Source organism: Oncorhynchus clarkii, chromosome 23 (genome assembly GCF_045791955.1).
Source record: "Oncorhynchus clarkii lewisi isolate Uvic-CL-2024 chromosome 23, UVic_Ocla_1.0, whole genome shotgun sequence".
Taxonomy (NCBI): Eukaryota; Metazoa; Chordata; class Actinopteri; order Salmoniformes; family Salmonidae; genus Oncorhynchus; species Oncorhynchus clarkii.
This window is the reverse complement of record NC_092169.1, coordinates 59,851,236-59,995,414: the sequence shown is the minus strand read 5'-3', so window position 1 is coordinate 59,995,414 and position 144,179 is coordinate 59,851,236. Positions and strand designations below refer to the sequence as shown.

The 144,179-nt window shown below is 44.9% G+C and overlaps 2 protein-coding genes across 2 annotated transcripts; both read left to right on the top strand.

Annotated features, from left to right (window-relative positions):
- The first annotated feature begins 36,357 nt into the window (after nucleotides 1-36,357).
- Nucleotides 36,358-47,187, top strand: LOC139381328 (proline-rich protein 36-like). The gene is made up of 15 exons (XM_071124778.1): nucleotides 36,358-36,469; nucleotides 38,883-39,150; nucleotides 39,561-39,850; nucleotides 40,261-41,428; nucleotides 41,966-42,135; nucleotides 42,535-43,124; nucleotides 43,520-43,717; nucleotides 43,846-43,990; nucleotides 44,082-44,427; nucleotides 44,598-44,786; nucleotides 44,833-45,049; nucleotides 45,254-45,440; nucleotides 45,913-46,312; nucleotides 46,431-46,654; nucleotides 47,150-47,187. The coding sequence occupies exons 1-15, from the start codon at nucleotides 36,358-36,360 to the stop codon at nucleotides 47,185-47,187; spliced, it is 4,542 nt and encodes a 1,513-aa protein (XP_070980879.1).
- A 2,703-nt stretch (nucleotides 47,188-49,890) lies between these two features.
- LOC139381805 (G-protein coupled receptor 26-like) lies at nucleotides 49,891-136,064 on the top strand. The gene is made up of 3 exons (XM_071125579.1): nucleotides 49,891-50,558; nucleotides 54,427-54,540; nucleotides 135,815-136,064. Exons 1-3 carry the CDS (start codon nucleotides 49,891-49,893, stop codon nucleotides 136,062-136,064), a joined length of 1,032 nt encoding a protein of 343 aa, XP_070981680.1.
- Nucleotides 136,065-144,179: the final 8,115 nt, after the last annotated feature.

Here is a 144,179-nt window from a genome sequence, read left to right as displayed (position 1 = left end):
AGGGATTCTAAGCTGTAGTTCTGTAAAGGGATTCTATGCTGTAGTTCTGTAAAGGGATTCTAAGCTGTAGTTCTGTAAAGGGATTCTATGCTGTAGTTATGTAAAGGGATTCTAAGCTGTAGTTCTGTAAAGGGATTGTAGTTCTGTAAAGGGATTCTACGCTGTAGTTCTGTAAAGGGATTGCAGTTCTGTAAAGGGATTGTAGTTCTGTAAAGAGATTCTAAGCTGTAGTTCTGTAAAGGGATTCTAAGCTGTAGTTCTGTAAAGGGATTCTAAGCTGTAGTTCTGTAAAGGGATTCTAAACTGTAGTTCTGTAAAGGGATTCTAAGCTGTAGTTCTGTAAAGGGATTCTAAGCTGTAGTTCTGTAAAGGGATTGTAGTTCTGTAAAGGGATTGTAGTTCTGTAAAGGGATTCTAAGCTGTAGTTATGTAAAGGGATTGCAGTTCTGTAAAGGGATTCTATGCTGTAGTTCTGTAAAGGGATTGTAGTTTTGTAAAGGGATTCTAAGCTGTAATTCTGTAAAGGGATTCTAAGCTGTAGTTCTGTAAAGGGATTCTAAGCTGTAGTTCTGTAAAGGGATTCTAAGCTGTAGTTCTGTAAAGGGATTCTATGCTGTAGTTCTGTAAAGGGATTCTAAGCTGTAGTTCTGTAAAGGGATTCTATGCTGTAGTTCTGTAAAGGGATTCTAAGCTGTAGTTCTGTAAAGGGATTCTATGCTGTAGTTCTGTAAAGGGATTCTAAGCTGTAGTTCTGTAAAGGGATTCTATGCTGTAGTTATGTAAAGGGATTCTAAGCTGTAGTTCTGTAAAGGGATTGTAGTTCTGTAAAGGGATTCTACGCTGTAGTTCTGTAAAGGGATTGCAGTTCTGTAAAGGGATTGTAGTTCTGTAAAGAGATTCTAAGCTGTAGTTCTGTAAAGGGATTCTAAGCTGTAGTTCTGTAAAGGGATTCTAAGCTGTCGTTCTGTAAAGGGATTCTAAACTGTAGTTCTGTAAAGGGATTCTAAACTGTAGTTCTGTAAAGGGATTCTAAGCTGTAGTTCTGTAAAGGGATTGTAGTTCTGTAAAGGGATTGTAGTTCTGTAAAGGGATTCTAAGCTGTAGTTATGTAAAGGGATTGCAGTTCTGTAAAGGGATTCTATGCTGTAGTTCTGTAAAGGGATTGTAGTTTTGTAAAGGGATTCTAAGCTGTAATTCTGTAAAGGGATTCTAAGCTGTAGTTCTGTAAAGGGATTCTAAACTGTAGTTCTGTAAAGGGATTCTAAGCTGTAGTTCTGTAAAGGGATTCTAAGCTGTAGTTCTGTAAAGGGATTCTATGCTGTAGTTCTGTAAAGGGATTCTAAGCTGTAGTTCTGTAAAGGGATTCTATGCTGTAGTTCTGTAAAGGGATTCTAAGCTGTAGTTCTGTAAAGGGATTCTATGCTGTAGTTATGTAAAGGGATTCTAAGCTGTAGTTCTGTAAAGGGATTGTAGTTCTGTAAAGGGATTCTACGCTGTAGTTCTGTAAAGGGATTCTAAGCTGTAGTTCTGTAAAGGGATTCTATGCTGTAGTTCTGTAAAGGGATTGTAGTTCTGTAAAGGGATTGTAGTTCTGTAAAGAGATTCTAACCTGTAGTTCTGTAAAGGGATTCTAAGCTGTAGTTCTGTAAAGGGATTCTAAGCTGTAGTTCTGTAAAGGGATTCTAAACTGTAGTTCTGTAAAGGGATTCTAAGCTGTAGTTCTGTAAAGGGATTCTAAGCTGTAGTTCTGTAAAGGGATTGTAGTTCTGTAAAGGGATTGTAGTTCTGTAAAGGGATTCTAAGCTGTAGTTATGTAAAGGGATTGCAGTTCTGTAAAGGGATTCTATGCTGTAGTTCTGTAAAGGGATTGTAGTTTTGTAAAGGGATTCTAAGCTGTAATTCTGTAAAGGGATTCTAAGCTGTAGTTCTGTAAAGGGATTCTAAATGTAGTTCTGTAAAGGGATTCTAAGCTGTAGTTCTGTAAAGGGATTCTAAGCTGTAGTTCTGTAAAGGGATTCTAAGCTGTAGTTCTGTAAAGGGATTCTAAGCTGTAGTTCTGTAAAGGGATTCTAAACTGTAGTTCTGTAAAGGGATTGTATTTCTGTAAAGGGATTCTAAGCTGTAGTTCTGTAAATGGATTCTAAACTGTATTTCTGTAAAGGGATTCTAAGCTGTAGTTCTGTAAAGGGATTCTAAGCTGTAGTTCTGTAAAGGGATTCTAAGCTGTAGTTCTGTAAAGGGATTCTATGCTGTAGTTCTGTAAAGGGATTCTAAGCTGTAGTTCTGTAAAGGGATTGTAGTTCTGTAAAGGGATTCTAAGCTGTAGTTCTGTAAAGGGATTCTAAACTGTATTTCTGTAAAGGGATTCTAAGCTGTAGTTCTGTAAAGGGATTCTAAGCTGTAGTTCTGTAAAGGGATTCTATGCTGTAGTTCTGTAAAGGGATTGTAGTTCTGTAAAGGGATTGTAGTTCTGTAAAGAGATTCTAAGCTGTAGTTCTGTAAAGGGATTCTAAGCTGTAGTTCTGTAAAGGGATTCTATGCTGTAGTTCTGTAAAGGGATTGTAGTTCTGTAAAGGGATTCTAAGCTGTAGTTCTGTAAAGGGATTCTAAGCTGTAGTTCTGTAAAGGGATTCTAAGCTGTAGTTCTGTAAAGGGATTCTATGCTGTAGTTCTGTAAAGGGATTGTAGTTCTGTAAAGGGATTGTAGTTCTGTAAAGAGATTCTAAGCTGTAGTTCTGTAAAGGGATTCTAAGCTGTAGTTCTGTAAAGGGATTCTATGCTGTAGTTCTGTAAAGGAATTCTAAGCTGTAGTTCTGTAAAGGGATTCTAAACTGTAGTTCTGTAAAGGGATTCTAAGCTGTAGTTCTGTAAAGGGATTCTAAGCTGTAGTTCTGTAAAGGGATTCTAAGCTGTAGTTCTGTAAAGGGATTCTATGCTGTAATTCTGTAAAGGGATTCTAAACTGTAATTCTGTAAAGGGATTCTAAGCTGTAATTCTGTAAAGGGATTCTAAGCTGTAGTTCTGTAAAGGGATTCTAAGATGTAATTCTGTAAAGGGATTCTAAGCTGTAGTTCTGTAAAGGGATTCTAAGCTGTAGTTCTGTAAAGGGATTCTAAGCTGTAGTTCTGTAAAGGGATTCTATGCTGTAGTTCTGTAAAGGGATTCTAAGCTGTAGTTCTGTAAAGGGATTGTAGTTCTGTAAAGGGATTCTAAGCTGTAGTTCTGTAAAGGGATTCTAAACTGTATTTCTGTAAAGGGATTCTAAGCTGTAGTTCTGTAAAGGGATTGTAGTTCTGTAAAGGGATTGTAGTTCTGTAAAGGGATTCTAAGCTGTAGTTATGTAAAGGGATTGCAGTTCTGTAAAGGGATTGTAGTTCTGTAAAGAGATTCTAAGCTGTAGTTCTGTAAAGGGATTCTAAGCTGTAGTTCTGTAAAGGGATTCTAAGCTGTAGTTCTGTAAAGGGATTCTAAACTGTAGTTCTGTAAAGGGATTCTAAGCTGTAGTTCTGTAAAGGGATTCTAAGCTGTAGTTCTGTAAAGGGATTGTAGTTCTGTAAAGGGATTGTAGTTCTGTAAAGGCATTCTAAGCTGTAGTTATGTAAAGTGATTGCAGTTCTGTAAAGGGATTCTATGCTGTAGTTCTGTAAAGGGATTGTAGTTTTGTAAAGGGATTCTAAGCTGTAATTCTGTAAAGGGATTCTAAGCTGTAGTTCTGTAAAGGGATTCTAAGCTGTAGTTCTGTAAAGGGATTCTAAGCTGTAGTTCTGTAAAGGGATTCTATGCTGTAGTTCTGTAAAGGGATTCTAAGCTGTAGTTCTGTAAAGGGATTCTATGCTGTAGTTCTGTAAAGGGATTCTAAGCTGTAGTTCTGTAAAGGGATTCTATGCTGTAGTTCTGTAAAGGGATTCTAAGCTGTAGTTCTGTAAAGGGATTCTATGCTGTAGTTATGTAAAGGGATTCTAAGCTGTAGTTCTGTAAAGGGATTGTAGTTCTGTAAAGGGATTCTACGCTGTAGTTCTGTAAAGGGATTGCAGTTCTGTAAAGGGATTGTAGTTCTGTAAAGAGATTCTAAGCTGTAGTTCTGTAAAGGGATTCTAAGCTGTAGTTCTGTAAAGGGATTCTAAGCTGTCGTTCTGTAAAGGGATTCTAAACTGTAGTTCTGTAAAGGGATTCTAAACTGTAGTTCTGTAAAGGGATTCTAAGCTGTAGTTCTGTAAAGGGATTGTAGTTCTGTAAAGGGATTGTAGTTCTGTAAAGGGATTCTAAGCTGTAGTTATGTAAAGGGATTGCAGTTCTGTAAAGGGATTCTATGCTGTAGTTCTGTAAAGGGATTGTAGTTTTGTAAAGGGATTCTAAGCTGTAATTCTGTAAAGGGATTCTAAGCTGTAGTTCTGTAAAGGGATTCTAAACTGTAGTTCTGTAAAGGGATTCTAAGCTGTAGTTCTGTAAAGGGATTCTAAGCTGTAGTTCTGTAAAGGGATTCTATGCTGTAGTTCTGTAAAGGGATTCTAAGCTGTAGTTCTGTAAAGGGATTCTATGCTGTAGTTCTGTAAAGGGATTCTAAGCTGTAGTTCTGTAAAGGGATTCTATGCTGTAGTTATGTAAAGGGATTCTAAGCTGTAGTTCTGTAAAGGGATTGTAGTTCTGTAAAGGGATTCTACGCTGTAGTTCTGTAAAGGGATTCTAAGCTGTAGTTCTGTAAAGGGATTCTATGCTGTAGTTCTGTAAAGGGATTGTAGTTCTGTAAAGGGATTGTAGTTCTGTAAAGAGATTCTAACCTGTAGTTCTGTAAAGGGATTCTAAGCTGTAGTTCTGTAAAGGGATTCTAAGCTGTAGTTCTGTAAAGGGATTCTAAACTGTAGTTCTGTAAAGGGATTCTAAGCTGTAGTTCTGTAAAGGGATTCTAAGCTGTAGTTCTGTAAAGGGATTGTAGTTCTGTAAAGGGATTGTAGTTCTGTAAAGGGATTCTAAGCTGTAGTTATGTAAAGGGATTGCAGTTCTGTAAAGGGATTCTATGCTGTAGTTCTGTAAAGGGATTGTAGTTTTGTAAAGGGATTCTAAGCTGTAATTCTGTAAAGGGATTCTAAGCTGTAGTTCTGTAAAGGGATTCTAAACTGTAGTTCTGTAAAGGGATTCTAAGCTGTAGTTCTGTAAAGGGATTCTAAGCTGTAGTTCTGTAAAGGGATTCTAAGCTGTAGTTCTGTAAAGGGATTCTAAGCTGTAGTTCTGTAAAGGGATTCTAAACTGTAGTTCTGTAAAGGGATTGTATTTCTGTAAAGGGATTCTAAGCTGTAGTTCTGTAAAGGGATTCTAAACTGTATTTCTGTAAAGGGATTCTAAGCTGTAGTTCTGTAAAGGGATTCTAAGCTGTAGTTCTGTAAAGGGATTCTAAGCTGTAGTTCTGTAAAGGGATTCTATGCTGTAGTTCTGTAAAGGGATTCTAAGCTGTAGTTCTGTAAAGGGATTGTAGTTCTGTAAAGGGATTCTAAGCTGTAGTTCTGTAAAGGGATTCTAAACTGTATTTCTGTAAAGGGATTCTAAGCTGTAGTTCTGTAAAGGGATTCTAAGCTGTAGTTCTGTAAAGGGATTCTATGCTGTAGTTCTGTAAAGGGATTGTAGTTCTGTAAAGGGATTGTAGTTCTGTAAAGAGATTCTAAGCTGTAGTTCTGTAAAGGGATTCTAAGCTGTAGTTCTGTAAAGGGATTCTATGCTGTAGTTCTGTAAAGGGATTGTAGTTCTGTAAAGGGATTCTAAGCTGTAGTTCTGTAAAGGGATTCTAAGCTGTAGTTCTGTAAAGGGATTCTAAGCTGTAGTTCTGTAAAGGGATTCTATGCTGTAGTTCTGTAAAGGGATTGTAGTTCTGTAAAGGGATTGTAGTTCTGTAAAGAGATTCTAAGCTGTAGTTCTGTAAAGGGATTCTAAGCTGTAGTTCTGTAAAGGGATTCTATGCTGTAGTTCTGTAAAGGAATTCTAAGCTGTAGTTCTGTAAAGGGATTCTAAACTGTAGTTCTGTAAAGGGATTCTAAGCTGTAGTTCTGTAAAGGGATTCTAAGCTGTAGTTCTGTAAAGGGATTCTAAGCTGTAGTTCTGTAAAGGGATTCTATGCTGTAATTCTGTAAAGGGATTCTAAACTGTAATTCTGTAAAGGGATTCTAAGCTGTAATTCTGTAAAGGGATTCTAAGCTGTAGTTCTGTAAAGGGATTCTAAGATGTAATTCTGTAAAGGGATTCTAAGCTGTAGTTCTGTAAAGGGATTCTAAGCTGTAGTTCTGTAAAGGGATTCTAAGCTGTAGTTCTGTAAAGGGATTCTATGCTGTAGTTCTGTAAAGGGATTCTAAGCTGTAGTTCTGTAAAGGGATTGTAGTTCTGTAAAGGGATTCTAAGCTGTAGTTCTGTAAAGGGATTCTAAACTGTATTTCTGTAAAGGGATTCTAAGCTGTAGTTCTGTAAAGGGATTCTAAGCTGTAGTTCTGTAAAGGGATTCTATGCTGTAGTTCTGTAAAGGGATTGTAGTTCTGTAAAGGGATTGTAGTTCTGTAAAGAGATTCTAAGCTGTAGTTCTGTAAAGGGATTCTAAGCTGTAGTTCTGTAAAGGGATTCTATGCTGTAGTTCTGTAAAGGGATTGTAGTTCTGTAAAGGGATTCTAAGCTGTAGTTCTGTAAAGGGATTCTAAGCTGTAGTTCTGTAAAGGGATTCTAAGCTGTAGTTCTGTAAAGGGATTCTATGCTGTAGTTCTGTAAAGGGATTGTAGTTCTGTAAAGGGATTGTAGTTCTGTAAAGAGATTCTAAGCTGTAGTTCTGTAAAGGGATTCTAAGCTGTAGTTCTGTAAAGGGATTCTATGCTGTAGTTCTGTAAAGGGATTCTAAGCTGTAGTTCTGTAAAGGGATTCTAAACTGTAGTTCTGTAAAGGGATTCTAAGCTGTAGTTCTGTAAAGGGATTCTAAGCTGTAGTTCTGTAAAGGGATTCTAAGCTGTAGTTCTGTAAAGGGATTCTATGCTGTAATTCTGTAAAGGGATTCTAAACTGTAATTCTGTAAAGGGATTCTAAGCTGTAATTCTGTAAAGGGATTCTAAGCTGTAGTTCTGTAAAGGGATTCTAAGCTGTAATTCTGTAAAGGGATTCTAAGCTGTAGTTCTGTAAAGGGATTCTAAACTGTAGTTCTGTAAAGGGATTCTAAGCTGTAGTTCTGTAAAGGGATTCTAAACTGTAGTTCTGTAAAGGGATTCTAAGCTGTAATTCTGTAAAGGGATTCTAAGCTGTAATTCTGTAAAGGGATTCTAAGCTGTATTTCTGTAAAGGGATTCTAAGCTGTAATTCTGTAAAGGGATTCTAAGCTGTAATTCTGTAAAGGGATTGTAGTTACGAACTTCGAACCGGCTCAAAGTTCGTAACAAAAGGAATGACAAAATATATTTATTAAACAAAGTAAACTAAATACAATTAACAATGGTGTGTGTAATCAAATCAAATCAAATCAAATGTATTTGTCACATACACATGGTTAGCAGATGTTAATGGTCACATACACATGGTTAGCAGATGTTAATGGTCACATACACATGGTTAGCAGATGTTATTGGTCACATACACATGGTTAGCAGATGTTATTGGTCACATACACATGGTTAGCAGATGTTAATGGTCACATACACATGGTTAGCAGATGTTATTGGTCACATACACATGGTTAGCAGATGTTAATGATCACATGCACATGGTTAGCAGATGTTATTGGTCACATACACATGGTTAGCAGATGTTAATGGACACATACACATGGTTAGCATATGTTAATGGTCACATACACATGGTTAGCAGATGTTAATGATCACATACACATGGTTAGCAGATGTTATTGGTCACATACACATGGTTAGCAGATGTTAATGCGAGTGTAGCGAAATGCTTGTGTGCTAGTTCCGACAATGCAGTAATAACCAACGAGTAATCTAACTAACAATTCCACAACTACCTTACAAGTGTAAAGGGATAAAGAATATGTGTATATAAAGATATATGAATGAGTGATGGTACAGAACGGCATAGGCAAGATACAGTAGATGGTATTGAGAACAGTATATACATATGAGATGAGTATGTAAACAAAGTGGCATAGTTTAAAGTGGCTAGTGATACATGTATTACACAAAGATGCAGTAGATGATATAAAGTACAGTATATACATATGAGATGAGTAATGTAGGGTATGTAAACAAAGTGGCATAGTTTAAAGTGGCTAGTGATACATTTATTACATAAAGATGCAGTAGATGATATAGAGTACAGTATATACATATACATATGAAATGTATTCATATGATAATAATATATAATAATAATATAATAATATAATATATAATATAATATTAATATAATAATATAATAATATAATATATAATATAATATTAATATAATAATATATAATATAATAATAATAATAATAATAATAATATAATATATAATAATAATAATATAATAATATAATATATAATAATAATAATAATAATATAATAATATAATATATAATAATAATAATAATAATAATATAATATATAATATAATATAATAATATAATAATAATAATATAATATATAATATAATAATAATAATATAATAATATAATAATATAATATATAATATAATAATAATAATAATAATATAATAATATAATATATAATATATAATAAAATATATAATATAATATATAATAATAATCATAATAATATAATAAAATATATAATATAATATATAATAATAATAATAATAATATAATAATATAATATATAATATAATAATAATAATGTAATATATAATATAATAATAATATAATATATAATAATAATAATAATAATAATATAATAATATAATATATAATAATAATAATAATAATAATATAATAATATAATATATAATAATAATAATAATATAATAATATAATAATATAATAATGTAATATATAATATAATAATAATATAATATATAATATAATAATATAATAATATAATATATAATATAATATAATAATATAATAATAATAATATAATATATAATATAATAATAATAATATAATAATATAATAATATAATATATAATATAATAATAATAATAATAATATAATAATATAATATATAATATAATAATAATAATATAATAATATAATAATATAATATATAACATAATAATAATAATAATAATAATAATATAATAATATAATATATAAAATAATAATAATAATATAAAATATAATATAATAATAATAATATAATATATAATATATAATATAATAATAATAATAATATAATAATATAATATAATAATAATACTATAATAATATAATAATATAATATATAATATAATAATAATAATAATATAATAATATAATATATAATATAATAATAATAATATAATATATAATAATAATAATAATATAATAATATAATATATAATATATAATATAATATATAATATAATAATAATAATAATAATATAATAAAATATATAATATAATATATAATAATAATAATAATAATATAACAAAATATATAATATAATATGTAATCATAATAATAATAATAATATAATATATAATATAATAATAATAATATAATATATAATAATAATAATATAATATATAATATAATAATAATAATATAATATATAATATAATAATAATACTATAATAATATAATAATATAATATATAATATAATATGTAATCATAATAATAATAATAATATAATATATAATATAATAATAATAATATAATATATAATATAATAATAATACTATAATAATATAATAATATAATATATAATATAATAATAATAATATAATAATATAATATAATAATAATACTATAATAATATAATAATATAATAATAATAATAATATAATATATAATATAATAATATAATAATAATAATAATATAATATATAATATAATAATATAATAATATAATAATAATAATATAATAATATAATATAATAATAATACTATAATAATATAATAATATAATAATAATAATAATATAATATATAATATAATAATAATAATAATATAATAATATAATATATAATATAATATAATAATATAATATATAATATAATAATATAATATATAATATAATAATAATAATATAATAATATAATATAATAATAATACTATAATAATATAATAATATAATATATAATAATAATAATATAATATATAATATAATAATAATAATATAATATATAATATAATAATAATACTATAATAATATAATAATATAATATATAATATAATATGTAATCATAATAATAATAATAATATAATATATAATATAATAATAATAATATAATATATAATATAATAATAATACTATAATAATATAATAATATAATATATAATATAATAATAATAATATAATAATATAATATAATAATAATACTATAATAATATATAATATAATAATAATACTATAATAATATAATAATATAATAATAATAATAATATAATATATAATATAATAATATAATAATAATAATAATATAATATATAATATAATAATATAATAATATAATAATAATAATATAATAATATAATATAATAATAATACTATAATAATATAATAATATAATAATAATAATAATATAATATATAATATAATAATAATAATAATATAATAATATAATATATAATATAATATAATAATATAATAATAATAATATAATATATAATATAATAATAATAATGTAATAATATAATATATAATATAATATATAATAATAATAATAATAATATAATAATATAATATATAATATAATAATAATAATGTAATATATAATATAATAATAATATAATATATAATAATAATAATAATAATAATAATATAATAATATAATATATAATAATAATAATAATAATAATATAATAATATAATATATAATAATAATAATAATATAATAATATAATAATATAATAATGTAATATATAATATAATAATAATATAATATATAATATAATAATATAATAATATAATATATAATATACTATAATAATATAATAATAATAATATAATATATAATATAATAATAATAATATAATAATATAATAATATAATATATAATATAATAATAATAATAATAATATAATAATATAATATATAATATAATAATAATAATATAATAATATAATAATATAATATATAATATAATAATAATAATAATAATAATAATAATATAATAATATAATATATAATATATAATAAAATATATAATAAAATATATAATAATAATAATAATAATATAATAAAATATATAATATAATATATAATAATAATAATAATAATATAATAATATAATATATAAAATAATAATAATAATATAAAATATAATATAATAATAATAATATAATATATAATATATAATATAATAATAATAATATAATAATATAATATAATAATAATACTATAATAATATAATAATATAATATATAATATAATAATAATAATAATATAATAATATAATATATAATATAATAATAATAATATAATATATAATAATAATAATAATATAATAATATAATATATAATATATAATATAATATATAATATAATAATAATAATAATAATAATAATATAATAAAATATATAATATAATATATAATAATAATAATAATAATATAACAAAATATATAATATAATATGTAATCATAATAATAATAATAATATAATATATAATATAATAATAATAATATAATATATAATATAATAATAATACTATAATAATATAATAATATAATATATAATATAATAATAATAATATAATAATATAATATAATAATAATACTATAATAATATAATAATATAATAATATAATATATAATATAATAATAATACTATAATAATATAATAATATAATAATAATAATAATATAATATATAATATAATAATATAATAATAATAATAATATAATATATAATATAATAATATAATAATATAATAATAATAATATAATAATATAATATAATAATAATACTATAATAATATAATATATAATATAATAATAATAATATAATAATATAATATAATAATAATACTATAATAATATAATAATATAATAATAATAATAATATAATATATAATAATAATTATAATATAATAATATAATATATAATATAATAATAATAATATAATAATATAATATAATAATAATATAATATATAATATAATAATAATAATATAATAATATAATATAATAATAATACTATAATAATAATAATAATATAATAATAATAATATAATATATAATATAATAATATAATATATAATATAATAATAATATAATATATAATAATAATAATATAATATATAATAATAATTATAATATAATAATATAATATATAATATAATAATAATATATAATATTATAATAATATATAATATTATAATAATCATATAATATAATCATACAGTAATAATGTAATCAGTAGTGTAAGTGAGTGTTTGCATAAATGTGATAATGTGGTGTGTTGAAAGGTGCCAAAGCAAACGAACAAAATGCCACAACCAAAATCTATCAGTGTCTGCATGGAGAGAGTCTCGTCAATGACTGGGGGAAGAGGTGCATTTATCCTGGGACACACCCGAGCCCAGGTGTGTCTGCATGGAGAGAGTCTCGTCAATGACTGGGGGAAGACGGCCTACCAGGGAACAGTGGGTTAACTGTCTGATGGCCAACCAGGGAACAGTGGGTTAACTGCCTGACGGCCAACCAGGAAAAGTGGGTTAACTGTCTGACGGCCTACCAGGGAACAGTGGGTTAACTGTCTGACGGCCAACCAGGGAACAGTGGGTTAACTGTCTGACGGCCAACCAGGGAACAGTGGGTTAATTGTCTGAAGGCCAACCAGGTAACAGTGGGTTAACTGTCTGACGGCCTACCAGGGAACAGTGGGTTAACTGTCTGACGGCCAACCAGGGAACAGTGGGTTAACTGCCTGACGACCAACCAGGGAACAGTGGGTTAACTGTCTGACGGCCTACCAGGGAACAGTGGGTTAACTGTCTTACGGCCTACCAGGGAACAGTGTGTTAACTGTCTGACGGCCAACCAGGGAACAGGGAACAGTGGGTTAACTGTCTGACGGCCTACCAGGGAACAGTGGGTTAACTGTCTGACAGCCAACCAGGGAACAGTGGGTTAACTGTCTGACGGCCAACCAGGGAACAGTGGGTTAACTGTCTGACGGCCAACCAGGGAACAGGGAACAGTGGGTTAAATGTCTGACGGCCTAACAGGGAACAGTGGGTTAACTGTCTGACGGCCAACCAGGGAACAGTCTGTTAACTGTCTGACAGCCAACCAGGGAACAGTGGGTTAACTGTCTGACGGCCAACCAGGGAACAGTGGGTTAACTGTCTGACGGCCAACCAGGGAACAAGGAACAGTGGGTTAACTGTGTGAAGGCCAACCAGGGAACAGGGAACAGTGGGTTAACTGCCTGATGGCCAACCAGGGAACAAGGAACAGTGGGTTAACTGTCTGACGGCCAACCAGGGAACAAGGAACAAGGAACAGTGGGTTAACTGTCTGACGGCCAACCAAGGTGCAGTGAGTTAACTGTCTGACTGCCAACCAGGGAACAGGGAACAAGGAACAGTGGGTTAACTGTCTGACGGCCAACCAGGGAACATGGAACAGGGAACAGTGGGTTAACTGTCTGACGGCCTACCAGGGAACAGGGAACATTGGGTTAACTGCCTGATGGCCAACCAGGGAACAAGGAACAGTGGGTTAACTGTCTGACGGCCAACCAGGGAAGAGGGAACAGGGAACAGTGGGTTAACTTTCTGAAGGCCTAACAGGGAACAGTGGGTTAACTGTCTGATGGCCTACCAGGGAACAGTGGGTTAACTGTATGATGGTCTACCAGGGAACAGTGGGTTAACTGTCTGACCGCCAACCAGGGAACAGGGAACAGTGGGTTAACTGTCTGACGGCCTACCAGGGAACAGTGGGTTAACTGTCTGACGGCCTACCAGGGAACAGTGGGTTAACTGTCTGACGGCCAACCAGGCATCAGTGGGTTAACTGTCTGACGGCCAACCAGGGAACAGTGGGTTAACTGTCTGACGGCCAACCAGGCATCAGTGGGTTAACTGTCTGACGGCCAACCAGGGAACAGGGAACAGTGGGTTAACTGTGTGAAGGCCAACCAGGGAACAGGAAACAATGGGTTAACTGTCTGACGGCCAACCAGGGAACAGGGAACAGTGGGTTAACTGTCTGACGGCCTACCAGGGAACAGTGGGTTAACTGTCTGATGGCCTACCAGGGAACAGTGGGTTAACTGTGTGAAGGCCAACCAGGGAACAGTGGGTTAACCCTCTGACTGCCAACCAGGGAACAGGGAACAGTGGGTTAACTGTCTGACGAACTACCAGGGAACAGTGGGTTAACTGTGTGAAGGCCAACCAGGTAACAGTGGGTTAACTGCCTGACGGCCTACCAGGGAACAGTGGGTTAACTGTCTGATGGCCTACCAGGGAACAGTGGGTTAACTGTGTGAAGGCCAACCAGGGAACAGTGGGTTAACTGCCTGACGGCCAACCAGGGAACAGTGGGTTAACTGTCTGACGGCCAACCAGGGAACAGTGGGTTAACTGTCTGACGGCCAACCAGGGAACAGTGGGTTAACTGTCTGACGGCCAACCAGGGAACAGTGGGTTAACTGTCTGACAGTCAACCAGGCATCACTGGGTTAACTGTCTGACGGCCAACCAGGGAACAGTGGGTTAATTGTCTGACGGTCAACCAGGGAACAGTGGGTTAACTGCCTGACGACCAACCAGGGAACAGTGGGTTAACTGCCTGACGACCAACCAGGGAACAGTGGGTTAACTGTCTGACGGCCTACCAGGGAACAGTGGGTTAACTGTCTTACGGCCTACCAGGGAACAGTGTGTTAACTGTCTGACGGCCAACCAGGGAACAGGGAACAGTGGGTTAACTGTCTGACGGCCTACCAGGGAACAGTGGGTTAACTGTCTGACAGCCAACCAGGGAACAGTGGGTTAACTGTCTGACGGCCAACCAGGGAACAGTGGGTTAACTGTCTGACGGCCAACCAGGGAACAGGGAACAGTGGGTTAAATGTCTGACGGCCTAACAGGGAACAGTGGGTTAACTGTCTGACGGCCAACCAGGGAACAGTCTGTTAACTGTCTGACAGCCAACCAGGGAACAGTGGGTTAACTGTCTGACGGCCAACCAGGGAACAGTGGGTTAACTGTCTGACGGCCAACCAGGGAACAAGGAACAGTGGGTTAACTGTGTGAAGGCCAACCAGGGAACAGGGAACAGTGGGTTAACTGCCTGATGGCCAACCAGGGAACAAGGAACAGTGGGTTAACTGTCTGACGGCCAACCAGGGAACAAGGAACAAGGAACAGTGGGTTAACTGTCTGACGGCCAACCAAGGTGCAGTGAGTTAACTGTCTGACTGCCAACCAGGGAACAGGGAACAAGGAACAGTGGGTTAACTGTCTGACGGCCAACCAGGGAACATGGAACAGGGAACAGTGGGTTAACTGTCTGACGGCCTACCAGGGAACAGGGAACATTGGGTTAACTGCCTGATGGCCAACCAGGGAACAAGGAACAGTGGGTTAACTGTCTGACGGCCAACCAGGGAAGAGGGAACAGGGAACAGTGGGTTAACTTTCTGAAGGCCTAACAGGGAACAGTGGGTTAACTGTCTGATGGCCTACCAGGGAACAGTGGGTTAACTGTATGATGGTCTACCAGGGAACAGTGGGTTAACTGTCTGACCGCCAACCAGGGAACAGGGAACAGTGGGTTAACTGTCTGACGGCCTACCAGGGAACAGTGGGTTAACTGTCTGACGGCCTACCAGGGAACAGTGGGTTAACTGTCTGACGGCCAACCAGGCATCAGTGGGTTAACTGTCTGACGGCCAACCAGGGAACAGTGGGTTAACTGTCTGACGGCCAACCAGGCATCAGTGGGTTAACTGTCTGACGGCCAACCAGGGAACAGGGAACAGTGGGTTAACTGTGTGAAGGCCAACCAGGGAACAGGAAACAATGGGTTAACTGTCTGACGGCCAACCAGGGAACAGGGAACAGTGGGTTAACTGTCTGACGGCCTACCAGGGAACAGTGGGTTAACTGTCTGATGGCCTACCAGGGAACAGTGGGTTAACTGTGTGAAGGCCAACCAGGGAACAGTGGGTTAACCCTCTGACTGCCAACCAGGGAACAGGGAACAGTGGGTTAACTGTCTGACGAACTACCAGGGAACAGTGGGTTAACTGTGTGAAGGCCAACCAGGTAACAGTGGGTTAACTGCCTGACGGCCTACCAGGGAACAGTGGGTTAACTGTCTGATGGCCTACCAGGGAACAGTGGGTTAACTGTGTGAAGGCCAACCAGGGAACAGTGGGTTAACTGCCTGACGGCCAACCAGGGAACAGTGGGTTAACTGTCTGACGGCCAACCAGGGAACAGTGGGTTAACTGTCTGACGGCCAACCAGGGAACAGTGGGTTAACTGTCTGACGGCCAACCAGGGAACAGTGGGTTAACTGTCTGACAGTCAACCAGGCATCACTGGGTTAACTGTCTGACGGCCAACCAGGGAACAGTGGGTTAATTGTCTGACGGTCAACCAGGGAACAGTGGGTTAACTGCCTGACGACCAACCAGGGAACAGTGGGTTAACTGTCTGACGGCCTACCAGGGAACAGTGGGTTAACTGTCTTACGGCCTACCAGGGAACAGTGTGTTAACTGTCTGACGGCCAACCAGGGAACAGTGGGTTAACTGTCTGACGGCCAACCAGGGAACAGTGGATTAACTGTCTGACGGCCAACCAGGCATCAGTGGGTTAACTGTCTGACGGCCAACCAGGGAACAGTGGGTTAACTGTCTGACGGCCAACCAGGCATCAGTGGGTTAACTGTCTGACGGCCAAACAGGGAACAAGGAACAGTGGGTTAACTGTGTGAAGGCCAACCAGGGAACAGTGGGTTAACTGTCTGACTGCCAACCAGGGAACAGGGAACAGTGGGTTAACTGTGTGAAGGCCAACCATTGAACAGTGGGTTAACTGTCTGACGGCCTACCAGGGAACAGTGGGTTAACTGTCTGACGGCCAACCAGGGAACAGTGGGTTAACTGCCTGACGACCAACCAGGGAACAGTGGGTTAACTGTCTGACGGCCTACCAGGGAACAGTGGGTTAACTGTCTTACGGCCTACCAGGGAACAGTGTGTTAACTGTCTGACGGCCAACCAGGGAACAGGGAACAGTGGGTTAACTGTCTGACGGCCTACCAGGGAACAGTGGGTTAACTGTCTGACAGCCAACCAGGGAACAGTGGGTTAACTGTCTGACGGCCAACCAGGGAACAGTGGGTTAACTGTCTGACGGCCAACCAGGGAACAGGGAACAGTGGGTTAAATGTCTGACGGCCTAACAGGGAACAGTGGGTTAACTGTCTGACGGCCAACCAGGGAACAGTCTGTTAACTGTCTGACAGCCAACCAGGGAACAGTGGGTTAACTGTCTGACGGCCAACCAGGGAACAGTGGGTTAACTGTCTGACGGCCAACCAGGGAACAAGGAACAGTGGGTTAACTGTGTGAAGGCCAACCAGGGAACAGGGAACAGTGGGTTAACTGCCTGATGGCCAACCAGGGAACAAGGAACAGTGGGTTAACTGTCTGACGGCCAACCAGGGAACAAGGAACAAGGAACAGTGGGTTAACTGTCTGACGGGCCAACCAAGGAACAGTGAGTTAACTGTCTGACGGCCAACCAGGGAACAGGGAACAAGGAACAGTGGGTTAACTGTCTGACGGCCAACCAAGGAGCAGTGAGTTAACTGTCTGACGGCCAACCAGGGAACAGGGAACAAGGAACAGTGGGTTAACTGTCTGACGGCCAACCAGGGAACATGGAACAGGGAACAGTGGGTTAACTGTCTGACGGCCTACCAGGGAACAGGGAACATTGGGTTAACTGCCTGATGGCCAACCAGGGAACAAGGAACAGTGGGTTAACTGTCTGACGGCCAACCAGGGAAGAGGGAACAGGGAACAGTGGGTTAACTTTCTGAAGGCCTAACAGGGAACAGTGGGTTAACTGTCTGATGGCCTACCAGGGAACAGTGGGTTAACTGTATGATGGTCTACCAGGGAACAGTGGGTTAACTGTCTGACTGCCAACCAGGGAACAGGGAACAGTGGGTTAACTGTCTGACGGCCTACCAGGGAACAGTGGGTTAACTGTCTGACGGCCTACCAGGGAACAGTGGGTTAACTGTCTGACGGCCAACCAGGCATCAGTGGGTTAACTGTCTGACGGCCAACCAGGGAACAGTGGGTTAACTGTCTGACGGCCAACCAGGCATCAGTGGGTTAACTGTCTGACGGCCAACCAGGGAACAGGGAACAGTGGGTTAACTGTGTGAAGGCCAACCAGGGAACAGGAAACAATGGGTTAACTGTCTGACGGCCAACCAGGGAACAGGGAACAGTGGGTTAACTGTCTGACGGCCTACCAGGGAACAGTGGGTTAACTGTCTGATGGCCTACCAGGGAACAGTGGGTTAACTGTGTGAAGGCCAACCAGGGAACAGTGGGTTAACCCTCTGACTGCCAACCAGGGAACAGGGAACAGTGGGTTAACTGTCTGACGAACTACCAGGGAACAGTGGGTTAACTGTGTGAAGGCCAACCAGGTAACAGTGGGTTAACTGCCTGACGGCCTACCAGGGAACAGTGGGTTAACTGTCTGATGGCCTACCAGGGAACAGTGGGTTAACTGTGTGAAGGCCAACCAGGGAACAGTGGGTTAACTGCCTGACGGCCAACCAGGGAACAGTGGGTTAACTGTCTGACGGCCAACCAGGGAACAGTGGGTTAACTGTCTGACGGCCAACCAGGGAACAGTGGGTTAACTGTCTGACGGCCAACCAGGGAACAGTGGGTTAACTGTCTGACAGTCAACCAGGCATCACTGGGTTAACTGTCTGACGGCCAACCAGGGAACAGTGGGTTAACTGTCTGACGGTCAACCAGGGAACAGTGGGTTAACTGCCTGACGACCAACCAGGGAACAGTGGGTTAACTGTCTGACGGCCTACCAGGGAACAGTGGGTTAACTGTCTTACGGCCTACCAGGGAACAGTGTGTTAACTGTCTGACGGCCAACCAGGGAACAGTGGGTTAACTGTCTGACGGCCAACCAGGGAACAGTGGATTAACTGTCTGACGGCCAACCAGGCATCAGTGGGTTAACTGTCTGACGGCCAACCAGGGAACAGTGGGTTAACTGTCTGACGGCCAACCAGGCATCAGTGGGTTAACTGTCTGACCGCCAAACAGGGAACAAGGAACAGTGGGTTAACTGTGTGAAGGCCAACCAGGGAACAGTGGGTTAACTGTCTGACTGCCAACCAGGGAACAGGGAACAGTGGGTTAACTGTGTGAAGGCCAACCATTGAACAGTGGGTTAACTGTCTGACGGCCAACCAGGGAACAGGGAACAGTGGGTTAACTGTCTGACGAACTACCAGGGAACAGTGGGTTAACTGCCTAACGGCCAACCAGGGAACAGTGGGTTAACTGTCTGACGGCCAACCAGGGAACAGTGGGTTAACTGTCTGACGGCCAACCAGGGAACAGTGGGTTAACTGCGTGACGGCCAACCAGGGAACAGTGGGTTAACTGCCTGACGGCCAACCAGGGAACAGTGGGTTAACTGTCTTACGGCCTACCAGGGAACAGTGGGTTAACTGCCTGACGGCCAACCAGGGAACAGTGGGTTAACTGTCTGACGGCCTACCAGGGAACAGTGGGTTAACTGTCTGACGGCCAACCAGGCATCAGTGGGTTAACTGTCTGACGGCCAACCAGGGAACAGTGGGTTAACTGTGTGAAGGCCAACCAGGGAACAGGAAACAGTGGGTTAACTGTCTGACGGCCAACCAGGGAACAGGGAACAGTGGGTTAACTGTCTGACGGCCTACCAGGGAACAGGAAACAGTGGGTTAACTGTGCGAAGGCCTACCAGGGAACAGTGGGTTAACTGTCTGATGGCCTACCAGGGAACAGTGGGTTAACTGTCTGATGGCCTACCAGGGAACAGTGGGTTAAATGTGTGAAGGCCAACCATTGAACAGTGGGTTAACCCTCTGACTGCCAACCAGGGAACAGGGAACAGTGGGTTAACTGTCTGAAGAACTACCAGGGAACAGTGGGTTAACTGTGTGAAGGCAAACCAGGGAACAGTGGGTTAACTGCCTGACGGCCTACCAGGGAACAGTGGGTTAACTGTCTGATGGCCTACCAGGGAACAGTGGGTTAACTGTGTGAAGGCCAACCAGGGAACAGTGGGTTAACTGCCTGACGGCCAACCAGGGAACAGTGGGTTAACTGTCTGACGGTCAACCAGGCATCACTGGGTTAACTGTCTGATGGCCAACCAGGGAACAGTGGGTTAACTGTCTGACGGTCAACCAGGGAACAGTGGGTTAACTGCCTGACGGCCAACAAGGGAACAGTGGGTTAACTGTCTGACGGCCTACCAGGGAACAGTGGGTTAACTGTCTGACGGCCTACCAGGGAACAGTGTGTTAACTGTCTGACGGCCAACCAGGGAACAGTGGGTTAACTGTCTGACGGCCAACCAGGCATCAGTGGGTTAACTGTCTGACGGCCAACCAGGGAACAGTGGGTTAACTGTCTGACGGCCAACCAGGCATCAGTGGGTTAACTGTCTGACGGCCAAACAGGGAACAAGGAACAGTGGGTTAACTGTGTGAAGGCCAACCAGGGAACAGTGGGTTAACTGTCTGACTGCCAACCAGGGAACAGGGAACAGTGGGTTAACTGTGTGAAGGCCAACCATTGAACAGTGGGTTAACTGTCTGACGGCCAACCAGGGAACAGGGAACAGTGGGTTAACTGTCTGACGAACTACCAGGGAACAGTGGGTTAACTGCCTGACGGCCAACCAGGGAACAGTGGGTTAACTGTCTGACGGCCAACCAGGGAACAGTGGGTTAACTGTCTGACGGCTTACCAGGGAACAGTGAGTTAACTGTCTGACGGCCAACCAGGGAACAGTGGGTTAACTGTCTGACTGCCAACCAGGGAACAGGGAACAGTGGGTTAACTGTCTGACGGCCAACCAGGGAACAGTGGGTTAACTGTCTGATGGCCAACCAAGGAACAGTGAGTTAACTGTCTGACGGCCAACCAAGGAACAGTGAGTTAACTGTCTGACAGCCAACCAGGGAACAGGGAACAGTGGGTTAACTGTCTGACGAACTACCAGGGAACAAGGAACAGTGGGTTACTGTCTGACGGCCTACCAGGGAACAGTGGGTTAACTGCCTGACGGCCAACCAGGGAACAGTGGGTTAACTGTCTGACGGCCAACCAGGGAACAGTGGGTTAACTGTCTGACGGCCAACCAGGGAACAGTGGGTTAACTGTCTGACGGCCAACCAGGGAACAGTGGGTTAACTGGTGGGTTAACTGTCTGACGGCCTACCAGGGAACAGTGGGTTAAATGTGTGAAGGCCAACCAGGGAACAGTGGGTTAATCCTCTGACTGCCAACCAGGGAACAGGGAACAGTGGGTTAACTGTCTGACGAACTACCAGGGAACAGTGGGTTAACTGTGTGAAGGCCTACCAGGGAACAGTGGGTTAACTGTCTGATGGCCTACCAGGGAACAGTGGGTTAACTGTCTGATGGCCTACCAGGGAACAGTGGGTTAAATGTGTGAAGGCCAACCAGGTAACCGTGGGTTAACCCTCTGACTGCCAACCAGGGGACAGGGAACAGTGGGTTAACTGTCTGACGAACTACCAGGGAACAGTGGGTTAACTGTGTGAAGGCAAACCAGGGAACAGTGGGTTAACTGCCTGACGGCCTACCAGGGAACTGTGGGTTAACTGTCTGATGGCCTACCAGGGAACAGTGGGTTAACTGTGTGAAGGCCAACCAGGGAACAGTGGGTTAACTGCCTGACGGCCAACCAGGGAACAGTGGGTTAACTGTCTGACGGCCTACCAGGGAACAGTGGGTTAACTGTCTGACGGCCAACCAGGCATCAGTGGGTTAACTGTCTGACGGCCAACCAGGGAACAGTGGGTTAACTGTGTGAAGGCCAACCAGGGAACAGGAAACAGTGGGTTAACTGTCTGACGGCCAACCAGGGAACAGGGAACAGTGGGTTAACTGTCTGACGGCCTACCAGGGAACAGGAAACAGTGGGTTAACTGTGCGAAGGCCTACCAGGGAACAGTGGGTTAACTGTCTGATGGCCTACCAGGGAACAGTGGGTTAACTGTCTGATGGCCTACCAGGGAACAGTGGGTTAACTGTCTGATGGCCAACCAGGGAACAGTGGTTTAACTGTCTGATGGCCAACCAGGGAACAGTGGGTTAACTGTCTGATGGCCAACCAGGGAACAAGGAACAGTGGGTTAACTGTCTGACAGCCAACCAGGGAACAGTGGGTTAACTGTCTGATGGCCAACCAGGGAACAGGGAACAGTGGGTTAACTGTCTGATGGCCAACCAGGGAACAGTGGGTTAACTGTCTGACGGCCTACCAGGGAACAAGGAACAGTGGGTTAACTGTCTGATGGCCAACCAGGGAACAGGGAACAGTGGGTTAACTGTCTGACGGCCAACCAGGGAACAGTGGGTTAACTGTCTGATGGCCAACCAAGGAACAGTGAGTTAACTGTCTGACGGCCAACCAAGGAACAGTGAGTTAACTGTCTGACGGCCAACCAGGGAACAGGGAACAGTGGGTTAACTGTCTGACGAACTACCAGGGAACAAGGAACAGTGGGTTAACTGTCTGACGGCCAACCAGGGAACAGTGGGTTAACTGTCTGACGGCCTACCAGGGAACAGTGAGTTAACTGTCTGATGGCCAACCAGGGAACAGGGAACAGTGGGTTAACTGTCTGACGGCCAACCAGGGAACAGTGGGTTAACTGTCTGACGGCCAACCAAGGAACAGTGAGTTAACTGTCTTACGGCTAACCAAGGAACAGTGAGTTAACTGTCTTACGGCTAACCAAGGAACAGTGAGTTAACTGTCTGACGGCCAACCAGGGAACAGGGAACAGTGGGTTAACTGTCTGACGGCCAACCAGGGAACAGTGGGTTAACTGCCTGACGGCCAACCATGGAACAGTGGGTTAACTGTCTTACGGCCTACCAGGGAACAGTGGGTTAACTGCCTGACGGCCAACCAGGGAACAGTGGGTTAACTGTCTGACGGCCTACCAGGGAACAGTGGGTTAACTGTCTGACGGCCAACCAGGCATCAGTGGGTTAACTGTCTGACGGCCAACCAGGGAACAGTGGGTTAACTGTGTGAAGGCCAACCAGGGAACAGGAAACAGTGGGTTAACTGTCTGACGGCCAACCAGGGAACAGGGAACAGTGGGTTAACTGTCTGACGGCCTACCAGGGAACAGGAAACAGTGGGTTAACTGTGCGAAGGCCTACCAGGGAACAGTGGGTTAACTGTCTGATGGCCTACCAGGGAACAGTGGGTTAACTGTCTGATGGCCTACCAGGGAACAGTGGGTTAAATGTGTGAAGGCCAACCAGGGAACAGTGGGTTAACCCTCTGACTGCCAACCAGGGAACAGGGAACAGTGGGTTAACTGTCTGAAGAACTACCAGGGAACAGTGGGTTAACTGTGTGAAGGCAAACCAGGGAACAGTGGGTTAACTGCCTGACGGCCTACCAGGGAACAGTGGGTTAACTGTCTGATGGCCTACCAGGGAACAGTGGGTTAACTGCCTGGCGGCCAACCAGGGAACAGTGGGTTAACTGTCTGACGGTCAACCAGGCATCACTGGGTTAACTGTCTGATGGCCAACCAGGGAACAGTGGGTTAACTGTGTGAAGGCCAACCAGGGATCAGTGGGTTAACCCTCTGACTGCCAACCAGGGAACAGGAAACAGTGGGTTAACTGTCTGACGAACTACCAGGGAACAGTGGGTTAACTGTGTGAAGGCCAACCAGGGAACAGTGGGTTAACTGCCTGACGGCCTACCAGGGAACAGTGGGTTAACTGTCTGATGGCCTACCAGGGAACAGTGGGTTAACTGTGTGAAGGCCAACCAGGGAACAGTGGGTTAACTGTCTGACGGCCAACCAGGGAACAGTGAGTTAACTGTCTGACGGCCAACCAGGGAACAGTGGGTTAACTGTCTGACGGCCAACCAGGGAACAGTGGGTTAACTGCGTGACGGCCAACCAGGGAACAGTGGGTTAACTGCCTGACAGCCAACCAGGGAACAGTGGGTTAACTGTCTTACGGCCTACCAGGGAACAGTGGGTTAACTGCCTGACGGCCAACCAGGGAACAGTGGGTTAACTGTCTGACGGCCTACCAGGGAACAGTGGGTTAACTGTCTGACGGCCAACCAGGCATCAGTGGGTTAACTGTCTGACGGCCAACCAGGGAACAGTGGGTTAACTGTGTGAAGGCCAACCAGGGAACAGGAAACAGTGGGTTAACTGTCTGACGGCCAACCAGGGAACAGGGAACAGTGGGTTAACTGTCTGACGGCCTACCAGGGAACAGGAAACAGTGGGTTAACTGTGCGAAGGCCTACCAGGGAACAGTGGGTTAACTGTCTGATGGCCTACCAGGGAACAGTGGGTTAACTGTCTGATGGCCTACCAGGGAACAGTGGGTTAAATGTGTGAAGGCCAACCAGGGAACAGTGGGTTAACCCTCTGACTGCCAACCAGGGAACAGGGAACAGTGGGTTAACTGTCTGAAGAACTACCAGGGAACAGTGGGTTAACTGTGTGAAGGCAAACCAGGGAACAGTGGGTTAACTGCCTGACGGCCTACCAGGGAACAGTGGGTTAACTGTCTGATGGCCTACCAGGGAACAGTGGGTTAACTGTGTGAAGGCCAACCAGGGAACAGTGGGTTAACTGCCTGACGGCCAACCAGGGAACAGTGGGTTAACTGTCTGACGGTCAACCAGGCATCACTGGGTTAACTGTCTGATGGCCAACCAGGGAACAGTGGGTTAACTGTGTGAAGGCCAACCAGGGATCAGTGGGTTAACCCTCTGACTGCCAACCAGGGAACAGGAAACAGTGGGTTAACTGTCTGACGAACTACCAGGGAACAGTGGGTTAACTGTGTGAAGGCCAACCAGGGAACAGTGGGTTAACTGCCTGACGGCCTACCAGGGAACAGTGGGTTAACTGTCTGATGGCCTACCAGGGAACAGTGGGTTAACTGTGTGAAGGCCAACCAGGGAACAGTGGGTTAACTGTCTGACGGCCAACCAGGGAACAGTGAGTTAACTGTCTGACGGCCAACCAGGGAACAGTGAGTTAACTGTCTGACGGCCAACCAGGGAACAGGGAACAGTGGGTTAACTTTCTGACGGCCTACCAGGGAACAGAGAACAGTGGGTTAACTGCCTGATGGCCAACCAGGGAACAAGGAAGAATGGGTTAACTGTCTGACGGCCAACCAGGGAAGAGGGAACAGGGAACAGTGGGTTAACTGTCTGACGGCCTACCAGGGAACAGGGAACAGTGGGTTAACTGCCTGATGGCCTACCAGGGAACAGGGAACAATGGGTTAACTGTCTGACATCCAACCAGGGAACAGTGTGTTAACTGTCTGACGGCCAACCAGGGAACAGTGGGTTAACTGTCTGACGGCCAACCAGGGAACATTGGGTTAACTGTCTGACGGCCAACCAGGGAACAAGGAACAGTGGGTTAACTGTGTGAAGGCCAACCAGGGAACAGGGAACAGTGGGTTAACTGCCTGATGGCCAACCAGGGAACAAGGAACAGTGGGTTAACTGTCTGACAGCCAACCAGGGAACAGTGGGTTAACTGCCTGATGGCCAACCAGGGAACAAGGAACAGTGGGTTAACTGTCTGACAGCCAACCAGGAAACAGTGGGTTAACTGTCTGATGGCCAACCAGGGAACAGGGAACAGTGGGTTAACTGTCTGATGGCCAACCAGGGAACAGTGGGTTAACTGTCTGACGACCAACCAGGGAACAGTGGGTTAACTGTCTGACGGCCTACCAGGGAACAAGGAACAGTGGGTTAACTGTCTGACGGCCTACCAGGGAACAGGGAACAGTGGGTTAACTGTCTGACGGCCTACCAGGGAACAGTGAGTTAACTGTCTGATGGCCAACCAAGGAACAGTGAGTTAACTGTCTGATGGCCAACCAGGGAACAGTGGGTTAACTGTCTGACGGCCTACCAGGGAACAGTGGGTTAACTGTCTGATGGCCAACCAAGGAACAGGGAACAGTGGGTTAACTGTCTGACGACCAACCAGGCATCAGTGGGTAAACTGTCTGACGGCCATCCAGGGAACAGTGGGTTAACTGTCTGAAGGCCAACCAGGGAACAGGGAACAGTGGGTTAAATGTCTGACGACCAACCAGGCATCAGTGGGTTAACTGTCTGACGGCCAACCAGGGAACAGTGGGTTAACTGTCTGACGGCCTACCAGGGAACAAGGAACAGTGGGTTAACTGTCTGACGGCCTATCAGGGAACAGTGAGTTAACTGTCTGATGGCCAACCAGGGAACAGTGGGTTAACTGTCTGACGGCCTACCAGGGAACAGTGGGTTAACTGTCTGACGGCCTACCAGGGAACAAGGAACAGTGGGTTAACTGTCTGACGGCCTACCAGGGAACAGTGAGTTAACTGTCTGATGGCCAACCAGGGAACAGTGGGTTAACTGTCTGACGGCCTACCAGGGAACAGTGGGTTAACTGTCTGATGGCCTACCAGGGAACAGTGGGTTAACTGTCTGAAGAACTACCAGGGAACAGTGGGTTAACTGTGTGAAGGCAAACCAGGGAACAGTGGGTTAACTGCCTGACGGCCTACCAGGGAACAGTGGGTTAACTGTCTGATGGCCTACCAGGGAACAGTGGGTTAACTGTGTGAAGGCCAACCAGGGAACAGTGGGTTAACTGCCTGACGGCCAACCAGGGAACAGTGGGTTAACTGTCTGACGGTCAACCAGGCATCACTGGGTTAACTGTCTGATGGCCAACCAGGGAACAGTGGGTTAACTGTGTGAAGGCCAACCAGGGATCAGTGGGTTAACCCTCTGACTGCCAACCAGGGAACAGGAAACAGTGGGTTAACTGTCTGACGAACTACCAGGGAACAGTGGGTTAACTGTGTGAAGGCCAACCAGGGAACAGTGGGTTAACTGCCTGACGGCCTACCAGGGAACAGTGGGTTAACTGTCTGATGGCCTACCAGGGAACAGTGGGTTAACTGTGTGAAGGCCAACCAGGGAACAGTGGGTTAACTGTCTGACGGCCAACCAGGGAACAGTGAGTTAACTGTCTGACGGCCAACCAGGGAACAGTGAGTTAACTGTCTGACGGCCAACCAGGGAACAGGGAACAGTGGGTTAACTTTCTGACGGCCTACCAGGGAACAGAGAACAGTGGGTTAACTGCCTGATGGCCAACCAGGGAACAAGGAAGAATGGGTTAACTGTCTGACGGCCAACCAGGGAAGAGGGAACAGGGAACAGTGGGTTAACTGTCTGACGGCCTACCAGGGAACAGGGAACAGTGGGTTAACTGCCTGATGGCCTACCAGGGAACAGGGAACAATGGGTTAACTGTCTGACATCCAACCAGGGAACAGTGTGTTAACTGTCTGACGGCCAACCAGGGAACAGTGGGTTAACTGTCTGACGGCCAACCAGGGAACATTGGGTTAACTGTCTGACGGCCAACCAGGGAACAAGGAACAGTGGGTTAACTGTGTGAAGGCCAACCAGGGAACAGGGAACAGTGGGTTAACTGCCTGATGGCCAACCAGGGAACAAGGAACAGTGGGTTAACTGTCTGACAGCCAACCAGGGAACAGTGGGTTAACTGCCTGATGGCCAACCAGGGAACAAGGAACAGTGGGTTAACTGTCTGACAGCCAACCAGGAAACAGTGGGTTAACTGTCTGATGGCCAACCAGGGAACAGGGAACAGTGGGTTAACTGTCTGATGGCCAACCAGGGAACAGTGGGTTAACTGTCTGACGACCAACCAGGGAACAGTGGGTTAACTGTCTGACGGCCTACCAGGGAACAAGGAACAGTGGGTTAACTGTCTGACGGCCTACCAGGGAACAGGGAACAGTGGGTTAACTGTCTGACAGCCTACCAGGGAACAGTGAGTTAACTGTCTGATGGCCAACCAAGGAACAGTGAGTTAACTGTCTGATGGCCAACCAGGGAACAGTGGGTTAACTGTCTGACGGCCTACCAGGGAACAGTGGGTTAACTGTCTGATGGCCAACCAAGGAACAGGGAACAGTGGGTTAACTGTCTGACGACCAACCAGGCATCAGTGGGTAAACTGTCTGACGGCCATCCAGGGAACAGTGGGTTAACTGTCTGAAGGCCAACCAGGGAACAGGGAACAGTGGGTTAAATGTCTGACGACCAACCAGGCATCAGTGGGTTAACTGTCTGACGGCCAACCAGGGAACAGTGGGTTAACTGTCTGACGGCCTACCAGGGAACAAGGAACAGTGGGTTAACTGTCTGACGGCCTATCAGGGAACAGTGAGTTAACTGTCTGATGGCCAACCAGGGAACAGTGGGTTAACTGTCTGACGGCCTACCAGGGAACAGTGGGTTAACTGTCTGACGGCCTACCAGGGAACAAGGAACAGTGGGTTAACTGTCTGACGGCCTACCAGGGAACAGTGAGTTAACTGTCTGATGGCCAACCAGGGAACAGTGGGTTAACTGTCTGACGGCCTACCAGGGAACAGTGGGTTAACTGTCTGATGGCCTACCAGGGAACAGTGGGTTAACTGTCTGATGGCCAACCAGGGAACAGTGGGTTAACTGTCTGATGGCCAACCAGGGAACAGTGGGTTAACTGTCTGATAGTCCATAAGGGAACAGGGAACAGTGGGTTAACTGTCTGACGGCCAACCAAGGAACAGTGAGTTAACTGTCTGAAGGCCATCCAAGGAACAGTGAGTTAACTGTCTGACGGCCTACCAGGGAACAGTGGGTTAACTGTCTGATGGCCAACCAGGGAACAGTGGTTTAACTGTCTGATGGCCAACCAGGGAACAGTGGGTTAACTGTCTGATGGCCAACCAGGGAACAGGGAACAGTGGGTTAACTGTCTGATGGCCAACCAGGGAACAGTGGGTTAACTGTCTGACGGCCTACCAGGGAACAAGGAACAGTGGGTTAACTGTCTGACGGCCTACCAGGGAACAGGGAACAGTGGGTTAACTGTCTGACGGCCTACCAGGGAACAGTGAGTTAACTGTCTGATGGCCAACCAAGGAACAGTGAGTTAACTGTCTGATGGCCAACCAGGGAACAGTGGGTTAACTGTCTGACGGCCTACCAGGGAACAGTGGGTTAACTGTCTGATGGCCAACCAGGGAACAGGGAACAGTGGGTTAACTGTCTGACGACCAACCAGGCATCAGTGGGTTAACTGTCTGACGGCCAACCAGGGAACAGTGGGTTAACTGTCTGACGGCCAACCAGGGAACAGGGAACAGTGGGTTAACTGTCTGACGACCAACCAGGCATCAGTGGGTTAACTGTCTGACGGCCAACCAAGGAACAGTGAGTTAACTGTCTGATGGCCAACCAGGGAACAGTGGGTTAACTGTCTGACGGCCTACCAGGGAACAGTGGGTTAACTGTCTGATGGCCAACCAGGGAACAGTGGGTTAACTGTCTGACTGACAACCAGGGAACAGTGGGTTAACTGTCTGAAAGTCCATAAGGGAACAGGGAACAGTGGGTTAACTGGCTGACTGCCAACCAAGGAACAGTGAGTTAACTGTCTGACGGCCAACCAAGGAACAGTGAGTTAACTGTCTGACGGCCTACCAGGGAACAGTGGGTTAACTGTCTGATGGCCAACCAGGGAACAGTGGGTTAACTGTCTGATGGCCAACCAGGGAACAGTGGGTTAACTGTCTGACGGCCAACCAGGGAACAGTGGGTTAACTGTCTGACGGCCTACCAGGGAACAGTGGGTTAACTGTCTGATGGCCAACCAGGGAACAGTGGGTTAACTGTCTGATGGCCAACCAGGGAACAGTGGGTTAATTGTCTGACGGCCAACCAAGGAACAGTGAGTTAACTGTCTGACGGCCAACCAAGGAACAAGGATCAGTGGGTTAACTGTCTGACGGCCAACCAGGGAACAGTGGGTTAACTGTCTGACGGCCTACCAGGTAACAGTGGGTTAACTGTCTGATGGCCAAACAGGGAACAGTGGGTTAACTGTCTGATGTCCAACCAGGGAACAGTGGGTTAACGTCTGACTGCCAACCAGGGAACAGTGGGTTAACTGTCTGACGGCCAACCAGGGAACAGGGAACAGTGGGTTAACTGTCTGAAGGCCAACCAAGGAACATGGATCAGTAGGTTAACTGTCTGAAGGCCAACCAAGGAACAGTGAGTTAACTGTCTGACGGCCAACCAGGGAACAGGGAACAGTGGGTTAACTTCCTGACGGCCTACCAGGGAACAGTGGGTTAACTGTCTGAAGGCCAACCAGGGAACAGTGGGTTAACTGTCTGATGGCCAACCAGGGAACAGTGGGTTAACTGTCTGACGGCCAACCAGGGAACAGTGGGTTAACTGTCTGACGGCCAACCAGGGAACAGTGGGTTAACTGTCTGATGGCCTACCAGGGAACAGTGGGTTAACTGTCTGATGGCCAACCAGGGAACAGTGGGTTAACTGTCTGACGGCCAACCAGGGAACAGTGGGTTAACTGTCTGACGGCCTACCAGGGAACAGTGGGTTAACTGTCTGACGACCAACCAGGGAACAGGGAACAGTGGGTTAACTGTCTGACGGCCAACCAGGGAACAGAGAACAGTGGGTTAACTGTCTGACGGCCAACCAGGGAACAGTGGGTTAACTGTCTGACGGCCAACCAGGGAACAGGGAACAGCCATTAGACAACACTAACCTCCCTCCTCTACAAGGAGGTACAATTAGACAACACTAACCTCCCTCCTCCACAAGGAGGTGCCAGTAGACAACACTAACCTCCCTCCTCCACAAGGAGGTGCCATTAGACAACACTAACCTCCCTCCTCCACAAGGAGGTGCCATTAGACAACACTAACCTCCCTCCTCCAGAAGGAGGTACCATTAGACAACACTAACCTCCCTCCTCTACAAGGAGGTGCCATTAGACAACACTAACCTCCCTCCTCTAGAAGGAGGTACCATTATCCAACACTAACCTCCTTCCTCCACAAGGAGGTGCCATTAGACAACACTAACCTCCCTCCTCCACAAGGAGGTACCATTAGGTAATACCTCCCTCCTCCACAAGGAGGTGCCATTAGACAACACTAGCCTCCCTCCTCTACAAGGAGGTGCCATTAGACAACACTAACCTCCTTCCTCCACAAGGAGGTGCCATTAGACAACACTAACCTCCCTCCTCTACAAGGAGGTACCATTAGAGAACACCTCCCTCCTCTACAAGGAGGTACCAATAGAGAACACCTCCCTCCTCTACAAGGAGGTGCCATTAGACAACACTAACCTCCGTCCTCTACAAGGAGGTACAAATGGAGAACACCTCCCTCCTCTACAAGGAAGTGCCATTAGACAACACTAACCTCGCTCCCATTAGAGAACACCTCAGACTGATTTGCAAGGTATTACTGGGGGTTGAAGACAGACTGATGAACAGGGTATTACAGGGAGTTGAAGACAGACTGATGAACAGGGTATTACAGGGGGTTGAAGACAGACTGATGAACAAGGTATTACAGGGAGTTGAAGACAGACTGATGAACAGGGTATTACTGGGGGTTGAAGACAGACTGATGAACAGGGTATTACAGGGAGTTGAAGACAGACTGATGAACAGGGTATTACTGGGGGTTGAAGACAGACTGATGAACAGGGTATTACAGGGAGTTGAAGACAGACTGATGAACAGGGTATTACAGGGAGTTGAAGACAGATTGATGAACAGGGTATTACAGGGGTTTGAAGACAGACTGATGAACAAGGTATTACAGGGGGTTGAAGACAGACTGATGAACAGGGTATTACAGGGGTTGAAGACAGACTGATGAACAGGGTATTACAGGGGGTTGAAGACAGACTGATGAACAAGGTATTACAGGGAGTTGAAGACAGACTGATGAACAGGGTATTACAGGGGGTTGAAGACAGACTGATGAACAGGGTATTACAGGGGGTTGAAGACAGACTGATGAACAGGGTATTACAGGGGGTTGAAGACAGACTGATGAACAGGGTATTACAGGGAGTTGAAGACAGACTGATGAACAAGGTATTACAGGGAGTTGAAGACAGACTGATGAGACAGACTGATGAACAGGGTATTACAGGGGGTTGAAGACAGACTGATGAACAGGGTATTACAGGGGGTTGAAGACAGACTGATGAACAAGGTATTACAGGGAGTTGAAGACAGACTGATGAACAGGGTATTACTGGGGGTTGAAGACAGACTGATGAACAGGGTATTACAGGGAGTTGAAGACAGACTGATGAACAGGGTATTACTGGGGGTTGAAGACAGACTGATGAACAGGGTATTACAGGGAGTTGAAGACAGACTGATGAACAGGGTATTACAGGGAGTTGAAGACAGATTGATGAACAGGGTATTACAGGGGTTTGAAGACAGACTGATGAACAAGGTATTACAGGGGGTTGAAGACAGACTGATGAACAGGGTATTACAGGGGTTGAAGACAGACTGATGAACAGGGTATTACAGGGGGTTGAAGACAGACTGATGAACAAGGTATTACAGGGAGTTGAAGACAGACTGATGAACAGGGTATTACAGGGGGTTGAAGACAGACTGATGAACAGGGTATTACAGGGGGTTGAAGACAGACTGATGAACAGGGTATTACAGGGGGTTGAAGACAGACTGATGAACAGGGTATTACAGGGAGTTGAAGACAGACTGATGAACAAGGTATTACAGGGAGTTGAAGACAGACTGATGAGACAGACTGATGAACAGGGTATTACAGGGGGTTGAAGACAGACTGATGAACAGGGTATTACAGGGAGTTGAAGACAGATTGATGAACAGGGTATTACAGGGGTTTGAAGACAGACTGATGAACAAGGTATTACAGGGGGTTGAAGACAGACTGATGAACAGGGTATTACAGGGAGTTGAAGACAGATTGATGAACAAGGTATTACTGGGGGTTGAAGACAGACTGATGAACAAGGTATTACAGGGGGTTGAAGACAGACTGATGAACAGGGTATTACAGGGAGTTGAAGACAGATTGATGAACAGGGTATTACAGGGGTTTGAAGACAGACTGATGAACAAGGTATTACAGGGGGTTGAAGACAGACTGATGAACAGGGTATTACAGGGGGTTGAAGACAGACTGATGAACAGGGTATTACAGGGAGTTGAAGACAGACTGATGAACAGGGTATTACAGGGGGTTGAAGACAGACTGATGAACAGGGTATTACAGGGAGTTGAAGACAGATTGATGAACAGGGTATTACAGGGGTTTGAAGACAGACTGATGAACAAGGTATTACAGGGGGTTGAAGACAGACTGATGAACAGGGTATTACAGGGAGTTGAAGACAGACTGATGAACAGCCGGTTAGGGTAGCAACCCTAGAGTTGTGTCGGGACTATATCTTGTGGAAGGATGAAATATTATGAATAAATAAATACAAATAACATTTTTATTTAACGCCTGTTAACAGCTGTTACACTTAAAGGGCAATATCACCCTTTTCACCATTTCACAGTATTATTCGATTATTTTTAAGTATGTAAATCCAAGTTTTTAAAAACCCTACAAAGAAACTATACTCTATTTTCAATAATGGTCCTGTAGTTTATGTCCCTTCATTAATAAATATAATATTTTTATCATTAACAATAGGCCACTTTGGTCATTATGGCTGTAGTATTTGTGCAAGTTAGTATACATGTATTTTCCAGTTCATTGGTCATTGTTCTTACTAGTACTTGAGGCCTATCAGTTGGCTCTGAAGTTGCCCACTACAGTGTTTTACTAATGAACAACACCCATTAGCACAGAGCACTGAGTCCTCTCCCCTCCTCTCCTCTCCTCTCCTCTCCTCTCCTCTCCTCTCCTCTCCTCTCCTCTCCTCTCCTCTCCTCTCCTCTCCTCTCCTCTCCTCTCCTCTCCACTCCTCTCCTCTCCTCTCCACTCCACTCCACTCCACTCCACTCCACTCCACTCCACTCCACTCCAATCCACTCCTCTCCTCTCCTCTCCTCTCCTCTCCTCCCATCCCCTCCCCTCCTCTCCTCTCCCCTCCCCTCCCCTCCTCCACAGACACAAGATAACGATTCCCAAGGCTTTTTTAAAAGCTGCATTTTTTTAATGACCAGCCAGGCCAACAGCAAATTCATCACATCCATTTTCCCATGTAGATTTCATTAATTAGGGAGAATCCATGTCCTGGAACCTTATCAAACGGAATTGGAATTAATGAGTCGAGATCTCAGAGAAAAAAATGCTTTGTGGGAAAAAGACCCAATCCACTATTAAACAGCCAGATTTTGATGGGGATTATGCAAATTCGATTTCTGCAGGGCCGCTGAAATTGTAGCAGAAGAGTTTACCAATTCACTCTTTAAAGGATGTCCTAATGCTGCTATATGTCTATAAAATACGATTATCATTAAACACTTGTAATAAAAAATGGATTAGATTGTAATTACCACCGTAACAAAGAGGGGACAAAATGGCTAGGAGTGATTTTTTTGGCTTTAAAAAAAAATGAGTGTCCCCTGTAACTCACCGGAGCTACAGTAATGTTAAAATGAGATTGGGCATCAGTGCTTTGGAGAAGTGTTGTTCGGTCAGCCGGGCAGTGAGTTAGATAACTGGAAGAGAGGGGAAGGGGGGAAGGAGAAAGAGAGAAAGAGAGAGAGAGGTGGGAGAGAGAGTAAGAACTAGAGAGAGGAAGGAGAGAGAGAGTGAGATAGGAGAGAGAGAGGAGAGAGAGAGAGAAAGCGAGGAGAGAGAGAGAGATAGTGAAAGATAGAGAAAGAGAGAGAGAGATAGGAGAGAGAGGTGGGATCTGTAGCTGGTTTAATTGACATACTGTATCTTCCTCTTATCTCTCTATCTTATACCGTTAGTTCTGTATCTATGACATCTATGTATTTGAATCCATACCACTGATTCAGCTCCAGGAAATTACCACGAGCCCCTCCTCCCCAATTATGGTGCCACAAACCTCCTGTGAATCATACCCACTAACCCACACTGTCAGAGGGAAGAGGAGCAGTGCTGCAGTCTCCCTCCCTCCCTCCCTCCCTCCCTCCCTCCCTCCCTCCCTCCCTCCCTCCCTCCCTCCCTCCCTCCCTCCCTCCCTCCCTCCCTCCCTCCTTCCCTCCCTGTCTCTCTCTCCCCTCCCTCCCTCCCTCCCTCCCTCCCTCCTGGTCTCAGAGATAGTCACCACAGAGTCCCCTGGAGAATGAAGATCTGGTCTCAGAGATAGTCACCACAGAGTCCCCTGGAGAATGGAGATCTGGTCTCAGAGATAGTCACCACATATTCCCCTGGAGAATGAAGATCTGGTCTCAGAGATAGTCACCACAGAGTCCCCTGGAGACTTAAGAGCTGGTCTCAGAGATAGTCACCACAGAGTCCCCTGGATAATGAAGATCTGGTCTCAGAAATAGTCACCACAGAGTCCTCTGGAGAATGAAGATCTGGTCTCAGAGATAGTCACCACAGTCCCCTGGAGAATGAAGATCTGGTCTCAGAGATGGTCACCACAGAGTCCCCTGGAGAATGAAGATCTGGTCTCAGAGATAGTCACCACAGAGTCCCCTGGAGAATGAAGATCTGGTCTCAGAGATAGTCACCACAGAGTTCCCTGGAGAATGAAGATCTGGTCTCAGAGATAGTCACCACAGAGTCCCCTGGAGACTTAAAATCTGTAACATTCACAGCTGAGCTCACTCAGTTTAGCTCAACGGTGATTGGCTATTATGTTAATTGATTTTTTATCAAGGGAGGCTAAGTGCTCGCTGGCTTCCCGTTGCTTTCAATACTATGGGCGGCAACAATGTCATACTCTTTTTGACCAACCAGACTGCATCAGATAGATGGTCTACACATACAGAGGACAAGAGGGGTGCTGTTTTTCTCGGTAGCTTTCTCCTGTGAGATGCATTCTGTCTCTTGCGAACTGAAGGAAAATGACGAAAACAAAGAGAAGCGAAAGATCAATTATTTTATATGTTTTCCCCCACCAGCCCCCCAGACTCCAGCCCCCCAGACTCCAGCCCCCCAGACTCCAGCCCCCCAGACTCCAGCCCCCCAGACTCCAGCCCCCCACCAAAAAATATTGGTCAGGAACACAAATGTTTTGGGGGAAGCCTGGCTTCCCTTGGCATGCAGGAACACATGTTACTGGGTCTCAGAGATTAGAGGAGTCCTGACCCTGACCCTGACCATGACCCTAAACCTAACCCTAACCACTGGGTCTCAGAGATAGTCCCCACATTAGAGGAGTCCTAACCCTAACCCTAACCACTGGGTCTCAGAGATAGTCCCCACATTAGAGGAGTCCTAACCCTAACCCTAACCACTGGGTCTCAGAGATAGTCCCCACATTAGAGGAGTCCTAACCCTAACCACTGGGTCTCAGAGATAGTCCCCACATTAGAGGAGTCCTAACCCTAACCCTAACCACTGGGTCTGAGAGATAGTCCCCACATTAGAGGAGTCCTATCCCTAACCGTAACCCTGTCCCCACATTAGAGGAGTCCTGATCCTAACCCTAACCCTGACCCTGACCCTTACACATGCCACTGGGTCTCAGAGATAGTCCCCACATTAGAGGAGTCCTGACCCTAACCCTGACCCTATCCCTGACCCTGACCCTAACATATGCCACTGGGTCTCAGAGATAGTCCCCACATTAGAGGAGTCCTGACCCTAACCCTGACCCTATCCCTGACCCTGACCCTAACACATGCCACTGGGTCTCAGAGATAGTCCTAACCCTAACCCTAACCCTAACCCTGTCCCCACATTAGAGGAGTCCTGACCCTAACCCTAACCCTGACACTGACCCTAACACATGCCACTGGGTCTCAGAGATAGTCCCCACATTAGAGGAGTCCTAACCCTAACCCTAACCACTGGGTCTCAGAGATAGTCCCCACATTAGAGGAGTCCTAACCCTAACCACTGGGTCTCAGAGATAGTCCCCACATTAGAGGAGTCCTGACCCTAACCCTGACCCTATCCCTGACCCTGACCCTAACACATGCCACTGGGTCTCAGAGATAGTCCCCACATTAGAGGAGTCCTAACCCTAACCCTAACCACTGGGTCTCAGAGATAGTCCCCACATTAGAGGAGTCCTAACCCTAACCACTGGGTCTCAGAGATAGTCCCCACATTAGAGGAGTCCTAACCCTAACCGTAACCCTGTCCCCACATTAGAGGAGTCCTGATCCTAACCCTAACCCTGACCCTGACCCTAACACATGCCACTGGGTCTCAGAGATAGTCCCCACATTAGAGGAGTCCTAACCCTAACCCTAACCGTAACCCTGTCCCCACATTAGAGGAGTCCTGCTCCTAACCCTAACCCTGACCCTCACCCTAACACATGCCACTGGGTCTCAGAGATAGACCCCACATTAGAGGAGTCCTGACCCTAACCCTGACCCTATCCCTGACCCTGACCCTAACACATGCCACTGCGTCTCAGAGATAGTCCCCACATTAGAGGAGTCCTAACCCTAACCCTAACCACTGGGTCTCAGAGATAGTCCCCACATTAGAGGAGTCCTAACCCTAACCCTAACCACTGGGTCTCAGAGATAGTCTCCACATTAGAGGAGTCCTAACCCTAACCACTGGGTCTCAGAGATAGTCCCCACATTAGAGGAGTCCTAACCCTAACCCTAACCCTGACCCTAACCCTAACCCACACGCCACTGGGTGTCAGAGATAGTCCCCACATTAGAGGAGTCCTAACCCTAACCCACACGCCACTGGGTCTCAGAGATAGTCCCCACATTAGAGGAGTCCTAACCCTAACCAATGGGTCTCAGAGATAGTCCCCACATTAGAGGAGTCCTAACCCTAACCCTAACCACTGGGTCTCAGAGATAGTCCCCACATTAGAGGAGTCCTAACCCTAACCCTAACCCTGTCCCCACATTAGAGGAGTCCTAACCCTAACCACTGGGTCTCAGAGATAATCCCCACATTAGAGGAGTCCTAACCCTAACCCTAACCACTGGGTCTCAGAGATAGTCCCCACATTAGAGGAGTCCTAACCCTAACCATTGGGTCTCAGAGATAGTCCCCACATTAGAGGAGTCCTAACCCTAACCCTAACCCTAACCCTGTCCCCACATTAGAGGAGTCTTAACCCTAACCCTAACCCTAACCACTGGGTCTCAGAGATAGTCCCCACATTAGAGGAGTCCTCACAGTGTTCTGATCTTAGATGAGGGGGTTGTGTGTGTGGGTGCGGGTTGTGGGGTGTGGGGGTGTGTGTGTGTGGGGTGGGGGGTTGTGTGTGTGTGTGTGTGTGTGTGGGGGGGGGTGGGGGGCACCCCAGTTCCAAATGGCCCCCTGTCCGCTACGTAGTGCAGTACGTCTGACCAGGGCACAGTGGGAATAGGGTGCCATTTGGGATTCAGGGCAGCAGTACTTTGTCCCATTGGAGAGCAGTAAAAAGGCCCGTAATGACATTGTAGCTAGTTAAGGAGAATTAACTGATGTGATTCTGCCCTCAGCCCCCCAGACTCCAGCCCTCAGCCCCCCAGTCTCCAGCCCCCAGCCCCCCAGCCCCCAGCCCCCCAGCCCCCCAGACTCCAGTCCTCAGCCCCCCAGACTCCAGCCCCCCAGACTCCAGCCCCCCAGACTCCAGCCCTCAGCCCCCCCATACTCCAGCCACCCAGACTCCAGCCATCAGCCTCCCCAGACTCCAGGCCCCCACACTCTGCCCCCCAGACTCCAGCCCCCCAGACTCCAGCCCCCCAGCCCCCCAGACTCCAGCCACCAGCCCCCCAGACTCCAGCCCCCCAGACTCCAGCCCCCCAGACTCCAGCCCTCAGCCCCCCCATACTCCAGCCACCCAGACTCCAGCCCTCAGCACCCCCAGACTCCAGCCCCCCACACTCTGCCCCCCAGACTCCAGCCCTCAGCCCCCCCAGCCCCCAGCCCTCCAGACTCCAGCCCCCCAGACTCCAGTCCCCCAGACTCCAGCCACCAACCCCCCAGCCCCCAGCCCTCCAGACTCCAGCCCCCCAGACTCCAGTCCCCCAGACTCCAGCCACCAGCCCCCCAGACTCCAGCCCCCCAGACTCCAGCCCCCCAGACTCCAGCCCCAGCCCCCCAGACTCCAGCCCCCCAGACTCCAGCCTCCAGCCCCCCAGACTCCAGCCACCAGCCCCCCAGACTCCATGCCCCAGCCCCCCAGACTCCATGCCCCAGCCCCCCAGACTCCAGCCCCCCAGACTCCAGGCCCCAGCCCCCCATACTCCAGCCACCCAGACTCCAGCCCTCAGCCCCCCAGCCCCCAGCCCCCCAGACTCCAGCCCCCCAGACTCCAGCCCCCCAGACTCCAGCCCTCAGCCCCCCCATACTCCAGCCACCCAGACTCCAGCCATCAGCCTCCCCAGACTCCAGGCCCCCACACTCTGCCCCCCAGACTCCAGCCCCCCAGACTCCAGCCCCCCAGCCCCCCAGACTCCAGCCACCAGCCCCCCAGACTCCAGCCCCCCAGACTCCAGCCCCCCAGACTCCAGCCCTCAGCCCCCCCATACTCCAGCCACCCAGACTCCAGCCCTCAGCCCCCCCAGACTCCAGCCCCCCACACTCTGCCCCCCAGACTCCAGCCCTCAGCCCCCCCAGCCCCCAGCCCTCCAGACTCCAGCCCCCCAGACTCCAGTCCCCCAGACTCCAGCCACCAACCCCCCAGCCCCCAGCCCTCCAGACTCCAGCCCCCCAGACTCCAGCCCCCCAGACTCCAGCCACCAGCCCCCCAGACTCCAGCCCCCCAGACTCCAGCCCCCCAGACTCCAGCCCCAGCCCCCCAGACTCCAGCCCCCCAGACTCCAGCCTCCAGCCCCCCAGACTCCAGCCACCAGCCCCCCAGACTCCATGCCCCAGCCCCCCAGACTCCATGCCCCAGCCCCCCAGACTCCAGCCCCCCAGACTCCAGGCCCCAGCCCCCCATACTCCAGCCACCCAGACTCCAGCCCTCAGCCCCCCAGCCCCCAGCCCCACAGAATCCAGCCCCCCAGACTCCAGCCCCTCAGACTCCAGCCCCCCAGACTCCAGCCCCCAGCCCCCAGCCCCCCAGACTCCAGCCCCCCAGCCCCCCAGACTCCAGCCCCCCAGACTCCATCCCCCCAGACTCCAGCCCCTCAGCCCCCAGACTCCAGCCCTCAGCCCCCCAGACTCCAGCCCCCCAGACTCCAGCCCCCCAGACTCCAGCCCCCCAGACTCCAGCCCCAGCCCCCCAGACTCCAGCCCCCAGCCCCCCAGACTCCAGCCACCACCCCCCAGACTCCATTCCCCAGCCCCCCAGACTCCAGCCCCCCAGACTCCAGCCCCCAGCCCCCCAGCCCCCCAGAATCCAGCCCCCCAGACTCCAGCCCCCCAGACTCCAGCCACCAGCCCCCCAGACTCCAGCACCCCAGACTCCAGCCCCCCAGACTCCAGCCCCCCAGACTCCAGCTCCCAGCCCCCAGACTCCAGCCCTCAGCCCCCCAGACTCCAGCCCCCCAGACTCCAGCCCCCCGGACTCAAGCCCCAGCCCCCCAGACTCCAGCCCCCAGCCCCCAGACTCCAACCACCAGCCCCCCAGACTCCATTCCCCAGCCCCCAAGACTCCAGCCCCCCAGACTCCAGCCCCCAGCCCCCCAGACTCCAGCCACCAGCCCCCCAGACTCCAGCCCCCCAGACTCCAGCCCCCCAGACTCCAGCCCCCCAGACTCCAGCCCTCAGCCACCCCATACTCCAGCCACCCAGACTCCAGCCCTCAGCCCCCCCAGACTCCAGCCCCCAAAACTCTGCCCCCCAGACTCCAGCCCTCAGCCCCCCAGCCCCCCAGACTCCAGCCCCCCAGACTCCATCCCCCCAGACTCCAGCCCCCAGCCCCCAGACTCCAGCCCTCAGCCCCCCAGACTCCAGCCCCCCAGACTCCAGCCCTCAGCCCCCCCATACTCCAGCCACCCAGACTCCAGCCTCCCCAGACTCCAGGCCCCCACACTCTGCCCCCCAGACTCCAGCCCCCCAGCCCCCCAGACTCCAGCCACCAGCCCCCCAGACTCCAGCCCCCCAGACTCCAGCCCCCCAGACTCCAGCCCTCAGCCCCCCCATACTCCAGCCACCCAGACTCCAGCCCTCAGCCCCCCCAGACTCCAGCCCCCCACACTCTGCCCCCCAGACTCCAGCCACCAGCCCCCCAGACTCCAGCCCCCCAGACTCCAGCCCCCCAGACTCCAGCCCTCAGCCCCCCCATACTCCAGCCACCCAGACTCCAGCCCTCAGCCCCCCCAGACTCCAGCCCCCCACACTCTGCCCCCCAGACTCCAGCCCTCAGCCCCCCCAGCCCCCAGCCCTCCAGACTCCAGCCCCCCAGACTCCAGTCCCCCAGACTCCAGCCACCAACCCCCCAGCCCCCAGCCCTCCAGACTCCAGCCCCCCAGACTCCAGCCCCCCAGACTCCAGCCACCAGCCCCCCAGACTCCAGCCCCCCAGACTCCAGCCCCCCAGACTCCAGCCCCAGCCCCCCAGACTCCAGCCCCCCAGACTCCAGCCCCCAGCCCCCCAGACTCCAGCCACCAGCCCCCCAGACTCCATGCCCCAGCCCCCCAGACTCCATGCCCCAGCCCCCCAGACTCCAGCCCCCCAGACTCCAGGCCCCAGCCCCCCATACTCCAGCCACCCAGACTCCAGCCCTCAGCCCCCCAGCCCCCAGCCCCACAGAATCCAGCCCCCCAGACTCCAGCCCCTCAGACTCCAGCCCCCCAGACTCCAGCCCCCAGCCCCCAGCCCCCCAGACTCCAGCCCCCCAGCCCCCCAGACTCCAGCCCCCCAGACTCCATCCCCCCAGACTCCAGCCCCTCAGCCCCAGACTCCAGCCCTCAGCCCCCCAGACTCCAGCCCCCCAGACTCCAGCCCCCCAGACTCCAGCCCCCCAAACTCCAGCCCCAGCCCCCCAGACTCCAGCCCCCAGCCCCCCAGACTCCAGCCACCACCCCCCAGACTCCATTCCCCAGCCCCCCAGACTCCAGCCCCCCAGACTCCAGCCCCCAGCCCCCCAGCCCCCCAGAATCCAGCCCCCCAGACTCCAGCCCCCCAGACTCCAGCCACCAGCCCCCCAGACTCCAGCACCACAGACTCCAGCCCCCCAGACTCCAGCCCCCCAGACTCCAGCTCCCAGCCCCCAGACTCCAGCCCTCAGCCCCCCAGACTCCAGCCCCCCAGACTCCAGCCCCCCGGACTCAAGCCCCAGCCCCCCAGACTCCAGCCCCCAGCCCCCAGACTCCAACCACCAGCCCCCCAGACTCCATTCCCCAGCCCCCAAGACTCCAGCCCCCCAGACTCCAGCCCCCAGCCCCCCAGACTCCAGCCACCAGCCCCCCAGACTCCAGCCCCCCAGACTCCAGCCCCCCAGACTCCAGCCCTCAGCCACCCCATACTCCAGCCACCCAGACTCCAGCCCTCAGCCCCCCCAGACTCCAGCCCCCAAAACTCTGCCCCCCAGACTCCAGCCCTCAGCCCCCCAGCCCCCCAGACTCCAGCCCCCCAGACTCCATCCCCCCAGACTCCAGCCCCCAGCCCCCAGACTCCAGCCCTCAGCCCCCCAGACTCCAGCCCCCCAGACTCCAGCCCTCAGCCCCCCCATACTCCAGCCACCCAGACTCCAGCCATCAGCCTCCCCAGACTCCAGGCCCCCACACTCTGCCCCCCAGACTCCAGCCCCCCAGCCCCCCAGACTCCAGCCACCAGCCCCCCAGACTCCAGCCCCCCAGACTCCAGCCCCCCAGACTCCAGCCCTCAGCCCCCCCATACTCCAGCCACCCAGACTCCAGCCCTCAGCCCCCCCAGACTCCAGCCCCCCACACTCTGCCCCCCAGACTCCAGCCCTCAGCCCCCCCAGCCCCCAGCCCTCCAGACTCCAGCCCCCCAGACTCCAGCCCCCCAGACTCCAGCCACCAACCCCCCAGCCCCCAGCCCTCCAGACTCCAGCCCCCCAGACTCCAGCCCCCCAGACTCCAGCCACCAGCCCCCCAGACTCCAGCCCCCCAGACTCCAGCCCCCCAGACTCCAGCCCCAGCCCCCCAGACTCCAGCCCCCCAGACTCCAGCCCCCAGCCCCCCAGACTCCAGCCACCAGCCCCCCAGACTCCATGCCCCAGCCCCCCAGACTCCATGCCCCAGCCCCCCAGACTCCAGCCCCCCAGACTCCAGTACCCAGCCCCCCATACTCCAGCCACCCAGACTCCAGCCCTCAGCCCCCCAGCCCCCAGCCCCACAGAATCCAGCCCCCAGACTCCAGCCCCCCAGACTCCAGCCCCCCAGACTCCAGCCCCCAGCCCCCAGCCCCCCAGACTCCAGCCCCCCAGCCCCCCAGACTCCAGCCCCCCAGACTCCATCCCCCCAGACTCCAGCCCCTCAACCCCCAGACTCCAGCCCTCAGCCCCCCAGACTCCAGCCCCCCAGACTCCAGCCCCCCAGACTCCAGCCCCCCAGACTCCAGCCCCAGCCCCCCAGACTCCAGCCCCCAGCCCCCCAGACTCCAGCCACCACCCCCCAGACTCCATTCCCCAGCCCCCCAGACTCCAGCCCCCCAGACTCCAGCCCCCAGCCCCCCAGCCCCCCAGAATCCAGCCCCCCAGACTCCAGCCCCCCAGACTCCAGCCACCAGCCCCCCAGACTCCAGCACCCCAGACTCCAGCCCCCCAGACTCCAGCCCCCCAGACTCCAGCTCCCAGCCCCCAGACTCCAGCCCTCAGCCCCCCAGACTCCAGCCCCCCAGACTCCAGCCCCCCGGACTCAAGCCCCAGCCCCCCAGACTCCAGCCCCCCAGACTCCATTCCCCAGCCCCCAAGACTCCAGCCCCCCAGACTCCAGCCCCCAGCCCCCCAGACTCCAGCCACCAGCCCCCCAGACTCCAGCCCCCCAGACTCCAGCCCCCCAGACTCCAGCCCTCAGCCACCCCATACTCCAGCCACCCAGACTCCAGCCCTCAGCCCCCCCAGACTCCAGCCCCCAAAACTCTGCCCCCCAGACTCCAGCCCTCAGCCCCCCAGCCCCCCAGACTCCAGCCCCCCAGACTCCATCCCCCCAGACTCCAGCCCCCAGCCCCCAGACTCCAGCCCTCAGCCCCCCAGACTCCAGCCCCCCAGACTCCAGCCCCCCAGACTCCAGCCCCCCAGACTCCAGCCCCCAGCCACCAGACTCCAGCCCTCAGCCCCCCAGACTCCAGCCCCCCAGACTCCAGCCCCAGCCCCCCAGACTCCAGCCCCCAGCCCCCCAGACTCCAGCCACCACCCCCCAGACTCCATTCCCCAGCCCCCCAGACTCCAGCCCCCCAGACTCCAGCCCCCAGCCCCCCAGCCCCCCAGAATCCAGTCCCCCAGACTCCAGCCCCCCAGACTCCAGCCACCAGCCCCCCAGACTCCAGCACCCCAGACTCCAGCCCCCCAGACTCCAGCCCCCCAGACTCCAGCTCCCAGCCCCCAGACTCCAGCCCTCAGCCCCCCAGACTCCAGCCCCCCAGACTCCAGCCCCCCGGACTAAAGCCCCAGCCCCCCAGACTCCAGCCCCCAGCCCCCAGACTCCAACCACCAGCCCCCCAGACTCCATTCCCCAGCCCCCAAGACTCCAGCCCCCCAGACTCCAGCCCCCAGCCCCCCAGACTCCAGCCACCAGCCCCCCAGACTCCAGCCCCCCAGACTCCAGCCCCCCAGACTCCAGCCCTCAGCCCCCCCATACTCCAGCCACCCAGACTCCAGCCCTCAGCCCCCCCAGACTCCAGCCCCCAAAACTCTGCCCCCCAGACTCCAGCCCTCAGCCCCCCAGCCCCCCAGACTCCAGCCCCCCAGACTCCATACCCCCAGACTCCAGCCCTCAGCCCCCCCATACTCCAGCCACCCAGACTCCAGCCCTCAGCCCCCCCAGACTCCAGCCCCCCACACTCTGCCCCCCAGACTCCAGCACTCAGCCCCCCAGCCCCCTCAGACTCCAGCTCCCCAGACTCCAGCCACCAACCCCGTAGCCCCCAGCCCTCCAGACTCCAGCCCCCCAGACTCCAGCCCCCCAGCCCCCCAGACTCCAGCCCCCCAGACTCCATCCCCCCAGACTCCAGCCCACAGCCCCCAGACTCCAGCCCTCAGCCCCCCAGACTCCAGCCCCCCAGACTCCAGCCCCCCAGACTCCAGCCACCCAGACTCCAGACCCCAGCCCCCCAGACTCCAGCCCCCAGCCCCCCAGACTCCAGCCACCAGCCCCCCAGACTCCATTCCCCAGCCCCCCAGACTCCAGCCCCCCAGACTCCAGCCCCCAGCCCCCCAGACTCCAGCCCTCAGCCCCCCAGACTCCAGCCCCAGCCCCCCAGACTCCAGCCCCCCAGACTCCAGCCCCCAGCCCCCCAGACTCCAGCCACCAGCCCCCCAGACTCCAGCCCCCAGACTCAAGCCCCCCAGACTCCAGCCCTCAGCCCCCCCAGACTCCAGCCACCCAGACTCCAGCCCTCAGCCCCCCCAGACTCCAGCCCCCCACACTCTGCCCCCCAGACTCCAGCCCTCAGCCCCCCAGCCCCCAGCCCCCCAGACTCCAGCCCCCCAGACTCCAGCCCCCCAGACTCCAGCCACCAACCCCCCAGCCTCCAGCCCTCCAGACTCCAGCCCCCCAGACTCCAGCCCCCCAGCCCCCCAGACTCCAGCCACCAGCCCCCCAGACTCCAGCCCCCCAGACTCCAGCCCTCATTCCCCTTATACTCCAGCCACCCAGACTCCAGCCCTCAGCCCCCCCAGACTCCAGCCCCCCACACCCTGCCCCCCAGACTCCAGCCATCAGCACCCCAGCCCCCAGCCCCCCCCAGACTCCAGCCCCCCAGACTCCAGCCACCAACCCCCCAGTCCCCCAGACTCCAGCCCCCCCAGCCCCCCAGACTCCAGCCCCCCAGACTCCAGGACCCCCAGACTCCAGCCCCCAGCCCCCAGACTCCAGCCCTCAGCCCCCCAGACTCCAGCCCCCAGACTCCAGCCCCCCAGACTCCAGCCCTCAGCCCCCCCAGACTCCAGCCCCCCACACCCTGCCCCCCAGACTCCAGCCCTCAGCCCCCCAGCCCCCCCCAGACTCCAGCCCCCCAGACTCCAGCCACCAACCCCCAGTCCCCCAGACTCCAGCCCCCCCAGCCCCCCAGACTCCATTCCCCAGCTCCCCAGACTCCAGCCCCCCAGACTCCAGCCACCAGCCCCCCAGATTCCAGCCCCCCAGACTCCAGCCCCCAGCCCCCCAGACTCCAGCCACCAGCCCCCCAGACTCCAGCCCCCGAGCCCCCCAGACTCCACTGGAGTGTGTGTGTGTGTGTGTGTGTGTGTGTGTGTGTGTGTGTGTGTGCGTCCATGCGTGTGTGTGTGTGTGTGTGTGTGTGTGTGTGTGTGTGTGTGTGTGCGTCCATGCGTGTGTGTGTGTGTGTGTGTGTGTGTGTACTGGTTAGAGCTGAGTTGCATGGCCCCTGGGGTTGGAAATCAGATCCAGCCTGGCACAGCCTTATGGTCTGTGTGTGTGTGTGTGTGTGTGTGTGTGTGTGTGTGTGTGTGTGTGTGTGTGTGTGTGTGTGTGTGTGTGTGTGTGTGTGTGTGTGTGTGTTCTCAGCCTTGTGGTGTGTGTGTGCCTGCCCTGCAGTCGGAAGGAAAGGCAGTGTTGCATTTTGGGCAGATCGTGCGATAAATACCAAATAGTTCAGATGAATGTTGAGTAGTGACTGTCAGCGAAAAGTGGATGCCTTATCTCCCTACTGTCTCCCCTTATCTCCCTAGTTTCAGACAACTCAATCTGCAAGTCGCTTGTTCCATAGGTATTCTATAGTGTACTCAGTCAACCGTAAATCTAGGAGATGTTAGCCTAAACTATGAGCCTATTATGTTATAGTATATTTTCACATATTTTCAAACAACTGGAACAGAGGAATGTGAATACTGCAGCCTACAGTGTGTGTGTTGCCAGTTACAACCACTCTTACCTCCCCAACATCTTCTCCACCCCATCACATCTCCCTCACCTCCCACACCACCCTGTCCCCTACCCCCTCTCCATCCAACCACCTCCCCCACACCGTGTGTGTGTGTGTGTGTGTGTGTGTGAGTGAGATCCCCTGAACTTGAAGTTAGAGATATTAATAATAAAGAGATTCAAGTGTCTTTAATCAAAAACATGTGGTTGGAAAGCAATAGCAGCCTGCAGACGACAGAGAGAGACCCCACACTGTAAAGACCCTTCCTGAAACAGAGAACAACTGCAAAGAACCTTACTGAAACAGACCCAACACTGTAAAGACCCCTACTAAAACAGAGAACAACTACAAAGAACCTTACTGAAACAGACCCCACACTGTAAAGACCCTTACTGAAACAGAGAACAACTGTAAAGAACCTTACTGAAACAGAGAACAACTGCAAAGACCCTTACTGAAACAGACAACAACTGTAAAGACCCTTACTGAAACAGAGAACAACTGTAAAGACCCTTACTGAAACAGAGAACAACTGTAAAGACCCTTACTGAAACAGAGAACAACTGTAAAGACCCTTACTGAAACAGAGAACAACTGTAAAGACCCTTACTGAAACAGAGAACAACTGTAAAGACCCTTACTGAAACAGAGAACAACTGCAAAGACCCTTACTGAAACAGACAACAACTGTAAAGACCCTTACTGAAACAGAGAACAACTGTAACGACCCTTACTGAAACACACACAGAGAGAGAGAGAGAGAGAGAGAGAGAGAGAGAGAGAGAGAGATAGAGAGAGAGAGAGAGAGAGAGAGATCTACCTCCCACTCAGTCTATTCTGGAGAGAGAGAGAGAGATCTACCTCCCACTCAGTCTATTCTGGAGAGAAAGAGAGAGAGATCTACCTCCCACTCAGTCTATTCTGGAGAGAGAGAGAGAGAGAGAGGAGATCTACCTCCCACTCAGTCTATTCTGAAGAGAGAGACAGAGAGATCTACCTCCCACTAAGTCTATTCTGAAGAGAGAGAGAAGATCTACCTCCCACTCAGTCTATTCTGAAGAGAGAGAGAGGAGATCTACCTCCCACTCAGTCTATTCTGAAGAGAGAGAGAGAGGAGATCTACCTCCCACTCAGTCTATTCTGAAGACAGAGAGAGAGAGAGAGAGGAGATCTATCTCCCACTCAGTCTATTCTGAAGAGAGAGAGAGAGGAGATCTACCTCCCACTCAGTCTATTCTGGAGAGAGAGAGAGAGGAGATCTACCTCCCACTCAGTCTATTCTGAAGACAGAGAGAGAGAGGAGATCTACCTCCCACTCAGTCTATTCTGAAGACAGAGAGAGAGAGAGAGAGAGGAGATCTACCTCCCACTCAGTCTATTCTGAAGAGAGAGACAGAGAGATCTACCTCCCACTAAGTCTATTCTGAAGAGAGAGAGAAGATCTACCTCCCACTCAGTCTATTCTGAAGAGAGAGAGAGGAGATCTACCTCCCACTCAGTCTATTCTGAAGAGAGAGAGAGAGGAGATCTACCTACCACTCAGTCTATTCTGAAGAGAGAGAGAGGAGATCTACCTCCCACTCAGTCTATTCTGAAGAGAGAGAGAGGAGATCTACCTCCCACTCAGTCTATTCTGAAGAGAGAGAGAGAGGAGATCTACCTCCCACTCAGTCTATTCTGAAGAGAGAGAGAGAGGAGATCTACCTCCCACTCAGTCTATTCTGGAGAGAGAGAGAGGAGATCTACCTCCCACTCAGACTATTCTGAAGACAGAGAGAGAGAGAGAGGAGATCTACCTCCCACTCAGTCTATTCTGAAGACAGAGAGAGAGAGAGAGAGGAGATCTACCTCCCACTCAGTCTATTCTGAAGAGAGAGAGAGAGGAGATCTACCTCCCACTCAGTCTATTCTGGAGAGAGAGAGAGAGGAGATCTACCTCCCACTCAGTCTATTCTGAAGACAGAGAGAGAGAGGAGATCTACCTCCCACTCAGTCTATTCTGAAGACAGAGAGAGAGAGAGAGAGAGGAGATCTACCTCCCACTCAGTCTATTCTGAAGAGAGAGAGCGAGCGAGAGAGATACAGAGAGAGAGAGAGAGAGAGAGAGAGAGAGAGAGAGAGAGAGAGAGAGAGAGAGGAGCTGTCTTGAGAGAGCAGCGTCACAGAAGATAACACCACTGCAGAGACACGGGCATATTGGCACAGCGCCTGACAGCTGGCGTTTCTTTGCACTTAGTCGTAAACGGGGGAGTTTACTTGCCTCTCTCTCTCTGCCTCTCTCATTATGTTTGGAATCCTCCTAACTTGATGGACTTCACCATCCCCTCTGCTGGTTCCTGCAGTAGAAGTCTGAGGACAACAAGGCAGAGGAGAGACACGGTTGCGCTCCACAGGAGAGGGATATAACCAGGGAATGTCTGGATGTGGTTATGGGGTGAGTCTTCCAGCTAACACCATGCCTTTATTCCATAACCACATACGGTGGCTGGATCTGGACATAATCATTACCAAAAAGCAGATTTATAATAAGTGACCGGGACACACACCATGGCCGCTGTGGAGGTGCTTCTCTTCGTCTTGATGCTAGTCATTATCGTAGTGTCGTTGCTGTCCAACGCCGTGGTGCTGATCTGCTTTCTGTACAACCCACAGATCAGGAAGCAAGTGCCCTGTGTGTTCACCCTCAACCTCACTTTTTGTAACTTGTTGCTGACCGTTTCCAACATGCCTCTAACTCTGGTGGGTCTCGTCAACAAGGGTCAGCCCGGTAGTGACGCTTTCTGTCAGTTGGTCGGCTTCTCGGAGACATTTTTAACCACTAATTCGATGTTGAGCATGGCCGCTCTGAGCATCGACAGGTGGATCGCTGTCGTGTTCCCGTTGAGGTACCACTCTAGAATACGACGTAGAGATGCCGCTCTCGTGCTCGGATACACGTGGATACATTCTATGTCTTTTTCGACGGCGGCTGCTTGCCTCTCGTGGGTGGGATACCGTCCGCTTTACGCGTCGTGCACGCTCTCCGACGTGACGGAGAACAGTCAGACTCCGTTTGTTGTCTTTACTGTGGTATTTCACTCCCTCACCTTTCTCCTGTCCTTTCTAGTCCTGTGTGTCACATACCTGAAAGTGCTGAAGGTGGCCAGGTTCCACTGTAAACGGATAGACGTTATCACAATGCAAACTTTAGTGCTGCTTGTGGATATTCACCCAAGGTAAGAGGAGGTCTTTGAGTTGCATTTCTCTCTGTGCACTTTACTCCAACTCACCTTACTCCAACTCACCTTACTCCAACTCACCTTACTCCAACTGACCTTACTCCAACTGACCTTACTCCAACTCACCTTACTCCAACTCACCTTACTCCAACTCACTTTACTCCAACTGACCTTACTCCAACTCACCTTACTCCAACTCACCGTACTCCAACTGACCTTACTCCAACTCACTTTACTCCAACTGAACTTACTCCAACTCACCTTACTCCAACTCACCTTACTCCAACTGACCTTACTCCAACTCACCTTACTCCAACTCACCTTACTCCAACTGACCTTACTCCAACTCACCTTACTCCAACTCACCTTACTCCAACTCACCTTACTCCAACTCACCTTACTCCAACTCACTATTGTTTTGAATTCATGTTGAAACCAGAACAATGCATCATGGGACATTTCTTTATTCTATTATGATCTGTTGTGTTCTATTGTGTTGTGTTCTATTCTGTTGTGTTCTATTGTGTTCTATTGTGTTGTGTTCTATTCTGTTGTGTTCTATTCTGTTGTGTTCTATTCTGTTGTGTTCTATTGTGTTGTGTTCTATTCTGTTGTGTTCTATTCTGTTGTGTTCTATTCTGTTGTGTTCTATTGTGTTGTGTTATATTCTGTTGTGTTCTATTCTGTTGTGTTATATTGTGTTGTGTTCTATTGTGTTCTATTCTGTTGTGTTCTATTGTGTTGTGTTCTATTCTGTTGTGTTATATTCTGTTGTGTTCTATTCTGTTGTGTTATATTGTGTTGTGTTCTATTGTGTTCTATTGTGTTGTGTTCTATTGTGTTGTGTTCTATTGTGTTGTGTTCTATTGTGTTGTGTTCTATTGTGTTGTGTTCTATTCTGTTGTGTTCTATTCTGTTGTGTTATATTGTGTTGTGTTCTATTGTGTTCTATTGTGTTGTGTTCTATTCTGTTGTGTTATATTGTGTTGTGTTCTATTGTGTTGTGTTCTATTGTGTTGTGTTCTATTGTGTTGTGTTCTATTCTGTTGTGTTCTATTCTGTTGTGTTATATTGTGTTGTGTTCTATTGCGTTCTATTGTGTTGTGTTCTATTCTGTTGTGTTATATTGTGTTGTGTTCTATTGTGTTATATTGTGTTGTGTTCTATTGTGTTGTGTTCTATTGTGTTGTGTTCTATTCTGTTGTGTTCTATTGTGTTGTGTTCTATTCTGTTGTGTTCTATTCTGTTGTGTTCTATTCTGTTGTGTTATATTGTGTTGTGTTATATTGTGTTGTGTTCTATTCTGTTGTGTTCTATTGTGTTGTGTTCTATTCTGTTGTGTTCAATTCTGTTGTGTTCTATTCTGTTGTGTTCTATTCTGTTGTGTTCTATTCTGTTGTGTTATATTGTGTTGTGTTCTATTCTGTTGTGTTCTATTCTGTTGTGTTCTATTCTGTTGTGTTCTATTCTGTTGTGTTCTATTCTGTTGTGTTCTATTCTGTTGTGTTCAATTCTGTTGTGCTCTATTCTGTTGTGTTCTATTCTGTTGTGTTCTATTCTGTTGTGTTCTATTGTGTTGTGTTATATTGTGTTGTGTTCTATTCTGTTGTGTTATATTCTGTTGTGTTCTATTGTGTTCTATTGTGTTATATGGTGTTGTGTTGTGTTCCATTGTGTTATATGGTGTTGCGTTGTGTTATATTGTGTTCTATTGCGTTATTTTCTGTTGTGTTCTATTGTGTTGTGTTCTACTGTGGTCTATTGTGTTCTATTATGTTGTGTTCTGTTGAGTCTATTCTATTGTATTCTACTGTGCTCTATTGTGTTCTATTGTGTTCTATTCTATTGTGTTCTATTGTGTCCAATTCTGGTGTGTTCTATTCTATTGTGTTCTATTCTGTTGTGTGCTATTCTATTGTGTTCTATTCTATTATGTTCTATTGTGTTGTGTTCTGTTGAGTCTATTCTATTGTATTCTATTCTACTGTGCTCTATTGTGTTCTATTGTGTTCTATTCTATTGTGTTCTATTCTGTTGTGTTCTATTCTATTGTGTTCTATGCTATTATGTTCTATTGTGTTGTGTTCTGTTGAGTCTATTCTATTGTATTATATTCTACTGTGCTCTATTGTGTTCTATTGTGTTCTATTGTGTTCTATTCTATTGTGTTCTATTGTGTTCTATTCTATTGTGTTATATTGTGTTCTATTCTATTGTGTTCTATTCTATTGTGTTCTAATCCATTATGTTTTACTGTGTTCTCTTCTATTGTGTTCAATATACAGTATGTTCTACATGTAGTAACTCCAGATAGTTAATGGTTATATCTGTTCTACATGTAGTAACCCCAGATAGTTAATGGTTATATAAATATGTAGTAACTCCAGATAGTTAATGGTTATATCTGTTCTACATGTAGTAACTCCAGATAGTTAATGGTTATATCTGTTCTACATGTAGTAACTCCAGATAGTTAATGGTTATATAGACATGTAGTAACTCCAGATAGTTAATGGTTATATATACATGTAGTAACCCCAGATAGTTAATGGTTATATATACATGTAATAACTCCAGATAGTTAGTGGTTATATCTGTTATACATGTAGTAACTCCAGATCGTTTCAGCTCTGGATGCATCCCAAATGGCACCTTGTTCCCTCTGTAGTGCACCACTTTAGATCAGAGCCCTGGTTGAAAGTAGTGCACTAAATAGGGAATGGAGTTGCCATTTGGGATGCAGTCTGTTTCCTGGTTAGAATAGGATAGAACCAGTGTTTTACTGTGTGGGAGGGGTATCCTATTACATGGTCATTTACTGTGGCACAATAGACAGACTCTTTGTCTGTTTTTCTGGATAAAACAGTCTGATATGGTTAAAATTCTATAACCATCATCACACCAGACCACACACACACACGTCACGTAATCATGTAAAACACACGTGTCTTTAACCACTCTAGTGTCATAACATGATTATGACAATATTGCTGTCTACGACTGCCATGTGCACATGCATATGCACACACATGCACACATACACACTGTCGTCCTCAATCTCTATGGCTTACAGATAAACAGACACAGACACCTAATGACACCTCGTGTCATTACAGCACACCTAAGCACACCTAATGACACATAACGACAACTCATGTCATTTAATGGCACCTCATGGCACCTCATGACAACTAATGACACATAATGACACCTCATGGCACCTCATGGCACCTCATGGCACCTCATGTCACTTCAGCACACCTAATGACACCTCGTGTCATTACAGCACACCTAATGACACCTAATTACACCTAATGGCACCTCATGGCACCTCGTGGCACCCCATGGCACCTCATGACACTTCATGGCACCTCATGACACCCATTGGCACTCATGGCACCTCATGGCACCTCATGACACCTCATGACACCTCGTGGCACCTCGTGGCACCCCATGGCACCTCATGGCACCTCATGACACCCATTGGCACCTAATGAAACATAATGACACCTAATGACACCTAATGACACCTAATGACACCTCATGTCACTTCAGCACACCTAATGGCACCTCATGGCACCTCATGGCACCTCATGGCACCTCATGAAACATAATGACACCTCATGAAACCTCATGGCACCTAATAAAACCTAATGACACATAATGGCACCTCATGGCACCACATGACACCTCATGAAACATAATGAAACCTCATGACACCTCATGACACCCCATGACACCTCATGACACCTCATGGCACCTAATGACAACTCATGAAACCCGATTTTAGGTCTAACAACATAATCACGTTCACGTCATGAAGACGTGTGTCAAATAAAGTGAAACCACATATTTCCCTGATCAGTGTTCGAGAGCGTTGTCTGGAGGAGCAGAAGAGGAGGAGACAGAGAGCAACCAGGAAGATCAGTACCTTCATCGGCACGTTCATTGTCTGCTTTGCTCCCTACGTCATCACCAGGTAGGTAGAAAGGGGGGAGGGGAAGAGAGAGAGATATCTTTACAAGCAACATTAGATGCGATGTCCCTGATATCTTTACAAGAGTACATTAGATGGCATGTCCCTGACAGTGTCTCTCTACAAGAGTACAGTAGATGGCATGTCCCTAGCAGGAAGCCTGCCATAATAACCAGGTTCAACAGGATCTATACCACCTGCCAGCCAAAATAACAAGGATCAACAGGATCTATACCACCTGCCAGCCATAATAACAAGGATCAGCAGGATCTATACCACCTGCCAGCCATAATAACAAGGATCAACAGGATCTATACCACCTGGCAGCCATAATAACAAGGATCAACAGGATATATACCACCTGCCAGCCATAATAACAAGGATCAACAGGATCAATACCACCTGGCAGCCAGCCAGCCATAATAACAAGGATCAACAGGATCTATACCACCTGGCAGCCATAATAACAAGGATCAACAGGATCTATACCACCTGGCAGCCATAATAACAAGGATCAACAGGATCTATACCACCTGGTAGCCAGCCATAATAACAAGGATCAACAGGATATATACCACCTGCCAGCCATAATAACAAGGATCAACAGGATCTATACCACCTGCCAGCCATAATAACAAGGATCAACAGGATCTATACCACCTGTCAGCCATAATAACAAGGATCAACAGGATCTATACCACCAAACCAGCCATAATAACAAAGATCAACAGAATCTATACCACCTACCAGCCATAATAACAAGGATCAACAGGATCTATACCACCTGCAAGCCAGCCATAATAACAAGGATCAACAGGATCTATACCACCTGGCAGCCATAATAACAAGGATCAACAGGATCTATACCACCTGGCAGCCATAATAACAAGGATCAACAGGATCTATACCACCTGGTAGCCAGCCATAATAACAAGGATCAACAGGATATATACCACCTGCCAGCCATAATAACAAGGATCAACAGGATCTATACCACCAGCCAGCCATAATAACAAGTATCAACAGGATCTATACCACCTGTCAGCCATAATAACAAGGATCAACAGGATCTATACCACCAAACCAGCCATAATAACAAAGATCAACAGAATCTATACCACCTACCAGCCATAATAACAAGGATCAACAGGATCTATACCACCTGCAAGCCTGCCATAATAACAAGGATCAACAGGATCTATACCACCTGCCAGCCATAATAACAAGGATCAACAGGATCTATACCACCAGCCAGCCATAATAACAAGGATCAACAGGATCTATACCACCTGGCAGCCATAATAACAAGGATCAACAGGATCTATACCACCAGCCATAATTACAAGGATCAACAGAATCTATACCACCTGCCAGCCATAATAACAAGGATCAACAGGATCTATACCACCTGGCAGCCATAATAACAAGGATCAACAGGATCTAAACCCCCTGCCAGCCATAATAACAAGGATCAACAGGATCTATAACACCTGCCAGCCATAATAACAAATCAAATCAAATCAAATCAAATCAAATTTATTTATATAGCCCTTCGTACATCAGCTGATATCTCAAAGTGCTGTACAGAAACCCAGCCTAAAACCCCAAACAGCAAGCAATGCAGGTGTAGAAACAAGGATCAACAGGATCTATACTACCTGCCAGCCAGCCAGCCACAATAACAAGGATCAACAGGATCTATTCCACCTGCCAGCCAGCCATAATAACAAGGACCAACAGGATCTATACCATCAGCCTTGCCATAATAAACAAGGATCAACAGGATCTATATCACCTGCCAGCCATAATAACAAGGATCAACAGGATCTATACCACCTGCCAGCCATAATAACAAGGATCAACAGGATCTATACCACCAGCCAGCCATAATAACAAGGATCAACAGGATCTATACTACCTGGCAGCCATAATAACAAGGATCAACAGGATCTATACATCCAGCCATAATTACAAGGACCAACAGAATCTATACCACCTGCCAGCCATAATAACAAGGTACAACAGGATCTATTCCACCTGGCAGCCATAATAACAAGGATCAACAGGATCTATACCCCCTGCCAGCCATAATAACAAGGTACAACAGGATCTATACCACCTGCCAGCCATAATAACAAGGATCAACAGGATCTATATCACCTGCCAGCCAGCCAGCCATAATAACAAGGATCAACAGGATCTATACCACCTGCCAGCCATAATAACAAGGATCAACAGGATCTATACCACCTGCCATAATTACAAGGATCAACAGAATCTATACCACCTGCCAGCCATAATAACAAGGATCAACAGGATCTATACCACCTGGTAGCCATAATAACAAGGATAAACAGGATCTATACCACCTGCCATTCATAATAACAAGGATCAACAGGATCTATACCACCTGCCAGCCAAAATAACAAGGATCAACAGGATCTATACCACCTGCCAGCCAGCCATACTAACAAGGATCAACAGGATCTATACCATCAGCCAGCCATAATAACAAGGATCAACAGGATCTATACCACCTGTCAGCCACAATAACAAGGATCAACAGGATCTATACCACCAACCAGCCATAATAACAAGGATAAACGGGATCTATACCACCTGCCATTCATAATAACAAGGATCAACAGGATCTATACCACCTGCCAGCCAAAATAACAAGGATCAACAGGATCTATACCACCTGGCAGCCAGCCATAATAACAAGGATCAACAGGATCTATACCACCAACCAGCCATAATAACAAGGATAAACAGGATCTATACCACCTGCCAGCCATAAAAACAAGGATCAACAGGATCTATACCATCAGCCAGCCATAATAACAAGGATCAACAGGATCTATACCACCTGTCAGCCACAATAACAAGGATCAAAAGGATCTATACCACCAACCAGCCATAATAACAAGGATAAACAGGATCTATACCACCTGCCATTCATAATAACAAGGATCAACAGGATCTATACCGCCTGCCAGCCAAAATAACAAGGATCAACAGGATCTATACCACCTGGCAGCCAGCCATAATAACAAGGATCAACAGGATCTATACAACCTGGCAGCCAGCCATAATAACAAGGATCAATAGGATCTATACCACCTGCCAGCCAGCCATAATAACAAGGATCAACAGGATCTATACCACCTGTCAGCCATAATAACAAGGATCAACAGGATCTATACCACCTGCCAGCCATAATAACAAGGATCAACAGGATCTATATCACCTGCAAGCCAGCCAGCCATAATAACAACGATCAACAGGATCTATACCACTAACCAGCCATAATAACAAGGTTCAACAGGATCTATACCACCTGGCAGCCATAATAACAAGGATCAAGAGGATCAGCCAGCCATAATAACAAGGATCAACAGGATCTATACCACCTGCCAGCCATAATAACAAGGATCAACAGGATCTATACAACCAGCCAGCCATAATAACAAGGATCAACAGGATCTATACCACCTGCCAGCCATAATAACACGGATCAACAGGATCTATACAACCTGCCAGCCATAATAACAAGGATCAACAGGATCTATACCGCCAACCAGCCATAATAACAAGGATCAACAGGATCTATTCCACCAGCCAGCCATAATAACAAGGATCAACAGGATCTATACCACCTGCCAGCCATAATTACAAGGATCAACAGGATCTATATCACCTGCAAGCCAGCCATTTATTTATATAGCCCTTCGTACATCAGCTGATATCTCAAAGTGCTGTACAGAAACCCAGCCTAAAACCCCAAACAGCAAGCAATGCAGGTGTAGAAACAAGGATCAACAGGATCTATACTACCTGCCAGCCAGCCAGCCACAATAACAAGGATCAACAGGATCTATTCCACCTGCCAGCCAGCCATAATAACAAGGACCAACAGGATCTATACCATCAGCCAGCCATAATAAACCAGGATCAACAGGATCTATATCACCTGCCAGCCATAATAACAAGGATCAACAGGATCTATACCACCTGCCAGCCATAATAACAAGGATCAACAGGATCTATACCACCAGCCAGCCATAATAACAAGGATCAACAGGATCTATACTACCTGGCAGCCATAATAACAAGGATCAACAGGATCTATACATCCAGCCATAATTACAAGGACCAACAGAATCTATACCACCTGCCAGCCATAATAACAAGGTACAACAGGATCTATTCCACCTGGCAGCCATAATAACAAGGATCAACAGGATCTATACCCCCTGCCAGCCATAATAACAAGGTACAACAGGATCTATACCACCTGCCAGCCATAATAACAAGGATCAACAGGATCTATATCACCTGCCAGCCAGCCAGCCATAATAACAAGGATCAACAGGATCTATACCACCTGCCAGCCATAATAACAAGGATCAACAGGATCTATACCACCTGCCATAATTACAAGGATCAACAGAATCTATACCACCTGCCAGCCATAATAACAAGGATCAACAGGATCTATACCACCTGGTAGCCATAATAACAAGGATCAACAGGATCTATACCACCAACCAGCCATAATAACAAGGATAAACAGGATCTATACCACCTGCCATTCATAATAACAAGGATCAACAGGATCTATACCACCTGCCAGCCAAAATAACAAGGATCAACAGGATCTATACCACCTGCCAGCCAGCCATACTAACAAGGATCAACAGGATCTATACCATCAGCCAGCCATAATAACAAGGATCAACAGGATCTATACCACCTGTCAGCCACAATAACAAGGATCAACAGGATCTATACCACCAACCAGCCATAATAACAAGGATAAACGGGATCTATACCACCTGCCATTCATAATAACAAGGATCAACAGGATCTATACCACCTGCCAGCCAAAATAACAAGGATCAACAGGATCTATACCACCTGGCAGCCAGCCATAATAACAAGGATCAACAGGATCTATACCACCAACCAGCCATAATAACAAGGATAAACAGGATCTATACCACCTGCCAGCCATAAAAACAAGGATCAACAGGATCTATACCATCAGCCAGCCATAATAACAAGGATCAACAGGATCTATACCACCTGTCAGCCACAATAACAAGGATCAAAAGGATCTATACCACCAACCAGCCATAATAACAAGGATAAACAGGATCTATACCACCTGCCATTCATAATAACAAGGATCAACAGGATCTATACCGCCTGCCAGCCAAAATAACAAGGATCAACAGGATCTATATCACCTGGCAGCCAGCCATAATAACAAGGATCAACAGGATCTATACAACCTGGCAGCCAGCCATAATAACAAGGATCAATAGGATCTATACCACCTGGCAGCCAGCCATAATAACAAGGATCAACAGGATCTATACCACCTGTCAGCCATAATAACAAGGATCAACAGGATCTATACCACCTGCCAGCCATAATAACAAGGATCAACAGGATCTATATCACCTGCAAGCCAGCCAGCCATAATAACAACGATCAACAGGATCTATACCACTAACCAGCCATAATAACAAGGTTCAACAGGATCTATACCACCTGGCAGCCATAATAACAAGGATCAAGAGGATCAGCCAGCCATAATAACAAGGATCAACAGGATCTATACCACCTGCCAGCCATAATAACAAGGATCAACAGGATCTATACAACCAGCCAGCCATAATAACAAGGATCAACAGGATCTATACCACCTGCCAGCCATAATAACACGGATCAACAGGATCTATACAACCTGCCAGCCATAATAACAAGGATCAACAGGATCTATACCGCCAACCAGCCATAATAACAAGGATCAACAGGATCTATTCCACCAGCCAGCCATAATAACAAGGATCAACAGGATCTATACCACCTGCCAGCCATAATTACAAGGATCAACAGGATCTATATCACCTGCAAGCCAGCCAGCCATAATAACAACGATCAACAGGATCTATACCACATACCAGCCATAATAACAAGGATCAACAGGATCTATACTACCTGGCAGCCATAATAACAAGGATCAACAGGATCTATACCACCTGCCAGCCATAATAACAAGGATCAACAGTATCTATACCACCTGGCAGCCAGCCAGCCATAATAACAAGGATCAACAGGTTCTATACCACCTGGCAGCCATAATAACAAGGATCAACAGGATCTATACCACCTGGCAGCCATAATAACAAGGATCAACAGGATCTATACCACCTGGTAGCCAACCATAATAACAAGGATCAACAGGATATATACCACCTGCCAGCCATAATAACAAGGATCAACAGGATCTATACCACCTGGCAGCCATAATAACAAGGATCAACAGGATCGATACCACCTGCCAGCCATAATAACACGGATCAACAGGATCTATACCACCTGGCAGCCAGCCAGCCATAATAACAAGGATCAACAGGATCTATACCACCTGGCAGCCATAATAACAAGGATCAACAGGATCTATACCACCTGGCAGCCATAATAACAAGGATCAACAGGATCTATACCACCTGGTAGCCAGCCATAATAACAAGGATCAACAGGATATATACCACCTGCCAGCCATAATAACAAGGATCAACAGGATCTATACCACCTGCCAGCCATAATAACAAGGATCAACAGGATCTATATCACCTGCCAGCCAGCCAGCCATAATAACAAGGATCAACAGGATCTATACCACCAGCCAGCCATAATAACAAGTATCAACAGGATCTATACCACCTGTCAGCCATAATAACAAGGATCAACAGGATCTATACCACCAAACCAGCCATAATAACAAAGATCAACAGAATCTATACCACCTACCAGCCATTATAACATGTATCAACAGGATCTATACCACCTGCCAGCCATAATAACAAGGATCAACAGGATCTATACCACCTGGCAGCCAGCCATAATAACAAGGATCAAAAGGATCTATACCACATACCAGCCAAAATAACAAGGATCAACAGGATCTATACCACCTGCCAGCCATAATAACAAGGATCAGCAGGATCTATACCACCTGCCAGCCATAATAAAAAGGATCAACAGGAACTATACCACCTGGCAGCCAGCCATAATAACAAGGATCAAAAGGATCTATACCACATACCAGCCATAATAACAAGGATCAACAGGATCTATACCACCTGGCAGCCATAATAACAAGGATCAACAGGATATATACCACCTGCCAGCCATAATAACAAGGATCAACAGGATCAATACCACCTGGCAGCCAGCCAGCCATAATAACAAGGATCAACAGGATCTATACCACCTGGCAGCCATAATAACAAGGATCAACAGGATCTATACCACCAAACCAGCCATAATAACAAAGATCAACAGAATCTATACCACCTACCAGCCATTATAACAAGGATCAACAGGATATATACCACCTGCCAGCCATAATAACAAGGATCAACAGGATCTATACCACCTGCCAGCCATAATAACAAGGATCAACAGGATCTATATCACCTGCCAGCCAGCCAGCCATAATAACAAGGATCAACAGGATCTATACCACCAGCCAGCCATAATAACAAGTATCAACAGGATCTATACCACCTGTCAGCCATAATAACAAGGATCAACAGGATCTATACCACCAAACCAGCCATAATAACAAAGATCAACAGAATCTATACCACCTACCAGCCATAATAACAAGGATCAACAGGATCTATACCACCTGCAAGCCTGCCATAATAACAAGGATCAACAGGATCTATACCACCTGCCAGCCATAATAACAAGGATCAACAGGATCTATACCACCAGCCAGCCATAATAACAAGGATCAACAGGATCTATACCACCTGGCAGCCATAATAACAAGGATCAACAGGATCTATACCACCAGCCATAATTACAAGGATCAACATAATCTATACCACCTGCCAGCCATAATAACAAGGATCAACAGGATCTATACCACCTGGCAGCCATAATAACAAGGATCAACAGGATCTAAACCCCCTGCCAGCCATAATAACAAGGATCAACAGGATCTATAACACCTGCCAGCCATAATAACAAATCAAATCAAATCAAATCAAATCAAATTTATTTATATAGCCCTTCGTACATCAGCTGATATCTCAAAGTGCTGTACAGAAACCCAGCCTAAAACCCCAAACAGCAAGCAATGCAGGTGTAGAAACAAGGATCAACAGGATCTATACTTCCTGCCAGCCAGCCAGCCACAATAACAAGGATCAACAGGATCTATTCCACCTGCCAGCCAGCCATAATAACAAGGACCAACAGGATCTATACCATCAGCCAGCCATAATAACAAGGTCAACAGGATCTATACCACCTGCCAGCCATAATAAACAAGGATAAACAGGATCTATATCACCTGCCAGCCATAATAACAAGGATCAACAGGATCTATACCACCTGACAGCCATAATAACAAGGATCAACAGGATCTATACCACCAGCCAGCCATAATAACAAGGATCAACAGGATCTATACTACCTGGCAGCCATAATAACAAGGATCAACAGGATCTATACCACCAGCCATAATTACAAGGACCAACAGAATCTATACCACCTGCCAGCCATAATAACAAGGATCAACAGGATCTATTCCACCTGGCAGCCATAATAACAAGGATCAACAGGATCTATACCCCCTGCCAGCCATAATAACAAGGTACAACAGGATCTATACCACCTGCCAGCCATAATAACAAGGATCAACAGGATCTATATCACCTGCCAGCCAGCCAGCCATAATAACAAGGATCAACAGGATCTATACCACCTGCCAGCCATAATAACAAGGATCAACAGGATCTATACCACCTGCCATAATTACAAGGATCAACAGAATCTATACCACCTGCCAGCCATAATAACAAGGATCAACAGGATCTATACCACCTGGTAGCCAAAATAACAAGGATCAACAGGATCTATACCACCAACCAGCCATAATAACAAGGATAAACAGGATCTATACCACCTGCCATTCATAATAACAAGGATCAACAGGATCTATACCACCTGCCAGCCAAAATAACAAGGATCAACAGGATCTATACCACCTGCCAGCCAGCCATACTAACAAGGATCAACAGGATCTATACCATCAGCCAGCCATAATAACAAGGATCAACAGGATCTATACCACCTGTCAGCCACAATAACAAGGATCAACAGGATCTATACCACCAACCAGCCATAATAACAAGGATAAACGGGATCTATACCACCTGCCATTCATAATAACAAGGATCAACAGGATCTATACCACCTGCCAGCCAAAATAACAAGGATCAACAGGATCTATACCACCTGGCAGCCAGCCATAATAACAAGGATCAACAGGATCTATACCACCAACCAGCCATAATAACAAGGATAAACAGGATCTATACCACCTGCCAGCCATAAAAACAAGGATCAACAGGATCTATACCATCAGCCAGCCATAATAACAAGGATCAACAGGATCTATACCACCTGTCAGCCACAATAACAAGGATCAAAAGGATCTATACCACCAACCAGCCATAATAACAAGGATCAACAGGATCTATACCGCCTGCCAGCCAAAATAACAAGGATCAACAGGATCTATACCACCTGGCAGCCAGCCATAATAACAAGGATCAACAGGATCTATACAACCTGGCAGCCAGCCATAATAACAAGGATCAATAGGATCTATACCACCTGGCAGCCAGCCATAATAACAAGGATCAACAGGATCTATACCACCTGTCAGCCATAATAACAAGGATCAACAGGATCTATACCACCTGCCAGCCATAATAACAAGGATCAACAGGATCTATATCACCTGCAAGCCAGCCAGCCATAATAACAACGATCAACAGGATCTATACCACCTGCCAGCCATAATAACAAGGATCAACAGGATCTATACAACCAGCCAGCCATAATAACAAGGATCAACAGGATCTATACCACCTGCCAGCCATAATAACACGGATCAACAGGATCTATACAACCTGCCAGCCATAATAACAAGGATCAACAGGATCTATACCGCCAACCAGCCATAATAACAAGGATCAACAGGATCTATTCCACCAGCCAGCCATAATAACAAGGATCAACAGGATCTATACCACCTGCCAGCCATAATTACAAGGATCAACAGGATCTATATCACCTGCAAGCCAGCCAGCCATAATAACAACGATCAACAGGATCTATACCACATACCAGCCATAATAACAAGGATCAACAGGATCTATACTACCTGGCAGCCATAATAACAAGGATCAACAGGATCTATACCACCTGCCAGCCATAATAACAAGGATCAACAGTATCTATACCACCTGGCAGCCAGCCAGCCATAACAACAAGGATCAACAGGATCTATACCACCTGGCAGCCATAATTACAAGGATCAACAGAATCTATACCACCTGCCAGCCATAATAACAAGGATCAACAGGATCTATACCACCTGGTAGCCATAATAACAAGGATCAACAGGATCTATACCACCAACCAGCCATAATAACAAGGATAAACAGGATCTATACCACCTGCCATTCATAATAACAAGGATCAACAGGATCTATACCACCTGCCAGCCAAAATAACAAGGATCAACAGGATCTATACCACCTGCCAGCCAGCCATACTAACAAGGATCAACAGGATCTATACCATCAGCCAGCCATAATAACAAGGATCAACAGGATCTATACCACCTGTCAGCCACAATAACAAGGATCAACAGGATCTATACCACCAACCAGCCATAATAACAAGGATAAACGGGATCTATACCACCTGCCATTCATAATAACAAGGATCAACAGGATCTATACCACCTGCCAGCCAAAATAACAAGGATCAACAGGATCTATACCACCTGGCAGCCAGCCATAATAACAAGGATCAACAGGATCTATACCACCAACCAGCCATAATAACAAGGATAAACAGGATCTATACCACCTGCCAGCCATAAAAACAAGGATCAACAGGATCTATACCATCAGCCAGCCATAATAACAAGGATCAACAGGATCTATACCACCTGTCAGCCACAATAACAAGGATCAAAAGGATCTATACCACCAACCAGCCATAATAACAAGGATAAACAGGATCTATACCACCTGCCATTCACAATAACAAGGATCAACAGGATCTATACCGCCTGCCAGCCAAAATAACAAGGATCAACAGGATCTATACCACCTGGCAGCCAGCCATAATAACAAGGATAAACAGGATCTATACAACCTGGCAGCCAGCCATAATAACAAGGATCAATAGGATCTATACCACCTGGCAGCCAGCCATAATAACAAGGATCAACAGGATCTATACCACCTGTCAGCCATAATAACAAGGATCAACAGGATCTATACCACCTGCCAGCCATAATAACAAGGATCAACAGGATCTATATCACCTGCAAGCCAGCCAGCCATAATAACAAGGATCAACAGGATCTATACCACCTGTCAGCCATAATAACAAGGTTCAACAGGATCTATACCACCTGGCAGCCATAATAACAAGGATCAAGAGGATCAGCCAGCCATAATAACAAGGATCAACAGGATCTATACCACCTGCCAGCCATAATAACAAGGATCAACAGGATCTATACAACCAGCCAGCCATAATAACAAGGATCAACAGGATCTATACCACCTGCCAGCCATAATAACACGGATCAACAGGATCTATACAACCTGCCAGCCATAATAACAAGGATCAACAGGATCTATACCGCCAACCAGCCATAATAACAAGGATCAACAGGATCTATTCCACCAGCCAGCCATAATAACAAGGATCAACAGGATCTATACCACCTGCCAGCCATAATTACAAGGATCAACAGGATCTATATCACCTGCAAGCCAGCCAGCCATAATAACAACGATCAACAGGATCTATACCACATACCAGCCATAATAACAAGGATCAACAGGATCTATACTACCTGGCAGCCATAATAACAAGGATCAACAGGATCTATACCACCTGCCAGCCATAATAACAAGGATCAACAGTATCTATACCACCTGGCAGCCAGCCATAATAACAAGGATCAACAGGTTCTATACCACCTGGCAGCCATAATAACAAGGATCAACAGGATCTATACCACCTGGCAGCCATAATAACAAGGATCAACAGGATCTATACCACCTGGTAGCCAACCATAATAACAAGGATCAACAGGATATATACCACCTGCCAGCCATAATAACAAGGATCAACAGGATCTATACCACCTGGCAGCCATAATAACAAGGATCAACAGGATCTATACCACCTGCCAGCCATAATAACACGGATCAACAGGATCTATACCACCTGGCAGCCAGCCAGCCATAATAACAAGGATCAACAGGATCTATACCACCTGGCAGCCATAATAACAAGGATCAACAGGATCTATACCACCTGGCAGCCATAATAACAAGGATCAACAGGATCTATACCACCTGGTAGCCAGCCATAATAACAAGGATCAACAGGATATATACCACCTGCCAGCCATAATAACAAGGATCAACAGGATCTATACCACCAGCCAGCCATAATAACAAGTATCAACAGGATCTATACCACCTGTCAGCCATAATAACAAGGATCAACAGGATCTATACCACCAAACCAGCCATAATAACAAAGATCAACAGAATCTATACCACCTACCAGCCATTATAACATGTATCAACAGGATCTATACCACCTGCCAGCCATAATAACAAGGATCAACAGGATCTATACCACCTGGCAGCCAGCCATAATAACAAGGATCAAAAGGATCTATACCACATACCAGCCAAAATAACAAGGATCAACAGGATCTATACCACCTGCCAGCCATAATAACAAGGATCAGCAGGATCTATACCACCTGCCAGCCATAATAAAAAGGATCAACAGGAACTATACCACCTGGCAGCCAGCCATAATAACAAGGATCAAAAGGATCTATACCACATACCAGCCATAATAACAAGGATCAACAGGATCTATACCACCTGGCAGCCATAATAACAAGGATCAACAGGATATATACCACCTGCCAGCCATAATAACAAGGATCAACAGGATCAATACCACCTGGCAGCCAGCCAGCCATAATAACAAGGATCAACAGGATCTATACCACCTGGCAGCCATAATAACAAGGATCAACAGGATCTATACCACCAAACCAGCCATAATAACAAAGATCAACAGAATCTATACCACCTACCAGCCATTATAACAAGGATCAACAGGATATATACCACCTGCCAGCCATAATAACAAGGATCAACAGGATCTATATCACCTGCCAGCCAGCCAGCCATAATAACAAGGATCAACAGGATCTATACCACCAGCCAGCCATAATAACAAGTATCAACAGGATCTATACCACCTGTCAGCCATAATAACAAGGATCAACAGGATCTATACCACCAAACCAGCCATAATAACAAAGATCAACAGAATCTATACCACCTACCAGCCATAATAACAAGGATCAACAGGATCTATACCACCTGCAAGCCTGCCATAATAACAAGGATCAACAGGATCTATACCACCTGCCAGCCATAATAACAAGGATCAACAGGATCTATACCACCAGCCAGCCATAATAACAAGGATCAACAGGATCTATACCACCTGGCAGCCATAATAACAAGGATCAACAGGATCTATACAACCAGCCATAATTACAAGGATCAACATAATCTATACCACCTGCCAGCCATAATAACAAGGATCAACAGGATCTATACCACCTGGCAGCCATAATAACAAGGATCAACAGGATCTAAACCCCCTGCCAGCCATAATAACAAGGATCAACAGGATCTATAACACCTGCCAGCCATAATAACAAATCAAATCAAATCAAATCAAATCAAATTTATTTATATAGCCCTTCGTACATCAGCTGATATCTCAAAGTGCTGTACAGAAACCCAGCCTAAAACCCCAAACAGCAAGCAATGCAGGTGTAGAAACAAGGATCAACAGGATCTATACTTCCTGCCAGCCAGCCAGCCACAATAACAAGGATCAACAGGATCTATTCCACCTGCCAGCCAGCCATAATAACAAGGACCAACAGGATCTATACCATCAGCCAGCCATAATAACAAGGTCAACAGGATCTATACCACCTGCCAGCCATAATAAACAAGGATAAACAGGATCTATATCACCTGCCAGCCATAATAACAAGGATCAACAGGATCTATACCACCTGACAGCCATAATAACAAGGATCAACAGGATCTATACCACCAGCCAGCCATAATAACAAGGATCAACAGGATCTATACTACCTGGCAGCCATAATAACAAGGATCAACAGGATCTATACCACCAGCCATAATTACAAGGACCAACAGAATCTATACCACCTGCCAGCCATAATAACAAGGATCAACAGGATCTATTCCACCTGGCAGCCATAATAACAAGGATCAACAGGATCTATATCACCTGCCAGCCAGCCAGCCATAATAACAAGGATCAACAGGATCTATACCACCTGCCAGCCATAATAACAAGGATCAACAGGATCTATACCACCTGCCATAATTACAAGGATCAACAGAATCTATACCACCTGCCAGCCATAATAACAAGGATCAACAGGATCTATACCACCTGGTAGCCATAATAACAAGGATCAACAGGATCTATACCACCAACCAGCCATAATAACAAGGATAAACAGGATCTATACCACCTGCCATTCATAATAACAAGGATCAACAGGATCTATACCACCTGCCAGCCAAAATAACAAGGATCAACAGGATCTATACCACCTGCCAGCCAGCCATACTAACAAGGATCAACAGGATCTATACCATCAGCCAGCCATAATAACAAGGATCAACAGGATCTATACCACCTGTCAGCCACAATAACAAGGATCAACAGGATCTATACCACCAACCAGCCATAATAACAAGGATAAACGGGATCTATACCACCTGCCATTCATAATAACAAGGATCAACAGGATCTATACCACCTGCCAGCCAAAATAACAAGGATCAACAGGATCTATACCACCTGGCAGCCAGCCATAATAACAAGGATCAACAGGATCTATACCACCAACCAGCCATAATAACAAGGATAAACAGGATCTATACCACCTGCCAGCCATAAAAACAAGGATCAACAGGATCTATACCATCAGCCAGCCATAATAACAAGGATCAACAGGATCTATACCACCTGTCAGCCACAATAACAAGGATCAAAAGGATCTATACCACCAACCAGCCATAATAACAAGGATCAACAGGATCTATACCGCCTGCCAGCCAAAATAACAAGGATCAACAGGATCTATACCACCTGGCAGCCAGCCATAATAACAAGGATCAACAGGATCTATACAACCTGGCAGCCAGCCATAATAACAAGGATCAATAGGATCTATACCACCTGGCAGCCAGCCATAATAACAAGGATCAACAGGATCTATACCACCTGTCAGCCATAATAACAAGGATCAACAGGATCTATACCACCTGCCAGCCATAATAACAAGGATCAACAGGATCTATATCACCTGCAAGCCAGCCAGCCATAATAACAACGATCAACAGGATCTATACCACCAACCAGCCATAATAACAAGGTTCAACAGGATCTATACCACCTGGCAGCCATAATAACAAGGATCAAGAGGATCAGCCAGCCATAATAACAAGGATCAACAGGATCTATACCACCTGCCAGCCATAATAACAAGGATCAACAGGATCTATACAACCAGCCAGCCATAATAACAAGGATCAACAGGATCTATACCACCTGCCAGCCATAATAACACGGATCAACAGGATCTATACAACCTGCCAGCCATAATAACAAGGATCAACAGGATCTATACCGCCAACCAGCCATAATAACAAGGATCAACAGGATCTATTCCACCAGCCAGCCATAATAACAAGGATCAACAGGATCTATACCACCTGCCAGCCATAATTACAAGGATCAACAGGATCTATATCACCTGCAAGCCAGCCAGCCATAATAACAACGATCAACAGGATCTATACCACATACCAGCCATAATAACAAGGATCAACAGGATCTATACTACCTGGCAGCCATAATAACAAGGATCAACAGGATCTATACCACCTGCCAGCCATAATAACAAGGATCAACAGTATCTATACCACCTGGCAGCCAGCCAGCCATAACAACAAGGATCAACAGGATCTATACCACCTGGCAGCCATAATAACAAGGATCAACAGGATCTATACCACCTGGCAGCCATAATAACAAGGATCAACAGGATCTATACCACCTGGTAGCCAACCATAATAACAAGGATCAACAGGATCTATACAACCAGCCAGCCATAATAACAAGGATCAACAGGATCTATACCACCTGCCAGCCATAATAACACGGATCAACAGGATCTATACAACCTGCCAGCCATAATAACAAGGATCAACAGGATCTATACCGCCAACCAGCCATAATAACAAGGATCAACAGGATCTATTCCACCAGCCAGCCATAATAACAAGGATCAACAGGATCTATACCACCTGCCAGCCATAATTACAAGGATCAACAGGATCTATATCACCTGCAAGCCAGCCAGCCATAATAACAACGATCAACAGGATCTATACCACCAACCAGCCATAATAACAAGGTTCAACAGGATCTATACCACCTGGCAGCCATAATAACAAGGATCAAGAGGATCAGCCAGCCATAATAACAAGGATCAACAGGATCTATACCACCTGCCAGCCATAATAACAAGGATCAACAGGATCTATACAACCAGCCAGCCATAATAACAAGGATCAACAGGATCTATACCACCTGCCAGCCATAATAACACGTATCAACAGGATCTATACAACCTGCCAGCCATAATAACAAGGATCAACAGGATCTATACCGCCAACCAGCCATAATAACAAGGATCAACAGGATCTATTCCACCAGCCAGCCATAATAACAAGGATCAACAGGATCTATACCACCTGCCAGCCATAATTACAAGGATCAACAGGATCTATATCACCTGCAAGCCAGCCAGCCATAATAACAACGATCAACAGGATCTATACCACATACCAGCCATAATAACAAGGATCAACAGGATCTATACTACCTGGCAGCCATAATAACAAGGATCAACAGGATCTATACCACCTGCCAGCCATAATAACAAGGATCAACAGTATCTATACCACCTGGCAGCCAGCCAGCCATAACAACAAGGATCAACAGGATCTATACCACCTGGCAGCCATAATAACAAGGATCAACAGGATCTATACCACCTGGCAGCCATAATAACAAGGATCAACAGGATCTATACCACCTGGTAGCCAACCATAATAACAAGGATCAACAGGATATATACCACCTGCCAGCCATAATAACAAGGATCAGCAGGATCTATACCACCTGGCAGCCATAATAACAAGGATCAACAGGATCTATACCACCTGCCAGCCATAATAACACGGATCAACAGGATCTATACCACCTGGCACCCAGCCAGCCATAATAACAAGGATCAACAGGATCTATACCACCTGGCAGCCATAATAACAAGGATCAACAGGATCTATACCACCTGGCAGCCATAATAACAAGGATCAACAGGATCTATACCACCTGGTAGCCAGCCATAATAACAAGGATCAACAGGATATATACCACCTGCCAGCCATAATAACAAGGATCAACAGGATCTATACCACCTGCCAGCCATAATAACAAGGATCAACAGGATCTATATCACCTGCCAGCCAGCCAGCCATAATAACAAGGATCAACAGGATCTATACCACCAGCCAGCCATAATAACAAGTATCAACAGGATCTATACCACCTGTCAGCCATAATAACAAGGATCAACAGGATCTATACCACCAAACCAGCCATAATAACAAAGATCAACAGAATCTATACCACCTACCAGCCATTATAACATGTATCAACAGGATCTATACCACCTGCCAGCCATAATAACAAGGATCAACAGGATCTATACCACCTGGCAGCCAGCCATAATAACAAGGATCAAAAGGATCTATACCACATACCAGCCAAAATAACAAGGATCAACAGGATCTATACCACCTGCCAGCCATAATAACAAGGATCAGCAGGATCTATACCACCTGCCAGCCATAATAAAAAGGATCAACAGGAACTATACCACCTGGCAGCCAGCCATAATAACAAGGATCAAAAGGATCTATACCACATACCAGCCATAATAACAAGGATCAACAGGATCTATACCACCTGGCAGCCATAATAACAAGGATCAACAGGATATATACCACCTGCCAGCCATAATAACAAGGATCAACAGGATCAATACCACCTGGCAGCCAGCCAGCCATAATAACAAGGATCAACAGGATCTATACCACCTGGCAGCCATAATAACAAGGATCAACAGGATCTATACCACCAAACCAGCCATAATAACAAAGATCAACAGAATCTATACCACCTACCAGCCATTATAACAAGGATCAACAGGATATATACCACCTGCCAGCCATAATAACAAGGATCAACAGGATCTATACCACCTGCCAGCCATAATAACAAGGATCAACAGGATCTATATCACCTGCCAGCCAGCCAGCCATAATAACAAGGATCAACAGGATCTATACCACAAGCCAGCCATAATAACAAGTATCAACAGGATCTATACCACCTGTCAGCCATAATAACAAGGATCAACAGGATCTATACCACCAAACCAGCCATAATAACAAAGATCAACAGAATCTATACCACCTACCAGCCATAATAACAAGGATCAACAGGATCTATACCACCTGCAAGCCTGCCATAATAACAAGGATCAACAGGATCTATACCACCTGCCAGCCATAATAACAAGGATCAACAGGATCTATACCACCAGCCAGCCATAATAACAAGGATCAACAGGATCTATACCACCTGGCAGCCATAATAACAAGGATCAACAGGATCTATACCACCAGCCATAATTACAAGGATCAACAGAATCTATACCACCTGCCAGCCATAATAACAAGGATCAACAGGATCTATACCACCTGGCAGCCATAATAACAAGGATCAACAGGATCTAAACCCCCTGCCAGCCATAATAACAAGGATCAACAGGATCTATAACACCTGCCAGCCATAATAACAAATCAAATCAAATCAAATCAAATCAAATTTATTTATATAGCCCTTCGTACATCAGCTGATATCTCAAAGTGCTGTACAGAAACCCAGCCTAAAACCCCAAACAGCAAGCAATGCAGGTGTAGAAACAAGGATCAACAGGATCTATACTTCCTGCCAGCCAGCCAGCCACAATAACAAGGATCAACAGGATCTATTCCACCTGCCAGCCAGCCATAATAACAAGGACCAACAGGATCTATACCATCAGCCAGCCATAATAACAAGGTCAACAGGATCTATACCACCTGCCAGCCATAATAAACAAGGATAAACAGGATCTATATCACCTGCCAGCCATAATAACAAGGATCAACAGGATCTATACCACCTGACAGCCATAATAACAAGGATCAACAGGATCTATACCAACAGCCAGCCATAATAACAAGGATCAACAGGATCTATACTACCTGGCAGCCATAATAACAAGGATCAACAGGATCTATACCACCAGCCATAATTACAAGGACCAACAGAATCTATACCACCTGGCAGCCATAATAACAAGGATCAACAGGATCTATTCCACCTGGCAGCCATAATAACAAGGATCAACAGGATCTATACACCCTGCCAGCCATAATAACAAGGTACAACAGGATCTATACCACCTGCCAGCCATAATAACAAGGATCAACAGGATCTATATCACCTGCCAGCCAGCCAGCCATAATAACAAGGATCAACAGGATCTATACCACCTGCCAGCCATAATAACAAGGATCAACAGGATCTATACCACCTGCCATAATTACAAGGATCAACAGAATCTATGCCACCTGCCAGCCATAATAACAAGGATCAACAGGATCTATACCACCTGGTAGCCATAATAACAAGGATCAACAGGATCTATACCACCAACCAGCCATAATAACAAGGATAAACAGGATCTATACCACCTGCCATTCATAATAACAAGGATCAACAGGATCTATACCACCTGCCAGCCAAAATAACAAGGATCAACAGGATCTATACCACCTGCCAGCCAGCCATACTAACAAGGATCAACAGGATCTATACCATCAGCCAGCCATAATAACAAGGATCAACAGGATCTATACCACCTGTCAGCCACAATAACAAGGATCAACAGGATCTATACCACCAACCAGCCATAATAACAAGGATAAACAGGATCTATACCACCTGCCATTCATAATAACAAGGATCAAGAGGATCTATACCACCTGCCAGCCAAAATAACAAGGATCAACAGGATCTATACCACCTGGCAGCCAGCCATAATAACAAGGATCAACAGGATCTATACCACCAACCAGCCATAATAACAAGGATAAACAGGATCTATACCACCTGCCAGCCATAAAAACAAGGATCAACAGGATCTATACCATCAGCCAGCCATAATAACAAGGATCAACAGGATCTATACCACCTGTCAGCCACAATAACAAGGATCAAAAGGATCTATACCACCAACCAGCCATAATAACAAGGATAAACAGGATCTATACCACCTGCCATTCATAATAACAAGGATCAACAGGATCTATACCGCCTGCCAGCCAAAATAACAAGGATCAACAGGATCTATACCACCTGGCAGCCAGCCATAATAACAAGGATCAACAGGATCTATACCACCTGGCAGCCAGCCATAATAACAAGGATCAATAGGATCTATACCACCTGGCAGCCAGCCATAATGACAAGGATCAACAGGATCTATACCACCTGTCAGCCATAATAACAAGGATCAACAGGATCTATACCACCTGCCAGCCATAATAACAAGGATCAACAGCATCTATATCACCTGCCAGCCAGCCAGCCATAATAACAAGGATCAACAGGATCTATACCACAAGCCAGCCATAATAACAAGTATCAACAGGATCTATACCACCTGTCAGCCATAATAACAAGGATCAACAGGATCTATACCACCAAACCAGCCATAATAACAAAGATCAACAGAATCTATACCACCTACCAGCCATAATAACAAGGATCAACAGGATCTATACCACCTGCAAGCCTGCCATAATAACAAGGATCAACAGGATCTATACCACCTGCCAGCCATAATAACAAGGATCAACAGGATCTATACCACCAGCCAGCCATAATAACAAGGATCAACAGGATCTATACCACCTGGCAGCCATAATAACAAGGATCAACAGGATCTATACCACCAGCCATAATTACAAGGATCAACAGAATCTATACCACCTGCCAGCCATAATAACAAGGATCAACAGGATCTATACCACCTGGCAGCCATAATAACAAGGATCAACAGGATCTAAACCCCCTGCCAGCCATAATAACAAGGATCAACAGGATCTATAACACCTGCCAGCCATAATAACAAATCAAATCAAATCAAATCAAATCAAATTTATTTATATAGCCCTTCGTACATCAGCTGATATCTCAAAGTGCTGTACAGAAACCCAGCCTAAAACCCCAAACAGCAAGCAATGCAGGTGTAGAAACAAGGATCAACAGGATCTATACTTCCTGCCAGCCAGCCAGCCACAATAACAAGGATCAACAGGATCTATTCCACCTGCCAGCCAGCCATAATAACAAGGACCAACAGGATCTATACCATCAGCCAGCCATAATAACAAGGTCAACAGGATCTATACCACCTGCCAGCCATAATAAACAAGGATAAACAGGATCTATATCACCTGCCAGCCATAATAACAAGGATCAACAGGATCTATACCACCTGACAGCCATAATAACAAGGATCAACAGGATCTATACCACCAGCCAGCCATAATAACAAGGATCAACAGGATCTATACTACCTGGCAGCCATAATAACAAGGATCAACAGGATCTATACCACCAGCCATAATTACAAGGACCAACAGAATCTATACCACCTGCCAGCCATAATAACAAGGATCAACAGGATCTATTCCACCTGGCAGCCATAATAACAAGGATCAACAGGATCTATACACCCTGCCAGCCATAATAACAAGGTACAACAGGATCTATACCACCTGCCAGCCATAATAACAAGGATCAACAGGATCTATATCACCTGCCAGCCAGCCAGCCATAATAACAAGGATCAACAGGATCTATACCACCTGCCAGCCATAATAACAAGGATCAACAGGATCTATACCACCTGCCATAATTACAAGGATCAACAGAATCTATGCCACCTGCCAGCCATAATAACAAGGATCAACAGGATCTATACCACCTGGTAGCCATAATAACAAGGATCAACAGGATCTATACCACCAACCAGCCATAATAACAAGGATAAACAGGATCTATACCACCTGCCATTCATAATAACAAGGATCAACAGGATCTATACCACCTGCCAGCCAAAATAACAAGGATCAACAGGATCTATACCACCTGCCAGCCAGCCATACTAACAAGGATCAACAGGATCTATACCATCAGCCAGCCATAATAACAAGGATCAACAGGATCTATACCACCTGTCAGCCACAATAACAAGGATCAACAGGATCTATACCACCAACCAGCCATAATAACAAGGATAAACAGGATCTATACCACCTGCCATTCATAATAACAAGGATCAAGAGGATCTATACCACCTGCCAGCCAAAATAACAAGGATCAACAGGATCTATACCACCTGGCAGCCAGCCATAATAACAAGGATCAACAGGATCTATACCACCAACCAGCCATAATAACAAGGATAAACAGGATCTATACCACCTGCCAGCCATAAAAACAAGGATCAACAGGATCTATACCATCAGCCAGCCATAATAACAAGGATCAACAGGATCTATACCACCTGTCAGCCACAATAACAAGGATCAAAAGGATCTATACCACCAACCAGCCATAATAACAAGGATAAACAGGATCTATACCACCTGCCATTCATAATAACAAGGATCAACAGGATCTATACCGCCTGCCAGCCAAAATAACAAGGATCAACAGGATCTATACCACCTGGCAGCCAGCCATAATAACAAGGATCAACAGGATCTATACCACCTGGCAGCCAGCCATAATAACAAGGATCAATAGGATCTATACCACCTGGCAGCCAGCCATAATGACAAGGATCAACAGGATCTATACCACCTGTCAGCCATAATAACAAGGATCAACAGGATCTATACCACCTGCCAGCCATAATAACAAGGATCAACAGGATCTATATCACCTGCAAGCCAGCCAGCCATAATAACAACGATCAACAGGATCTATACCACCAACCAGCCATAATAACAAGGTTCAACAGGATCTATACCACCTGGCAGCCATAATAACAAGGATCAAGAGGATCAGCCAGCCATAATAACAAGGATCAACAGGATCTATACCACCTGCCAGCCATAATAACAAGGATCAACAGGATCTATACAACCAGCCAGCCATAATAACAAGGATCAACAGGATCTATACCACCTGCCAGCCATAATAACATGGATCAACAGGATCTATACAACCTGCCAGCCATAATAACAAGGATCAACAGGATCTATACCGCCAACCAGCCATAATAACAAGGATCAACAGGATCTATTCTACCAGCCAGCCATAATAACAAGGATCAACAGGATCTATACCACCTGCCAGCCATAATTACAAGGATCAACAGGATCTATATCACCTGCAAGCCAGCCAGCCATAATAACAACGATCAACAGGATCTATACCACATACCAGCCATAATAACAAGGATCAACAGGATCTATACTACCTGGCAGCCATAATAACAAGGATCAACAGGATCTATACCACCTGCCAGCCATAATAACAAGGATCAACAGGATCTATTCCACCTGGCAGCCATAATAACAAGGATCAACAGGATCTATACACCCTGCCAGCCATAATAACAAGGTACAACAGGATCTATACCACCTGCCAGCCATAATAACAAGGATCAACAGGATCTATATCACCTGCCAGCCAGCCAGCCATAATAACAAGGATCAACAGGATCTATACCACCTGCCAGCCATAATAACAAGGATCAACAGGATCTATACCACCTGCCATAATTACAAGGATCAACAGAATCTATGCCACCTGCCAGCCATAATAACAAGGATCAACAGGATCTATACCACCTGGTAGCCATAATAACAAGGATCAACAGGATCTATACCACCAACCAGCCATAATAACAAGGATAAACAGGATCTATACCACCTGCCATTCATAATAACAAGGATCAACAGGATCTATACCACCTGCCAGCCAAAATAACAAGGATCAACAGGATCTATACCACCTGCCAGCCAGCCATACTAACAAGGATCAACAGGATCTATACCATCAGCCAGCCATAATAACAAGGATCAACAGGATCTATACCACCTGTCAGCCACAATAACAAGGATCAACAGGATCTATACCACCAACCAGCCATAATAACAAGGATAAACAGGATCTATACCACCTGCCATTCATAATAACAAGGATCAAGAGGATCTATACCACCTGCCAGCCAAAATAACAAGGATCAACAGGATCTATACCACCTGGCAGCCAGCCATAATAACAAGGATCAACAGGATCTATACCACCAACCAGCCATAATAACAAGGATAAACAGGATCTATACCACCTGCCAGCCATAAAAACAAGGATCAACAGGATCTATACCATCAGCCAGCCATAATAACAAGGATCAACAGGATCTATACCACCTGTCAGCCACAATAACAAGGATCAAAAGGATCTATACCACCAACCAGCCATAATAACAAGGATAAACAGGATCTATACCACCTGCCATTCATAATAACAAGGATCAACAGGATCTATACCGCCTGCCAGCCAAAATAACAAGGATCAACAGGATCTATACCACCTGGCAGCCAGCCATAATAACAAGGATCAACAGGATCTATACCACCTGGCAGCCAGCCATAATAACAAGGATCAATAGGATCTATACCACCTGGCAGCCAGCCATAATGACAAGGATCAACAGGATCTATACCACCTGTCAGCCATAATAACAAGGATCAACAGGATCTATACCACCTGCCAGCCATAATAACAAGGATCAACAGGATCTATATCACCTGCAAGCCAGCCAGCCATAATAACAACGATCAACAGGATCTATACCACCAACCAGCCATAATAACAAGGTTCAACAGGATCTATACCACCTGGCAGCCATAATAACAAGGATCAAGAGGATCAGCCAGCCATAATAACAAGGATCAACAGGATCTATACCACCTGCCAGCCATAATAACAAGGATCAACAGGATCTATACCACCTGCCAGCCATAATAACATGGATCAACAGGATCTATACAACCTGCCAGCCATAATAACAAGGATCAACAGGATCTATACCGCCAACCAGCCATAATAACAAGGATCAACAGGATCTATTCTACCAGCCAGCCATAATAACAAGGATCAACAGGATCTATACCACCTGCCAGCCATAATTACAAGGATCAACAGGATCTATATCACCTGCAAGCCAGCCAGCCATAATAACAACGATCAACAGGATCTATACCACATACCAGCCATAATAACAAGGATCAACAGGATCTATACTACCTGGCAGCCATAATAACAAGGATCAACAGGATCTATACCACCTGCCAGCCATAATAACAAGGATCAACAGTATCTATACCACCTGGCAGCCAGCCAGCCATAATAACAAGGATCAACAGGATCTATACCACCTGGCAGCCATAATAACAAGGATCAACAGGATCTATACCACCTGGCAGCCATAATAACAAGGATCAACAGGATCTATACCACCTGGTAGCCAGCCATAATAACAAGGATCAACAGGATATATACCACCTGCCAGCCATAATAACAAGGATCAACAGGATCTATACCACCTGGCAGCCATAATAACAAGGATCAACAGGATCTATACCACCTGCCAGCCATAATAACAAGGATCAACAGGATCTATACCACCTGGCAGCCAGCCAGCCATAATAACAAGGATCAACAGGATCTATACCACCTGGTAGCCATAATAACAAGGATCAACAGGATCTATACCACCTGGCAGCCATAATAACAAGGATCAACAGGATCTATACCACCTGGTAGCCAGCCATAATAACAAGGATCAACAGGATATATACCACCTGCCAGCCAAAATAACAAGGATCAACAGGATCTATACCACCTGCCAGCCATAATAACAAGGATCAACAGGATCTATATCACCTGCCAGCCAGCCAGCCATAATAACAAGGATCAACAGGATCTATACCACCAGCCAGCCATAATAACAAGTATCAACAGGATCTATACCACCTGTCAGCCATAATAACAAGGATCAACAGGATCTATACCACCAAACCAGCCATAATAACAAAGATCAACAGAATCTATACCACCTACCAGCCATTATAACATGTATCAACAGGATCTATACCACCTGCAAGCCTGCCATAATAACAAGTATCAACAGGATCTATATCACCTGCCAGCCATAATAACAAGGATCAACAGGATCTATACCACCTGCCAGCCATAATAACAAGGATCAACAGGATCTATACCACCTGGCAGCCAGCCATAATAACAAGGATCAACAGGATCTATACCACCAGCCAGCCATAATAACAAGGATCAACAGGATCTATACCACCTGGCAGCCATAATAACAAGGATCAACAGGATCTATACCACCTGGCAGCCATAATAACAAGGATCAACAGGATCTATACCACCTGGTAGCCAGCCATAATAACAAGGATCAACAGGATATATACCACCTGCCAGCCATAATAACAAGGATCAACAGGATCTATACCACCTGGCAGCCATAATAACAAGGATCAACAGGATCTATACCACCTGCCAGCCATAATAACAAGGATCAACAGGATCTATACCACCTGGCAGCCAGCCAGCCATAATAACAAGGATAAACAGGATCTATACCACCTGCCAGCCATAAAAACAAGGATCAACAGGATCTATACCATCAGCCAGCCATAATAACAAGGATCAACAGGATCTATACCACCTGTCAGCCACAATAACAAGGATCAACAGGATCTATACCACCAACCAGCCATAATAACAAGGATAAACAGGATCTATACCACCTGCCATTCATAATAACAAGGATCAACAGGATCTATACCGCCTGCCAGCCAAAATAACAAGGATCAACAGGATCTATACCACCTGGCAGCCAGCCATAATAACAAGGATCAACAGGATCTATACCACCTGGCAGCCAGCCATAATAACAAGGATCAATAGGATCTATACCACCAGGCAGCCAGCCATAATAACAAGGATCAACAGGATCTATACCACCTGTCAGCCATAATAACAAGGATCAACAGGATCTATACCACCTGCCAGCCATAATAACAAGGATCAACAGGATCTATATCACCTGCAAGCCAGCCAGCCATAATAACAACGATCAACAGGATCTATACCACCAACCAGCCATAATAACAAGGTTCAACAGGATCTATACCACCTGGCAGCCATAATAACAAGGATCAAGAGGATCAGCCAGCCATAATAACAAGGATCAACAGGATCTATACCACCTGCCAGCCATAATAACAAGGATCAACAGGATCTATACAACCAGCCAGCCATAATAACAAGGATCAACAGGATCTATACCACCTGCCAGCCATAATAACAAGGATCAACAGGATCTATACAACCTGCCAGCCATAATAACAAGGATCAACAGGATCTATACCGCCAACCAGCCATAATAACAAGGATCAACAGGATCTATTCCACCAGCCAGCCATAATAACAAGGATCAACAGGATCTATACCACCTGCCAGCCATAATAACAAGGATCAACAGGATCTATACAACCAGCCAGCCATAATAACAAGGATCAACAGGATCTATACCACCTGCCAGCCATAATAACAAGGATCAACAGGATCTATACAACCTGCCAGCCATAATAACAAGGATCAACAGGATCTATACCGCCAACCAGCCATAATAACAAGGATCAACAGGATCTATTCCACCAGCCAGCCATAATAACAAGGATCAACAGGATCTAAACCACCTGCCAGCCATAATTACAAGGATCAACAGGATCTATATCACCTGCAAACCAGCCAGCCATAATAACAACGATCAACAGGATCTATACCACATACCAGCCATAATAACAAGGATCAACAGGATCTATACTACCTGGCAGCCATAATAACAAGGATCAACAGGATCTATACCACCTGCCAGCCATAATAACAAGGATCAACAGTATCTATACCACCTGGCAGCCAGCCAGCCATAATAACAAGGATCAACAGGATCTATACCACCTGGCAGCCATAATAACAAGGATCAACAGGATCTATACCACCTGGCAGCCATAATAACAAGGATCAACAGGATCTATACCACCTGGTAGCCAGCCATAATAACAAGGATCAACAGGATATATACCACCTGCCAGCCATAATAACAAGGATCAACAGGATCTATACCACCTGGCAGCCATAATAACAAGGATCAACAGGATCTATACCACCTGCCAGCCATAATAACAAGGATCAACAGGATCTATACCACCTGGCAGCCAGCCAGCCATAATAACAAGGATCAACAGGATCTATACCACCTGGCAGCCATAATAACAAGGATCAACAGGATCTATACCACCTGGCAGCCATAATAACAAGGATCAACAGGATCTATACCACCTGGTAGCCAGCCATAATAACAAGGATCAACAGGATATATACCACCTGCCAGCCATAATAACAAGGTTCAACAGGATCTATACCACCTGCCAGCCATAATAACAAGGATCAAAAGGATCTATATCACCTGCCAGCCAGCCAGCCATAATAACAAGGATCAACAGGATCTATACCACCAGCCAGCCATAATAACAAGTATCAACAGGATCTATACCACCTGTCAGCCATAATAACAAGGATCAACAGGATCTATATCACCTGCCAGCCAGCCAGCCATAATAACAAGGATCAACAGGATCTATACCACCAGCCAGCCATAATAACAAGTATCAACAGGATCTATACCACCTGCCAGCCATAATAAATAGGATCAACAGGATCTATACCACCTGCCAGCCATAATAACAAGGATCAACAGGATATATACCACCTGCCAGCCATAATAACAAGGATCAACAGGATCTATACCACCTGGCAGCCATAATAACAAGGATCAACAGGATCTATACCACCTGCCAGCCATAATAACAAGGATCAACAGGATCTATACCACCTGGCAGCCAGCCAGCCATAATAACAAGGATCAACAGGATCTATACCACCTGGCAGCCATAATAACAAGGATCAACAGGATCTATACCACCTGGCAGCCATAATAACAAGGATCAACAGGATCTATACCACCTGGTAGCCAGCCATAATAACAAGGATCAACAGGATATATACCACCTGCCAGCCATAATAACAAGGTTCAACAGGATCTATACCACCTGCCAGCCATAATAACAAGGATCAACAGGATCTATATCACCTGCCAGCCAGCCAGCCATAATAACAAGGATCAACAGGATCTATACCACCAGCCAGCCATAATAACAAGTATCAACAGGATCTATACCACCTGTCAGCCATAATAACAAGGATCAACAGGATCTATATCACCTGCCAGCCAGCCAGCCATAATAACAAGGATCAACAGGATCTATACCACCAGCCAGCCATAATAACAAGTATCAACAGGATCTATACCACCTGCCAGCCATAATAAATAGGATCAACAGGATCTATACCACCTGCCAGCCATAATAACAAGGATCAACAGGATCTATACCACCAGCCAGCCATAATAACAAGGATCAACAGGATCTATTCCACCTGGCAGCCATAATAACAAGGATCAACAGGATCTATACCACCAGCCATAATTACAAGGATCAACAGAATCTATACCACCTGCCAGCCATAATAACAAGGATCAACAGGATCTATACCACCTGGCAGCCATAATAACAAGGATCAACAGAATCTATACCACCTGCCAGCCATAATAACAAGGATCAACAGGGTCTATACTACCTGCCAGCCAGCCAGCCACAATAACAAGGATCAACAGGATCTATTCCACCTGCCAGCCAGCCATAATAACAAGGACCAACAGGATCTATACCACCTGCCATCCATAATAACAAGGTCAACAGGATCTATACCACCTGCCAGCCATAATAAACAAGGATCAACAGGATCTATACCACCTGCCAGCCATAATAACAAGGATCAACAGGATCTATACCACCTGCCAGCCATAATAACAAGGATCAACAGGATCTATACCACCTGGCAGCCAGCCATAATAACAAGGATCAACAGGATCTATACCACCTGGCAGCCATAATAACAAGGATCAACAGGATCTATACAACCAGCCATAATTACAAGGACCAACAGAATCTATACCACCTGCCAGCCATAATAACAAGGATCAACAGGATCTATTCCACCTTGCAGCCATAATAACAAGGATCAACAGGATCTATACCCCCTGCCAGCCATAATAACAAGGTACAACAGGATCTATACCACCTGCCAGCCATAATAACAAGGATCAACAGGATCTATACTACCTGCCAGCCAGCCAGCCACAATAACAAGGATCAACAGGATCTATTCCACCTGCCAGACAGTCATAATAACAAGGATCAACAGGATCTATACCATCAGCCAGCCATAATAACAAGGATCAACAGGATCTATACCACCTGTCAGCCACAATAACAAGGATCAACAGGATCTATACCACCAACCAGCCATAATAACAAGGATAAACAGGATCTATACCACCTGCCAACCATAATAACAAGGATCAACAGGATCTATACCACCTGCCAGCCAAAATAACAAGGATCAACAGGATCTATACCACCTGCCAGCCATAATAACAAGGATCAACAGGATCTATACCACCTGCCAGCCATAATAACAAGGATCAACAGGATCTATACCACCAGCCAGCCATAATAACAAGGATCAACAGGATCTATACCACCTGGCAGCCATAATAACAAGGATCAACAGGATCTATACCACCAGCCGTAATTACAAGGATCAACAGAATCTATACCACCTGCCAGCCATAATAAAAAGGATCAACAGGATCTATACCACCTGGCAGCCATAATAACAAGGATCAACAGGATCTATACCCCCTGCCAGCCATAATAACAAGGATCAACAGGATCTATACCACCTGCCAGCCATAATAACAAGGCTCAACAGGATCTATACTACCTGCCAGCCACAATAACAAGGATCAATAGGATCTATTCCACCTGCCAGCCAGCCATAATAACAAGGATCAACAGGATCTATACCATCAGCCAGCCATAATAACAAGGATCAACAGGATCTATACCACCTGTCAGCCACAATAACAAGGATCAACAGGATCTATACCACCAACCAGCCATAATAACAAGGATAAACAGGATCTATACCACCTGTCAGCCACAATAACAAGGATCAACAGGATCTATACCACCAACCAGCCATAATAACAAGGATAAACAGGATCTATACCACCTGCCAGCCATAATAACAAGGATCAACAGGATATATACTACCTGCCAGCCAGCCAGCCACAATAACAAGGATCAACAGGATCTATTCCACCTGCCAGCCAGCCATAATAACAAGGACCAACAGGATCTATACCACCTGGCAGCGAAAATAACAAGGATCAACAGGATCTATACCACCTGTCAGCCACAATAACAAGGATCAACAGGATCTATACCACCAACCAGCCATAATAACAAGGATCAACAGGATCTATACCACCTGCCAGCCAAAATAACAAGGATCAACAGGATCTATACCACCTGGCAGCCAGCCATAATAACAAGGATCAACAGGATCTATACCACCTGGCAGCCAGCCATAATAACAAGGATCAATAGGATCTATACCACCTGGCAGCCAGCCATAATAACAAGGATCAACAGGATCTATACCACCTGTCAGCCATAATAACAAGGATGAACAGGATCTATACCACCTGCCAGCCATAATAACAAGGATCAACAGGATCTATATCACCTGCAAACCAGCCAGCCATAATAACAACGATCAACAGGATCTATACCACCAACCTGCCATAATAACAAGGTTCAACAGGATCTATACCACCTGGCAGCCATAATAACAAGGATCAACAGGATCTATACCACCTACCAGCCAGCCATAATAACAAGGATCAACAGGATCTATACCACCTGCCAGCAATAATAACAAGGATCAACAGGATCTATACCACCTGCCAGCCATAATAACAAGGATCAACAGGATCTATACCGCCAACCAGCCATAATAACAAGGATCAACAGGATCTATTCCACCAGCCAGCCATAATAACAAGGATCAACAGGATCTATACCACCTGCCAGCCATAATAACAAGGATCAACAGGATCTATATCACCTGCAAGCCAGCCAGCCATAATAACAACAATCAACAGGATCTATACCACCAACCAGCCATAATAACAAGGTTCAACAGGATCTATACCACCTGGCAGCCATAATAACAAGGATCAACAGGATCTATACCACTTACCAGCCCACCATAATAACAAGGATCAACAGGATCTATACCACCTGCCAGCCATAATAACAAGGATCAACAGGATCTATACCACCTGCCAGCCATAATAACATGGATCATCAGGATCTATACCACCTGCCAGCCATAATAACAAGGATCAACAGGATCTATACCACCAGCCAGCCATAATAACAAGGATCAAAAGGATCTATACCACCTGGCAGCCATAATAAAAAGGATCAACAGGATCTATACCACCAGCAATAATTACAAGGATCGACAGAATCTATTCCACCTGCCAGCCATAATAACAAGGATCAACAGGATCTATACCACCTGGCAGCCATAATAACAAGGATCAACAGGATCTATACCACCAGCCAGCCACAATAACAAGGATCAACAGAATCTATACCACCTGCCAGCCATAATAACAAGGATCAACAGGATCTATACCACCTGCCAGCCATAATAACAAGGATCAACAGGATCTATACCACAAGCCAGCCACAATAACGAGGATCAACAGGATCTATACCACCAACCAGCCATAATAACAAGGATAAACAGGATATATACCACCTGGCAGCCAGCCATAATAACAAGGATCAATAGGATCTATACCACCTGGCATTCAGCCATAATAACAAGGATCAACAGGATCTATACCACCTGTCAGCCATCATAACAAGGATCAACAGGATCTATACCACCTGCCAGCCATAATAACAAGGATCAACAGGATCTATATCACCTGCAAACCAGCCAGCCATAATAACAACGATCAACAGGATCTATACCACCAACCAGCCATAATAACAAGGTTCAACAGGATCTATACCACCTGGCAGCCATAATAACAAGGATCAACAGGATCTATACCACCTACCAGCCAGCCATAATAACAAGGATCAACAGGATCTATACCACCTGCCAGCAATAATAACAAGGATCAACAGGATCTATACCACCTGCCAGCCATAATAACAAGGATCAACAGGATCTATACCGCCAACCAGCCATAATAACAAGGATCAACAGGATCTATTCCACCAGCCAGCCATAATAACAAGGATCAACAGGATCTATACCACCTGCCAGCCATAATAACAAGGATCAACAGGATCTATATCACCTGCAAGCCAGCCAGCCATAATAACAACGATCAACAGGATCTATACCACCAACCAGCCAATAATAACAAGGTTCAACAGGATCTATACCACCTGGCAGCCATAATAACAAGGATCAACAGGATCTATACCACTTACCAGCCCACCATAATAACAAGGATCAACAGGATCTATACCACCTGCCAGCCATAATAACAAGGATCAACAGTATCTATACCACCTGCCAGCCATAATAACATGGATCATCAAGATCTATACCACCTGCCAGCCATAATAACAAGGATCAACAGGATCTATACCAACAGCCAGCCATAATAACAATGATCAACAGGATCTATACCACCTGGCAGCCATAATAACAAGGATCAACAGGATCTATACCACCAGCCATAATTACAAGGATCGACAGAATCTATACCACCTGCCAGCCATAATAACAAGGATCAACAGGATCTATACCAAATGGCAGCCATAATAACAAGGATCAACAGGATCTATACCACCAGCCAGGCACAATAACAAGGATCAACAGAATCTATACCACCTGCCAGCCATAATAACAAGGATCAACAGGATCTATACCACCTGCCAGCCATAATAACAAGGATCAACAGGATCTATACCACAAGCCAGCCACAATAACGAGGGTCAACAGGATCTATTCCACCAACCAGCCATAATAGCAAGGATAAACAGGATCTATACCACCTGCCAGCCATTTTAACAAGGATCAACAGGATCTATACCACCTGCCAGCCAAAATAACAAGGATCAACAGGATCTATACCACCTGGCAGCCAGCCATAATAACAAGGATCAACAGGATCTATACCACCTGGCAGCCAGCCATAATAACAAGGATCAACAGGATCAATACCATCTGGCAGCCAGCCATAATAACAAGGATAAACAGGATCTATATCACCTGTCAGCCATAATAACATGGATCAACAGGATCTATACCACCTGCCAGCCATAATAACAAGGATCAACAGGATCTATATCACCTGCAAACCAGCCAGCCATAATAACAACGATCAACAGGATCTATACCACCAACCAGCCATAATAACAAGGTTCAACAGGATCTATACCACCTGGCAGCCATAATAACAAGGATCAACAGGATCTATACCACCTACCAGCCAGCCATAATAACAAGGATCAACAGGATCTATACCACCTGCCAGCCAAAATAACAAGGATCAACAGGATCTATACCACCTGCCAGCCATAATAACAAGGGTCAACAGGATCTATACCACCTGCCAGCCATAATAACAAGGATCAACAGGATCTATACCACCAGCCAGCCATAATAACAAGGATCAACAGGATCTATACCACCTGGCAGCCATAATAACAAGGATCAACAGGATCTATACCACCAGCCGTAATTACAAGGATCAACAGAATCTATACCACCTGCCAGCCATAATAAAAAGGATCAACAGGATCTATACCACCTGGCAGCCATAATAACAAGGATCAACAGGATCTATACCCCCTGCCAGCCATAATAACAAGGATCAACAGGATCTATACCACCTGCCAGCCATAATAACAAGGCTCAACAGGATCTATACTACCTGCCAGCCACAATAACAAGGATCAATAGGATCTATTCCACCTGCCAGCCAGCCATAATAACAAGGATCAACAGGATCTATACCATCAGCCAGCCATAATAACAAGGATCAACAGGATCTATACCACCTGTCAGCCACAATAACAAGGATCAACAGGATCTATACCACCAACCAGCCATAATAACAAGGATAAACAGGATCTATACCACCTGTCAGCCACAATAACAAGGATCAACAGGATCTATACCACCAACCAGCCATAATAACAAGGATAAACAGGATCTATACCACCTGCCAGCCATAATAACAAGGATCAACAGGATATATACTACCTGCCAGCCAGCCAGCCACAATAACAAGGATCAACAGGATCTATTCCACCTGCCAGCCAGCCATAATAACAAGGACCAACAGGATCTATACCACCTGGCAGCGAAAATAACAAGGATCAACAGGATCTATAACCCCTGCCAGCCATAATAAAAAGCATCAACAGGATCTATACCACCTGCCACTAATAATAACAAGGATCAACAGGATCTATACTACCTGCCAGCCAGCCAGCCACAATAACAAGGATCAATAGGATCTATTCCACCTGACAGCCAGCCATAATAACAAGGATCAACAGGATCTATACCATCAGCCAGCCATAATAACAAGGATCAACAGGATCTATACCACCTGTCAGCCACAATAACAAGGATCAACAGGATCTATACCACCAACCAGCCATAATAACAAGGATCAACAGGATCTATACCACCTGCCAGCCAAAATAACAAGGATCAACAGGATCTATACCACCTGGCAGCCAGCCATAATAACAAGGATCAACAGGATCTATACCACCTGGCAGCCAGCCATAATAACAAGGATCAATAGGATCTATACCACCTGGCAGCCAGCCATAATAACAAGGATCAACAGGATCTATACCACCTGTCAGCCATAATAACAAGGATAAACAGGATCTATACCACCTGCCAGCCATAATAAAAAGGATCAACAGGATCTATATCACCTGCAAACCAGCCAGCCATAATAACAACGATCAACAGGATCTATACCACCAACCTGCCATAATAACAAGGTTCAACAGGATCTATACCACCTGGCAGCCATAATAACAAGGATCAACAGGATCTATACCACCTACCAGCCAGCCATAATAACAAGGATCAACAGGATCTATACCACCTGCCAGCAATAATAACAAGGATCAACAGGATCTATACCACCTGCCAGCCATAATAACAAGGATCAACAGGATCTATACCGCCAACCAGCCATAATAACAAGGATCAACAGGATCTATTCCACCAGCCAGCCATAATAACAAGGATCAACAGGATCTATACCACCTGCCAGCCATAATAACAAGGATCAACAGGATCTATATCACCTGCAAGCCAGCCAGCCATAATAACAACAATCAACAGGATCTATACCACCAACCAGCCATAATAACAAGGTTCAACAGGATCTATACCACCTGGCAGCCATAATAACAAGGATCAACAGGATCTATACCACTTACCAGCCCACCATAATAACAAGGATCAACAGGATCTATTCCACCTGCCAGCCAGCCATAATAACAAGGATCAACAGGATCTATACCATCAGCCAGCCATAATAACAAGGATCAACAGGATCTATACCACCTGTCAGCCACAATAACAAGGATCAACAGGATCTATACCACCAACCAGCCATAATAACAAGGATAAACAGGATCTATACCACCTGTCAGCCACAATAACAAGGATCAACAGGATCTATACCACCAACCAGCCATAATAACAAGGATAAACAGGATCTATACCACCTGCCAGCCATAATAACAAGGATCAACAGGATATATACTACCTGCCAGCCAGCCAGCCACAATAACAAGGATCAACAGGATCTATTCCACCTGCCAGCCAGCCATAATAACAAGGACCAACAGGATCTATACCACCTGGCAGCGAAAATAACAAGGATCAACAGGATCTATAACCCCTGCCAGCCATAATAAAAAGCATCAACAGGATCTATACCACCTGCCACTAATAATAACAAGGATCAACAGGATCTATACTACCTGCCAGCCAGCCAGCCACAATAACAAGGATCAATAGGATCTATTCCACCTGACAGCCAGCCATAATAACAAGGATCAACAGGATCTATACCATCAGCCAGCCATAATAACAAGGATCAACAGGATCTATACCACCTGTCAGCCACAATAACAAGGATCAACAGGATCTATACCACCAACCAGCCATAATAACAAGGATCAACAGGATCTATACCACCTGCCAGCCAAAATAACAAGGATCAACAGGATCTATACCACCTGGCAGCCAGCCATAATAACAAGGATCAACAGGATCTATACCACCTGGCAGCCAGCCATAATAACAAGGATCAATAGGATCTATACCACCTGGCAGCCAGCCATAATAACAAGGATCAACAGGATCTATACCACCTGTCAGCCATAATAACAAGGATAAACAGGATCTATACCACCTGCCAGCCATAATAACAAGGATCAACAGGATCTATATCACCTGCAAACCAGCCAGCCATAATAACAACGATCAACAGGATCTATACCACCAACCTGCCATAATAACAAGGTTCAACAGGATCTATACCACCTGGCAGCCATAATAACAAGGATCAACAGGATCTATACCACCTACCAGCCAGCCATAATAACAAGGATCAACAGGATCTATACCACCTGCCAGCAATAATAACAAGGATCAACAGGATCTATACCACCTGCCAGCCATAATAACAAGGATCAACAGGATCTATACCGCCAACCAGCCATAATAACAAGGATCAACAGGATCTATTCCACCAGCCAGCCATAATAACAAGGATCAACAGGATCTATACCACCTGCCAGCCATAATAACAAGGATCAACAGGATCTATATCACCTGCAAGCCAGCCAGCCATAATAACAACAATCAACAGGATCTATACCACCAACCAGCCATAATAACAAGGTTCAACAGGATCTATACCACCTGGCAGCCATAATAACAAGGATCAACAGGATCTATACCACTTACCAGCCCACCATAATAACAAGGATCAACAGGATCTATACCACCTGCCAGCCATAATAACAAGGATCAACAGGATCTATACCACCTGCCAGCCATAATAACATGGATCATCAGGATCTATACCACCTGCCAGCCATAATAACAAGGATCAACAGGATCTATACCACCAGCCAGCCATAATAACAAGGATCAAAAGGATCTATACCACCTGGCAGCCATAATAAAAAGGATCAACAGGATCTATACCACCAGCAATAATTACAAGGATCGACAGAATCTATTCCACCTGCCAACCATAATAACAAGGATCAACAGGATCTATACCACCTGGCAGCCATAATAACAAGGATCAACAGGATCTATACCACCATCCAGCCACAATAACAAGGATCAACAGAATCTATACCACCTGCCAGCCATAATAACAAGGATCAACAGGATCTATACCACCTGCCAGCCATAATAACAAGGATCAACAGGATCTATACCACAAGCCAGCCACAATAACGAGGATCAACAGGATCTATACCACCAACCAGCCATAATAACAAGGATAAACAGGATATATACCACCTGGCAGCCAGCCATAATAACAAGGATCAATAGGATCTATACCACCTGGCATTCAGCCATAATAACAAGGATCAACAGGATCTATACCACCTGTCAGCCATCATAACAAGGATCAACAGGATCTATACCACCTGCCAGCCATAATAACAAGGATCAACAGGATCTATATCACCTGCAAACCAGCCAGCCATAATAACAACGATCAACAGGATCTATACCACCAACCAGCCATAATAACAAGGTTCAACAGGATCTATACCACCTGGCAGCCATAATAACAAGGATCAACAGGATCTATACCACCTACCAGCCAGCCATAATAACAAGGTTCAACAGGATCTATTCCACCTGGCAGCCATAATAACAAGGATCAACAGGATCAATACCACCTACCAGCCAGCCACAATAACAAGGATCAACAGGATCTATACCACCTGCCAGCAATAATAACAAGGATCAACAGGATCTATACCACCTGCCAGCCATAATAACAAGGATCAACAGGATCTATACCGCCAACCAGCCATAATAACAAGGATCAACAGGATCTATTCCACCAGCCAGCCATAATAACAAGGATCAACAGGATCTATACCACCTGCCAGCCATAATAACAAGGATCAACAGGATCTATATCACCTGCAAGCCAGCCAGCCATAATAACAACGATCAACAGGATCTATACCACCAACCAGCCAATAATAACAAGGTTCAACAGGATCTATACCACCTGGCAGCCATAATAACAAGGATCAACAGGATCTATACCACTTACCAGCCCACCATAATAACAAGGATCAACAGGATCTATACCACCTGCCAGCCATAATAACAAGGATCAACAGTATCTATACCACCTGCCAGCCATAATAACATGGATCATCAAGATCTATACCACCTGCCAGCCATAATAACAAGGATCAACAGGATCTATACCAACAGCCAGCCATAATAACAATGATCAACAGGATCTATACCACCTGGCAGCCATAATAACAAGGATCAACAGGATCTATACCACCAGCCATAATTACAAGGATCGACAGAATCTATACCACCTGCCAGCCATAATAACAAGGATCAACAGGATCTATACCAAATGGCAGCCATAATAACAAGGATCAACAGGATCTATACCACCAGCCAGGCACAATAACAAGGATCAACAGAATCTATACCACCTGCCAGCCATAATAACAAGGATCAACAGGATCTATACCACCTGCCAGCCATAATAACAAGGATCAACAGGATCTATACCACCAGCCAGCCACAATAACGAGGGTCAACAGGATCTATTCCACCAACCAGCCATAATAGCAAGGATAAACAGGATCTATACCACCTGCCAGCCATTTTAACAAGGATCAACAGGATCTATACCACCTGCCAGCCAAAATAACAAGGATCAACAGGATCTATACCACCTGGCAGCCAGCCATAATAACAAGGATCAACAGGATCTATACCACCTGGCAGCCAGCCATAATAACAAGGATCAACAGGATCAATACCATCTGGCAGCCAGCCATAATAACAAGGATAAACAGGATCTATATCACCTGTCAGCCATAATAACATGGATCAACAGGATCTATACCACCTGCCAGCCATAATAACAAGGATCAACAGGATCTATATCACCTGCAAACCAGCCAGCCATAATAACAACGATCAACAGGATCTATACCACCAACCAGCCATAATAACAAGGTTCAACAGGATCTATACCACCTGGCAGCCATAATAACAAGGATCAACAGGATCTATACCACCTACCAGCCAGCCATAATAACAAGGATCAACAGGATCTATACCACCTGCCAGCAATAATAACAAGGATCAACAGGATCTATACCACCTGCCAGCCATAATAACAAGGATCAACAGGATCTATACCGCCAACCAGCCATAATAACAAGGATCAACAGGATCTATTCCACCAGCCAGCCATAATAACAAGGATCAACAGGATCTATACCACCTGCCAGCCATAATAACAAGGATCAACAGGATCTATATCACCTGCAAGCCAGCCAGCCATAATAACAACGATCAACAGGATCTATACCACCAACCAGCCATAATAACAAGGTTCAACAGGATCTATACCACCTGGCAGCCATAATAACAAGGATCAACAGGATCTATACCACTTACCAGCCCACCATAATAACAAGGATCAACAGGATCTATACCACCTGCCAGCCATAATAACAAGGATCAACAGGATCTATACCACCTGCCAGCCATAATAACATGGATCATCAGGATCTATACCACCTGCCAGCCTTAATAACAAGGATCAACAGGATCTATACCACCAGCCAGCCATAATAACAATGATCAACAGGATCTATACCACCTGGCAGCCATAATAACAAGGATCAACAGGATCTATACCACCAGCCATAATTACAAGGATCGACAGAATCTATACCACCAGCCCACCATAATAACAAGGATCAACAGGATCTATACCACCAGCCAGGCACAATAACAAGGATCAACAGAATCTATACCACCTGCCAGCCATAATAACAAGGATCAACAGGATCTATACCACCTGCCAGCCATAATAACAAGGATCAACAGGATCTATACCACCAGCCAGCCACAATAACGAGGATCAACAGGATCTATTCCACCAACCAGCCATAATAACAAGGATAAACAGGATCTATACCACCTGCCAGCCATAATAACAAGGATCAACAGGATCTATACCACCTGCCAGCCAAAATAACAAGGATCAACAGGATCTATACCACCTGGCAGTCAGCCATAATAACAAGGATCAACAGGATCTATACCACCTGGCAGCCAGCCATAATAACAAGGATCAACAGGATCAATACCATCTGGCAGCCAGCCATAATAACAAGGATCAACAGGATCTATACCACCTGCCAGCCATAATAACAAGGATCAACAGGATCTATATCACCTGCAAGCCTGCCAGCCATAATAACAACGATCAACAGGATCTATACCACCAACCAGCCATAATAACAAGGTTCAACAGGATCTATACCACCTGGCAGCCATAATAACAAGGATCAACAGGATCTATTCCACCTACCAGCCAGCCATAATAACAAGGAGCAACCACCTGCCAGCCATAATAACAAGGATCAACAGGATCTATACCACCTGCCAGCCATAATAACAAGGTCAACAGGATCTATACCACCTGCAAGCCAGCCAGCCATAATAACAAGGACCAACAGGATCTATACCACCTGCAAGCCAGCCAGCCATAATAACAAGGACCAACAAAATCTATACCATCAGCCAGCCATAATAACAAGGTCAACAGGATCTATACCACCTGCCAGCCATAATAACAAGGATCAACAGGATCTATACCACCTGCCAGCCATAATAACAAGGATCAACAGGACCTATACCACCTGGCAGCCAGCCATAATAACAAGGATCAACAGGATCTATACCACCTGGCAGCCATAATAACAAGGATCAACAGGATCTATACCACCAGCCATAATTACAAGGACCAACAGAATCTATACCACCTGCCAGCAGTAATAACAAGGATCAACAGGATCTATACCCCCTGCAACCATAATAACAAGGTACAACAGGATCTATACCACCTGCCAGCCAAAATAACAAGGATCAACAGGATCTATACCACCTGGCAGTCAGCCATAATAACAAGGATCAACAGGATCTATACCACCTGGCAGCCAGCCATAATAACAAGGATCAACAGGATCAATACCATCTGGCAGCCAGCCATAATAACAAGGATCAACAGGATCTATATCACCTGTCAGCCATAATAACAAGGTTAAACAGGATCTATACCACCTGCCAGCCATAATAACAAGGATCAACAGGATCTATATCACCTGCAAGCCTGCCAGCCATAATAACAACGATCAACAGGATCTATACCACCAACCAGCCATAATAACAAGGTTCAACAGGATCTATACCACCTGGCAGCCATAATAACAAGGATCAACAGGATCTATTCCACCTACCAGCCAGCCATAATAACAAGGAGCAACAGGATCTATACCACCTGCCAGCCATAATAACAAGGATCAACAGGATCTATACCACCTGCCAGCCATAATAACAAGGTCAACAGGATCTATACCACCTGCAAGCCAGCCAGCCATAATAACAAGGACCAACAGGATCTATACCACCTGCAAGCCAGCCAGCCATAATAACAAGGACCAACAAAATCTATACCATCAGCCAGCCATAATAACAAGGTCAACAGGATCTATACCACCTGCCAGCCATAATAACAAGGATCAACAGGATCTATACCACCTGCCAGCCATAATAACAAGGATCAACAGGACCTATACCACCTGGCAGCCAGCCATAATAACAAGGATCAACAGGATCTATACCACCTGGCAGCCATAATAACAAGGATCAACAGGATCTATACCACCAGCCATAATTACAAGGACCAACAGAATCTATACCACCTGCCAGCAGTAATAACAAGGATCAACAGGATCTATACCCCCTGCAACCATAATAACAAGGTACAACAGGATCTATACTACCTGCCAGCCATAATAACAAGGATCAACAGGATCTATACTACCTGCCAGCCAGCCAGCCACAATAACAAGGATCAACAGGATCTATTCCACCTGCCAGCCAGTCATAATAACAAGGATCAACAGGATCTATACCATCAGCCAGCCATAATAACAAGGATCAACAGGATCCATACCACCTGTCAGCCACAATAACAAGGATCAACAGGATCTATACCACCAACCAGCCATAATAACAAGGATAAACAGGATCTATACCACCTGCCAGCCATAATAACAAGGATCAACAGGATCTATACCACCTGCCAGCCATAATAACAAGGATCAACAGGATCTATACCACCAGCCAGCCATAATAACAAGGATCAACAGGATCTATACCACCTGGCAGCCACAATAACAAGGATCAACAGGATCTATACCACCAGCCATAATTACAAGGATCAACAGAATCTATACCACCTGCCAGCCATAATAACAAGGATCAACAGGATCTATACCATCTGGCAGCCATAATAACAAGGATCAACAGGATCTATACCACCCGCCAGCCATAATAACAAGCATCAACAGGATCTATACCACCTGCCAGCCATAATAACAAGGATCAACAGGATCTATACTACCTGACAGCCAGCCAGCCACAATAACAAGGATCAATAGGATCTATTCCACCTGCCAGCCAGCCATAATAACAAGGATCAACAGCATCTATACCATCAGCCAGCCATAATAACAAGGATCAACAGGATCTATACCACCTGTCAGCCACAATAACAAGGATCAACAGGATCTATACCACGAACCAGCCATAATAACAAGGATAAACAGGATCTATACCACCTGCCAGCCATAATAACAAGGATCAACAGGATCTATACCACCTGCCAGCCAAAATAACAAGGATCAACAGGATCTATACCACCTGGCAGCCAGCCATAATAACAAGGATCAACAGGATCTATACCACCTGGCAGCCAGCCATAATAACAAGGATCAATAGGATCTATACCACCCGCCAGCCATAATAACAAGCATCAACAGGATCTATACCACCTGCCAGCCATAATAACAAGGATCAACAGGATCTATACTACCTGACAGCCAGCCAGCCACAATAACAAGGATCAATAGGATCTATTCCACCTGCCAGCCAGCCATAATAACAAGGATCAACAGGATCCATACCACCTGTCAGCCACAATAACAAGGATCAACAGGATCTATACCACCAACCAGCCATAATAACAAGGATCAACAGGATCTATACCACCTGCCAGCCATAATAACAAGGATCAACAGGATCTATACCACCTGCCAGCCATAATAACAAGGATCAACAGGATCTATACCACCAGCCAGCCATAATAACAAGGATCAACAGGATCTATACCACCTGGCAGCCATAATAACAAGGATCAACAGGATCTATACCACCAGCCATAATTACAAGGATCAACAGAATCTATACCACCTGCCAGCCATAATAACAAGGATCAACAGGATCTATACCATCTGGCAGCCATAATAACAAGGATCAACAGGATCTATACCACCCGCCAGCCATAATAACAAGCATCAACAGGATCTATACCACCTGCCAGCCATAATAACAAGGATCAACAGGATCTATACTACCTGACAGCCAGCCAGCCACAATAACAAGGATCAATAGGATCTATTCCACCTGCCAGCCAGCCATAATAACAAGGATCAACAGCATCTATACCATCAGCCAGCCATAATAACAAGGATCAACAGGATCTATACCACCTGTCAGCCACAATAACAAGGATCAACAGGATCTATACCAGAACCAGCCATAATAACAAGGATAAACAGGATCTATACCACCTGCCAGCCATAATAACAAGGATCAAGAGGATCTATACCACCTGCCAGCCAAAATAACAAGGATCAACAGGATCTATACCACCTGGCAGCCAGCCATAATAACAAGGATCAACAGGATCTATACCACCTGGCAGCCAGCCATAATAACAAGGATCAATAGGATCTATACCACCTGGCAGCCAGACATAATAACAAGGATCAACAGGATCTATACCACCTGCCAGCCATAATAACAAGGATCAACAGGATCTATACCACCTGCCAGCCATAATAACAAGGATCAACAGGATCTATACCGCCAACCAGCCATAATAACAAGGATCAACAGGATCTATTCCACCAGCCAGCCATAATAACAAGGATCAACAGGATCTATACCACCTGCCAGCCATAATAACAAGGATCAACAGGATCTATATCACCTGCAAGCCAGCCAGCCATAATAACAACGATCAACAGGATCTATACCACCAACCAGCCATAATAACAAGGTTCAACAGGATCTATACCACCTGGCAGCCATAATAACAAGGATCAACAGGATCTATACCACTTACCAGCCCACCATAATAACAAGGATCAACAGGATCTATACCACCTGCCAACCATAATAACAAGGATCAACAGGATCTATACCACCTGCCAGCCATAATAACATGGATCATCAGGATCTATACCACCTGACAGCCATAATAACAAGGATCAACAGGATCTATACCACCAGCCAGCCATAATAACAAGGATCAACAGGATCTATACTACCTGGCAGCCAGCCAGCCACAATAACAAGGATCAACAGGATCTATTCCACCTGCCAGCCAGCCATAATAACAAGGACCAACAGGATCTATACCATCAGCCAGCCATAATAACAAGGTCAACAGGATCTATACCACCTGCCAGCCATAATAAACAAGGATAAACAGGATCTATATCACCTGCCAGCCATAATAACAAGGATCAACAGGATCTATACCACCTGACAGCCATAATAACAAGGATCAACAGGATCTATACCACCAGCCAGCCATAATAACAAGGATCAACAGGATCTATACTACCTGGCAGCCATAATAACAAGGATCAACAGGATCTATACCACCAGCCATAATTACAAGGACCAACAGAATCTATACCACCTGCCAGCCATAATAACAAGGATCAACAGGATCTATTCCACCTGGCAGCCATAATAACAAGGATCAACAGGATCTATACACCCTGCCAGCCATAATAACAAGGTACAACAGGATCTATACCACCTGCCAGCCATAATAACAAGGATCAACAGGATCTATATCACCTGCCAGCCAGCCAGCCATAATAACAAGGATCAACAGGATCTATACCACCTGCCAGCCATAATAACAAGGATCAACAGGATCTATACCACCTGCCATAATTACAAGGATCAACAGAATCTATGCCACCTGCCAGCCATAATAACAAGGATCAACAGGATCTATACCACCTGGTAGCCATAATAACAAGGATCAACAGGATCTATACCACCAACCAGCCATAATAACAAGGATAAACAGGATCTATACCACCTGCCATTCATAATAACAAGGATCAACAGGATCTATACCACCTGCCAGCCAAAATAACAAGGATCAACAGGATCTATACCACCTGCCAGCCAGCCATACTAACAAGGATCAACAGGATCTATACCATCAGCCAGCCATAATAACAAGGATCAACAGGATCTATACCACCTGTCAGCCACAATAACAAGGATCAACAGGATCTATACCACCAACCAGCCATAATAACAAGGATAAACAGGATCTATACCACCTGCCATTCATAATAACAAGGATCAAGAGGATCTATACCACCTGCCAGCCAAAATAACAAGGATCAACAGGATCTATACCACCTGGCAGCCAGCCATAATAACAAGGATCAACAGGATCTATACCACCAACCAGCCATAATAACAAGGATAAACAGGATCTATACCACCTGCCAGCCATAAAAACAAGGATCAACAGGATCTATACCATCAGCCAGCCATAATAACAAGGATCAACAGGATCTATACCACCTGTCAGCCACAATAACAAGGATCAAAAGGATCTATACCACCAACCAGCCATAATAACAAGGATAAACAGGATCTATACCACCTGCCATTCATAATAACAAGGATCAACAGGATCGATACCGCCTGCCAGCCAAAATAACAAGGATCAACAGGATCTATACCACCTGGCAGCCAGCCATAATAACAAGGATCAACAGGATCTATACCACCTGGCAGCCAGCCATAATAACAAGGATCAATAGGATCTATACCACCTGGCAGCCAGCCATAATGACAAGGATCAACAGGATCTATACCACCTGTCAGCCATAATAACAAGGATCAACAGGATCTATACCACCTGCCAGCCATAATAACAAGGATCAACAGGATCTATATCACCTGCAAGCCAGCCAGCCATAATAACAACGATCAACAGGATCTATACCACCAACCAGCCATAATAACAAGGTTCAACAGGATCTATACCACCTGGCAGCCATAATAACAAGGATCAAGAGGATCAGCCAGCCATAATAACAAGGATCAACAGGATCTATACCACCTGCCAGCCATAATAACAAGGATCAACAGGATCTATACAACCAGCCAGCCATAATAACAAGGATCAACAGGATCTATACCACCTGCCAGCCATAATAACATGGATCAACAGGATCTATACAACCTGCCAGCCATAATAACAAGGATCAACAGGATCTATACCGCCAACCAGCCATAATAACAAGGATCAACAGGATCTATTCTACCAGCCAGCCATAATAACAAGGATCAACAGGATCTATACCACCTGCCAGCCATAATTACAAGGATCAACAGGATCTATATCACCTGCAAGCCAGCCAGCCATAATAACAACGATCAACAGGATCTATACCACATACCAGCCATAATAACAAGGATCAACAGGATCTATACTACCTGGCAGCCATAATAACAAGGATCAACAGGATCTATACCACCTGCCAGCCATAATAACAAGGATCAACAGGATCTATTCCACCTGGCAGCCATAATAACAAGGATCAACAGGATCTATACACCCTGCCAGCCATAATAACAAGGTACAACAGGATCTATACCACCTGCCAGCCATAATAACAAGGATCAACAGGATCTATATCACCTGCCAGCCAGCCAGCCATAATAACAAGGATCAACAGGATCTATACCACCTGCCAGCCATAATAACAAGGATCAACAGGATCTATACCACCTGCCATAATTACAAGGATCAACAGAATCTATGCCACCTGCCAGCCATAATAACAAGGATCAACAGGATCTATACCACCTGGTAGCCATAATAACAAGGATCAACAGGATCTATACCACCAACCAGCCATAATAACAAGGATAAACAGGATCTATACCACCTGCCATTCATAATAACAAGGATCAACAGGATCTATACCACCTGCCAGCCAAAATAACAAGGATCAACAGGATCTATACCACCTGCCAGCCAGCCATACTAACAAGGATCAACAGGATCTATACCATCAGCCAGCCATAATAACAAGGATCAACAGGATCTATACCACCTGTCAGCCACAATAACAAGGATCAACAGGATCTATACCACCAACCAGCCATAATAACAAGGATAAACAGGATCTATACCACCTGCCATTCATAATAACAAGGATCAAGAGGATCTATACCACCTGCCAGCCAAAATAACAAGGATCAACAGGATCTATACCACCTGGCAGCCAGCCATAATAACAAGGATCAACAGGATCTATACCACCAACCAGCCATAATAACAAGGATAAACAGGATCTATACCACCTGCCAGCCATAAAAACAAGGATCAACAGGATCTATACCATCAGCCAGCCATAATAACAAGGATCAACAGGATCTATACCACCTGTCAGCCACAATAACAAGGATCAAAAGGATCTATACCACCAACCAGCCATAATAACAAGGATAAACAGGATCTATACCACCTGCCATTCATAATAACAAGGATCAACAGGATCTATACCGCCTGCCAGCCAAAATAACAAGGATCAACAGGATCTATACCACCTGGCAGCCAGCCATAATAACAAGGATCAACAGGATCTATACCACCTGGCAGCCAGCCATAATAACAAGGATCAATAGGATCTATACCACCTGGCAGCCAGCCATAATGACAAGGATCAACAGGATCTATACCACCTGTCAGCCATAATAACAAGGATCAACAGGATCTATACCACCTGCCAGCCATAATAACAAGGATCAACAGGATCTATATCACCTGCAAGCCAGCCAGCCATAATAACAACGATCAACAGGATCTATACCACCAACCAGCCATAATAACAAGGTTCAACAGGATCTATACCACCTGGCAGCCATAATAACAAGGATCAAGAGGATCAGCCAGCCATAATAACAAGGATCAACAGGATCTATACCACCTGCCAGCCATAATAACAAGGATCAACAGGATCTATACCACCTGCCAGCCATAATAACATGGATCAACAGGATCTATACAACCTGCCAGCCATAATAACAAGGATCAACAGGATCTATACCGCCAACCAGCCATAATAACAAGGATCAACAGGATCTATTCTACCAGCCAGCCATAATAACAAGGATCAACAGGATCTATACCACCTGCCAGCCATAATTACAAGGATCAACAGGATCTATATCACCTGCAAGCCAGCCAGCCATAATAACAACGATCAACAGGATCTATACCACATACCAGCCATAATAACAAGGATCAACAGGATCTATACTACCTGGCAGCCATAATAACAAGGATCAACAGGATCTATACCACCTGCCAGCCATAATAACAAGGATCAACAGTATCTATACCACCTGGCAGCCAGCCAGCCATAATAACAAGGATCAACAGGATCTATACCACCTGGCAGCCATAATAACAAGGATCAACAGGATCTATACCACCTGGCAGCCATAATAACAAGGATCAACAGGATCTATACCACCTGGTAGCCAGCCATAATAACAAGGATCAACAGGATATATACCACCTGCCAGCCATAATAACAAGGATCAACAGGATCTATACCACCTGGCAGCCATAATAACAAGGATCAACAGGATCTATACCACCTGCCAGCCATAATAACAAGGATCAACAGGATCTATACCACCTGGCAGCCAGCCAGCCATAATAACAAGGATCAACAGGATCTATACCACCTGGTAGCCATAATAACAAGGATCAACAGGATCTATACCACCTGGCAGCCATAATAACAAGGATCAACAGGATCTATACCACCTGGTAGCCAGCCATAATAACAAGGATCAACAGGATATATACCACCTGCCAGCCAAAATAACAAGGATCAACAGGATCTATACCACCTGCCAGCCATAATAACAAGGATCAACAGGATCTATATCACCTGCCAGCCAGCCAGCCATAATAACAAGGATCAACAGGATCTATACCACCAGCCAGCCATAATAACAAGTATCAACAGGATCTATACCACCTGTCAGCCATAATAACAAGGATCAACAGGATCTATACCACCAAACCAGCCATAATAACAAAGATCAACAGAATCTATACCACCTACCAGCCATTATAACATGTATCAACAGGATCTATACCACCTGCAAGCCTGCCATAATAACAAGTATCAACAGGATCTATATCACCTGCCAGCCATAATAACAAGGATCAACAGGATCTATACCACCTGCCAGCCATAATAACAAGGATCAACAGGATCTATACCACCTGGCAGCCAGCCATAATAACAAGGATCAACAGGATCTATACCACCAGCCAGCCATAATAACAAGGATCAACAGGATCTATACCACCTGGCAGCCATAATAACAAGGATCAACAGGATCTATACCACCTGGCAGCCATAATAACAAGGATCAACAGGATCTATACCACCTGGTAGCCAGCCATAATAACAAGGATCAACAGGATATATACCACCTGCCAGCCATAATAACAAGGATCAACAGGATCTATACCACCTGGCAGCCATAATAACAAGGATCAACAGGATCTATACCACCTGCCAGCCATAATAACAAGGATCAACAGGATCTATACCACCTGGCAGCCAGCCAGCCATAATAACAAGGATAAACAGGATCTATACCACCTGCCAGCCATAAAAACAAGGATCAACAGGATCTATACCATCAGCCAGCCATAATAACAAGGATCAACAGGATCTATACCACCTGTCAGCCACAATAACAAGGATCAACAGGATCTATACCACCAACCAGCCATAATAACAAGGATAAACAGGATCTATACCACCTGCCATTCATAATAACAAGGATCAACAGGATCTATACCGCCTGCCAGCCAAAATAACAAGGATCAACAGGATCTATACCACCTGGCAGCCAGCCATAATAACAAGGATCAACAGGATCTATACCACCTGGCAGCCAGCCATAATAACAAGGATCAATAGGATCTATACCACCAGGCAGCCAGCCATAATAACAAGGATCAACAGGATCTATACCACCTGTCAGCCATAATAACAAGGATCAACAGGATCTATACCACCTGCCAGCCATAATAACAAGGATCAACAGGATCTATATCACCTGCAAGCCAGCCAGCCATAATAACAACGATCAACAGGATCTATACCACCAACCAGCCATAATAACAAGGTTCAACAGGATCTATACCACCTGGCAGCCATAATAACAAGGATCAAGAGGATCAGCCAGCCATAATAACAAGGATCAACAGGATCTATACCACCTGCCAGCCATAATAACAAGGATCAACAGGATCTATACAACCAGCCAGCCATAATAACAAGGATCAACAGGATCTATACCACCTGCCAGCCATAATAACAAGGATCAACAGGATCTATACAACCTGCCAGCCATAATAACAAGGATCAACAGGATCTATACCGCCAACCAGCCATAATAACAAGGATCAACAGGATCTATTCCACCAGCCAGCCATAATAACAAGGATCAACAGGATCTATACCACCTGCCAGCCATAATAACAAGGATCAACAGGATCTATACCACCTGCCAGCCATAATAACAAGGATCAACAGGATCTATACCACCTGCCAGCCATAATAACAAGGATCAACAGGATCTATACCACCAGCCAGCCATAATAACAAGGATCAACAGGATCTATACCACCTGGCAGCCATAATAACAAGGATCAACAGGATCTATACCACCAGCCGTAATTACAAGGATCAACAGAATCTATACCACCTGCCAGCCATAATAAAAAGGATCAACAGGATCTATACCACCTGGCAGCCATAATAACAAGGATCAACAGGATCTATACCCCCTGCCAGCCATAATAACAAGGATCAACAGGATCTATACCACCTGCCAGCCATAATAACAAGGCTCAACAGGATCTATACTACCTGCCAGCCACAATAACAAGGATCAATAGGATCTATTCCACCTGCCAGCCAGCCATAATAACAAGGATCAACAGGATCTATACCATCAGCCAGCCATAATAACAAGGATCAACAGGATCTATACCACCTGTCAGCCACAATAACAAGGATCAACAGGATCTATACCACCAACCAGCCATAATAACAAGGATAAACAGGATCTATACCACCTGTCAGCCACAATAACAAGGATCAACAGGATCTATACCACCAACCAGCCATAATAACAAGGATAAACAGGATCTATACCACCTGCCAGCCATAATAACAAGGATCAACAGGATATATACTACCTGCCAGCCAGCCAGCCACAATAACAAGGATCAACAGGATCTATTCCACCTGCCAGCCAGCCATAATAACAAGGACCAACAGGATCTATACCACCTGGCAGCGAAAATAACAAGGATCAACAGGATCTATACCACCTGTCAGCCACAATAACAAGGATCAACAGGATCTATACCACCAACCAGCCATAATAACAAGGATCAACAGGATCTATACCACCTGCCAGCCAAAATAACAAGGATCAACAGGATCTATACCACCTGGCAGCCAGCCATAATAACAAGGATCAACAGGATCTATACCACCTGGCAGCCAGCCATAATAACAAGGATCAATAGGATCTATACCACCTGGCAGCCAGCCATAATAACAAGGATCAACAGGATCTATACCACCTGTCAGCCATAATAACAAGGATGAACAGGATCTATACCACCTGCCAGCCATAATAACAAGGATCAACAGGATCTATATCACCTGCAAACCAGCCAGCCATAATAACAACGATCAACAGGATCTATACCACCAACCTGCCATAATAACAAGGTTCAACAGGATCTATACCACCTGGCAGCCATAATAACAAGGATCAACAGGATCTATACCACCTACCAGCCAGCCATAATAACAAGGATCAACAGGATCTATACCACCTGCCAGCAATAATAACAAGGATCAACAGGATCTATACCACCTGCCAGCCATAATAACAAGGATCAACAGGATCTATACCGCCAACCAGCCATAATAACAAGGATCAACAGGATCTATTCCACCAGCCAGCCATAATAACAAGGATCAACAGGATCTATACCACCTGCCAGCCATAATAACAAGGATCAACAGGATCTATATCACCTGCAAGCCAGCCAGCCATAATAACAACAATCAACAGGATCTATACCACCAACCAGCCATAATAACAAGGTTCAACAGGATCTATACCACCTGGCAGCCATAATAACAAGGATCAACAGGATCTATACCACTTACCAGCCCACCATAATAACAAGGATCAACAGGATCTATACCACCTGCCAGCCATAATAACAAGGATCAACAGGATCTATACCACCTGCCAGCCATAATAACATGGATCATCAGGATCTATACCACCTGCCAGCCATAATAACAAGGATCAACAGGATCTATACCACCAGCCAGCCATAATAACAAGGATCAAAAGGATCTATACCACCTGGCAGCCATAATAAAAAGGATCAACAGGATCTATACCACCAGCAATAATTACAAGGATCGACAGAATCTATTCCACCTGCCAGCCATAATAACAAGGATCAACAGGATCTATACCACCTGGCAGCCATAATAACAAGGATCAACAGGATCTATACCACCAGCCAGCCACAATAACAAGGATCAACAGAATCTATACCACCTGCCAGCCATAATAACAAGGATCAACAGGATCTATACCACCTGCCAGCCATAATAACAAGGATCAACAGGATCTATACCACAAGCCAGCCACAATAACGAGGATCAACAGGATCTATACCACCAACCAGCCATAATAACAAGGATAAACAGGATATATACCACCTGGCAGCCAGCCATAATAACAAGGATCAATAGGATCTATACCACCTGGCATTCAGCCATAATAACAAGGATCAACAGGATCTATACCACCTGTCAGCCATCATAACAAGGATCAACAGGATCTATACCACCTGCCAGCCATAATAACAAGGATCAACAGGATCTATATCACCTGCAAACCAGCCAGCCATAATAACAACGATCAACAGGATCTATACCACCAACCAGCCATAATAACAAGGTTCAACAGGATCTATACCACCTGGCAGCCATAATAACAAGGATCAACAGGATCTATACCACCTACCAGCCAGCCATAATAACAAGGATCAACAGGATCTATACCACCTGCCAGCAATAATAACAAGGATCAACAGGATCTATACCACCTGCCAGCCATAATAACAAGGATCAACAGGATCTATACCGCCAACCAGCCATAATAACAAGGATCAACAGGATCTATTCCACCAGCCAGCCATAATAACAAGGATCAACAGGATCTATACCACCTGCCAGCCATAATAACAAGGATCAACAGGATCTATATCACCTGCAAGCCAGCCAGCCATAATAACAACGATCAACAGGATCTATACCACCAACCAGCCAATAATAACAAGGTTCAACAGGATCTATACCACCTGGCAGCCATAATAACAAGGATCAACAGGATCTATACCACTTACCAGCCCACCATAATAACAAGGATCAACAGGATCTATACCACCTGCCAGCCATAATAACAAGGATCAACAGTATCTATACCACCTGCCAGCCATAATAACATGGATCATCAAGATCTATACCACCTGCCAGCCATAATAACAAGGATCAACAGGATCTATACCAACAGCCAGCCATAATAACAATGATCAACAGGATCTATACCACCTGGCAGCCATAATAACAAGGATCAACAGGATCTATACCACCAGCCATAATTACAAGGATCGACAGAATCTATACCACCTGCCAGCCATAATAACAAGGATCAACAGGATCTATACCAAATGGCAGCCATAATAACAAGGATCAACAGGATCTATACCACCAGCCAGGCACAATAACAAGGATCAACAGAATCTATACCACCTGCCAGCCATAATAACAAGGATCAACAGGATCTATACCACCTGCCAGCCATAATAACAAGGATCAACAGGATCTATACCACAAGCCAGCCACAATAACGAGGGTCAACAGGATCTATTCCACCAACCAGCCATAATAGCAAGGATAAACAGGATCTATACCACCTGCCAGCCATTTTAACAAGGATCAACAGGATCTATACCACCTGCCAGCCAAAATAACAAGGATCAACAGGATCTATACCACCTGGCAGCCAGCCATAATAACAAGGATCAACAGGATCTATACCACCTGGCAGCCAGCCATAATAACAAGGATCAACAGGATCAATACCATCTGGCAGCCAGCCATAATAACAAGGATAAACAGGATCTATATCACCTGTCAGCCATAATAACATGGATCAACAGGATCTATACCACCTGCCAGCCATAATAACAAGGATCAACAGGATCTATATCACCTGCAAACCAGCCAGCCATAATAACAACGATCAACAGGATCTATACCACCAACCAGCCATAATAACAAGGTTCAACAGGATCTATACCACCTGGCAGCCATAATAACAAGGATCAACAGGATCTATACCACCTACCAGCCAGCCATAATAACAAGGATCAACAGGATCTATACCACCTGCCAGCCAAAATAACAAGGATCAACAGGATCTATACCACCTGCCAGCCATAATAACAAGGGTCAACAGGATCTATACCACCTGCCAGCCATAATAACAAGGATCAACAGGATCTATACCACCAGCCAGCCATAATAACAAGGATCAACAGGATCTATACCACCTGGCAGCCATAATAACAAGGATCAACAGGATCTATACCACCAGCCGTAATTACAAGGATCAACAGAATCTATACCACCTGCCAGCCATAATAAAAAGGATCAACAGGATCTATACCACCTGGCAGCCATAATAACAAGGATCAACAGGATCTATACCCCCTGCCAGCCATAATAACAAGGATCAACAGGATCTATACCACCTGCCAGCCATAATAACAAGGCTCAACAGGATCTATACTACCTGCCAGCCACAATAACAAGGATCAATAGGATCTATTCCACCTGCCAGCCAGCCATAATAACAAGGATCAACAGGATCTATACCATCAGCCAGCCATAATAACAAGGATCAACAGGATCTATACCACCTGTCAGCCACAATAACAAGGATCAACAGGATCTATACCACCAACCAGCCATAATAACAAGGATAAACAGGATCTATACCACCTGTCAGCCACAATAACAAGGATCAACAGGATCTATACCACCAACCAGCCATAATAACAAGGATAAACAGGATCTATACCACCTGCCAGCCATAATAACAAGGATCAACAGGATATATACTACCTGCCAGCCAGCCAGCCACAATAACAAGGATCAACAGGATCTATTCCACCTGCCAGCCAGCCATAATAACAAGGACCAACAGGATCTATACCACCTGGCAGCGAAAATAACAAGGATCAACAGGATCTATAACCCCTGCCAGCCATAATAAAAAGCATCAACAGGATCTATACCACCTGCCACTAATAATAACAAGGATCAACAGGATCTATACTACCTGCCAGCCAGCCAGCCACAATAACAAGGATCAATAGGATCTATTCCACCTGACAGCCATAATAACAGCCATAATAGCCACCTGACAGCCATAATAACAAGGACCAACAGGATCTATACCATCAGCCAGCCATAATAACAAGGTCAACAGGATCTATACCACCTGCCAGCCATAATAACAAGGATCAACAGGATCTATACCACCTGCCAGCCATAATAACAAGGATCAACAGGACCTATACCACCTGGCAGCCAGCCATAATAACAAGGATCAACAGGATCTATACCACCTGGCAGCCATAATAACAAGGATCAACAGGATCTATACCACCAGCCATAATTACAAGGACCAACAGAATCTATACCACCTGCCAGCAGTAATAACAAGGATCAACAGGATCTATACCCCCTGCAACCATAATAACAAGGTACAACAGGATCTATACCACCTGCCAGCCATAATAACAAGGATCAACAGGATCTATACTACCTGCCAGCCAGCCAGCCACAATAACAAGGATCAACAGGATCTATTCCACCTGCCAGCCAGTCATAATAACAAGGATCAACAGGATCTATACCATCAGCCAGCCATAATAACAAGGATCAACAGGATCCATACCACCTGTCAGCCACAATAACAAGGATCAACAGGATCTATACCACCAACCAGCCATAATAACAAGGATAAACAGGATCTATACCACCTGCCAGCCATAATAACAAGGATCAACAGGATCTATACCACCTGCCAACCATAATAACAAGGATCAACAGGATCTATACCACCAGCCAGCCATAATAACAAGGATCAACAGGATCTATACCACCTGGCAGCCACAATAACAAGGATCAACAGGATCTATACCACCAGCCATAATTACAAGGATCAACAGAATCTATACCACCTGCCAGCCATAATAACAAGGATCAACAGGATCTATACCATCTGGCAGCCATAATAACAAGGATCAACAGGATCTATACCACCCGCCAGCCATAATAACAAGCATCAACAGGATCTATACCACCTGCCAGCCATAATAACAAGGATCAACAGGATCTATACTACCTGACAGCCAGCCAGCCACAATAACAAGGATCAATAGGATCTATTCCACCTGCCAGCCAGCCATAATAACAAGGATCAACAGCATCTATACCATCAGCCAGCCATAATAACAAGGATCAACAGGATCTATACCACCTGTCAGCCACAATAACAAGGATCAACAGGATCTATACCACGAACCAGCCATAATAACAAGGATAAACAGGATCTATACCACCTGCCAGCCATAATAACAAGGATCAACAGGATCTATACCACCTGCCAGCCAAAATAACAAGGATCAACAGGATCTATACCACCTGGCAGCCAGCCATAATAACAAGGATCAACAGGATCTATACCACCTGGCAGCCAGCCATAATAACAAGGATCAATAGGATCTATACCACCCGCCAGCCATAATAACAAGCATCAACAGGATCTATACCACCTGCCAGCCATAATAACAAGGATCAACAGGATCTATACTACCTGACAGCCAGCCAGCCACAATAACAAGGATCAATAGGATCTATTCCACCTGCCAGCCAGCCATAATAACAAGGATCAACAGGATCCATACCACCTGTCAGCCACAATAACAAGGATCAACAGGATCTATACCACCAACCAGCCATAATAACAAGGATCAACAGGATCTATACCACCTGCCAGCCATAATAACAAGGATCAACAGGATCTATACCACCTGCCAGCCATAATAACAAGGATCAACAGGATCTATACCACCAGCCAGCCATAATAACAAGGATCAACAGGATCTATACCACCTGGCAGCCATAATAACAAGGATCAACAGGATCTATACCACCAGCCATAATTACAAGGATCAACAGAATCTATACCACCTGCCAGCCATAATAACAAGGATCAACAGGATCTATACCATCTGGCAGCCATAATAACAAGGATCAACAGGATCTATACCACCCGCCAGCCATAATAACAAGCATCAACAGGATCTATACCACCTGCCAGCCATAATAACAAGGATCAACAGGATCTATACTACCTGACAGCCAGCCAGCCACAATAACAAGGATCAACAGGATCTATACCACCAGCCATAATTACAAGGATCAACAGAATCTATACCACCTGCCAGCCATAATAACAAGGATCAACAGGATCTATACCATCTGGCAGCCATAATAACAAGGATCAACAGGATCTATACCACCCGCCAGCCATAATAACAAGCATCAACAGCATCTATACCATCAGCCAGCCATAATAACAAGGATCAACAGGATCTATACCACCTGTCAGCCACAATAACAAGGATCAACAGGATCTATACCACGAACCAGCCATAATAACAAGGATAAACAGGATCTATACCACCTGCCAGCCATAATAACAAGGATCAAGAGGATCTATACCACCTGCCAGCCAAAATAACAAGGATCAACAGGATCTATACCACCTGGCAGCCAGCCATAATAACAAGGATCAACAGGATCTATACCACCTGGCAGCCAGCCATAATAACAAGGATCAATAGGATCTATACCACCTGGCAGCCAGACATAATAACAAGGATCAACAGGATCTATACCACCTGCCAGCCATAATAACAAGGATCAACAGGATCTATACCACCTGCCAGCCATAATAACAAGGATCAACAGGATCTATACCGCCAACCAGCCATAATAACAAGGATCAACAGGATCTATTCCACCAGCCAGCCATAATAACAAGGATCAACAGGATCTATACCACCTGCCAGCCATAATAACAAGGATCAACAGGATCTATATCACCTGCAAGCCAGCCAGCCATAATAACAACGATCAACAGGATCTATACCACCAACCAGCCATAATAACAAGGTTCAACAGGATCTATACCACCTGGCAGCCATAATAACAAGGATCAACAGGATCTATACCACTTACCAGCCCACCATAATAACAAGGATCAACAGGATCTATACCACCTGCCAACCATAATAACAAGGATCAACAGGATCTATACCACCTGCCAGCCATAATAACATGGATCATCAGGATCTATACCACCTGCCAGCCATAATTACAAGGATCAACAGGATCTATACCACCAGCCAGCCATAATAACAAGGATCAACAGGATCTATACCACCTGGCAGCCATAATAACAAGGATCAACAGGATCTATACCACCAGCCATAATTACAAGGATCGACAGAATCTATACCACCTGCCAGCCATAATAACAAGGATCACCAGGATCTATACCACCTGGCAGCCATAATAACAAGGATCAACAGGATCTATACCACCAGCCAGCCACAATAACGAGGATCAACAGGATCTATTCCACCAACCAGCCATAATAACAAGGATAAACAGGATCTATACCACCTGCCAGCCATAATAACAAGGATCAACAGGATCTATACCACCTGCCAGCCAAAATAACAAGAATCAACAGGATCTATACCACCTGGCAGCCAGCCATAATAACAAGGATCAACAGGATCTATACCACCTGGCAGCCAGCCATAATAACAAGGATCAACAGGATCAATACCACCTAGCAGCCAGCCATAATAACAAGGATCAACAGGATCTATATCACCTGTCAGCCATAATAACAAGGATCAACAGGATCTATACCACCTGCCAGCCATAATAACAAGGATCAACAGGATCAATACCACCTAGCAGCCAGCCATAATAACAAGGATCAACAGGATCTATATCACCTGTCAGCCATAATAACAAGGATCAACAGGATCTATATCACCTGCAAGCCAGCCAGCCATAATAACAACGATCAACAGGATCTATACCACCAACCATCCATAATAACAAGGTTCAACAGGATCTATACCACCTGGCAGCCATAATAACAAGGATCAACAGGATCTATTCCACCTACCAGCCAGCCATAATAACAAGGATCAACAGGATCTATACCACCCGCCAGCCATAATAACAAGCATCAACAGGATCTATACCACCTGCCAGCCATAATAACAAGGATCAACAGGATCTATACTACCTGACAGCCAGCCAGCCACAATAACAAGGATCAATAGGATCTATTCCACCTGCCATCCAGCCATAATAACAAGGATCAACAGCATCTATACCATCAGCCAGCCATAATAACAAGGATCAACAGGATCTATACCACCTGTCAGCCACAATAACAAGGATCAACAGGATCTATACCACGAACCAGCCATAATAACAAGGATAAACAGGATCTATACCACCTGCCAGCCATAATAACAAGGATCAAGAGGATCTATACCACCTGCCAGCCAAAATAACAAGGATCAACAGGATCTATACCACCTGGCAGCCAGCCATAATAACAAGGATCAACAGGATCTATACCACCTGGCAGCCAGCCATAATAACAAGGATCAATAGGATCTATACCACCTGGCAGCCAGACATAATAACAAGGATCAACAGGATCTATACCACCTGCCAGCCATAATAACAAGGATCAACAGGATCTATACCACCTGCCAGCCATAATAACAAGGATCAACAGGATCTATACCGCCAACCAGCCATAATAACAAGGATCAACAGGATCTATTCCACCAGCCAGCCATAATAACAAGGATCAACAGGATCTATACCACCTGCCAGCCATAATAACAAGGATCAACAGGATCTATATCACCTGCAAGCCAGCCAGCCATAATAACAACGATCAACAGGATCTATACCACCAACCAGCCATAATAACAAGGTTCAACAGGATCTATACCACCTGGCAGCCATAATAACAAGGATCAACAGGATCTATACCACTTACCAGCCCACCATAATAACAAGGATCAACAGGATCTATACCACCTGCCAACCATAATAACAAGGATCAACAGGATCTATACCACCTGCCAGCCATAATAACATGGATCATCAGGATCTATACCACCTGCCAGCCATAATTACAAGGATCAACAGGATCTATACCACCAGCCAGCCATAATAACAAGGATCAACAGGATCTATACCACCTGGCAGCCATAATAACAAGGATCAACAGGATCTATACCACCAGCCATAATTACAAGGATCGACAGAATCTATACCACCTGCCAGCCATAATAACAAGGATCAACAGGATCTATACCACCTGGCAGCCATAATAACAAGGATCAACAGGATCTATACCACCAGCCAGCCACAATAACGAGGATCAACAGGATCTATTCCACCAACCAGCCATAATAACAAGGATAAACAGGATCTATACCACCTGCCAGCCATAATAACAAGGATCAACAGGATCTATACCACCTGCCAGCCAAAATAACAAGAATCAACAGGATCTATACCACCTGGCAGCCAGCCATAATAACAAGGATCAACAGGATCTATACCACCTGGCAGCCAGCCATAATAACAAGGATCAACAGGATCAATACCACCTAGCAGCCAGCCATAATTACAAGGATCAACAGGATCTATATCACCTGTCAGCCATAATAACAAGGATCAACAGGATCTATACCACCTGCCAGCCATAATAACAAGGATCAACAGGATCAATACCACCTAGCAGCCAGCCATAATAACAAGGATCAACAGGATCTATATCACCTGTCAGCCATAATAACAAGGATCAACAGGATCTATATCACCTGCAAGCCAGCCAGCCATAATAACAACGATCAACAGGATCTATACCACCAACCATCCATAATAACAAGGTTCAACAGGATCTATACCACCTGGCAGCCATAATAACAAGGATCAACAGGATCTATTCCACCTACCAGCCAGCCATAATAACAAGGATCAACAGGATCTATACCACCTGCCAGCCATAATAACAAGGATCAACAGGATCTATACCACCTGCCAGCCATAATAACAAGGATCAACAGGATCTATTCCACCTACCAGCCAGCCATAATAACAAGGATCAACAGGATCTATACCACCTGCCAGCCATAATAACAAGGATCAACAGGATCTATACCACCAACCAGCCATAATAACAAGGATCAACAGGATCTATTCCACCAACCAGCCATAATAACAAGGATCAACAGGATCTATACCACCTGCCAGCCATAATAACAAGGATCAACAGGATCTATATAACCTGCAAGCCAGCCAGCCATAATAACAAGGATCAACAGGATCTATACCACCAAAAAGCCTCAATAACAAGGATCAACAGGATCTATATCACCTGCCAGGCATAATAACAAGTATCAACAGGATCTATACCACCTGGCAGCCAGCAATAATAACAAGGATCAACAGGATCTATACCCCATGGCAGCCATAATAGCAAGGATGAACAGGATCTATACCAACTGGCAGCCATAATAACAAGGATCAACAGGATCTATACCACCTGCCAGCCATAATAACAAGGATCAACAGGATCTATACCACCAACCAGCCATAATAACAAGGATCAACAGGATCTATACCACCAGCCAGCCATAATAACAAGGATCAACAGGATCTGTACCACCTGGCAGCCAGCCATAATAACAAGGATCAACAGGATCTATACCACCTGGCAGCCATAATAACAAGGATCAACATGATCTATACCACCTGCCAGCCATAATAACAAGGATCAACAGGATCTATACCACCAGCCAGCCATAATAACAAGGATCAACAGGATCTATACCACCTGCCAGCCATAATAACAAGGATCAACAGGATCTATACCAACTGGCAGCCATAATAACAAGGATCAACAGGATCTATACCACCTGGCAGCCATAATAACAAGGATCAACAGGATCTATACCACCTGGCAGCCAGCCATAATAACAAGGATCAACAGGATCTAAACCACCTGGCAGCCAGCCATAATAACAAGGATCAACAGGATCTATACCACCTGCCAGCCATAATAACAAGGATCAACAGGATCTATACCACCTGCCAGCCATAATAACAAGGATCAACAGGATCTATACCACCTGCCAGCCAGCCAGCCATAATAACAAGGACCAACAGGATCTATACCACCTGGCAGCCAGCCATAATAACAAGGATCAACAGGATCTATACCACCTGGCAGCCAGCCATAATAACAAGGATCAACAGGATCTATACCACCTTGCAGCCATAATAACAAGGATCAACAGGATCTATACCACCTGGCAGCCAGCCATAAAAACAAGGATCAACAGGATCTATACCACCTGGCAGCCATAATAACAAGGATCAACAGGATCTATACCACCTGGCAGCCATAATAACAAGGATCAACAGGATCTATACCACCTGCCAGCCATAATAACAAGGATCAACAGGATCTATACCACCAACCAGCCATAATAACAAGGATCATCAGGATCTATATCACCTGCCAGCCTTAATAACAAGGATCAACAGGATCTATACCACCTGGCAGCCAGCCATAATAACAAGGATCAACAGGATCTATACCACCTGGCAGCCAGCCATAATAACAAGGATCAACAGGATCTATACCACCTGCCAGCCATAATAACAAGGATCAACAGGATCTATACCACCAGCCAGCCATAATAACAAGGATCAACAGGATCTATACCACCTGCCAGCCAGCCAGCCATAATAACAAGGATCAACAGGATCTATACCACCTGGCAGCCAGCCATAATAACAAGGATCAACAGGATCTAAACCACCTGGCAGCCAGCCATAATAACAAGGATCAACAGGATCTATACCACCTGCCAGCCATAATAACAAGGATCAACAGGATCTATACCACCTGCCAGCCATAATAACAAGGATCAACAGGATCTATACCACCTGCCAGCCAGCCAGCCATAATAACAAGGACCAACAGGATCTATACCACCTGGCAGCCAGCCATAATAACAAGGATCAACAGGATCTATACCACCTGGCAGCCAGCCATAATAACAAGGATCAACAGGATCTATACCACCTTGCAGCCATAATAACAAGGATCAACAGGATCTATACCACCTGGCAGCCAGCCATAAAAACAAGGATCAACAGGATCTATACCACCTGGCAGCCATAATAACAAGGATCAACAGGATGTATACCACCTGGCAGCCATAATAACAAGGATCAACAGGATCTATACCACCTGCCAGCCATAATAACAAGGATCAACAGGATCTATACCACCAACCAGCCATAATAACAAGGATCATCAGGATCTATATCACCTGCCAGCCTTAATAACAAGGATCAACAGGATCTATACCACCTGGCAGCCAGCCATAATAACAAGGATCAACAGGATCTATACCACCTGGCAGCCAGCCATAATAACAAGGATCAACAGGATCTATACCACCTGCCAGCCATAATAACAAGGATCAACAGGATCTATACCACCAGCCAGCCATAATAACAAGGATCAACAGGATCTATACCACCTGCCAGCCAGCCAGCCATAATAACAAGGACCAACAGGATCTATACCACCTGGCAGCCATAATAACAAGGATCAACAGGATCTATACCCCCAACCAGCCATAATAACAAGGATCAACAGAATCTATACCACCAGCCAGCCATAATAACAAGGATCAACAGGATCTATATCACCTGCCAGCTATAATAACAAGGATCAACAGGATCTATACCACCTGGCAGCCAGCAATAATAACAAGGATCAACAGGATCTATACCCCTGGCATCCATAATAACACGGATAAACAGGATCTACACCACCTGGCAGCCATAATAACAAGGATCAACAGGATCTATACCACCTGGCAGCCAGCCATAATAACAAGGATCAACAGGATCTATACCACCTGCCAGCAATAATAACAAGGATCAACAGGATCTACACCACCAGCCAGCCATAATAACAAGGATCAACAGGATTTATACCACCTGCCAGCCAGCCAGCCATAATAACAAGGACCAACAGGATCTATACCACCTGGCAGCCGTAATAACAAGAATCAACAGGATCTATACCCCCTGGAAGCCATAATAGCAAGGATAAACAGGATCTATACCACCTGGCAGCCATAATAACAAGGATCAACAGGATCTATACCACCTGCCAGCCATAATAACAAGGATCAACAGGATCTATACCACCAACCAGCCATAATAACACGGATCAACAGGATCTATATCACCTGCCAGCCATAATAACAAGGATCAACAGGATCTATACCACCTGGCAGCCAGCCATAATAACAAGGATCAACAGGATCTATACCACCTGCCAGCCATAATAACAAGGATCAACAGGATCTATACCACCTGCCAGCCATAATAACAAGGATCAACAGGATCTATACCACCAACCGGCCATAATAACAAGTATCAACAGGATCTATACCACCTGGCAGCCATAATAACAAGGATCAACAGGATCTATACCACCTGGCAGCCATAATAACAAGGATCATCAGGATCTATACCACCTGCCAGCTATAATAACAAGGATCAACAGGATCTATACCACCTGCCAGCCATAATAACAAGGATCAACAGGATCTATATCACCTGCCAGCCATAACAACAAGGATCAACAGGATCTATACCACCTGGCAGCCAGCCATATTAACAAGGATCAACAGGATCTATACCACCTGCCAGCCATAATAACAAGGATCAACAGGATCTATACCACCAGCCAGCCATAATAAGAAGGATCAACAGGATCTATACCACCTGGCAGCCATAATAACAATTATCAACAGGATCTATACAACCAACCAGCCATAATAACAATTATCAACAGGATCTATACCACCAACCAGCCATAATAACAATTATCAACAGGATCTATACCACCAACTAGCCATAATAACAAGGATCAACAGGATCTATTCCACCAACCAGCCATAATAACAAGGATCAACAGGATCTATACCACCTGCCAACCAGCCAGCCATAATAACAAGGATCGACAGGATCTATACCACCTGCCAGCCATAATAACAAGGATCAACAGGATCTATACCACCTGCCAGCCATAAAAACAAGGATCAACAGGATCTATACCACCAGCCAGCCATAATAACAAGGATCAACAGGATCTATACCACCTGGCAGCCAGCCAGCCATAATAACAAGGACCAACAGGATCTATACCACCAGCCAGCCAGCCAGCCATAATAACAAGGATCGACAGGATCTATACCACCTGCAAGCCATAATAACAAGGATCAACAGAATCTATACCACCTGCCAGCCATAAAAACAATTATCAACAGGATCTATACCACCAACCAGCCATAATAACAAGGATCAACAGGATCTATTCCACCAACCAGCCATAATAACAAGGATCAACAGGATCTATACCACCTGCCAGCCATAAAAACAAGGATCAACAGGATCTATACCACCAGCCAGCCATAATAACAAGGATCAACAGGATCTATACCACCTGCCAGCCAGCCAGCCATAATAACAAGGATCGACAGGATCTACACCACCTGCTAGCCTTAATAACAAGGATCAACAGGATCTATACCACCTGCCAGCCATAAAAACAAGGATCAACAGGATCTATACCACCAGCCAGCCATAATAACAAGGATCAAAAGGATCTATACCACCTGCCAGCCAGCCAGCCATAATAACAAGGACCAACAGGATCTATACCACCAGCCAGCCAGCCAGCCATAATAACAAGGATTAACAGGATCTATACCACCTGGCAGCCATAATAACAAAGATCATCAGGATCTATACCACCTGCCAGCCATAATAATAAGGATCAACAGGATCTATACCACCTGCCAGCCATAATAACAAGGATCAACAGGATCTATATCACCTGCCAGCCATAACAACAAGGATCAACAGGATCTATACCACCTGGCAGCCAGCCATATTAACAAGGATCAACAGGATCTATACCACCTGGCAGCCAGCCATAATAACAAGGATCAACAGGATCTATACCACCTGCCAGCCATAATAACAAGGATCAACAGGATCTATACCACCAGCCAGCCATAATAAGAAGGATCAACAGGATCTATACCACCTGGCAGCCATAATAACAATTATCAACAGGATCTATACCACCAACCAGCCATAATAACAATTATCAACAGGATCTATACCACCAACCAGCCATAATAACAATTATCAACAGGATCTATACCACCAGCCAGCCATAATAACAAGGATCAACAGGATCTATTCCACCAACCAGCCATAATAACAAGGATCAACAGGATCTATACCACCTGCCAACCAGCCAGACATAATAACAAGGATCGACAGGATCTATACCACCTGCCAGCCATAATAACAAGGATCAACAGGATCTATACCACCTGCCAGCCATAAAAACAAGGATCAACAGGATCTATACCACCAGCCAGCCATAATAACAAGGATCAACAGGATCTATACCACCTGCCAGCCAGCCAGCCATAATAACAAGGACCAACAGGATCTATACCACCAGCCAGCCAGCCAGCCATAATAACAAGGATCGACAGGATCTATACCACCTGCCAGCCATAAAAACAAGGATCAGCAGAATCTATACCACCTGCCAGCCATAAAAACAATTATCAACAGGATCTATACCACCAACCAGCCATAATAACAAGGATCAACAGGATCTATTCCACCAACCAGCCATAATAACAAGGATCAACAGGATCTATACCACCTGCCAACCAGCCAGCCATAATAACAAGGATCGACAGGATCTATACCACCTGCTAGCCATAATAACAAGGATCAACAGGATCTATACCACCTGCCAGCCATAAAAACAAGGATCAACAGGATCTATACCACCAGCCAGCCATAATAACAAGGATCAACAGGATCTATACCACCTGCCAGCCAGCCAGCCATAATAACAAGGATCGACAGGCTCTATACCACCTGCTAGCCATAATAACAAGGATCAACAGGATCTATACCACCTGCCAGCCATAAAAACAAGGATCAACAGGATCTATACCACCAGCCAGCCATAATAACAAGGATCAACAGGATCTATACCACCTGCCAGCCAGCCAGCCATAATAACAAGGACCAACAGGATCTATACCACCAGCCAGCCAGCCAGCCATAATAACAAGGATTAACAGGATCTATACCACCTGCCAGCCATAAAAACAAGGATCAGCAGGATCTATACCACCAGCCAGCCATAATAACAAGGATCAACAGGATCTATACAACCTGCCAGACAGCCAGCCATAATAACAAGGACCAACAGGATCTATACCACCAGCCAGCCAGCCAGCCATAATAACAAGGATCGACAGGATCTATACCACCTGCCAGCCATAATAACAAGGATCAACAGAATCTATACCACCTGCCAGCCATAAAAACAATTATCAACAGGATCTATACCACCAACATGCCATAATAACAAGGATCAACAGGATCTATTCCACCAACCAGCCATAACAACAAGGATCAACAGGATCTATACCACCTGCCAACCAGCCAGCCATAATAACAAGGATCGACAGGATCTATACCACCTGCCAGCCATAATAACAAGGATCAACAGGATCTATACCACCTGCCAGCCATAATAACAAGGATCAACAGGATCTATACCACCAGCCAGCCATAATAACAAGGATCAACAGGATCTATACCACCTGGCAGCCATAATAACAATTATCAACAGGATCTATACCACCAACCAGCCATAATAACAATTATCAACAGGATCTATACCACCAACCAGCCATAATAACAATTATCAACAGGATCTATACCACCAACCAGCCATAATAACAAGGATCAACAGGATCTATTCCACCAACCAGCCATAATAACAAGGATCAACAGGATCTATACCACCTGCCAGCCATAATAACAAGGATCAACAGGATCTATACCACCTGCCAGCCATAAAAACAAGGATCAACAGGATATATACCACCAGCCAGCCATAATAACAAGGATCAACAAAATCTATACCACCTGCCAGCCAGCCAGCCATAATAACAAGGACCAACAGGATCTATACCACCAGCCAGCCAGCCAGCCATAATAACAAGGATCGACAGGATCTATACCACCTGCCAGCCATAATAACAAGGATCAACAGAATCTATACCACCTGCCAGCCATAAAAACAATTATAAACAGGATCTATACCACCAACCAGCCATAATAACAAGGATCAACAGGATCTATTCCACCAACCAGCCATAATAACAAGGATCAACAGGATCTATACCACCTGCCAACCAGCCAGCCATAATAACAAGGATCGACAGGATCTATACCACCTGCTAGCCATAATAACAAGGATCAACAGGATCTATACCACCTGCCAGCCATAAAAACAAGGATCAACAGGATCTATACCACCAGCCAGCCATAATAACAAGGATCAATAGGATCTATACCACCTGCCAGCCAGCCAGCCATAATAACAAGGACCAACAGGATCTATACCACCAGCCAGCCAGCCAGCCATAATAACAAGGATCAACAGGATCTATACCACCTGCCAACCAGCCAGCCATAATAACAAGGATCGACAGGATCTATACCACCTGCTAGCCATAATAACAAGGATCAACAGGATCTATACCACCTGCCAGCCATAAAAACAAGGATCAACAGGATCTATACCACCAGCCAGCCATAATAACAAGGATCGACAGGCTCTATACCACCTGCTAGCCATAATAACAAGGATCAACAGGATCTATACCACCTGCCAGCCATAAAAACAAGGATCAACAGGATCAATACCACCAGCCAGCCATAATAACAAGGATCAACAGGATCTATACCACCTGCCAGCCAGCCAGCCATAATAACAAGGACCAACAGGATCTATACCACCAGCCAGCCAGCCAGCCATAATAACAAGGATTAACAGGATCTATACCACCTGCCAGCCATAAAAACAAGGATCAGCAGGATCTATACCACCAGCCAGCCATAATAACAAGGATCAACAGGATCTACACAACCTGCCAGACAGCCAGCCATAATAACAAGGACCAACAGGATCTATACCACCAGCCAGCCAGCCAGCCATAATAACAAGGATCGACAGGATCTATACCACCTGCCAGCCATAATAACAAGGATCAACAGAATCTATACCACCTGCCAGCCATAAAAACAATTATCAACAGGATCTATACCACCAACCAGCCATAATAACAAGGATCAACAGGATCTATTCCACCAACCAGCCATAATAACAAGGATCAACAGGATCTATACCACCTGCCAACCAGCCAGCCATAATAACAAGGATCGACAGGATCTATACCACCTGCTAGCCATAATAACAAGGATCAACAGGATCTATACCACCTGCCAGCCATAAAAACAAGGATCAACAGGATCTATACCACCAGCCAGCCATAATAACAAGGATCAACAGGTTCTATACCACCTGCCAGCCAGCCAGCCATAATAACACGGACCAACAGGATCTATACCACCAGCCAGCCGACCAGCCATAATAACAAGGATCAACAGGATCTATACCACCTGGCAGCCAGCCATAATATCAAGGATCAACAGGATCTATACCACCTGCCAGCCATAATAACAAGGATCAACAGGATCTATACCACCTGCCAGCCATAATAACAAGGATCAACAGGATCTATACCACCTGGCAGCCATAATAACAATTATCAACAGGATCTATACCACCAACCAGCCATAATAACAATTATCAACAGGATCTATACCACCAACCAGCCATAATAACAATTATCAACAGGATCTATACCACCAACCAGCCATAATAACAAGGATCAACAGGATCTATTCCACCAACCAGCCATAATAACAAGGATCAACAGGATCTATACCACCTGCCAGCCATAATAACAAGGATCAACAGGATCTATACCACCTGCCAGCTATAAAAACAAGGATCAACAGGATCTATACCACCAGCCAGCCATAATAACAAGGATCAACAGGATCTATACCACCTGCCAGCCAGCCAGCCATAATAACAAGGACCAACAGGATCTATACCACCAGCCAGCCAGCCAGCCATAATAACAAGGATCGACAGGATCTATACCACCTGCCAGCCATAATAACAAGGATCAACAGAATCTATACCACCTGCCAGCCATAAAAACAATTATAAACAGGATCTATACCACCAACCAGCCATAATAACAAGGATCAACAGGATCTATTCCACCAACCAGCCATAATAACAAGGATCACCAGGATCTATACCACCTGCCAGCCATAACAACAAGGATCAACAGGATCTATACCACCTGGCAGCCAGCCATATTAACAAGGATCAACAGGATCTATACCACCTGCCAGCCATAATAACAAGGATCAACAGGATCTATACCACCAGCCAGCCATAATAAGAAGGATCAACAGGATCTATACCACCTGGCAGCCATAATAACAATTATCAACAGGATCTATACAACCAACCAGCCATAATAACAATTATCAACAGGATCTATACCACCAACCAGCCATAATAACAATTATCAACAGGATCTATACCACCAACTAGCCATAATAACAAGGATCAACAGGATCTATTCCACCAACCAGCCATAATAACAAGGATCAACAGGATCTATACCACCTGCCAACCAGCCAGCCATAATAACAAGGATCGACAGGATCTATACCACCTGCCAGCCATAATAACAAGGATCAACAGGATCTATACCACCTGCCAGCCATAAAAACAAGGATCAACAGGATCTATACCACCAGCCAGCCATAATAACAAGGATCAACAGGATCTATACCACCTGGCAGCCAGCCAGCCATAATAACAAGGACCAACAGGATCTATACCACCAGCCAGCCAGCCAGCCATAATAACAAGGATCGACAGGATCTATACCACCTGCAAGCCATAATAACAAGGATCAACAGAATCTATACCACCTGCCAGCCATAAAAACAATTATCAACAGGATCTATACCACCAACCAGCCATAATAACAAGGATCAACAGGATCTATTCCACCAACCAGCCATAATAACAAGGATCAACAGGATCTATACCACCTGCCAGCCATAAAAACAAGGATCAACAGGATCTATACCACCAGCCAGCCATAATAACAAGGATCAACAGGATCTATACCACCTGCCAGCCAGCCAGCCATAATAACAAGGATCGACAGGATCTACACCACCTGCTAGCCTTAATAACAAGGATCAACAGGATCTATACCACCTGCCAGCCATAAAAACAAGGATCAACAGGATCTATACCACCAGCCAGCCATAATAACAAGGATCAAAAGGATCTATACCACCTGCCAGCCAGCCAGCCATAATAACAAGGACCAACAGGATCTATACCACCAGCCAGCCAGCCAGCCATAATAACAAGGATTAACAGGATCTATACCACCTGGCAGCCATAATAACAAAGATCATCAGGATCTATACCACCTGCCAGCCATAATAATAAGGATCAACAGGATCTATACCACCTGCCAGCCATAATAACAAGGATCAACAGGATCTATATCACCTGCCAGCCATAACAACAAGGATCAACAGGATCTATACCACCTGGCAGCCAGCCATATTAACAAGGATCAACAGGATCTATACCACCTGGCAGCCAGCCATAATAACAAGGATCAACAGGATCTATACCACCTGCCAGCCATAATAACAAGGATCAACAGGATCTATACCACCAGCCAGCCATAATAAGAAGGATCAACAGGATCTATACCACCTGGCAGCCATAATAACAATTATCAACAGGATCTATACCACCAACCAGCCATAATAACAATTATCAACAGGATCTATACCACCAACCAGCCATAATAACAATTATCAACAGGATCTATACCACCAGCCAGCCATAATAACAAGGATCAACAGGATCTATTCCACCAACCAGCCATAATAACAAGGATCAACAGGATCTATACCACCTGCCAACCAGCCAGACATAATAACAAGGATCGACAGGATCTATACCACCTGCCAGCCATAATAACAAGGATCAACAGGATCTATACCACCTGCCAGCCATAAAAACAAGGATCAACAGGATCTATACCACCAGCCAGCCATAATAACAAGGATCAACAGGATCTATACCACCTGCCAGCCAGCCAGCCATAATAACAAGGACCAACAGGATCTATACCACCAGCCAGCCAGCCAGCCATAATAACAAGGATCGACAGGATCTATACCACCTGCCAGCCATAAAAACAAGGATCAGCAGAATCTATACCACCTGCCAGCCATAAAAACAATTATCAACAGGATCTATACCACCAACCAGCCATAATAACAAGGATCAACAGGATCTATTCCACCAACCAGCCATAATAACAAGGATCAACAGGATCTATACCACCTGCCAACCAGCCAGCCATAATAACAAGGATCGACAGGATCTATACCACCTGCTAGCCATAATAACAAGGATCAACAGGATCTATACCACCTGCCAGCCATAAAAACAAGGATCAACAGGATCTATACCACCAGCCAGCCATAATAACAAGGATCAACAGGATCTATACCACCTGCCAGCCAGCCAGCCATAATAACAAGGATCGACAGGCTCTATACCACCTGCTAGCCATAATAACAAGGATCAACAGGATCTATACCACCTGCCAGCCATAAAAACAAGGATCAACAGGATCTATACCACCAGCCAGCCATAATAACAAGGATCAACAGGATCTATACCACCTGCCAGCCAGCCAGCCATAATAACAAGGACCAACAGGATCTATACCACCAGCCAGCCAGCCAGCCATAATAACAAGGATTAACAGGATCTATACCACCTGCCAGCCATAAAAACAAGGATCAGCAGGATCTATACCACCAGCCAGCCATAATAACAAGGATCAACAGGATCTATACAACCTGCCAGACAGCCAGCCATAATAACAAGGACCAACAGGATCTATACCACCAGCCAGCCAGCCAGCCATAATAACAAGGATCGACAGGATCTATACCACCTGCCAGCCATAATAACAAGGATCAACAGAATCTATACCACCTGCCAGCCATAAAAACAATTATCAACAGGATCTATACCACCAACATGCCATAATAACAAGGATCAACAGGATCTATTCCACCAACCAGCCATAACAACAAGGATCAACAGGATCTATACCACCTGCCAACCAGCCAGCCATAATAACAAGGATCGACAGGATCTATACCACCTGCCAGCCATAATAACAAGGATCAACAGGATCTATACCACCTGCCAGCCATAATAACAAGGATCAACAGGATCTATACCACCAGCCAGCCATAATAACAAGGATCAACAGGATCTATACCACCTGGCAGCCATAATAACAATTATCAACAGGATCTATACCACCAACCAGCCATAATAACAATTATCAACAGGATCTATACCACCAACCAGCCATAATAACAATTATCAACAGGATCTATACCACCAACCAGCCATAATAACAAGGATCAACAGGATCTATTCCACCAACCAGCCATAATAACAAGGATCAACAGGATCTATACCACCTGCCAGCCATAATAACAAGGATCAACAGGATCTATACCACCTGCCAGCCATAAAAACAAGGATCAACAGGATATATACCACCAGCCAGCCATAATAACAAGGATCAACAAAATCTATACCACCTGCCAGCCAGCCAGCCATAATAACAAGGACCAACAGGATCTATACCACCAGCCAGCCAGCCAGCCATAATAACAAGGATCGACAGGATCTATACCACCTGCCAGCCATAATAACAAGGATCAACAGAATCTATACCACCTGCCAGCCATAAAAACAATTATAAACAGGATCTATACCACCAACCAGCCATAATAACAAGGATCAACAGGATCTATTCCACCAACCAGCCATAATAACAAGGATCAACAGGATCTATACCACCTGCCAACCAGCCAGCCATAATAACAAGGATCGACAGGATCTATACCACCTGCTAGCCATAATAACAAGGATCAACAGGATCTATACCACCTGCCAGCCATAAAAACAAGGATCAACAGGATCTATACCACCAGCCAGCCATAATAACAAGGATCAATAGGATCTATACCACCTGCCAGCCAGCCAGCCATAATAACAAGGACCAACAGGATCTATACCACCAGCCAGCCAGCCAGCCATAATAACAAGGATCAACAGGATCTATACCACCTGCCAACCAGCCAGCCATAATAACAAGGATCGACAGGATCTATACCACCTGCTAGCCATAATAACAAGGATCAACAGGATCTATACCACCTGCCAGCCATAAAAACAAGGATCAACAGGATCTATACCACCAGCCAGCCATAATAACAAGGATCGACAGGCTCTATACCACCTGCTAGCCATAATAACAAGGATCAACAGGATCTATACCACCTGCCAGCCATAAAAACAAGGATCAACAGGATCAATACCACCAGCCAGCCATAATAACAAGGATCAACAGGATCTATACCACCTGCCAGCCAGCCAGCCATAATAACAAGGACCAACAGGATCTATACCACCAGCCAGCCAGCCAGCCATAATAACAAGGATTAACAGGATCTATACCACCTGCCAGCCATAAAAACAAGGATCAGCAGGATCTATACCACCAGCCAGCCATAATAACAAGGATCAACAGGATCTACACAACCTGCCAGACAGCCAGCCATAATAACAAGGACCAACAGGATCTATACCACCAGCCAGCCAGCCAGCCATAATAACAAGGATCGACAGGATCTATACCACCTGCCAGCCATAATAACAAGGATCAACAGAATCTATACCACCTGCCAGCCATAAAAACAATTATCAACAGGATCTATACCACCAACCAGCCATAATAACAAGGATCAACAGGATCTATTCCACCAACCAGCCATAATAACAAGGATCAACAGGATCTATACCACCTGCCAACCAGCCAGCCATAATAACAAGGATCGACAGGATCTATACCACCTGCTAGCCATAATAACAAGGATCAACAGGATCTATACCACCTGCCAGCCATAAAAACAAGGATCAACAGGATCTATACCACCAGCCAGCCATAATAACAAGGATCAACAGGTTCTATACCACCTGCCAGCCAGCCAGCCATAATAACACGGACCAACAGGATCTATACCACCAGCCAGCCGACCAGCCATAATAACAAGGATCAACAGGATCTATACCACCTGGCAGCCAGCCATAATATCAAGGATCAACAGGATCTATACCACCTGCCAGCCATAATAACAAGGATCAACAGGATCTATACCACCTGCCAGCCATAATAACAAGGATCAACAGGATCTATACCACCTGGCAGCCATAATAACAATTATCAACAGGATCTATACCACCAACCAGCCATAATAACAATTATCAACAGGATCTATACCACCAACCAGCCATAATAACAATTATCAACAGGATCTATACCACCAACCAGCCATAATAACAAGGATCAACAGGATCTATTCCACCAACCAGCCATAATAACAAGGATCAACAGGATCTATACCACCTGCCAGCCATAATAACAAGGATCAACAGGATCTATACCACCTGCCAGCTATAAAAACAAGGATCAACAGGATCTATACCACCAGCCAGCCATAATAACAAGGATCAACAGGATCTATACCACCTGCCAGCCAGCCAGCCATAATAACAAGGACCAACAGGATCTATACCACCAGCCAGCCAGCCAGCCATAATAACAAGGATCGACAGGATCTATACCACCTGCCAGCCATAATAACAAGGATCAACAGAATCTATACCACCTGCCAGCCATAAAAACAATTATAAACAGGATCTATACCACCAACCAGCCATAATAACAAGGATCAACAGGATCTATTCCACCAACCAGCCATAATAACAAGGATCACCAGGATCTATACCACCTGCCAACCAGCCAGCCATAATAACAAGGATCGACAGGATCTATACCACCTGCTAGCCATAATAACAAGGATCAACAGGATCTATACCACCTGCCAGCCATAAAAACAAGGATCAACAGGATCTATACCACCAGCCAGCCATAATAACAAGGATCAATAGGATCTATACCACCTGCCAGCCAGCCAGCCATAATAACAAGGACCAACAGGATCTATACCACCAGCCAGCCAGCCAGCCATAATAACAAGGATCAACAGGATCTATACCACCTGGCAGCCAGCCATAATATCAAGGATCAACAGGATCTATACCACCAGCCAGCCATAATAACAAGGATCAACAGGATCTATACCACCTGCCAGCCATAATAACAAGGATCAACAGGATCTATACCACCTGCCAGCCATAATAACAAGGATCAACAGGATCTATACCACCTGCCAGCCATAATAACAAGGATCAACAGGATCTATACCACCAGCCAGCCATAATAACAAGGATCAACAGGATCTATACCACCTGCCAGCCATAATAACAAGGATAAACAGGATCTATACCACCTGGCAGCCATAATAACAAGGATCAACAGGATCTATACCACCTGCCAGCCATAATAACAAGGATCAACAGGATCTATACCACCTGCCAGCCAGCCAGCCACAATAACAAGGATCAACAGGATCTATACCATCTGCCAGCCAGCCATAATAACAAGGATCAACAGGATCTATACCACCAACCAGCCATAATAACAAGGATCAACAGGATCTATTCCACCTGCCAGCCATAATAACAAGGATCAACAGGATCTATACAACCTGTCAGCCATAATAACAAGGATCAACAGGATCTATACCGCCTGCCAGCCATAATAACAATAATCAACAGGATCTATACCACCTGGCAGCCAGCCATAATAACAAGGATCAACAGGATCTATACCACCTGGCAGCCAGCCATAATAACAAGGATCAACAGGATCTATACCACCAACCAGCCATAATAACAAGGATCAACAGGATCTATACCACCAACCAGCCATAATAACAAGGATCAACAGGATCTATACCACCAACCAGCCATAATAACAAGGATCAACAGGATCTATACCACCTGGCAGCCAGCCATAACAACAAGGATCAACAGGATCTATACCACCTGCCAGCCATAATAACAAGGATCAACAGGATCTATACCACCTGCCAGTCATAATAACAAGGATCAACAGGATCTATACCACCTGGTAGCCAGCCATAATAACAAGGATCAACAGGATCTATACCACCTGGCAGCCAGCCTTAATAACAAGGATCAACAGGATCTATACCACCTGCCAGCCAGCCATAATAACAAGGATCAACAGGATCTATACAACCTGCCAGCCATAATAACAAGGATCAACAGGATCTATACCACCTGCCAGCCATAATAACAAGGTTCAACAGGATCTATACCACCTGCCAGCCATAATAACAAGGATCAACAGGATCTATACGACCCTCCAGCCATAATAACAAGGATCAACAGGATCTATACCACCTGCCAGCCATAATAACAAGGATCAACAGGATCTATATCACCAGCCATCCATAATAACAAGTGGAAGTGTTTCTGTTCAGAGAATTCTGCTGTGCTGGAAGTGTTTGAGACGGATGATGAGGAAATTATTTCTCAGGGTGGTTGGAAGACTCATAAATCAACAGAACCATGTGTTTTGGTGTACTTTTGACAGCCAGCCACATTTGATATTGCACGGTAATTCGGTCTACAGTAACGTATCCCTGCTGTGTTGTTGGTAACTTACTGTGCTGTTGACTTTCAGGACTACAGAAAGGCACAATATACCCAGGCATCTTCAAATGGAAGATACATATCTAAGTGCTCGATTCAAAGACCTCGATTCAATCTGTAGCGCCAGAAGTTTAAGCCTTATACAGAAATGTCCTGTACATTTCAACCGTGCTACAATGCAGATCTTCTGCGTTATGGAATTAACCAAGCCCTAAGTCTTTTAATCATGAATCTTTACCTGCCCTGTAAGTACATTATCATGAACTGAATAATATGTATTATGTAACAAACAACATAACTAAATGTCTGCTTTGAACTCTGACCTCTTCTGTAGTTGTGGGATGACAATTAGAATGTTGCACTTTGACATCCATAGATAGAGAGATATCTAAGACATCCCTCTTCCCCTCTCCCTCTCCCTCTCCTCCCCTCTCTCCCTCTCCTCCCCTCTCTCCCCCTCTCCTCCCCTCTCTCCCTCTCCTCCCCTCTCTCCCTCTCCTCCCCTCTCTCCTATCTCCCCCTCTCCCTCTCCTCCCCTCTCCTCCCCTCTCTCCCTCTCCTCCCCTCTCTCCCTCTCCTCCTCTCTCTCCCTCTCCTCCCTTCTCTCCCTCTCCTCCCCTCTCTCCCTCTCCTCCCCTCTCTCCCTCTCCTCCCCTCTCTCCCTCTCCTCCTCTCTCTACTTCTCCTCCCTTCTCTCCCTCTCCTCCCCTCTCTCCCTCTCCTCCCCTCTCTCCTCCTCTCTCTCTCTCTCCTCCCTTCTCTCCCTCTCCCTCTCCTCCCCTCTCTCCCTCTCCTCCCCTCTCTCCCCCTCTCCCTCTCCCTCTCCTCCTCTCTCTACTTCTCCTCCCTTCTCTCCCTCTCCTCCCCTCTCTCCCTCTCCTCCCCTCTTCTCTCTCCCTCTCCTCCCTTCTCTCCCTCTCCTCCCCTCTCTCCCTCTCCTACACTCTCTCCCTCTCCTACACTCTCTACCTCTCCTACACTCTCTCCCTTTATCTCTCTCTCATCCCTCTTTCCCGATCCTGTATAGGATTGTGGAGTTATTTCCGTCCGTGCCTATCGACCACCACTGGGGAGTGGTCTCCAAGTGCCTGGCCTACAGCAAGGCGGCCTGCGACCCCTTCGTCTACTCCCTGCTCCGTAACCAGTACAAGAAGACGTGTGGTGACATCATCAACAGGCTGCTGAAGCCCAGCTCTATGAATGCATCTGGACCAGGTCACCACGACAACCATGAGACTAGGGGGAGGAACAACACAGTCCAGACTGCAGCAGACTGAGGCCGGGGGTTGTGTTATTGTCTAAGGGTTGATACTCTATGTTCAGACTGAGGAAGGGGGTTGTGTTACTGTCTAAGGGTTGATACTCTATGTTCAGTCTGATGTATGTGGTACTGTTTCTGTCTAAGGGTTGATACTCTATGTTCAGACTGAGGAAGGGGGTTGTGTTACTGTCTAAGGGTTGATACTCTATGTTCAGTCTGATGTATGTGGTACTGTTTCTGTCTAAGGGTTGATACTCTATGTTCAGACTGAGGAAGGGGGTTGTGTTACTGTCTAAGGGTTGATACTCTATGTTCAGTCTGATGTATGTGGTACTGTTTCTGTCTAAGGGTTGATACTCTATGTTCAGACTGAGGAAGGGGGTTGTGTTACTGTCTAAGGGTTGATACTCTATGTTCAGTCTGATGTATGTGGTACTGTTTCTGTCTAAGGGTTGATACTCTATGTTCAGACTGAGGAAGGGGGTTGTGTTACTGTCTAAGGGTTGATACTCTATGTTCAGACTGATGTATGTGGTACTGTTACTGTCTAAGGGTTGATACTCTATGTTCAGACTGATGTATGTGGTACTGTTATTGTCTAATACTCTATATGAGAATATAAAGTTACAAGTCACATAACAAGAACACAGGAAGAATAGAGGCAAGGATTTCTGGGATACGATTCAGTGTATTTCTGTGGTTATCCAACCTAATCACGTCACACAGCGACCGATACGGCCGTAGCATGAACGTGTTGTTGTGAAGAAGATGGACTTGACTCCGGGCAGATTTGTGTTGAGGCAGACTTACTCTCACTGAGAACAAATTCCTCTTATGTTGATCCTACTGAGGAGAGGTAGTTGTGAGCCGTAAACACACAAGCCATTCCATGATTGTCAGCATTTGTATGCTTTCACAATACCAACAAATATATCTATACCACTACACTCCAACAAGGGTTAAACGGCTGTCCCCGTAGGAGAACCCCTTTTTGGTTCCGAAAAGAACTCTATTGTGTTCCGTGTTAAACCCTCTGTGGAACATGGGTCACACCTGCAACCAAAACGAGTTCTCCAAAGGGTTGTCCATATCACCTTTTTCCCCCCTAAGTGTGTAGGAGTAACGTTACATAAAGACATGGAAGGTACCAATAGTTGTACAGTATGTTTTAGTATGTGTGCTGAGTTTGGGGGGGGGGGTACGGTGGCCCTGAGGGGCCAAGTAGCTTTGTATGAAGGGAGTACCTCAGTAAGTGTTGTGGTGTTGAAAGGTAGCACATAACATGGCACCTAAAGGAGAGGATACAACTGATTATTACTGTGATGACGACATGTTAGGAAAACACATTGAGGCTTGTTACCTGGGAGATAGACTCAGGTATTTAAAACACATTGAGGCTTGTTACCTGGGAGATAGACTCAGGTATTTAAAACACATTGAGGCTTGTTACCTGGGAGATAGACTCAGGTATTTAAAACACATTGAGGCTTGTTACCTGGGAGACAGACTCAGGCATTTAAAACACATTGAGGCTTGTTACCTGGGAGATAGACTCAGGTATTTAAAACACATTGAGGCTTGTTACCTGGGAGATAGACTCAGGTATTTAAAACACATTGAGGCTTGTTACCTGGGAGATAGGCTCAGGTATTTAAAACACATTGAGGCTTGTTACCTGGGCGATAGGCTCAGGTATTTAAAACACATTGAGGCTTGTTACCTGGGCGATAGGCTCAGGTATTTAAAACACATTGAGGCTTGTTACCTGGGAGATAGACTCAGGTATTTAAAACACATTGAGGCTTGTTACCTGGGAGATAGACTCAGGTATTTAAAACACATTGAGGCTTGTTACCTGGGAGATAGACTCAGGTATTTAAAACACATTGAGGCTTGTTACCTGGGAGATAGACTCAGGTATTTTACTCTTGATAAAATACACTTCTAATGCTCTCATCTCAGGTGAAATGGTCCTATCAGCGCTTGTGAGCACACCCTTACAGGATTAGATAGGGAGAAAGACATGTTCTTTCCCCGTCGTATTTAAAAGCAGTGTTTATGTAGCTCTCACATGCATCGATATATCCCCAATGGAACCCTATTCCCTATGTACAGCTATGGGCCCTGGTCAAAAGCATTGCACTGAATAGGGGATATGGTGCTATTTGGGATGTAACCCTGTGTATTCTCTGATTCTTCACCTGGCCCACTAGCCAAGTTCATGTTTTAATGGGGGATCTGGCCTTTAGACTGATTATTCAACTGGCCCACTAGCCAAGTTCATGTTTTAATGGGGGATATGGCCTTCAGACTGATTCTTCAACTGGCCCACTAGACAAGTTCATGTTTTAATGGGGGATCTGGCCTTCAGACTGATTCTTCAACTGGCCCACTAGCCAAGTTCATGTTTTAATGGGGGATCTGGCCTTCAGACTGATTCTTCAACTGGCCCACTAGCCATGTTCATGTTTTAATGGGGGATCTGGCCTTCAGACTGTTAACATTGCTTTTGTTCTTTCTGACTGACTGTCTATCTGACTGACTGTCTGACTAACTGACATACTGGTGACTGGCTGTTACTGTTACATACTGTTACATACTGGTGACAGAGCTTGGCTAGCCTCGGCTTGCATCCCACAGAGAAGAGAAGAGCTCTTCAACCTTGTATGTTGTGTTTGTGTGGGTGTCTCTTTCAACTAGAAAGATGGGTGATGGGTGCCATTATTATGGAATATGGAAATCAATCCATAAATATGTTTCTCTTCTTGAGTACTCACAGCAGTGGAAATACGGTCTGAATAATGTGTTTGTTAGACAATACATTAATTACAGAAACTCTCACTTCCCATTCCCAACTTTACCTATTCCTTTTAGGTCCTAGTGGAGCAGGGGACCTCCCATTCCCAACTTTACAGGACTCCTATATAATGACCCAGATTAAACCCCAGAGGACTCCTGTATAATGACCCAGATTAACCCCAGAGGACCAGATTAACCACCAGAGGACTCCTGTATAATGACCCAGATTAACCCTAGAGGACTCCTGTATAATGACCCAGATTAACCCTAGAGGACTCCTGTATAATGACCCAGATTAACCTCAGAGGACTCCTGTATAATGACCCAGATAAACCCCCAGAGGACTCCTGTATAATGACCCAGATAAACCCCCAGAGTACTCCTGATAATGACCCAGATTGACCCCAGAGGACCAGATTAACCCCAGAGGACTCCTGTATAATGACCCAGATTAACCCCAGATGACTATATTAATCCCAGAGGACTCCTGTATAATGACCCAGATTAACCCCCACAGGACTCCTGTATAATGACCCAGATTAAACCCCAGAGGACTCCTGTATAATGACCCAGATTAACTCCAGAGGACTCCTGTATAATGACCCAGATTAACCCTCCTGTATAATGACCCAGATTAACCCCAGAGGACTCCTGTATAATGACCCAGATTAACCCCAGAAGACTCCTGTTTAATGACCCAGATACAAAGCTGTATAACGGGTGATGTTAAAGCCTCTTCACAACCCACATACCCAGAGTATTTACCCCACCCACCCTTACCCATCTTTACACTACCTACCATTTCCATATCTTCATTTATTGGATCCCCCTGAGGGAGTCAACGTGAACACGTTCCTAATTGAATGACAAGATATTATCTTTACTAGGAATCCTTATCTTCCACACTTTGTATTTGTTGATAAAGGGGATTCCTATCCTACTCACTTTAAATGTTGGCATGATTATTATTACGTTTTCTGTATCAGAAGTGAGCAGGCTCTGTATCAGAGGGGTGTGATTGAACACATTATTTCAGGTTTGGTTTAATAGAGATGGGGGTGTGATTGAACACAGTATTTCAGGGTTGGTTTAATAGAGATGTGGGTTTGATTGAACACAGTATATCAGGGTTGGTTTAATAGAGATGAGGGGCTTTGAGTTTTACCTGAAGAATCATAACGTTCCTGATCTATTGATTTTCAATATCCTGTTTGTTGTTTGCACTGAACATTGCAGCCTTAGCACGACATTACTAATATAAAGTAACATATTCTAGGTGTATTTTCCACTGCACAGAACTGAAGAACGAGCAGTTAATGGTGAATAGCTGACATCTGGAAGAGACTACAGTTACAGCCCTTAAATACTGACAGTTAATGGTGAATAGTTGATACCTGGAAGAGACTACAGTTACAGCCCATAAATACTGACAGTTAATGGTGAATAGTTGATACCTGGAAGAGACTACAGTTACAGCCCATAAATACTGACAGTTAATGGTGAATAGTTGATACCTGGAAGAGACTACAGTTACAGCCCATAAATACTGGCAGTTAATGGTGAATAGTTGATATCTGGAAGAGACTACAGTTACAGCCCATAAATACTGACAGTTAATGGTGAATAGTTGATATCTGGAAGAGACTACAGTTACAGCTCATAAATACTGACAGTTAATGGTGAATAGTTGATATCTGGAAGAGACTACAGTTACAGCCCATAAATACTGACAGTTAATGGTGAATAGTTGATATCTGGAAGAGACTACAGTTACAGCCCATAAATACCGACAGCTTTTGTAGCTACACCCATCTACCTCATTACATTTGATTCATTGGATGGCTTTGGAGGGTAAAATGCAATTTTCTTTTTGGTACTTAACTCATGAATCTCCTGCGTTCTTTGGATTGACGGGTCCACAAAGTGCCAACGGGTATTTCTACGGGAGAAAAGATACACAGTGCCAAATTAATGTACATTAAGTACTGGAAGGTCCAGGGAGACAGAATCACACTAGCTTTTAGATTAAACACGAAGGAAATCCCATTAAATCTGACTCCAGAAATATGTTATTAATCAACTGTCAAGGGGTGGGTGTAGCTGGTGCATCGAAGTCAGGCACAGGAGACCAGAGATGAGTGGACAAAGCACTTTACTAAGGCAATGTAGCACAGAACGCAACCGCGTCACAAAACAAACGCCCGACGAACCAGTAAGGTAGCACAAGTACTCAAAACCCAAGTACAAAGTACCGGCTGCCACAAAACACTGGCGTAAACCAGCCGGAAGCGTGCCAACCTCAACAATTAACAATTTCACACACAGACATGGGGGGGGGGGGGGGGGGACAGAGGGTCAAATACATGACAAGTAATGAGGGAAATGTAAACCAGGTGTGTTGGGAATACAAGACCAAACAAATGGAAAATGGAAAGTGGATCGGCGATGGCTAGAAGACCGGTGACGTCGACCTGCCGAACGTCGCCCGAACAAGGAGAGGAACCCGACTTTCGGTGGAAGTCGTGACATCAACATTCTAGAATGAGAAACGCTAACTGAAATATCGTCTAATTGGATCAGTCGTTGACCTCATCTGTAGTATTCTTTTAGCAACTTGTGTTGTCATCAAAGTGCGCCGAAGGGGTGTAATATTAATGAGTTCGATTACGGTCTGAACAACACCATCTTCATTAGAATTGAGATCTGTATTTATTCCACGTAATTATCTTTATTTAATAAAAGTGGGTGAACTGGTTGTTTTTGGTGGATTGCACAGTACTGTGAATAACACTCAGTCAAGATGAGATAATAATGCCTTCAACGATGGTATAATTTCTGTCATATAATATGACAAAATCTCCTTTCAGCAGTGAGATTGGTATCATCGTAATACAATTATTAACTGAGAGATCAGGACTAGATTGTCTGTCGTTGCCTTATTCATTGATATGTATTAAATTGCTGTTGGGATCCTCATGCTGTACCAGGGATGGGCATCTCCAGTCCTCGGGGCCTGATTGGTAACACACTTTGTCCCCAGCTAACAACAACCTGTCTCCAATAATCAACTTATCATGCATGGTCTTCTGTTTATAGTAAAAAACGTGTTTTAATCAGGTGTGTCAGCTATGACGGTAGGACTGCAGTTGCCCATCCCTGCCTAGGCTGTCCTCATGTTGCATATAGATTCATGGCTGATGTTTTTCACTCATGACATTATAGTAAAATTATCATTCGCTTGAATGAATGATGAATTCTGATGATTATTATGATAAACATGTCAATGTGTTAAGTTGGTGATATTCTGTGGAGCTCTGCAGAGTTTATACAGTAAAACATAAACAGGAAGAGTTACGACTTCTATGAATGGTGAGTGGAGGAGTCAAGCGCAGAGAGCAGGTAATTCCGTACGTGGATCTTTTATTCCAACGACAGCGGAGACACGGACATGCAAAACTCAAGCGCGCATGAAACAACCCGTCCAGAATACACAGGACTAAAACTGTCCGGAAAAATAGAGATCACACTCATACACCAAAACCAATAAACAGAGATCACACTCAAACACCAACACTAATAAACAGAGAACAACAGGAAAGGGAAACGATGGCAGCTAATAGCGCCGCCCGAACAGGAAGAGGCACCATCTTCGGCGGGATTCGTGACAGGAAGAGTGACATTGTTAAAAATGTGTTAAAACAGTATTTTGGTGTCATTTGATACGAACTAAATGTAATTTCTGGAGACGTTGTTGAAGTGTTTCAGAATGTGCAGTTTCTAATACCAGTCATGGGTTTAAAACGTCTCTGTGTCGTTGACTCTGTATTGAGGGTTCAACCGTGATAAAATGAGGTTTCGTTGATTGGTTCAAAGAAGATACATTATTACATATTTATGTACCTCCTAATTTATTAGAATTTATTCAAATTGGAACTCATTACATTTGGTTGGTACGTATCATGATGATGCTGACAATGTTGATGGTGATGATGATGACGAAGATGGTGATGTTGATGAGGATGATGAAGAGTGTGATGTGATGATGATGATTGTGATGTTAATGAGGATGATGATGAAGAGTGTGATGTTGAGGATGATGAAGATTGTGATGATGATGATGATGAAGAGTGTGATGTTGATGATGGTGATGATGATGATGATGATGAAGTGTGATGATGACGATGATGGTGATGATGATGATGATGAGGTTGAAGAGTGTGATGATGATGTTGATGAAGATGAAGAGTGTGATGATGATGTTGATGATCATGTTGATGATGATGAAGAGTGTGATGATGTTGATGATGATGAAGAATGTGATGATGATGTTGATGATGATGAAGAGTGTGATGATGTTGATGATGATGAAAAGTGTGATGATGTTGATGAAGATGAAGATTATGTTGATGAAGATGATGAAGAGTGTGATGTTGATGATGATGATGATGGTGAAGAGTGTGATGATGATGTTGATGAAGATGAAGAGTGTGATGATGATGTTGATGATGATGTTGATGATGATGAAGAGTGTGATGACGTTGATGATGATGAAGAGTGTGATGATGATGTTGATGATGATGAAGAGTGTGATGATGTTGATGATGATGAAAAGTGTGATGATGTTGATGAAGATGAAGATTATGTTGATGAAGATGATGAAGAGTGTGATGTTGATGATGATGATGATGATGATTATAATTAAACCACAGTTGTCATTATTTTGCCAGTGTTAATTTGTTTCCCTGATGACTCATCCTCATCCTCATCCCCTGCTTTATCGATTTCTCCATTCAGCCTGAAGCTGTTATCCTAGAAGTAGTTTGTGCTGATGTCAAAGTGAGGGGTGTTTGACAAAACAAATGTGTAATGTGTAACCCAATCAGACTATCAAAGCCAATGATGTGATTCATAATTCATGTAGGCCAGCTCTGGCCCAAACCATTGGTTTCTGGGACCAATCAGAACGGTCAGAACCTGTTTGCATTCCACAAGGTGTGGAGTAAAAGAAAGTCCAGACTGATGGTGAAGAAGTAACTCTAGTGGGCGTGGCGTTTGGGCGGGGCGATGTGGATATCTCATGGTGAAGAAGTAACTCTAGTGGGCGTGGCGTTTGGGCGGGGCGATGTGGATATCTCATGGTGAAGAAGTAACTCTAGTGGGCGTGGCGTTTGGGCGGGGCGATGTGGATATCTCATGGTGAAGAAGTAACTCTAGTGGGCGTGGCGTTTGGGCGGGGCGATGTGGATATCTCATGGTGAAGAAGTAACTCTAGTGGGCGTGGCGTTTGGGCGGGGCGATGTGGATGGGTAGTCAGGCTTTTGGTAAATCTCGG

Bases quoted from the DNA above. Each gene is read 5' to 3' on its own strand.
- LOC139381805 (XM_071125579.1), top strand. From the start codon at position 49,891: ATGGCCGCTGTGGAGGTGCTTCTCTTCGTCTTGATGCTAGTCATTATC. The intron at 50,559-54,426 runs GTAAGAGGAGGT...TTCCCTGATCAG, and splicing joins CTTGTGGATATTCACCCAAG to TGTTCGAGAGCGTTGTCTGG. The intron at 54,541-135,814 runs GTAGGTAGAAAG...GATCCTGTATAG, and splicing joins GCTCCCTACGTCATCACCAG to GATTGTGGAGTTATTTCCGT.
- LOC139381328 (XM_071124778.1), top strand. From the start codon at position 36,358: ATGTTTTCCCCCACCAGCCCCCCAGACTCCAGCCCCCCAGACTCCAGC. The intron at 44,787-44,832 runs GCACCCCAGACT...CCCAGACTCCAG, and splicing joins CACCAGCCCCCCAGACTCCA to CTCCCAGCCCCCAGACTCCA. The intron at 46,655-47,149 runs GCCCCCGAGCCC...TTATCTCCCTAG, and splicing joins CACCAGCCCCCCAGACTCCA to TTTCAGACAACTCAATCTGC.